The 144,179-nt window shown below is 35.9% G+C and overlaps 1 protein-coding gene across 1 annotated transcript; it reads left to right on the top strand.

Moving 5' to 3' along the window:
* The first annotated feature begins 49,965 nt into the window (after positions 1-49,965).
* On the top strand, positions 49,966-131,786 carry LOC143257734 (uncharacterized). Its single transcript, XM_076516767.1, has 5 exons — positions 49,966-50,012; positions 51,326-51,902; positions 92,974-93,728; positions 129,830-130,045; positions 131,002-131,786. Exons 1-4 carry the CDS (start codon positions 49,966-49,968, stop codon positions 129,915-129,917), a joined length of 1,467 nt encoding a protein of 488 aa, XP_076372882.1. The 3' UTR covers positions 129,918-130,045; positions 131,002-131,786.
* Positions 131,787-144,179: the final 12,393 nt, after the last annotated feature.

Raw genomic sequence — 144,179 nt, 5'->3', positions numbered from 1 at the left:
TAGTTTATTTTATACAGTTTCACTTCCTTAACGGGATCCCTCAGCTACTGTGTGTAGTTTATTTTATACAGTTTCACTTCCTTAACGGGATCCCTCAGCTACTGTGTGTAGTTTATTTTATACAGTTTCACTTCCTTAACGGGATCCCTCAGCTACTGTGTGTAGTTTATTTTATACAGTTTCACTTCCTTAACGGGATCCCTCAGCTACTGTGTGTAGTTTATTTTATACAGTTTCACTTCCTTAACGGGATCCCTCAGCTACTGTGTGTAGTTTATTTTATACAGTTTCACTTCCTTAACGGGATCCCTCAGCTACAGTTTGTTGTTTATTTTATACAGTTTCACTTCCTTAACGGGATCCCTCAGCTACTGTGTGTAGTTTATTTTATACAGTTTCACTTCCTTAACGGGATCCCTCAGCTACTGTGTGTAGTTTATTTTATACAGTTTCACTTCCTTAACGGGATCCCTCAGCTACTGTTTGTAGTTTATTTTATACAGTTTCACTTCCTTAACGGGATCCCTCAGCTACTGTGTGTAGTTTATTTTATACAGTTTCACTTCCTTAACGGGATCCCTCAGCTACTGTTTGTAGTTTATTTTATACAGTTTCACTTCCTTAACGGGATCCCTCAGCTACTGTGTGTAGTTTATTTTATACAGTTTCACTTCCTTAACGGGATCCCTCAGCTACTGTGTGTAGTTTATTTTATACAGTTTCACTTCCTTAACGGGATCCCTCAGCTACAGTTTGTTGTTTATTTTATACAGTTTCACTTCCTTAACGGGATCCCTCAGCTACTGTGTGTAGTTTATTTTATACAGTTTCACTTCCTTAACGGGATCCCTCAGCTACAGTTTGTTGTTTATTTTATACAGTTTCACTTCCTTAACGGGATCCCTCAGCTACTGTGTGTAGTTTATTTTATACAGTTTCACTTCCTTAACGGGATCCCTCAGCTAGTTTGTTGTTTATTTTATGTCCTTAACGGGTTTATTTTATACAGTTTCACTTCCTTAACGGGATCCCTCAGCTACTGTTTGTAGTTTATTTTATACAGTTTCACTTCCTTAACGGGATCCCTCAGCTACTGTGTGTAGTTTATTTTATACAGTTTCACTTCCTTAACGGGATCCCTCAGCTACAGTTTATTTTATACAGTTTCACTTCCTTAACGGGATCCCTCAGCTACTGTGTGTAGTTTATTTTATACAGTTTCACTTCCTTAACGGGATCCCTCAGCTACAGTTTGTTGTTTATTTTATACAGTTTCACTTCCTTAACGGGATCCCTCAGCTACTGTGTGTAGTTTATTTTATACAGTTTCACTTCCTTAACGGGATCCCTCAGCTACTGTTTGTAGTTTATTTTATACAGTTTCACTTCCTTAACGGGATCCCTCAGCTACTGTGTGTAGTTTATTTTATACAGTTTCACTTCCTTAACGGGATCCCTCAGCTACTGTGTGTAGTTTATTTTATACAGTTTCACTTCCTTAACGGGATCCCTCAGCTACTGTTTGTTGTTTATTTTATACAGTTTCACTTCCTTAACGGGATCCCTCAGCTACAGTGTGTAGTTTATTTTATACAGTTTCACTTCCTTAACGGGATCCCTCAGCTACTGTGTGTAGTTTATTTTATACAGTTTCACTTCCTTAACGGGATCCCTCAGCTACTGTGTGTAGTTTATTTTATACAGTTTCACTTCCTTAACGGGATCCCTCAGCTACAGTTTGTAGTTTATTTTATACAGTTTCACTTCCTTAACGGGATCCCTCAGCTACTGTGTGTAGTTTATTTTATACAGTTTCACTTCCTTAACGGGATCCCTCAGCTACTGTGTGTAGTTTATTTTATACAGTTTCACTTCCTTAACGGGATCCCTCAGCTACAGTTTGTTGTTTATTTTATACAGTTTCACTTCCTTAACGGGATCCCTCAGCTACTGTGTGTAGTTTATTTTATACAGTTTCACTTCCTTAACGGGATCCCTCAGCTACTGTGTGTAGTTTATTTTATACAGTTTCACTTCCTTAACGGGATCCCTCAGCTACTGTTTGTAGTTTATTTTATACAGTTTCACTTCCTTAACGGGATCCCTCAGCTACTGTTTGTAGTTTATTTTATACAGTTTCACTTCCTTAACGGGATCCCTCAGCTACTGTTTGTTGTTTATTTTATACAGTTTCACTTCCTTAACGGGATCCCTCAGCTACTGTGTGTAGTTTATTTTATACAGTTTCACTTCCTTAACGGGATCCCTCAGCTACTGTGTGTAGTTTATTTTATACAGTTTCACTTCCTTAACGGGATCCCTCAGCTACTGTGTGTAGTTTATTTTATACAGTTTCACTTCCTTAACGGGATCCCTCAGCTACTGTGTGTAGTTTATTTTATACAGTTTCACTTCCTTAACGGGATCCCTCAGCTACTGTGTGTAGTTTATTTTATACAGTTTCACTTCCTTAACGGGATCCCTCAGCTACTGTGTGTAGTTTATTTTATACAGTTTCACTTCCTTAACGGGATCCCTCAGCTACTGTGTGTAGTTTATTTTATACAGTTTCACTTCCTTAACGGGATCCCTCAGCTACTGTGTGTAGTTTATTTTATACAGTTTCACTTCCTTAACGGGATCCCTCAGCTACTGTGTGTAGTTTATTTTATACAGTTTCACTTCCTTAACGGGATCCCTCAGCTACTGTGTGTAGTTTATTTTATACAGTTTCACTTCCTTAACGGGATCCCTCAGCTACTGTGTGTAGTTTATTTTATACAGTTTCACTTCCTTAACGGGATCCCTCAGCTACTGTGTGTAGTTTATTTTATACAGTTTCACTTCCTTAACGGGATCCCTCAGCTACAGTTTGTTGTTTATTTTATACAGTTTCACTTCCTTAACGGGATCCCTCAGCTACAGTTTGTTGTTTATTTTATACAGTTTCACTTCCTTAACGGGATCCCTCAGCTACTGTGTGTAGTTTATTTTATACAGTTTCACTTCCTTAACGGGATCCCTCAGCTACTGTGTGTAGTTTATTTTATACAGTTTCACTTCCTTAACGGGATCCCTCAGCTACTGTTTGTTGTTTATTTTATACAGTTTCACTTCCTTAACGGGATCCCTCAGCTACTGTGTGTAGTTTATTTTATACAGTTTCACTTCCTTAACGGGATCCCTCAGCTACTGTGTGTAGTTTATTTTATACAGTTTCACTTCCTTAACGGGATCCCTCAGCTACTGTGTGTAGTTTATTTTATACAGTTTCACTTCCTTAACGGGATCCCTCAGCTACTGTGTGTAGTTTATTTTATACAGTTTCACTTCCTTAACGGGATCCCTCAGCTACTGTTTGTAGTTTATTTTATACAGTTTCACTTCCTTAACGGGATCCCTCAGCTACTGTGTGTAGTTTATTTTATACAGTTTCACTTCCTTAACGGGATCCCTCAGCTACAGTTTGTTGTTTATTTTATACAGTTTCACTTCCTTAACGGGATCCCTCAGCTACTGTATGTAGTTTATTTTATACAGTTTCACTTCCTTAACGGGATCCCTCAGCTACTGTTTGTAGTTTATTTTATACAGTTTCACTTCCTTAACGGGATCCCTCAGCTACTGTGTGTAGTTTATTTTATACAGTTTCACTTCCTTAACGGGATCCCTCAGCTACAGTGTGTTGTTTATTTTATACAGTTTCACTTCCTTAACGGGATCCCTCAGCTACTGTGTGTAGTTTATTTTATACAGTTTCACTTCCTTAACGGGATCCCTCAGCTACAGTTTGTTGTTTATTTTATACAGTTTCACTTCCTTAACGGGATCCCTCAGCTACTGTGTGTAGTTTATTTTATACAGTTTCACTTCCTTAACGGGATCCCTCAGCTACTGTGTGTAGTTTATTTTATACAGTTTCACTTCCTTAACGGGATCCCTCAGCTGTGTAGTTTATTTTATACAGTTTCACTTCCTTAACGGGATCCCTCAGCTACAGTGTGTAGTTTATTTTATACAGTTTCACTTCCTTAACGGGATCCCTCAGCTACTGTTTGTTGTTTATTTTATACAGTTTCACTTCCTTAACGGGATCCCTCAGCTACTGTGTGTAGTTTATTTTATACAGTTTCACTTCCTTAACGGGATCCCTCAGCTACAGTTTGTTGTTTATTTTATACAGTTTCACTTCCTTAACGGGATCCCTCAGCTACTGTGTGTAGTTTATTTTATACAGTTTCACTTCCTTAACGGGATCCCTCAGCTACTGTGTGTAGTTTATTTTATACAGTTTCACTTCCTTAACGGGATCCCTCAGCTACTGTGTGTAGTTTATTTTATACAGTTTCACTTCCTTAACGGGATCCCTCAGCTACTGTGTGTAGTTTATTTTATACAGTTTCACTTCCTTAACGGGATCCCTCAGCTACTGTGTGTAGTTTATTTTATACAGTTTCACTTCCTTAACGGGATCCCTCAGCTACTGTGTGTAGTTTATTTTATACAGTTTCACTTCCTTAACGGGATCCCTCAGCTACTGTGTGTAGTTTATTTTATACAGTTTCACTTCCTTAACGGGATCCCTCAGCTACTGTGTGTAGTTTATTTTATACAGTTTCACTTCCTTAACGGGATCCCTCAGCTACTGTGTGTAGTTTATTTTATACAGTTTCACTTCCTTAACGGGATCCCTCAGCTACTGTGTGTAGTTTATTTTATACAGTTTCACTTCCTTAACGGGATCCCTCAGCTACTGTGTGTAGTTTATTTTATACAGTTTCACTTCCTTAACGGGATCCCTCAGCTACTGTGTGTAGTTTATTTTATACAGTTTCACTTCCTTAACGGGATCCCTCAGCTACAGTTTGTTGTTTATTTTATACAGTTTCACTTCCTTAACGGGATCCCTCAGCTACTGTGTGTAGTTTATTTTATACAGTTTCACTTCCTTAACGGGATCCCTCAGCTACTGTTTGTTGTTTATTTTATACAGTTTCACTTCCTTAACGGGATCCCTCAGCTACTGTTTGTAGTTTATTTTATACAGTTTCACTTCCTTAACGGGATCCCTCAGCTACTGTGTGTAGTTTATTTTATACAGTTTCACTTCCTTAACGGGATCCCTCAGCTACTGTGTGTAGTTTATTTTATACAGTTTCACTTCCTTAACGGGATCCCTCAGCTACTGTGTGTAGTTTATTTTATACAGTTTCACTTCCTTAACGGGATCCCTCAGCTACTGTGTGTAGTTTATTTTATACAGTTTCACTTCCTTAACGGGATCCCTCAGCTACTGTGTGTAGTTTATTTTATACAGTTTCACTTCCTTAACGGGATCCCTCAGCTACAGTTTGTAGTTTATTTTATACAGTTTCACTTCCTTAACGGGATCCCTCAGCTACTGTGTGTAGTTTATTTTATACAGTTTCACTTCCTTAACGGGATCCCTCAGCTACTGTGTGTAGTTTATTTTATACAGTTTCACTTCCTTAACGGGATCCCTCAGCTACTGTGTGTAGTTTATTTTATACAGTTTCACTTCCTTAACGGGATCCCTCAGCTACAGTTTGTTGTTTATTTTATACAGTTTCACTTCCTTAACGGGATCCCTCAGCTACTGTGTGTAGTTTATTTTATACAGTTTCACTTCCTTAACGGGATCCCTCAGCTACTGTTTGTAGTTTATTTTATACAGTTTCACTTCCTTAACGGGATCCCTCAGCTACTGTGTGTAGTTTATTTTATACAGTTTCACTTCCTTAACGGGATCCCTCAGCTACAGTTTGTTGTTTATTTTATACAGTTTCACTTCCTTAACGGGATCCCTCAGCTACTGTGTGTAGTTTATTTTATACAGTTTCACTTCCTTAACGGGATCCCTCAGCTACAGTTTGTTGTTTATTTTATACAGTTTCACTTCCTTAACGGGATCCCTCAGCTACTGTGTGTAGTTTATTTTATACAGTTTCACTTCCTTAACGGGATCCCTCAGCTACTGTGTGTAGTTTATTTTATACAGTTTCACTTCCTTAACGGGATCCCTCAGCTACAGTTTGTTGTTTATTTTATACAGTTTCACTTCCTTAACGGGATCCCTCAGCTACTGTGTGTAGTTTATTTTATACAGTTTCACTTCCTTAACGGGATCCCTCAGCTACTGTGTGTAGTTTATTTTATACAGTTTCACTTCCTTAACGGGATCCCTCAGCTACTGTGTGTAGTTTATTTTATACAGTTTCACTTCCTTAACGGGATCCCTCAGCTACAGTTTGTTGTTTATTTTATACAGTTTCACTTCCTTAACGGGATCCCTCAGTAGTTTATTTTATACTCTTCCTTAACGGGATCCCTCAGCTACTGTGTGTAGTTTATTTTATACAGTTTCACTTCCTTAACGGGATCCCTCAGCTACTGTGTGTAGTTTATTTTATACAGTTTCACTTCCTTAACGGGATCCCTCAGCTACTGTGTGTAGTTTATTTTATACAGTTTCACTTCCTTAACGGGATCCCTCAGCTACTGTGTGTAGTTTATTTTATACAGTTTCACTTCCTTAACGGGATCCCTCAGCTACTGTGTGTAGTTTATTTTATACAGTTTCACTTTTAACGGGATCCCTCAGCTACTGTGTGTAGTTTATTTTATACAGTTTCACTTCCTTAACGGGATCCCTCAGCTACAGTTTGTTGTTTATTTTATACAGTTTCACTTCCTTAACGGGATCCCTCAGCTACTGTGTGTAGTTTATTTTATACAGTTTCACTTCCTTAACGGGATCCCTCAGCTACAGTTTGTTGTTTATTTTATACAGTTTCACTTCCTTAACGGGATCCCTCAGCTACTGTGTGTAGTTTATTTTATACAGTTTCACTTCCTTAACGGGATCCCTCAGCTACAGTTTGTTGTTTATTTTATACAGTTTCACTTCCTTAACGGGATCCCTCAGCTACTGTGTGTAGTTTATTTTATACAGTTTCACTTCCTTAACGGGATCCCTCAGCTACAGTTTGTAGTTTATTTTATACAGTTTCACTTCCTTAACGGGATCCCTCAGCTACTGTGTGTAGTTTATTTTATACAGTTTCACTTCCTTAACGGGATCCCTCAGCTACAGTTTGTTGTTTATTTTATACAGTTTCACTTCCTTAACGGGATCCCTCAGCTACTGTGTGTAGTTTATTTTATACAGTTTCACTTCCTTAACGGGATCCCTCAGCTACAGTTTGTTGTTTATTTTATACAGTTTCACTTCCTTAACGGGATCCCTCAGCTACTGTGTGTAGTTTATTTTATACAGTTTCACTTCCTTAACGGGATCCCTCAGCTACTGTGTGTAGTTTATTTTATACAGTTTCACTTCCTTAACGGGATCCCTCAGCTACTGTGTGTAGTTTATTTTATACAGTTTCACTTCCTTAACGGGATCCCTCAGCTACTGTGTGTAGTTTATTTTATACAGTTTCACTTCCTTAACGGGATCCCTCAGCTACTGTGTGTAGTTTATTTTATACAGTTTCACTTCCTTAACGGGATCCCTCAGCTACTGTGTGTAGTTTATTTTATACAGTTTCACTTCCTTAACGGGATCCCTCAGCTACTGTTTGTTGTTTATTTTATACAGTTTCACTTCCTTAACGGGATCCCTCAGCTACTGTGTGTAGTTTATTTTATACAGTTTCACTTCCTTAACGGGATCCCTCAGCTACTGTATGTAGTTTATTTTATACAGTTTCACTTCCTTAACGGGATCCCTCAGCTACTGTGTGTAGTTTATTTTATACAGTTTCACTTCCTTAACGGGATCCCTCAGCTACTGTGTGTAGTTTATTTTATACAGTTTCACTTCCTTAACGGGATCCCTCAGCTACAGTTTGTTGTTTATTTTATACAGTTTCACTTCCTTAACGGGATCCCTCAGCTACTGTGTGTAGTTTATTTTATACAGTTTCACTTCCTTAACGGGATCCCTCAGCTACAGTTTGTTGTTTATTTTATACAGTTTCACTTCCTTAACGGGATCCCTCAGCTACTGTGTGTAGTTTATTTTATACAGTTTCACTTCCTTAACGGGATCCCTCAGCTACTGTGTGTAGTTTATTTTATACAGTTTCACTTCCTTAACGGGATCCCTCAGCTACAGTTTGTTGTTTATTTTATACAGTTTCACTTCCTTAACGGGATCCCTCAGCTACTGTGTGTAGTTTATTTTATACAGTTTCACTTCCTTAACGGGATCCCTCAGCTACTGTGTGTAGTTTATTTTATACAGTTTCACTTCCTTAACGGGATCCCTCAGCTACTGTGTGTAGTTTATTTTATACAGTTTCACTTCCTTAACGGGATCCCTCAGCTACTGTGTGTAGTTTATTTTATACAGTTTCACTTCCTTAACGGGATCCCTCAGCTACTGTGTGTAGTTTATTTTATACAGTTTCACTTCCTTAACGGGATCCCTCAGCTACTGTGTGTAGTTTATTTTATACAGTTTCACTTCCTTAACGGGATCCCTCAGCTACTGTGTGTAGTTTATTTTATACAGTTTCACTTCCTTAACGGGATCCCTCAGCTACTGTGTGTAGTTTATTTTATACAGTTTCACTTCCTTAACGGGATCCCTCAGCTACTGTGTGTAGTTTATTTTATACAGTTTCACTTCCTTAACGGGATCCCTCAGCTACTGTTTGTTGTTTATTTTATACAGTTTCACTTCCTTAACGGGATCCCTCAGCTACTGTGTGTAGTTTATTTTATACAGTTTCACTTCCTTAACGGGATCCCTCAGCTACAGTTTGTTGTTTATTTTATACAGTTTCACTTCCTTAACGGGATCCCTCAGCTACTGTGTGTAGTTTATTTTATACAGTTTCACTTCCTTAACGGGATCCCTCAGCTACAGTTTGTTGTTTATTTTATACAGTTTCACTTCCTTAACGGGATCCCTCAGCTACTGTGTGTAGTTTATTTTATACAGTTTCACTTCCTTAACGGGATCCCTCAGCTACAGTTTGTTGTTTATTTTATACAGTTTCACTTCCTTAACGGGATCCCTCAGCTACTGTTTGTTGTTTATTTTATACAGTTTCACTTCCTTAACGGGATCCCTCAGCTACTGTGTGTAGTTTATTTTATACAGTTTCACTTCCTTAACGGGATCCCTCAGCTACTGTGTGTAGTTTATTTTATACAGTTTCACTTCCTTAACGGGATCCCTCAGCTACTGTGTGTAGTTTATTTTATACAGTTTCACTTCCTTAACGGGATCCCTCAGCTACTGTTTGTAGTTTATTTTATACAGTTTCACTTCCTTAACGGGATCCCTCAGCTACTGTGTGTAGTTTATTTTATACAGTTTCACTTCCTTAACGGGATCCCTCAGCTACAGTTTGTTGTTTATTTTATACAGTTTCACTTCCTTAACGGGATCCCTCAGCTACTGTGTGTAGTTTATTTTATACAGTTTCACTTCCTTAACGGGATCCCTCAGCTACTGTGTGTAGTTTATTTTATACAGTTTCACTTCCTTAACGGGATCAGCCCTCAGCTACTGTGTGTAGTTTATTTTATACAGTTTCACTTCCTTAACGGGATCCCTCAGCTACTGTGTGTTGTTTATTTTATACAGTTTCACTTCCTTAACGGGATCCCTCAGCTACTGTGTGTAGTTTATTTTATACAGTTTCACTTCCTTAACGGGATCCCTCAGCTACAGTTTGTTGTTTATTTTATACAGTTTCACTTCCTTAACGGGATCCCTCAGCTACTGTTGTAGTTTATTTTATACAGTTTCACTTCCTTAACGGGATCCCTCAGCTACTGTGTGTAGTTTATTTTATACAGTTTCACTTCCTTAACGGGATCCCTCAGCTACTGTGTGTTAGTTTATTTTATACAGTTTCACTTCCTTAACGGGATCCCTCAGCTACTGTGTGTAGTTTATTTTATACAGTTTCACTTCCTTAACGGGATCCCTCAGCTACAGTTTGTTGTTTATTTTATACAGTTTCACTTCCTTAACGGGATCCCTCAGCTACAGTGTGTTGTTTATTTTATACAGTTTCACTTCCTTAACGGGATCCCTCAGCTACTGTTTGTTGTTTATTTTATACAGTTTCACTTCCTTAACGGGATCCCTCAGCTACTGTGTGTAGTTTATTTTATACAGTTTCACTTCCTTAACGGGATCCCTCAGCTACTGTGTGTAGTTTATTTTATACAGTTTCACTTCCTTAACGGGATCCCTCAGCTACTGTGTGTAGTTTATTTTATACAGTTTCACTTCCTTAACGGGATCCCTCAGCTACTGTTTGTAGTTTATTTTATACAGTTTCACTTCCTTAACGGGATCCCTCAGCTACTGTATGTAGTTTATTTTATACAGTTTCACTTCCTTAACGGGATCCCTCAGCTACTGTGTGTAGTTTATTTTATACAGTTTCACTTCCTTAACGGGATCCCTCAGCTACTGTGTGTAGTTTATTTTATACAGTTTCACTCCTTAACGGGATCCCTCAGCTACAGTTTGTTGTTTATTTTATACAGTTTCACTTCCTTAACGGGATCCCTCAGCTACTGTGTGTAGTTTATTTTATACAGTTTCACTTCCTTAACGGGATCCCTCAGCTACTGTGTGTAGTTTATTTTATACAGTTTCACTTCCTTAACGGGATCCCTCAGCTACTGTGTGTAGTTTATTTTATACAGTTTCACTTCCTTAACGGGATCCCTCAGCTACTGTGTGTAGTTTATTTTATACAGTTTCACTTCCTTAACGGGATCCCTCAGCTACAGTTTGTTGTTTATTTTATACAGTTTCACTTCCTTAACGGGATCCCTCAGCTACTGTGTGTAGTTTATTTTATACAGTTTCACTTCCTTAACGGGATCCCTCAGCTACAGTGTGTTGTTTATTTTATACAGTTTCACTTCCTTAACGGGATCCCTCAGCTACTGTTTGTAGTTTATTTTATACAGTTTCACTTCCTTAACGGGATCCCTCAGCTACTGTGTGTAGTTTATTTTATACAGTTTCACTTCCTTAACGGGATCCCTCAGCTACTGTTTGTAGTTTATTTTATACAGTTTCACTTCCTTAACGGGATCCCTCAGCTACTGTGTGTAGTTTATTTTATACAGTTTCACTTCCTTAACGGGATCCCTCAGCTACTGTGTGTAGTTTATTTTATACAGTTTCACTTCCTTAACGGGATCCCTCAGCTACTGTGTGTAGTTTATTTTATACAGTTTCACTTCCTTAACGGGATCCCTCAGCTACTGTGTGTAGTTTATTTTATACAGTTTCACTTCCTTAACGGGATCCCTCAGCTACTGTGTGTAGTTTATTTTATACAGTTTCACTTCCTTAACGGGATCCCTCAGCTACTGTGTGTAGTTTATTTTATACAGTTTCACTTCCTTAACGGGATCCCTCAGCTACTGTGTGTAGTTTATTTTATACAGTTTCACTTCCTTAACGGGATCCCTCAGCTACTGTGTGTAGTTTATTTTATACAGTTTCACTTCCTTAACGGGATCCCTCAGCTACAGTTTGTTGTTTATTTTATACAGTTTCACTTCCTTAACGGGATCCCCCTACAGTTTATTTTATACAGTTTCACTTCCTAACGGGATCCCTCAGCTACTGTGTGTAGTTTATTTTATACAGTTTCACTTCCTTAACGGGATCCCTCAGCTACTGTTTGTAGTTTATTTTATACAGTTTCACTTCCTTAACGGGATCCCTCAGCTACAGTTTGTTGTTTATTTTATACAGTTTCACTTCCTTAACGGGATCCCTCAGCTACTGTGTGTAGTTTATTTTATACAGTTTCACTTCCTTAACGGGATCCCTCAGCTACTGTGTGTAGTTTATTTTATACAGTTTCTCTTTCTTAACGGGATCCCTCAGCTACAGTTTGTTGTTTATTTTATACAGTTTCACTTCCTTAACGGGATCCCTCAGCTACTGTGTGTAGTTTATTTTATACAGTTTCTCTTTCTTAACGGGATCCCTCAGCTACAGTTTGTTGTTTATTTTATACAGTTTCACTTCCTTAACGGGATCCCTCAGCTACAGTTTGTTGTTTATTTTATACAGTTTCACTTCCTTAACGGGATCCCTCAGCTACAGTTTGTTGTTTATTTTATACAGTTTCACTTCCTTAACGGGATCCCTCAGCTACTGTGTGTAGTTTATTTTATACAGTTTCACTTCCTTAACGGGATCCCTCAGCTACTGTGTGTAGTTTATTTTATACAGTTTCACTTCCTTAACGGGAGCCCTCAGCTACTGTGTGTAGTTTATTTTATACAGTTTCACTTCCTTAACGGGAACCCTCAGCTAGTGTGTGTAGTTTATTTTATACAGTTTCACTTCCTTAACGGGAGCCCTCAGCTACTGTATGTAGTTTATTTTATACAGTTTCACTTCCTTAACGGGATCCCTCAGCTACTGTGTGTAGTTTATTTTATACAGTTTCTCTTCTTAACGGGATCCCTCAGCTACAGTTTGTTGTTTATTTTATACAGTTTCACTTCCTTAACGGGATCCCTCAGCTACTGTGTGTAGTTTATTTTATACAGTTTCACTTCCTTAACGGGATCCCTCAGCTACTGTATGTAGTTTATTTTATACAGTTTCACTTCCTTAACGGGATCCCTCAGCTACTGTGTGTAGTTTATTTTATACAGTTTCACTTCCTTAACGGGATCCCTCAGCTACTGTGTGTAGTTTATTTTATACAGTTTCACTTCCTTAACGGGATCCCTCAGCTACAGTTTGTTGTTTATTTTATACAGTTTCACTTCCTTAACGGGATCCCTCAGCTACTGTGTGTAGTTTATTTTATACAGTTTCACTTCCTTAACGGGATCCCTCAGCTACTGTTTGTTGTTTATTTTATACAGTTTGTGTAGTTTCCTTAACAGTTTCTTCCTTAACGGGAGCCTCAGTTTGTTGTTTATTTTATACAGTTTCACTTCCTTAACGGGATCCCTCAGCTACTGTGTGTAGTTTATTTTATACAGTTTCACTTCCTTAACGGGATCCCTCAGCTACAGTTTGTTGTTTATTTTATACAGTTTCACTTCCTTAACGGGATCCCTCAGCTACTGTGTGTAGTTTATTTTATACAGTTTCACTTCCTTAACGGGATCCCTCAGCTACTGTGTGTAGTTTATTTTATACAGTTTCACTTCCTTAACGGGATCCCTCAGCTACTGTGTGTAGTTTATTTTATACAGTTTCACTTCCTTAACGGGATCCCTCAGCTACTGTGTGTAGTTTATTTTATACAGTTTCACTTCCTTAACGGGATCCCTCAGCTACTGTGTGTAGTTTATTTTATACAGTTTCACTTCCTTAACGGGATCCCTCAGCTACTGTGTGTAGTTTATTTTATACAGTTTCACTTCCTTAACGGGATCCCTCAGCTACTGTGTGTAGTTTATTTTATACAGTTTCACTTCCTTAACGGGATCCCTCAGCTACTGTGTGTAGTTTATTTTATACAGTTTCACTTCCTTAACGGGATCCCTCAGCTACTGTGTGTAGTTTATTTTATACAGTTTCACTTCCTTAACGGGATCCCTCAGCTACTGTTTGTTGTTTATTTTATACAGTTTCACTTCCTTAACGGGATCCCTCAGCTACTGTGTGTAGTTTATTTTATACAGTTTCACTTCCTTAACGGGATCCCTCAGCTACAGTTTGTAGTTTATTTTATACAGTTTCACTTCCTTAACGGGATCCCTCAGCTACTGTGTGTAGTTTATTTTATACAGTTTCACTTCCTTAACGGGATCCCTCAGCTACAGTTTGTAGTTTATTTTATACAGTTTCACTTCCTTAACGGGATCCCTCAGCTACTGTGTGTAGTTTATTTTATACAGTTTCTCTTCCTTAACGGGATCCCTCAGCTACTGTTTGTTGTTTATTTTATACAGTTTCACTTCCTTAACGGGAGCCCTCAGCTACAGTTTGTTGTTTATTTTATACAGTTTCACTTCCTTAACGGGATCCCTCAGCTACTGTGTGTAGTTTATTTTATACAGTTTCACTTCCTTAACGGGATCCCTCAGCTACTGTGTGTAGTTTATTTTATACAGTTTCACTTCCTTAACGGGATCCCTCAGCTACTGTGTGTAGTTTATTTTATACAGTTTCACTTCCTTAACGGGATCCCTCAGCTACTGTGTGTAGTTTATTTTATACAGTTTCACTTCCTTAACGGGATCCCTCAGCTACTGTGTGTAGTTTATTTTATACAGTTTCACTTCCTTAACGGGATCCCTCAGCTACAGTTTGTTGTTTATTTTATACAGTTTCACTTCCTTAACGGGATCCCTCAGCTACTGTGTGTAGTTTATTTTATACAGTTTCACTTCCTTAACGGGATCCCTCAGCTACAGTTTGTTGTTTATTTTATACAGTTTCACTTCCTTAACGGGATCCCTCAGCTACTGTGTGTAGTTTATTTTATACAGTTTCACTTCCTTAACGGGATCCCTCAGCTACAGTTTGTTGTTTATTTTATACAGTTTCACTTCCTTAACGGGATCCCTCAGCTACTGTATGTAGTTTATTTTATACAGTTTCTCTTCCTTAACGGGATCCCTCAGCTACAGTTTGTAGTTTATTTTATACAGTTTCACTTCCTTAACGGGATCCCTCAGCTACAGTTTGTAGTTTATTTTATACAGTTTCACTTCCTTAACGGGATCCCTCAGCTACTGTGTGTAGTTTATTTTATACAGTTTCACTTCCTTAACGGGATCCCTCAGCTACAGTTTGTTGTTTATTTTATACAGTTTCACTTCCTTAACGGGATCCCTCAGCTACTGTGTGTAGTTTATTTTATACAGTTTCACTTCCTTAACGGGATCCCTCAGCTACAGTTTGTTGTTTATTTTATACAGTTTCACTTCCTTAACGGGATCCCTCAGCTACAGTTTGTTGTTTATTTTATACAGTTTCACTTCCTTAACGGGATCCCTCAGCTACAGTTTGTTGTTTATTTTATACAGTTTCACTTCCTTAACGGGATCCCTCAGCTACTGTGTGTAGTTTATTTTATACAGTTTCACTTCCTTAACGGGATCCCTCAGCTACTGTGTGTAGTTTATTTTATACAGTTTCACTTCCTTAACGGGATCCCTCAGCTACTGTGTGTAGTTTATTTTATACAGTTTCACTTCCTTAACAGGATCCCTCAGCTACTGTGTGTAGTTTATTTTATACAGTTTCACTTCCTTAACGGGATCCCTCAGCTACTGTATGTAGTTTATTTTATACAGTTTCACTTCCTTAACGGGATCCCTCAGCTACTGTGTGTAGTTTATTTTATACAGTTTCACTTCCTTAACGGGATCCCTCAGCTACTGTGTGTAGTTTATTTTATACAGTTTCACTTCTTAACGGGATCCCTCAGCTACAGTTTGTTGTTTATTTTATACAGTTTCACTTCCTTAACGGGATCCCTCAGCTACTGTGTGTAGTTTATTTTATACAGTTTCACTTCCTTAACGGGATCCCTCAGCTACTGTGTGTAGTTTATTTTATACAGTTTCACTTCCTTAACGGGAGCCCTCAGCTACTGTGTGTAGTTTATTTTATACAGTTTCACTTCCTTAACGGGATCCCTCAGCTACTGTGTGTAGTTTATTTTATACAGTTTCTCTTTCTTAACGGGATCCCTCAGCTACAGTTTGTTGTTTATTTTATACAGTTTCACTTCCTTAACGGGATCCCTCAGCTACTGTGTGTAGTTTATTTTATACAGTTTCACTTCCTTAACGGGATCCCTCAGCTACTGTTTGTTGTTTATTTTATACAGTTTCACTTCCTTAACGGGATCCCTCAGCTACAGTTTGTTGTTTATTTTATACAGTTTCACTTCCTTAACGGGATCCCTCAGCTACTGTGTGTAGTTTATTTTATACAGTTTCACTTCCTTAACGGGATCCCTCAGCTACAGTTTGTTGTTTATTTTATACAGTTTCACTTCCTTAACGGGATCCCTCAGCTACTGTGTGTAGTTTATTTTATACAGTTTCACTTCCTTAACGGGATCACTGAGCTACTGTGTGTAGTTTATTTTATACAGTTTCACTTCCTTAACGGGATCCCTCAGCTACTGTATGTAGTTTATTTTATACAGTTTCACTTCCTTAACGGGATCCCTCAGCTACTGTGTGTAGTTTATTTTATACAGTTTCACTTCCTTAACGGGATCCCTCAGCTACTGTGTGTAGTTTATTTTATACAGTTTCACTTCCTTAACGGGATCCCTCAGCTACTGTGTGTAGTTTATTTTATACAGTTTCACTTCCTTAACGGGATCCCTCAGCTACTGTGTGTAGTTTATTTTATACAGTTTCACTTCCTTAACGGGATCCCTCAGCTACTGTGTGTAGTTTATTTTATACAGTTTCACTTCCTTAACGGATCCCTCAGCTACAGTTTGTTGTTTATTTTATACAGTTTCACTTCCTTAACGGGATCCCTCAGCTACTGTATGTAGTTTATTTTATACAGTTTCTCTTCCTTAACGGGATCCCTCAGCTACAGTTTGTTGTTTATTTTATACAGTTTCACTTCCTTAACGGGATCCCTCAGCTACAGTTTGTTGTTTATTTTATACAGTTTCACTTCCTTAACGGGATCCCTCAGCTACTGTGTGTAGTTTATTTTATACAGTTTCACTTCCTTAACGGGATCCCTCAGCTACTGTGTGTAGTTTATTTTATACAGTTTCTCTTCCTTAACGGGATCCCTCAGCTACAGTTTGTTGTTTATTTTATACAGTTTCACTTCCTTAACGGGATCCCTCAGCTACTGTGTGTAGTTTATTTTATACAGTTTCACTTCCTTAACGGGATCCCTCAGCTACAGTTTGTTGTTTATTTTATACAGTTTCACTTCCTTAACGGGATCCCTCAGCTACTGTTTGTAGTTTATTTTATACAGTTTCACTTCCTTAACGGGATCCCTCAGCTACAGTTTGTTGTTTATTTTATACAGTTTCACTTCCTTAACGGGATCCCTCAGCTACTGTGTGTAGTTTATTTTATACAGTTTCACTTCCTTAACGGGATCCCTCAGCTACTGTGTGTAGTTTATTTTATACAGTTTCACTTCCTTAACGGGATCCCTCAGCTACTGTGTGTAGTTTATTTTATACAGTTTCACTTCCTTAACGGGATCCCTCAGCTACTGTGTGTAGTTTATTTTATACAGTTTCACTTCCTTAACGGGATCCCTCAGCTACTGTGTGTAGTTTATTTTATACAGTTTCACTTCCTTAACGGGATCCCTCAGCTACTGTATGTAGTTTATTTTATACAGTTTCACTTCCTTAACGGGATCCCTCAGCTACTGTGTGTAGTTTATTTTATACAGTTTCACTTCCTTAACGGGATCCCTCAGCTACTGTGTGTAGTTTATTTTATACAGTTTCTCTTCCTTAACGGGATCCCTCAGCTACAGTTTGTTGTTTATTTTATACAGTTTCACTTCCTTAACAGGATCCCTCAGCTACTGTGTGTAGTTTATTTTATACAGTTTCACTTCCTTAACGGGATCCCTCAGCTACTGTATGTAGTTTATTTTATACAGTTTCACTTCCTTAACGGGATCCCTCAGCTACTGTGTGTAGTTTATTTTATACAGTTTCACTTCCTTAACGGGATCCCTCAGCTACTGTATGTAGTTTATTTTATACAGTTTCACTTCCTTAACGGGATCCCTCAGCTACTGTGTGTAGTTTATTTTATACAGTTTCACTTCCTTAACGGGATCCCTCAGCTACTGTGTGTAGTTTATTTTATACAGTTTCTCTTCCTTAACGGGATCCCTCAGCTACAGTTTGTTGTTTATTTTATACAGTTTCACTTCCTTAACGGGATCCCTCAGCTACTGTGTGTAGTTTATTTTATACAGTTTCTTTTTCCTTAACGGGATCCCTCAGCTACTGTTTGTTGTTTATTTTATACAGTTTCACTTCCTTAACGGGATCCCTCAGCTACAGTTTGTTGTTTATTTTATACAGTTTCACTTCCTTAACGGGATCCCTCAGCTACTGTGTGTAGTTTATTTTATACAGTTTCACTTCCTTAACGGGATCCCTCAGCTACAGTTTGTTGTTTATTTTATACAGTTTCACTTCCTTAACGGGATCCCTCAGCTACTGTGTGTAGTTTATTTTATACAGTTTCACTTCCTTAACGGGATCCCTCAGCTACTGTGTGTAGTTTATTTTATACAGTTTCACTTCCTTAACGGGATCCCTCAGCTACAGTTTGTTGTTTATTTTATACAGTTTCACTTCCTTAACGGGATCCCTCAGCTACTGTGTGTAGTTTATTTTATACAGTTTCTCTTCCTTAACGGGATCCCTCAGCTACAGTTTGTTGTTTATTTTATACAGTTTCACTTCCTTAACGGGATCCCTCAGCTACAGTTTGTTGTTTATTTTATACAGTTTCACTTCCTTAACGGGAGCCCTCAGCTACAGTTTGTTGTTTATTTTATACGGTTTCGCTTCCTTAACGGTAGCCTCAGCTACTGTGTGTAGTTGATTTTATACAGTTTCACTTCCTTAACGGGAGCCCTCAGCTACTGTGTGTAGTTTATTTTATACAGTTTCACTTCCTTAACGGGAGCCCTCAGCTACTGTGTGTAGTTTATTTTATACAGTTTCACTTCCTTAACAGGATCCCTCAGCTAGTGTACGTAGTTTATTTTATACAGTTTCACTTCCTTAACGGGAGCCCTCACCTACGGTATGTAGTTTATTTTATACAGTTTCACTTCCTTAACGGAGCCCTCAGCTACTGTGTGTAGTTTATTTTATACAGTTTCACTTCCTTAACGGGATCCCTCAGCTACTGTGTGTAGTTTATTTTATACAGTTTCTCTTTCTTAACGGGATCCCTCAGCTACAGTTTGTTGCTTATTTTATAAGTTTCACTTCCTTAACAGGAGCACTCAGCTAGTGTACGTAGTTTATTTTATACAGTTTCACTTCCTTAACGGATCCCTCAGCTACTGTATGTAGTTTATTTTATACAGTTTCACTTCCTTAACGGATCCCTCAGCTACTGTGTGTAGTTTATTTTATACAGTTTCACTTCCTTAACGGGATCCCTCAGCTACTGTGTGTAGTTTATTTTATACAGTTTCACTTCCTTAACGGGATCCCTCAGCTACAGTTTGTTGTTTATTTTATACAGTTTCACTTCCTTAACGGGATCCCTCAGCTACTGTGTGTAGTTTATTTTATACAGTTTCACTTCCTTAACGGGATCCCTCAGCTACTTTGTTGTTTATTTTATACAGTTTCACTTCCTTAACGGGATCCCTCAGCTACAGTTTGTTGTTTATTTTATACAGTTTCACTTCCTTAACGGGATCCCTCAGCTACTGTGTGTAGTTTATTTTATACAGTTTCTCTTTCTTAACGGGATCCCTCAGCTACAGTTTGTTGTTTATTTTATACAGTTTCACTTCCTTAACGGGAGCCCTCAGCTACTGTGTGTAGTTTATTTTATACAGTTTCACTTCCTTAACGGGATCCCTCAGCTACTGTGTGTAGTTTATTTTATACAGTTTTACTTCCTTAACGGGAGCCCTCACCTACGGTATCTAGGTTATTTTATACAGTTTCACTTTCTTAACGGGATCCCTCAGCTACTGTGTGTAGTTTATTTTATACAGTTTCACTTCCTTAACGGGATCCCTCAGCTACTGTGTGTAGTTTATTTTATACAGTTTCACTTCCTTAACGGGATCCCTCAGCTACTGTGTGTAGTTTATTTTATACAGTTTCACTTCCTTAACGGGAGCCCTCACCTACGGTATGTAGTTTATTTTATACAGTTTCACTTCCTTAACGGGATCCCTCAGCTACTGTGTGTAGTTTATTTTATACAGTTTCACTTCCTTAACGGAAGCCCTCAGCTACAGTTTGTTGTTTATTTTATACAGTTTCACTTCCTTAACGGGATCCCTCAGCTACTGTATGTAGTTTATTTTATACAGTTTCTCTTTCTTAACGGGATCCCTCAGCTACAGTTTGTTGTTTATTTTATACAGTTTCACTTCCTTAACGGGATTCCTCAGCTACAGTGTTGTTTATTTTATACAGTTTCACTTCCTTAACGGGATCCCTCAGATATTGTGTGTAGTTTATTTTATACAGTTTCACTTCCTTAACGGGATCCCTCAGCTACTGTGTGTAGTTTATTTTATACAGTTTCTCTTTCTTAACGGGATCCCTCAGCTACAGTTTGTTGTTTATTTTATACAGTTTCACTTCCTTAACGGGAGCCCTCAGCTACTGTGTGTAGTTTATTTTATACAGTTTCTCTTTCTTAACGGAATCCCTCAGCTACAGTTTGCTGTTTATTTTATACAGTTTCACTTCCTTAACGGGATCCCTCAGCTACAGTTTGTTGTTTATTTTATACAGTTTCACTTCTTTAACGGGAGCCCTCAGCTACAGTTTGTTGTTTATTTTATACGGTTTCGCTTCCTTAACGGTAGCCTCAGCTACTGTGTGTAGTTGATTTTATACAGTTTCACTTCCTTAACGGGAGCCCTCAGCTACTGTGTGTAGTTTATTTTATACAGTTTCACTTCCTTAACGGGAGCCCTCAGCTATTGTGTGTACTTTATTTTATACAGTTTCACTTCCTTAACGGGAGCCGACAGCTACTGTGTGTAGTTTATTTTATACAGTTTCACTTTTTTAACAGGAGCACTCAGCTAGTGTACGTAGTTTATTTTATACAGTTTCACTTCCTTAACGGGAGCCCTCACCTACGGTATCTAGGTTATTTTATACAGTTTCACTTCCTTAACGGAAGCCCTCAGCTATTGTGTGTAGTTTATTTTATACAGTTTCATTTCCTTAACGGGATCCCTCAGCTACTGTGTGTAGTTTATTTTATACAGTTTCTCATTCTTAACGGGATCCCTCAGCTACAGTTTGTTGTTTATTTTATACAGTTTCACTTCCTTAACAGGAGCACTCAGCTAGTGTACGTAGTTTATTTTATACAGTTTCACTTCCTTAACGGAAGCCCTCACCTACGGTATGTAGTTTATTTTATACAGTTTCACTTCCTTAACGGAAGCCCTCAGCTACTGTGTGTAGTTTATTTTATACAGTTTCACTTCCTTAACGGGATCCCTCAGCTACGGTATGTAGTTTATTTTATACAGTTTCACTTCCTTAACGGGAGCCCTCAGCTACTGTGTGTAGTTTATTTTATACAGTTTCATTTCCTTAACGGGATCCCTCAGCTACTGTGTGTAGTTTATTTTATACAGTTTCTCTTTCTTAACGGGATCCCTCAGCTACAGTTTGTTGTTTATTTTATACAGTTTCACTTCCTTAATGGGAGCCCTCAGCTACTGTGTGTAGTTCATTTTATACAGTTTCTTTTTCTTAACGGAATCCCTCAGCTACACTTTGTTGTTTATTTTATACAGTTTCACTTCCTTAACGGGATCCCTCAGCTACAGTTTGTTGTTTATTTTATACAGTTTCACTTCCATAACGGGATCCCTCAGCTACTGTGTGTAGTTTATTTTATACAGTTTCTCTTCCTTAACGGGATCCCTCAGCTACAGTTTGTTGTTTATTTTATACAGTTTCACTTCCTTAACGGGAGCCCTCAGCTACTGTGTGTAGTTTATTTTATACAGTTTCACTTCCTTAACGGGATCCCTCAGCTTCTTGTGTAGTTATTTTATACACTTTCACTTCCTTAACGGGAGCACTGAGCTAGAATACGTAGTTTATTTTATACAATTTTACTTACTTAACGGCAGCCCTCACCTACGGTATCTAGGTTATTTTATACAGTTTCACTTTCTTAACGGGATCCCTCAGCTACTGTGTATAGTTTATTTTATACAGTTTCACTTCCTTAACAGGAGCACTCAGCTAGTGTACGTAGTTTATTTTATACAGTTTCACTTCCTTAACGGGAGCCCTCACCTACGGTATGTAGTTTATTTTATACAGTTTCACTTCCTTAACGGGAGCCCTCAGCTACTGTGTGTAGTTTATTTTATACAGTTTCACTTCCTTAACGGGATCCCTCAGCTACAGTTTGTTGTTTATTTTATACAGTTTCACTTCCTTAACGGGATCCCTCAGCTACAGTTTGTTGTTTATTTTATACAGTTTCACTTTCTTAACGGGATCCCTCAGCTACTGTGTGTAGTTTATTTTATACAGTTTCTCTTTCTTAACGGGATCCCTCAGCTACAGTTTGTTGTTTATTTTATACAGTTTCACTTCCTTAACGGGAGCCCTCAGCTACTGTGTGTAGTTTATTTTATACAGTTTCACTTCCTTAATGGAAGCCCTCAGCTACTGTGTGTAGTTTATTTTATACAGTTTCACTTCCTTAACGGGATCTCTCAGCTACAGTTTGTAGTTTATTTTATACAGTTTCTCTTCCTTAACGGGATCCCTCAGCTATTGTATGTAGTTAATTTTATTGAGTTTAGATTCCTTAACGGGAGCCCTTAACTAGTATACATAGTTTATTTAAAACAGATTCACTTCCTTAACGGGTGCATTCAGCTAGTGTACGTAGTTTATTTTATACAGTTTCACTTCTTTAACGGGATCCCTAAGCTTCTTGTGTAGTTTATTTTATACAGTTTCACTTCCTTAACGGGATCCCTCAGCTACTGTGTGTAGTTTATTTTATACAGTTTCTCTTTCTTAACGGGATCCCTCAGCTACAGTTTGTAGTTTATTTTATACAGTTTCATTTCCTTAAAAGGATCCATCAGCTACTGTATGTAGTTTATTTTATACAGTTTCTCTTCCTTAACGGGATTTCTCAGCTACAGTTTGTTGTTTATTTTATACAGTTTCACTTCCTTAACGGGATCCCTCAGCTACTGTGTGTAGTTTATTTTATACAGTTTTTCTTTCTTAACGGGATCCCTCAGCTACAGTTTGTTGTTTATTTTATACAGTTTCACTTCCTTAACGGGATCCCTCAGCTACTGTGTGTAGTTTATTTTATACAGTTTCTCTTTCTTAACGGGATCCCTCAGCTACAGTTTGTTGTTTATTTTATACAGTTTCACTTCCTTAACGGGATCCCTCAGCTACAGTTTGTTGTTTATTTTATACAGTTTCACTTCCTTAACGGGATCCCTCAGCTACAGTTTGTTGTTTATTTTATACAGTTTCACTTCCTTAACGGGATCCCTCAGCTACTGTGTGTAGTTTATTTTATACAGTTTCACTTCCTTAACGGGAGCCGACAGCTACTGTGTGTAGTTTATTTGATACAGTTTCATTTCCTTAACGGGATCCCTCAGATACTGTGTGTAGTTTATATTATACAGTTTCTCTTTCTTAACGGGATCCCTCAGCTACAGTATGTAGTTTATATTATACAGTTTCTCTTTCTTAACGGGATCCCTCAGCTACAGTATGTAGATTATTTTATACAGTTTCTCTTTCTTAACGGGATCCCTCAGCTACAGTTTGTTGTTTATTTTATACAGTTTCACTTCCTTAACGGGATCCCTCAGCTACAGTTTGTTGTTTATTTGATACAGTTTCACTTCCTTAACCGGATCCCTCAGCTACTGTGTATAGTTTATTTTATACAGTTTCACTTCCTTAACGGGAGCCCTCAGCTACAGTATGTTGTTAACAACCACAAACGGCAGTACACCATTCGAGTTGTTTCTGAAGTATTATCCGAGTCATCTTTTCTTAAGGCATTTCAGTCTAATAAAGGTTAATAAAGTGTTTATACACAGCAAGGGTATAGAGAAAATTACAGACCTTTTTTATTTCGAACTTTAAGAATTTATATTTTAGTGACAAGAAGAATTTTATCTACCTAGCTAACTGTTCATTGGACATGACAGCCTTGCAAAGAGGTATATTACGATGCAGGATTATTGTTAGGATGCACAGTCATCAGATAGAAAACTGCCAAATGGACTGCAACGTCGTGGTAAGACTCCAACACCGTAAACACTGTTGTAATATGTTACTGTATGTACATGTAAAGTCATCCAGTAAACACTATTGTAATATGTCACTGTCTGTACATGTAAAGTCATCCAGTAAACACTATTGTAGTATGTCACTGTATGTACATGTAAAGTCATCCAGTAAACACTATTGTAATATGTCACTGTCTGTACATGTAAAGTCATCCAGTAAACACTATTGTAATATGTCACTGTCTGTACATGTAAAGTCATCCAGTAAACACTGTTGTAATATGTCACTGTATGTACATGTAAAGTCATCCAGTAAACACTATTGTAATATGTCACTGTATGTACATATAAAGTCATCCAATAAACACTATTGTAATATGTCACTGTCTGTACATGTAAAGTCATCCAGTAAACACTATTGTAGTATGTCACTGTATGTACATGTAAAGTCATCCAGTAAACACTATTGTAATATGTCACTGTCTGTACATGTAAAGTCATCCAGTAAACACTATTGTAATATGTCACTGTCTGTACATGTAAAGTCATCCAGTAAACACTGTTGTAATATGTCACTGTATGTACATGTAAAGTCATCCAGTAAACACTATTGTAATATGTCACTGTATGTACATGTAAAGTCATCCAATAAACACTATTGTAATATGTCACTGTCTGTACATGTAAAGTCATCCAGTAAACACTATTGTAATATGTCACTGTCTGTACATGTAAAGTCATCCAGTAAACACTATTGTAATATGTCACTGTATGTACATGTAAAGTCATCCAGTAAACACTATTGTAATATGTCACTGTATGTACATGTAAAGTCATCCAGTAAACACTGTTGTAATATGTCACTGTCTGTACATGTAAAGTCATCCAGTAAACACTGTTGTAATATGTCACTGTATGTACATGTAAAGTCATCCAGTAAACACTATTGTAATATGTCACTGTATGTACATGTAAAGTCATCCAATAAACACTATTGTAATATGTCACTGTCTGTACATGTAAAGTCATCCAGTAAACACTATTGTAATATGTCACTGTCTGTACATGTAAAGTCATCCAGTAAACACTATTGTAATATGTCACTGTCTGTACATGTAAAGTCATCCAGTAAACACTATTGTAATATGTCACTGTCTGTACATGTAAAGTCATCCAGTAAACACTATTGTAATATGTCACTGTCTGTACATGTAAAGTCATCCAGTAAACACTATTGTAATATGTCACTGTCTGTACATGTAAAGTCATCCAGTAAACACTATTGTAATATGTCACTGTCTGTACATGTAAAGTCATCCAGTAAACACTATTGTAACTGAGAATTACTCTAGTTTTCGATTTCCTGTTAATTTAGTTACTCAAAACGTCTCTCCCTCTGCATAATTGTAGTTACGATTCTCGCTGATTCGAACCATCTTTAGTTTCGCCCAACCCTATAACTGTAACAGCTGCGGTGTTACACTTACGCCACTGGTAACAATTAAAAGTGTAAAATCATGTTGCTTAATATTTTTTGTTACACTTCACTTGAATTCTAAGGGGAGTATGGCATACAGCTGATGTTTGCATGATGTTATTGTTACAAGACTTGTTTGTTATCGCTTGTGTACGAGTTGAACATGACTTGTGAAATGAAAACTGCTGGTGAGAGTATGTTTGAGAGCTTCGCTGCTTTCAAAATTAACGAACACGCAAAATCGCTCTCAAACGGCAATACCTTTTCATATTCAGATAGTTTAACGACTGCACGCAAAACGCGCATTTATGGACATTTTCTTTTCGCTCGAGACCAATCGAAACTAATGAGGAACGTTTTGTTACTCAATGGCGGTAAACAAAACCTCATGAGGGATTACACGTAAACAGCTGCGTCTGGAAGCTGTTTGTTGTTATGAGACCAAGTCTATTCGCGGGAACTGACAAGGTTTTGCTTAAGTCATTGATTCGGTCGTTAAATCTTATCACAAAATGTAGTAACTAACAGAGATTTTCACGAAAACTGTACATTTTTAAAAGCAGGTAATGTATGTATATGTTATAGAAGAATATGCAGCTCGAGTCCAAGACAACTCAGTTTATTACGTTTCACTCAAAAGGCTTTATTCACAGTAAACAATGGAGTTCATTGTGGTTAAAAGTGGCAGAATTATTCTATTGGATTCTGGCGTGTCGAGTTCAACGCTTTATCTATAGTTTTATTCACAGATAACAATATAATTTGATGTTGTCCACAGTAACAGTAATGTTCTCTTAAGTTACTTTTCAAAAGTTATACATTGTGAATTTAAAAAGTCCAGTTTGCAGAAAAAAGTCCTTCATTATCCTTACTGTCACGGAATATAGTCCACAGTCACTTTTCTAACGGGGCCCGGCATGTCCAGGTGGTTAAGGTACTCGACCCGTAACCCCAGGGTCGCGAGTTCGAATCCCCCTCACACCAAACATGCTCGTCCTTTCAGCCGTGGGAGCGTTATAATGTGACGGTCAATCTCACTATTCGTTGGTAAAAGAGTAGCCCAATAGTTAGCGGTGCGTAGTGATGAGTAGCTGCCTTCCCTCTAGTTTTGCACTGCTAAATTAGGGACGGCTAGCGCAGATAGCCCTTGTGTAGCTTACACAAAATTCAAAAACAATAAAACAAACTTTTTAACGTATTTGCAAAGCTATGGCAAAATTCGGTGAAAGCTTTATGGAGGGTTAACTCAAACTACTGTAAATTCATAACTGGTGTATATATTAACATAATTTATTCTGGTGAATATCCGTTTTCGAAACTACTATATATAGAAACGTTTATTTACTTCATATTTTACTGAAATATATCTAGATTTATGAAGATTAGAAAAAGCATATAGAAAAACGATTAAACAACCGGCCATTTCATTAAATAAATCGGCCCGGCATGGCCAAGTGTGTTAAGGCGTACGACTCGTAATCTGAGGGTCGCGGGTTCGCATCCCCGTCGCGCCAAACATGCTCGCCCTTTCAGCCGTGGGGGCGTTATAATGTGACGGTCAATCCCACTATTCGTTGGTAAAAGAGTAGCCCAAGAGTTGGCGATGGTTGGTAATTCCCTCTAGTTTTGCACTGCTAAATTAGGGACGGCTAGCGCAGATAGCCCTCAAGTAGCTTTGTGCGAAATTTAAATAATGAATTTTCTCCTTTTTTTCTTATGTTTTCTTCTTCTTTATTTAGTAGACCAGTCACCTTCCCACAACTGTTTCCAGACATTGAACGGTGTGGGACATTGTGGGCTTGAGCACACACATCTCGCTCCCATAATTTCTATTCCTTTCGATTATTTTAATATTATTATTTATACAATTGTTCATATGAGACTAGCAAACGGTGATTAAGATTGATAGACGGTGTATCCCCATCGCAGTGTGGGTCCTACTTCTTAATTCACCTACAAAACTTAGAGTACATTTTATATCACACATTATATCCTCTACCCTGGGGATCCCATTGATTTGTGCAACATTTTTTATTTTTATTTAGGCTTGTTTTTGTTTATTAGAAAACATTATTAGTCAGAGGTTTGAATTTGCTGTTTATAATACAGTCCTTCCTTTTGTTTTTGTTTTACTTGATTGTTGAGTATTAATCTTACAATACGCTTGTGTTTGTCTGTCGGGAGCATTTCTCTCGACAAAACGCTAGAAACCTCATATCGTTCGAAAGGCTTCTGTTCGTGAAATCTGGATTGCATATTGACTTTTCACTTCATAATCAGCTTACCTGCTTTTTGCTTAGTGGAAGTTTTCAATGCAACGAGTATGGTACACGATGGTACAATTTCGTTTTCATCACGTGATGATTGGCTTCGATTTCACATTTAGTTTTTATTTGCAAAGTATGGTACTCAGTATAACAGTTTCTCACATATAACACTCAACGCGTGTGTAATTTTGTAATAAACATAACAGTACATACGAGATTTTAGGGGTTTCTCGACTTATATTTAGGTCTAAAATACTCATGAGTAGTTCTCTCAAACTCATTATTATTTTCTAAACATAAATTCAGACGTTTCTGCATACTCAGCTAAGTTTACCTTCATTACCTTTATTTTGCTTTGTAATAATGTCGCTTCAGTTCGTTTCATACACTGCTATAAACACCTTCTAGCTACCTGTTTTTTACTGATGGTTTTACTCTTCGTTTTTGTGAGTTTCTTTGTTTCAAACCGTAACACTGAAAACTCATAACTGATTCATACTTTGTACACTATTATCAATTCGACTACTTTACTCTGTTGTTCATTTTACATATAATTTTATTTTTTTAAAAAGTCAGCTACGTGTAGTTTTATGAAATAAGTTATTTGTCTGACCACAATATGCCAATCTAACACATAATTCCTGCAAACAAGCGTAGCTCAAATGTCGTGCGCGAAAAGTATAGAATGAGGAAAATTCAGGCGAAGGTCATGAAAACTACTGCAAATATAAGTAACTAGCTAAAAATGTGACCTAGGTAATTCACGATACGCAATATTTATATGTCATCATATACCTTGTTTTGAACACAATTTGTCATGATGTTTGGTTCTCAGAAGATGGTGCAAAGATTTATCAAACAATACAATAAACAAACATCATCATTCAAAAACAATTTTAATGTTTTTAAAACGTTTTTTTTTCAATCAATTATTTCAGAACATTATTTTTATCTCAAAGCTATTTCAGCCTATATAAAACACTACTTGTCTAATGGCGACAACATGGCTTGCTTATAGAGTTACAAGGTGCTTTTCACCTGGAAATACTATTGATGATTCAATGAAAATTTTATAAAGAATGAACTTATTAGATGTACTAAATCTAAGTCTTTTCTAATAGTGAACCAAGTTGAACATTTTCAAAACATAACACTAATTGTCATCACTCGCACTATAAACAAGTAAGGTTTATATGTGAGTCAAATCTGAGAATTCAACATCAACTCGAGTGGTTATCCATTCTTCATTAACCCTAAGATGATTTAAACTGTCGTCTATTTATTATTGAATATATAGGCACCTTGTATAAAAGCAACAGTGGGATTGACACTCTATCCAAGAAATGATGGTATAGCTTATAAAACCTTGGTTTATACACACATTAAATCTATAATTATTCTAGTGATGTTATAGAAAACATTGGTGTACAAATTATTATTCACCAGTACTGTAGTGGACCCAACAAACTTCCTTTCTCAGACACTTCATGCAGACTTTCTTAGATATTCCATGTTAACCTCCTTACTTTTACAGACACTCCATGTTAACCTCCTTCCCTTCTTAGACACTCCATGTTAACCTCCTTCTCTTCTTAGACATTCCATGTTAACATCCTTCCTTTTACAGACACTCCATGTTAACATCCTTCCCTTCTTAGACACTCCATGTTAACATCCTTCCTTTTACAGACACTCCATGTTAACCTCCTTCCCTTCTTAGACACTCCATGTTAACATCCTTCTCTTCTTAGACACTCCATGTTAACATCCTTCCTTTTACAGACACTCCATGTTAACCTCCTTCCCTTCTTAGACACTCCATGTTAACATCCTTCCTTTACAGACCCTCCATGTTAACCTCCTTCCTTCTTAGACACTCTGTGTTAACATCCTTCCTTTTACAGACACTCCATGTTAACATCCTTCCTTTTTACAGACCCTCCATAGCACCTCCTTCCCTTCTTAGACACTCACAGCACATCCATCTCTTTACAGACACTCCATGTTAACCTCCTTCCCTTCTTAGACACTCCATGTTAACATCCTTCCTTTTACAGACCCTCCATGTTAACCTCCTTCCCTTCTTAGACACTCCATGTTAACATCCTTCCTTTTACAGACACTCCATGTTAACCTCCTTCCCTTCTTAGACACTCCATGTTAACATCCTTCTTTTACAGACACTCCATGTTAACCTCCTTCCTTCTTAGACACTCCATGTTAACCTCCTTCTCTTCTTAGACACTCCATGTTAACATCCTTCCTTTTACAGACACTCCATGTTAACCTCCTTCCTTCTTAGACACTCCATGTTAACATCCTTCCTTTTTACAGACCCTCCATGTTAACCTCCTTCCCTTCTTAGACACTCCGTGTTAACATCCTTCCTTTTACAGACACTCCATGTTAACATCCTTCCTTTTACAGACCCTCCATGTTAACCTCCTTCCCTTCTTAGACACTCAATGTTAACATCCATCCTTTTACAGACACTCCATGTTAACCTCCTTCCCTTCTTAGACACTCCATGTTAACATCCTTTTTTTACAGACCCTCCATGTTAACCTCCTTCCTTCTTAGACACTCCATGTTAACATCCTTCCTTTTACAGACACTCCATGTTAACCTCCTTCCCTTCTTAGACACTCCATGTTAACATCCTTCCTTTTACAGACCCTCCATGTTAACCTCCTTCCCTTCTTAGACACTCCATGTTAACATCCTTCCTTTTACAGACACTCTATGTTAACCTCCTTCCTTCTTAGACACTCCATGTTAACATCCTTCCTTTTACAGACACTCCATGTTAACCTCCTTCCTTCTTAGACACTCCATGTTAACCTCCTTCTCTTCTTAGACACTCCATGTTAACATCCTTCCTTTTACAGACACTCCATGTTAACCTCCTTCCTTCTTAGACACTCCATGTTAACATCCTTCCTTTTACAGACCCTCCATGTTAACCTCCTTCCCTTCTTAGACACTCCTGTGTTAACATCCTTCCTTTACAGACCCTCCATGTTAACCTCCTTCCTTTCTTAGACACTCAATGCACATCCATCCTTTTACAGACACTCCATGTTAACCTCCTTCCTTCTTAGACACTCCATGTTAACATCCTTCCTTTTACAGACCCTCCATGTTAACCTCCTTCCTTCTTAGACACTCCATGTTAACATCCTTCTTTTACAGACACTCCATGTTAACCTCCTTCCCTTCTTAGACACTCCATGTTAACATCCTTCCTTTACAGACCCTCCATGTTAACCTCCTTCCTTCTTAGACACTCCATGTTAACATCCTTCCTTTTACAGACCCTCCATGTTAACCTCCTTCCCTTCTTAGACACTCCATGTTAACCTCCTTCCTTTTACAGACACTCCATGTTAACCTCCTTCCTATCTTAGACGTTTCATGTTGAGTTCCTTCCTTTCTTAAATATTCCGTGTTACTTACAAGAAATAAGCATGAAAAAAAAATATCAGTTTCCACTATCCTAACATACCTTTGTATGAATCAAGCCAGTTTCCAATGTTCTAGCACACCTTTTTATGAGCCAGATCAGTGTCCACTATCCTAACACACCTTTTTATAAACCAGATCAGTTTCCAATGTTCTAGCACACCTTTTTATGAGCCAGATCAGTGTCCACTATCCTAACACACCTTTTTATAAACCAGATCAGTTTCCAATGTTCTAGCACACCTTTTTATGAGCCAGATCAGTTTCCAATGTTCTAGCACACCTTTTTATGAGCCAGATCAGTGTCCACTATCCTAACACACCTTTTTATAAACCAGATCGGTTTCTACTATCCTAACTCACCTTTGTATGAATCAGATTAGTTTCCACTATCGTAACACACCTTTATATAAACCAGATTAGATTCTACTATCCTAACTCACCTTTGTATGAATCAGATTAGTTTCCACTATCCTAACCCACCTTTTGTAAATAAGTAAATAAGATTCTGTCACGTTCTAAGACTTTCTTGGACAGAAAATATAAAGAAACACAAGTAACCCATTGCACAAAAAGCATAAACATCCTTCTAATCACTTGCATACAAAATATAGAAAGTCCGTCTAGTCGAGAACCACAAAACTATGATTAACAGAATATGCTAGAATAGAGTAACTTAGAGAACAATGGTTATATTTGAAAAATAACCCTTTAAAACAAGGTGTTCAATTGACTGATACGTGTTGAGTGTTTTGTTTTTACTTCGCGTTACAATTGTTCCACCAAAATAAGGACAATGTTCCAAAATCCATTACCATGTTTAAAATGATTTTGGTCTGTAGCAACTCTAAGAGTAATGGATAAATTAAATTTGTTATAACTCTGTTGAAGTTGGGTTTTCCATCAAATATTTCCAGGTTATAGCTACAAAGCTTTATGAAAAACATGTAAAATGTGAAATTATTTTACCTTCATTTCAGATATATTTCGTATAAATTGTACATTTATAAATTCGAGATATTTATGTAGCAGAAATAGTAGATGAACTAGTCCTAGGAAGTGAAGTCTATTTGCATAAGGGCCGAAGATGACCTAGAGGTCAGCCAGTGGTGGTAATACAAACAAGGGTAAAAAAATACAATGGAAAAATATGACAGAGAAATTTACACAAACAAGTAAAAAATAAAGTCGTGTAATCCAGGAATCGTTTAAATGGAGAAATTCCGAAATAAGCAATTCGCTTTTTTATTATCACATACAATTATTAGAAACCATGTTGAAATATATATAGAGATATGTACAGCAAACAAATTACTAAAAAAAAGGATAAACAGAACAGATGGGTTTTATAGCAATATTACAGAGCCATCTGTCGATGTTTAAAATAATTAAGTGAGAATAACTGATATGCTTTTCATTCAGTTTATTCTCAAATAGAACTTTCCAATTTGCACCCTACACTCATACGAACACAATAAACATTTTTTAATAGTTCACTAAACACGAGAGCTTACTGTTAACCACGTGCGAGATGTAGCTGTAAACACGTGATTCGATTCTCCGAGATTCCACGTTGTTAGAACTGTGGTTACTACAGGCTAGTGACACTATGTTTGCTACAGACGTGGGTAGCACAAAGTGACATTAAACTTGCTATAGACGTGAGAAGCGACACTATGGTTGCTATAGACGTATGTAGCATGTGTTACACATTATGGCTGCTACAGATGGGTGTTCCAAGTGGTGACATGATAGTTGTCAAAATAATTATAGAGTGCCACGACTTATACTGGAAGCTTGTCTGTTCTATTATATTTGTGTTGTCCTGACGATATTTTTAGGGGTTACAGCCAATCACAATATGGTATTTATTTCCTTCCATACCAAAATGTTTACGAAAAACATTAATTTGTGTTCGACTTGATTGTAAAACACATTTTTTTATGATCAGTACTTAACACAATATATTTTACATTTAGTACTTAACACAATACATTTTACATTTGGTACTTAACACAATATATTTTATGTCTAGTACTTAACACAATACATTTTACATTTAGCACTTAATACAATATATTTTACATTTAGAACTTAACACAATATATTTTATGTCTAGTACTTAACACAATACATTTTATGTTTTACTAAAGCGGTTTCCTTGCTTTGTGTCTCCTAACGACAAAAGGTTCTATCAAATCCGTAAATTAACCAATCAGAGAAACCAGTGAATTAACCAATCAGAGAAATCTGATCAATGAACTGATATCTATCTATACGAGAGACTCACTTTCACAATTATGCTTCTCTAACAACTATAGTTTATCGATACACAGATCGTCTTCTCTAACACCTATAGTTTATCGATACACAGATCGTCTTCTCTAACACCTATAGTTTATCGATACACAGATCGTCTTCTCTAATACCTATAGTTTATCGATACACAGATCGTCTTCTCTAACACCTATAGTTTATCGATACACAGATCGTCTTCTCTAATACCTATAGTTTATCGATACACAGATCGTCTTCTCTAATACCTATAGTTTATCGATACACAGATCGTCTTCTAATACCTATAGTTTATCGATACACAGATCGTCTTTCTAATACCTATAGTTTATCGTCACAGACCGACTTCTCTAACACCTATTGTTTACCGTCACAGACCGTCTTCTCTAACACCTACAGTTTATCGTCACAGACCGACTTCTCTAACACCTATTGTTTACCGTCACAGACCGTCTTCTCTGACACCTACAGTTTATCGTCACAGACCGACTTCTCTAACACCTATAGTTTATCGTCACAGACCGACTTCTCTAACATCTATAGTTTATCGTCACAGACCGACTTCTCTAACACCTATAGTTTATCGTCACAGACCGTCTTCTCTAACACCTATAGTTTGTCCTCACAGACCATCTTCTCTAACACCTATAGTTTATCGTCACACACCGTCTTCTCTAACACCTACAGTTTATCGTCACAGACCGACTTCTCTAACACCTATAGTTTATCGTCACAGACCAACTTCTCTAACACTTATAGTTTATCGTCACAGGCCATCTTCTCTAACACCTATAGTTTATCGTCACAGACCATCTTCTCTAACACCTATAGTTTATCGTCACAGACCGTCTTCTCTAACACCTATAGTTTATCGTCACAGGCCATCTTCTCTAACACCTATAGTTTATCGTCACAGACCGACTTCTCTAACACCTATTGTTTATCGTCACAGACCGACTTCTCTAACACCTATTGTTTACCGTCACAGACCGTCTTCTCTAACACCTACAGTTTATCGTCACAGACCGACTTCTCTAACACCTATTGTTTACCGTCACAGACCGACTTCTCTAACACCTATTGTTTACCGTCACAGACCGTCTTCTCTAACACCTATAGTTTATCGTCACAGACCGTCTTCTCTAACACCTATAGTTTATCGTCACAGACCGTCTTCTCTAACACCTATAGTTTATCGTCACAGACCATCTTCTCTAACACCTATAGTTTATCGTCACAGACCGACTTCTCTAACACCTATAGTTTATCGTCACAGACCGACTTCTCTAACACCTATAATTTATCGTCACAGACCGACTTCTCTAACACCTATAGTTTATCGTCACAGACCATCTTCTCTAACACCTACAGTTTATCGTCACAGACCAGTTTCTCTAACACCTATAGTTTATCGTCACAGACCGACTTCTCTAACACCTATAGTCTATCGTCACAGACCGACTTCTCTAACACCTATAGTTTATCGTCACAGACCATCTTCTCTAACACCTATAGTTTATCGTCACAGACCATCTTCTCTAACACCTACAGTTTATCGTCACAGACCGACTTCTCTAACACCTATAGTTTATCGTCACAGACCGACTTCTCTAACACCTATAGTTTATCGTCACAAAGTATTTTTTATATCCAACACTTACAGCTTCAGTTCACCACCATAAGCCGCCTTTATCAAAAACATGAGAAGTTTATGTTTATAACCGTCATTTTTATCTAAATAACTCTCGGATTATACTGACTGTCAAAACAAAATAGTGAAAGAGAATCGTCTATAACTTTTATCCAGATGTTCACCGTCCAGAAACATCCTTTCACTAAGTGAGATCAGTGACTAGACTCCATAACCCATGTCTGTTTCTCATTACTTATCATCGTTTCGCCTAATGTGTTTTAAATGTTCGTGTTAATTACATTTCTTTCTTCGAAACTCACCTCTGTTCTTTGTGGCTGAAACCCTCTTCTAAGTCGTAGCGTCACACAAAGCTGTAGAATGTAACTACTACATTTTCGATTACAAATTGAAACATAATATAAATATCAATAACACTTAAAACAGTTTTTTTAAATAAAAACACAAAAAGAAACGTAACCTTATATTCAAACACAAAGCTAATAGAAACATGCAAACTTTATCTCTGCACTTTGGATGTATATTTTTTCTATCTAGCGTATACTTTGCTAATTATTGCGCTAGGTATTAAAATATAATAATGTTTGTTTTTTTAATTTTGCGCAAAGCTACACGAGAGCTATCTGCTCTAGCTGTCCCTAATTTAGCATTGTAAAACACTAGAAAGAAGGCAGCTACTCATCACCACCCACCGCCAACTCTTGGGCTACTCCTTTACCAACAAATAGTGGGATTGATTGTAACATTACGACGCCCCCACGACTGAAAGAATAAGAACGTTTGGTGCGAGAGAGATTCGAACCTGTGACCCTCAGATTAGAAGTCGAACGCCCTAACCACTTTACTATGCGAGGCCACGTCAGGAACCTTTTAATATATCTTAGATATAATAAGTTTTTGTTCAGTTTCTATAACAACCAGAGTAAACCGTCCCTACTTTTGAAGTGACAGACTTCACCCACCGCCAACTCCTGAAGTTATCTTTTATAACGTACAGTGGGATTTACGGTCACATTATAACGCTCTCACGGCTGAAAGAACAAACGTGTATGAAAATGGGATTCGATCCACGACACGCAAATTGAGAGTTGAGTGCTCTAAACACCAAACCTGTTTACAAGTGTTGACTGTTTAAGTAAAAGGAAAAACTAATTTACTTATAATGCAGAATTCGATTATCTTCCGCTTCCACGTTAATGTATACTCAGGATTTACTGTTTTTCTCTTATATAAAAGTCCACAGGTGGTTATGGCGCTCGACTAGTAATCTGAGGGTCGCAAGTTCGAATCCCCGTCACACCAAACATGCTCGCTCATTCAGCCGTGGGGCGTTATAAGTGACGGTCAATCCCACTATTCGTTGGTAAAAGAGTAGCCCAAGAGTTGGCGATGGATGGCGATGACTATCTGCCTTCACTCTAGTCTTACACTGCTAAATTAGGGACGGCTAGCGCAGATAGCCCTCGAGTAGCTCTGCACAAAATTCAAAACAAATATACAAACCTCCCCCCTTCAAACAAACCTCCCCCCTTGAAATACGTAGAATACTTTATTCTAATAATTATCTTTTTTGTGATTATTTACAAAACTTAAGATTCAACTAATTTTATTTTAGTTCTGGGTTCAAACATTTTATAACAAAGAGTATTACAATAAATTTAAACACTTTAAGGAATATAAAAAAAATATCTAACGGTGTGGCAGTGGTAGAAACTTGGATTACTCAAAACTTATAACATCAGTTCAAAAAGTCTCCCACCGGCACATCTGCAGACTTAAGCTTCTAGAAACCAGGTTTCAATACCTGTGGTGGGCAGAGCACAGATAGCCCATTGTGTAACACTGTGTTAAATAACAAATAACACCAACATCAGTTCGGAAACTAAACTATCAACAGTTGTTTATAATGTTGTTTTAACAAAACTCACGAGAAACCAAAATTAAGCTGTCTAATTTACGATGTGAATCAAAACAAATAATACGATAATGTAAATATCTTTACAGCGGGGAAGGTGGGGTTAAAACATTCTACCTCTATAGAATATCCAACATAAACAGCCTTGTTAAGGAGCTGAGAACAAAGCAAGATTTCCATTTGGTTCAATATCAGCCTTTCAGGCATAGCCGTAGCCAAGGGGGACCAGGACCCCTGAAAATTTTAGGCATACTAATCACATAGCATTTTAAGCTTTAAAACATAATGAAACCATTTCGTATCATTTAATTAAAGGAATATAATAATAAAACGTCTGTAAACGCTATTACATTTGATTTTTGTTTTAATTATATTAAAACATTTTTAGCAGGTTCAGTTTTGGATTTAGTGGTCTCCCTTTCTGGATCACTGGTTTTAGTTGTGTTCAAGAAGGAAACGGGAGTTACTGGTACTTTTTAATGTTCTTTCAAGTTTATCTGATAAAACAATGAACAAAACAGCTACTTGTAACTTTCACCTTTTTATTATTTTTGGTTTATGTTCGTCATGTATCAATTTATCCTTGTGCAACGTTTTAGAGGGTTTGTTCTCCAAATAGCACTACGTACGAGACAAAAAACACCTTGGGGCTTTTCCTGAATATTTTATGATCTGCTACTTAACCCTAATTCTTCAAGTTAGAGCTATAGCCTTTCCTGCGATAGGTTTACATTTTATATGAGGTGTACAAGTAGTAGTACTCTCGAAGTCGCTGTTGAAGCGATTTAATGTTGTTCTGGCTAAGAAACAAACAGTTTAATAAGCTAGTTGCTGTTGCTTTTAATTTTCACTCGAGAGATTTCAAGTAAATATCCCTTGCTTACTTAACTTGTTCGTTTTGCAAGACGTAATAAAAACTTTACTTGTGTCCGGCTAGAGATCCTACTTCTTTATCTTGTGGGGCCTGACATGGCCTGGAGGTAATGGCTCTCGACTCGCATCCTAGGGTTGCGAGATAGAAACCCGCACCAAATATTTTCGCCCTTTCAGAACTATAGGCGTTAACATATGACTAATATTAGATTATTAAAGAGTTGTCCAAGAGATCGTGTTAAGTAGCTTACTTTCCTTTAGTCTATCGCTTCGAAATTAGGCAAAGTTAACGCAGACAGCAAAATTCAATACAGCAAACAAAACCTTTTTCGTTCGTTCAGTAGGATGTCATAAAAGATAACTTCCTCACGACCTACCAGATATTCCACTTCCTTATCTTGTTGCCTCAGTGGGATGTAACAAAATATAACTTTCTCACGACCTACCAGATATTCCACTTTCTTATCTTGTTCCCTCAATAGGATGTAATAAAAATGTAACTTCCTCACGACCTACCAAATATTCCACTTCCCTATCTTGTTTCTGCGGTAGGATGTAATAAAAATATAACTTCCTCACGACCTACCAGATATTCCACTTCCCTATCTTGTTTCTGCGGTAGGATGTAATAAAAATGTAACTTCCTCACGTCCTACCAAATATTCCACTTCCCTGTCTTGTTTCTGCGGTAGGATGTAATAAAAATGTAACTTCCTCACGTCCTACCAAATATTCCACTTCCCTATCTTGTTTCTGCGGTAGGATGTAATAAAATGTAACTTCCTCACGACCTACCAAATATTCCACTTCCTATCTTGTTTCTGCGGTGGGATGTAATAAAATGTAACTTCCTCACGACCTACCAAATATTCCACTTCCCTATCTTGTTTCTGCGGTAGGATGTAATAAAAAAGTAACTTCCTCACGACCTACCAAATATTCCACTTCCCTATCTTGTTTCTGCGGTAGGATGTAATAAAAACATAACTTCCTCACGACCTACCAAATATTCCACTTCCTATCTTGTTTCTGCGGTAGGATGTAATAAAATGTAACTTCCTCACGTCCTACCAAATATTCCACTTCCCTGTCTTGTTTCTGCGGTAGGATGTAATAAAAATGTAACTTCCTCACGTCCTACCAAATATTCCACTTCCCTATCTTGTTTCTGCGGTAGGATGTAATAAAAATGTAACTTCCTCACGACCTACCAAATATTCCACTTCCCTATCTTGTTTCTGCGGTAGGATGTAATAAAAATATAACTTCCTCACGACCTACCAGATATTCCACTTCCCTATCTTGTTTCTGCGGTAGGATGTAATAAAAATGTAACTTCCTCACGACCTACCAAATATTCCACTTCCTATCTTGTTTCTGCGGTAGGATGTAATAAAACATAACTTCCTCACGACCTACCAAATATTCCACTTCCCTATCTTGTTTCTGCGGTAGGATGTAATAAAAATGTAACTTCCTCACGACCTACCAAATATTCCACTTCCCTATCTTGTTTCTACGGTAGAATGTAATAAAAATGTAACTTCCTTACGACCTACCAAATATTCCACTTCCTTATCTTGTTTCTGCGGTAGGATGTAATAAAACTGTAACTTCCTCACGACCTACCAAATATTCCACTACCCTATCTTGTTTCTACGGTAGAATGTAATAAAAATGTAACTTCCTTACGACCTACCAAATATTCCACTTCCTTATCTTGTTTCTGCGGTAGGATGTAATAAAACTGTAACTTCCTCACAACCTACCAAATATTCCACTTCCCTATCTTGTTTCTGCGGTAGAATGTAATAAAAATGTAACTTCCTTACGACCTACCAAATATTCCACTTCCCTATCTGGTTTCTGCGGTAGGATGTAATAAAAATATAACTTCCTCACGACCTACCAAATATTCCACTTCCCTGTCTTGTTTCTGCGGTAGGATGTAATAAAAACATAACTTCCTCACGACCTACCAAATATTCCACTTCCCTATCTTGTTTCTGCGGTAGGATGTAATAAAAATGTAACTTCCTCACGACCTACCAAATATTCCACTTCCCTATCTTGTTTCTACGGTAGGATGTAATAAAAATATAACTTCCTCACGACCTACCAGATATTCCACTTCCTATCTTGTTTCTGCGGTAGGATGTAATAAAAATGTAACTTCCTCACGACCTACCAAATATTCCACTTCCCTATCTTGTTTCTGCGGTAGGATGTAATAAAAACATAACTTCCTCACGACCTACCAAATATTCCACTTCCCTATCTTGTTTCTGCGGTAGGATGTAATAAAAATGTAACTTCCTCACGACCTACCAAATATTCCACTTCCCTATCTTGTTTCTACGGTAGAATGTAATAAAATGTAACTTCCTTACGACCTACCAAATATTCCACTTCCTTATCTTGTTTCTGCGGTGGGATGTAATAAAACTGTAACTTCCTCACGACCTACCAAATATTCCACTACCCTATCTTGTTTCTACGGTAGAATGTAATAAAAATGTAACTTCCTTACGACCTACCAAATATTCCACTTCCTTATCTTGTTTCTGCGGTAGGATGTAATAAAACTGTAACTTCCTCACGACCTACCAAATATTCCACTTCCCTATCTTGTTTCTGCGGTAGAATGTAATAAAAATGTAACTTCCTTACGACCTACCAAATATTCCACTTCCCTATCTGGTTTCTGCGGTAGGATGTAATAAAAATATAACTTCCTCACGACCTACCAAATATTCCACTTCCCTGTCTTGTTTCTGCGGTAGGATGTAATAAAAACATAACTTCCTCACGACCTACCAAATATTCCACTTCCCTATCTTGTTTCTGCGGTAGGATGTAATAAAATGTAACTTCCTCGACCTACCAAATATTCCACTTCCTATCTTGTTTCTACGGTAGAATGTAATAAAATGTAACTTCCTTACGACCTACCAAATATTCCACTTCCTTATCTTGTTTCTGCGGTAGAATGTAATAAAAATGTAACTTCCTTACGACCTACCAAATATTTCACTTCCCTATTTGGTTTCTGCGGTAGGATGTAATAAAAATATAACTTCCTCACGACCTACCAAATATTCCACATCCTTATCCTGTTCATTCATCATGTAATATAGATACATGTTCCTTGGATCGAGACTATTATTACACTTTCCCTATTATTTTATTCTTCAAACTATGTTTATTGAGATTTGTGTACAAGATGACGTCTAAATAACATGCAAAATCACTTAACACAGACTTCTTTCCAATTATTATTTACTTTTATGGTTGAAAAAACGTAAGTTACCAAACATCGACTCCAGGAACACAAAACAAGTTCTTCCATTCTTTTTACTATACTTATAGTTGTCGTCTTATCGTTTATTACAAAGTTGTTTCGTCTTATGTTTCCTTGCTAATTTCAGGTCGTCTTCTATATTTCTTTTTGCCTCTTGGAAAGTGAATATATCATTAAAGACTGACATGTCTGAAATGGTCATGCGGACAGTTGGGTTCTATACACGTGACGTATTGGCACAGGTCGAGTAGCGAAAGCTGGATGTCTCAGACCCCCTCGAATGTTTGGACTTGGGCCAAGCTAGCCAGTTGCCCCCTACCCCAATCTCACACTATAAGCGGTATTAATCACTGTAAAATTAAACGAAATGCTTTTTAAAAATCATGTACTTTATATGTACGTCAATTGTGTTTGTTGTTTGCCTTTGATACAAAGACGAAGTTCATGAGCCCCAAAACCTTTATGTCAGGTTATACAAATTCATAACCCCCCTATCAGGTTTTATCGTATAAGTGGAAAGTATTCTTTACAGTAGGCGATAAATTTCAACAGTAAGAAAAAGCACACAGTCCACTTGTTTTAAAATTATATATAAAACACAAGTCAAAAGTATATATATATATAAATGTTCATTATACGATTAATTATCACAGTTGTATCCAGAACTTTAAATAATTGTCTCTTTTCGTCAAAGTCCACGCAATCCGGTTCAGTAATTTTCGAGAATAACTGACAAGACGAATTATTCCTCTCTACACTGTTACTAAAATACACTCTGTGATAATTTCACTTCAGAAATCACAACTATACACTCTTTATTGCTAAACTTAAAATCACGTAGTCTAGATCTATTTAACTATCTAACTGACTAACTGCATCTAGTAGGCGTAATTATTTCCTCACCGAGGTCTAGAATGTTCTACACTCTATGATATATTATAGTGCAATAATACTAATAGAACGAGAGAAATCCAGAAGGCTCTAGTCATATGGCGCAATAATACAACAAACGCCAACTCACAACAACTGTGCTACACAACTAATTTATGATTCCTACGAATATAAGTAAGGAAACCTGTGATAAACTAAGAGTCCTAAAAAGAAAGAAATTTGACACGAGTATAAAACTTATATTGAAACAGTCGTGTATATTTGACAGTTAAGAAACGTTGTTAAGTTACACGAAGTTCGTCCACTAAAGGCAATACTTGTTTATTTATTCAAAATTGATTTCAAAACAGCATGAAGGATACATATGTCAAACTACGTTCGTCGTAAGGGTACAATCTGGATGTTAAGTTTTCGTACGTTCTTGTTTAGAGGGAGGAAACATAACGGATCTAGCATGAAAGTAAACAGGAAAAAGTTGAAACATAACGGTTCTAGCATGAAAGTAAACAGGAAAAAGTTTTAAATATTTTATCACTTGTAGGTTGATTCGTGTTTGGTACGAGTAGGAAATTTCAAAAAAATTAGATGAACCTTTGGAAACTATTCTTTCTCTGACTAGACGAGTGCACAAATGAAAATCAGTGTTTATTTATTTACTTAGGTTCATTTTACATATGTTTTAAATATCAAATATATTATATGAATCTTGAAAATATATGCTGTTATTTTAGCGGAAAATCATTTACAGATAAATTACCTTTCAAATAAAATAGGCCGTGTCTATTATTTATAATATTCTTAAGACATCCACGTATTGTAATTATGTAAACACTTATATGTACTCAGTATCACCGTACTGTTGTTAAATATATATAAACGCGCTTCTATATATTCGAGGAAATGTAATTACATTTTCTGTACTAACCAATGGCAACTGTTTCTTCATGAGAAATATACCGTTGAAGCCATATTTACGTAATGTTGGATTACATGAAGCTCATGAACCCCATATCTGTCATATCAAATTATATAAAACTCATACATACACTTAGTAAACGTAGTGTTTATGTAATACTGTTCCTATAAACAAGTACGACATAAATGGATATAGTGTTATTTGTGCATAATCGTTCCTAATTTCAAATTAATAGGATAGAGGTGAACTAGACAACTAGTTAACAACACCAACTGCCCTTTCTGGTCTGGTATAATAGTGTAGTGAAACAGCCACCCTTTGATTTCCCCACGGCCTAAAAGTGCGGGCTTGAAAACCATGAATCCTCAGATATCATCTGTTCCCAAACCTCCAATATGACTTCACTAATTACCATTTTCTTCTAAATATGCGCCCCTTACATCGAACATACATATAAAACTATATTGGCATTACAGTTGGTAACATTACTATACTTTTTTTACATTTATAACAAACAGATAAGACTATATAAAATGCTTAAAAATATATTTCTCAACTTCGTCAAACTCTAAAAATTGGATTATTAAAAATTATTTTAAATACTCTATTGCTTATATAAATAACTTCTTTTTTCTTTAATAATAAGCATTTCGTGGACAAAAACACCTTCTCTAGGTTCACAGGGCTTATCTGAAACATTGTCTGTCGTTAGAATAGGTAAAATCTTCTCTAGGTTCACGGGGCTTATCTGAAACATTGTCTATCGTTAGAATAGGTAACACCTTCTCTAAGTTCACAGGGCTTATCTGAAACATTGTCTGTCGTTAGAATAGGTAACACCTTCTCTAAGTTCACAGGGCTTATCTGAAACATTGTCTGTCGTTAGAATAGGTAACACCTTCCCTAAGTTCACAGAGCTTATCTGAAACATTGTCTGTCGTTAGAATAGGTAAAACCTTCTCTAAGTTCACGGGGCTTATCTGAAACATTGTCTATCGTTAGAATAGGTAACACCTTCTCTAAGTTCACAGGGCTTATCTAAAACATTGTCTGTCGTTAGAATAGGTAACACCTTCTCTAAGTTCACAGGGCTTATCTGAAACATTGTCTGTCGTTAGAATAGGTAACACCTTCTCTAAGTTCACAGGGCTTATCTGAAACATTGTCTGTCGTTAGAATAGGTAACACCTTCTCTAAGTTCACAGGGCTTATCTAAAACATTGTCTGTCGTTAGAATAGGTAACTCCTTCTCTAAGTTCACAGGGCTTATCTGAAACATTGTCTGTCGTTAGAATAGGTAACACCTTCTCTAAGTTCACAGGGCTTATCTAAAACATTGTCTGTCGTTAGAATAGGTAACACCTTCTCTAAGTTCACAGGGCTTATCTGAAACATTGTCTGTCGTTAGAATAGGTAACACCTTCTCTAAGATCACAGGGCTTATCTGAAACATTGTCTGTCGTTAGAATAGGTAACACCATCTCTAAGTTCACAGGGCTTATCTAAAACATTGTCTGTCGTTAGAATAGGTAACTCCTTCTCTAAGTTCACAGGGCTTATCTGAAACATTGTCTGTCGTTAGAATAGGTAACACCTTCTCTAAGTTCACAGGGCTTATCTAAAACATTGTCTGTCGTTAGAATAGGTAACACCTTCTCTAAGTTCACAGGGCTTATCTGAAACATTGTCTGTCGTTAGAATAGGTAACACCTTCTCTAAGTTCACAGGGCTTATCTGAAACATTGTCTGTCGTTAGAATAGGTAACACCTTCTCTAAGTTCACAGGGCTTATCTAAAACATTGTCTGTCGTTAGAATAGGTAACACCTTCTCTAAGTTCACAGGGCTTATCTAAAACATTGTCTGTCGTTAGAATAGGTAACACCTTCTCTAAGTTCACAGGGCTTATCTAAAACATTGTTTATCGTTAGAATAGGTAACACCTTCTCTAAGATCACAGGGCTTATCTGAAACATTGTCTGTCGTTAGAATAGGTAACACCTTCTCTAAGTTCACAGGGCTTATCTGAAACATTGTCTGTCGTTAGAATAGATAACACCTTCTCTAAGTTCACAGGGCTTATCTCAAACATTGTCTGTCGTTAGAATAGGTAACACCTTCTCTAAGTTCACAGGGCTTATCTGAAACATTGTCTGTCGTTAGAATAGGTAACTCCTTCTCTAAGTTCACAGGGCTTATCTAAAACATTGTCTGTCGTTAGAATAGGTAACACCTTCTCTAAGTTCACAGGGCTTATCTGAAACATTGTCTGTCGTTAGAATAGGTAACACCTTCTCTAAGTTCACAGGGCTTATCTGAAACATTGTCTGTCGTTAGAATAGGTAACACCTTCTCTAAGTTCACAGGGCTTATCTAAAACATTGTTTATCGTTAGAATAGGTAACACCTTCTCTAAGATCACAGGGCTTATCTAAAACATTGTCTGTCGTTAGAATAGGTAACACCTTCTCTAAGTTCACAGGGCTTATCTAAAACATTGTCTATCGTTAGAATAGGTAACACCTTCTCTAAGATCACAGGACTTATCTAAAAGATTGTCTATCGTTAGAATAGGTAACACCTTCTCTAAGTTCACAGGACTTATATAAAACACTGTCTATCGTTGGAATAGGTAACACCTTCTCCAAGTACACAGGTCTTATCTGAAACATTGTCTGTCGTTAGAATAGGTAACACCGTCTCTAAGTTCACAGGGCTTATCTGAAACATTGTCTGTCGTTAGAATAGGTAACACCTTCTCTAAGTTCACAGAGCTTATCTGAAACATTGTCTGTCGTTAGAATAGATAACACCTTCTCTAAGTTCACAGGGCTTATCTGAAACATTGTCTGTCGTTAGAATAGGTAACACCTTCTCTAAGTTCACAGGGCTTATCTGAAACATTGTCTGTCGTTAGAATAGGTAACACCTTCTCTAAGTTCACAGGGCTTATCTAAAACATTGTCTGTCGTTAGAATAGGTAACACCTTCTCTAAGTTCACAGGGCTTATCTAAAACATTGTCTGTCGTTAGAATAGGTAACACCTTCTCTAAGTTCACAGGGCTTATCTAAAACATTGTCTGTCGTTAGAATAGGTAACACCTTCTCTAAGTTCACAGGGCTTATCTGAAACATTATCTGTAGTTAGAATAGGTAACACCTTCTCTAAGTTCACAGGGCTTATCTGAAACATTGTCTGTCGTTAGAATAGGTAACACCTTCTCTAAGTTCACAGGGCTTATCTGAAACATTGTCTGTCGTTAGAATAGGTAACACCTTCTCTAAGTTCACAGGGCTTATCTAAAACATTGTCTGTCGTTAGAATAGGTAACACCTTCTCTAAGTTCACAGGGCTTATCTGAAACATTGTCTGTCGTTAGAATAGGTAACACCTTCTCTAAGTTCACAGAGCTTATCTGAAACATTGTCTGTCGTTAGAATAGGTAACACCTTCTCTAAGTTCACGGGGCTTATCTGAAACATTGTCTGTCGTTAGAATAGGTAACACCTTCTCTAAGTTCACAGGGCTTATCTGAAACATTGTCTGTCGTTAGAATAGGTAACACCTTCTCTAAGTTCACAGGGCTTATCTGAAACATTGTCTGTCGTTAGAATAGGTAACACCTTCTCTAAGTTCACAGAGCTTATCTGAAACATTGTCTGTCGTTAGAATAGATAACACCTTCTCTAAGTTCACAGGGCTTATCTGAAACATTGTCTGTCGTTAGAATAGGTAACACCTTCTCTAAGTTCACATGGCTAATCTGAAACATTGTCTGCCGTTAGAATAAGTAATAAACAGTGATGAAAAGACAAATCAAAGTAAAACTAAAGTTTTTCATTGGCGTGGTTTTTAAGTATATGTTCTTTTGACATTTTGGTGTGTACTGATAGATCTGAATATATGCCACAACGGACCTTGTTTCTGGTTGAGAAACGTTTGAGTCGCGACTAATTATCGTCCTTTGTTTCAACAACGCTCCAGTTATTTCTGTCATGTGTTTGTGACACAAATTACAACATTTCATAACAAATATCGTAATCAATCGAGATTTGACGAGACTGTGAACAGTTGAGGAGGAAACGAAGAATTAGCCATCTGAAACGGAATATTATGGAAAGTTTTGGCATCAGACTTAATCCGTAACTTCGAATTTTAAGTCCACGTTTACGTCAAAACTGTTTTTGTTTTGTTTTTTTAAATAATAAGGTGGTCGTCATCCATTCATCTGGTCAGGAGATTTCTTGAAATCTACTTTTCTGTTCAACCTCACGTAGCACTGAACATAATGATCTAGTAATGGAATATTTTCTTCGAGCATAACTCCAGAGAAGCCATGTATTAAAGATGTCACCATCACGTGCCCGAATGATGGATGGATACTTGAATGTAACTAAACTACTTTTAGAAGAAGGAAAAACAAACTAAAGTCCTGGAAAACATTTTGTTATGAAAAATTCACTTGCATCAGGCAGATTATTTACATTTCTACTACGGGAGTAGCCTGGTGTTCAACCTTTGAACTAATTGTGACTTTTGTTCCGCCTATAATCCAATGACGTGTTTTACTCTCATACTTGCAGGTCTTAAAATCCAGAGGAAGGAATAAGTTGGAAAATGGATTTCGAGCGATTCTAATATAATAACTGAGTTACAAGGTTTATCTAATACACACTGTACCAAACACCATTCTAACTTTCTGGTTTCCCATACATTCATTAGCCGGTTTACCTTATACATTCTGTACCAAACATCCACTCAAACTTTCTGGTTTCCCATACATTACACGGTTTATCTAATACACACTGTACCAAACACCATTCTAACTTTCTGGTTTCCCATACATTACATGGTTTATCTAATACACACTGTACCAAACACCCATTCAAACTTTCTGGTTTCCCATACATTACACGGTTTATCTAATACACACTGTACCAAACACCATTCTAACTTTCTGGTTTCCCATACATTACATGGTTTATCTAATACACACTGTACCAAACACCATTCTAACTTTCTGGTTTCCCATACATTACACGGTTTATCTAATACACACTGTACCAAACACCATTCTAACTTTCTGGTTTCCCATACATTACACGGTTTATCTAATACACACTGTACCAAACACCATTCTAACTTTCTGGTTTCCCATACATTACATGGTTTATCTAATACACACTGTACCAAACACCATTCTAACTTTCTGGTTTCCCATACATTACACGGTTTATCTAATACACACTGTACCAAACACCATTCTAACTTTCTGGTTTCTCATACGTTACAAGGTTTATCTAATACATACTGTACCAAACACCCATTCTAACTTTCTGGTTTCTCATACGTTACATGGTTTATCTAATACACACTGTACCAAACACCCATTCTAACTTTCTGGTTTCTCATACGTTACAAGGTTTATCTTACAGACACTGTACGAAACATCCACTCAAACTTTCTGGTTTCCCATACATTATACGGTTTATCTAATACACACTGTACCAAACACCCATTCTAACTTTCTGGTTATCCATTTATTATTTTATGTCCACATTATTCATTGATAACATGAAAGTTAATCTCGAAACCAGCCTTATAACGACGCTGCTATGAAATCGTCAGATGCAACATTAAGATTGTTATTTTTGCTGTGTTAAATTTTTTTAAAATTCTGGCTGGCCCGGCACGGCCAGGTGTTTAAGGCACTCGACTCATAATCTGAAGGTTGCGAGTTCGAATCCCCATCACCAAACATGCTCACCCTTTCATTCGTGAGAGCTTCATAATGTGATGGTCAATCCCATTATTCGCTGGTAGCCCAAGAGTTGGCGGTGGGTGGTGATGACTATCGTCTTTCTCTCTAGTCTTCCACTGCTAAATTAGGGACAACTAGGGCAGATAGCCTTCGGGTAGTTCCGTGCGAAATTCAATAGTAACGAAATCATTCTGGCTGGAATTATATATATCACATACACTTACTAAGCGTTGAGCTAAATACAACACTGACTCAAATAGTATTCACATTCACACTGTTCGGCAGTTTCTCACTGAATCTGACCCAGTGCAACAAAAACATTTGTACTATTTACTTCACTGGGTCAACATGGCTTCTTTTATTGCTTACGATGTGGCACGTGGTCGCCGTAAGCCTTAAGTTGAATGGACGGCAAAAAGACTTCCAACTTAGTGCTACGTGCAATAGTTCTGCAGATTGTCTTTGTTTATATATCTAGTGTTTTGTTGAATCTCACTTTTATGTACACATTCACGTACTTCGTGATAACAAGAAACCCACTTGAAGTAAAAAATGTGTTTCAAGATGTCGGGTATTAAAACGTTTATTAAAATAAAGTGGAGAGCAATGTTTTGTTATGTCATCTTCAGGTTAACAAAGTCCCTTTGTGAACTTCGTCTAAAGTAAGTACACCACTTACAACATCTCTTGTTCACTTCGTTAAAGTACACCACTTACAATATCTCTTGTGAACTTCGTCAAAAGTACACCACTTACAATATCTCTTGTGAACTTCGTCTAAGGTAAGTACACCACTTACAACATCTCTTGTGAACTTCGTTAAAGTAAGTACACCACTTACAACATCTCTTGTGAACTTCGTCTAAGTAAGTACACCACTTACAACATCTCTTGTGAACTTCGTTAAAGTAATTACACCACTTACAACATCTCTTGTGAACTTCGTCTAAGTAGGTACACCACTTACAACATCTCTTGTGAACTTCGTCTACAATACATTGGAGAAACAAAACCACTGATAAAAATGAAGAAAGTAAGAAACTGGGTTATAGCTACCTATACCAGCCATTTTGAGATACATTTTTACATTCACGTCCTTACTATTTTGATAATACCTTGTTAGACTTTGAATTACACTACGAGATGGGATTCACTAATTAAAAATGGCACAGTTTAAAAATCAAAGAACGGTTGGAGTGGAGCGATGGAAGTAAGAAAACAAATCATACGAATTGTCTAACTTGTGAAATTTACAAAACAAAGGAAAAAATAAACACATTTTAATGTAGTTGATTTGTGCGACGTCATGACCACTCTTCCATGTCTACTTTCCACTTGGAAGATTTCTATTTGTTTTCATTCAACTGTCGTACTAAACACTTTCAGGGAGAGGACACGAACTCACGGAATGAATCAACACACCACTACGTCATCAAGTAACGCCCCCAAGAGGTACAGCGGTATGTCTGTGGACTTGCACAATATTACAAATCGGGTTTCAATACCCGTGTTGGACAGAGAGTGCATATAGCTCTTTGTGTAACTTTGTGCTGAACTTCTTACAGCAACAAATCAAGTAACGCAGATTTTTTAAAAAAATCGAAGTCAAAGCATAAAATGACGTCACTACTGTGTTTTCAACTTACAACACTTTTGTAGACTGAAATCTGACTGTACTAGGGTTGGCATCGCTTGGTGGTTAAGTTATTAGAGTCACCATTTGTGGGTTGTGGGTTCGAATTCTGTCACCCAATATGCTCGCTCCTTCATTCATGAAGTTGTTATAATGTTCAATTCCACTGTTCGTTGGCAAAGAGTAACTCAAGCGTTGGCGGTGGATGACGTCGTTAGCTTCTTCCCTCAAATCTATCAGTTCAAAAGTACAGATGGCCAGCGCAGGTATCTCTCGAGTAGCTTTCCAGGAATTTGGACAAACAAACATACTGTTATTGTTGTTTGTTTTCGAAGCACAAAGGAACACAAAGGGATATCTGTGCTCTGTCCACCGGTGTGGAAGCCCGCCGTTTTTCACCAATATAAGTCCGCAGACATACTGCTGTACCACTGGAGGAGAGGGGGGGGGTTGAATATACTGACCTTAGTACTGTTGGATTTCTTGCTGTACCACTGGAGGAGATTGGTGAATATACTGACCTTAGTACTGTTGGATTTCTTGCTGTACCACTGGAGGAGGGAAGATGAATATACTGACCTTAGTACTGTTGGATTTCTTGCTGTACCACTGGAGGAGGGAAGATGAATATACTGACCTCAGTACTGTTGGAATTCTTGCTGTATCACTGGAGGGGGTGAATATACTGACCTTAGTACTGTTGGATTTCTTGCTGTACCAGTGGAGGAGAGTGGTGAATATACTGACTTAGTACTGTTGGATTTCTTGCTGTACCAGTGGAGGAGAGTGGTGAATATACTGACTTAGTACTGTTGGATTTCTTGCTGTACCAGTGGAGGAGAGTGGTGAATATACTGACCTTAGTACTGTTGGATTTCTTGCTGTACCAGTAGAGGAGGGGGTGAATATACTGACCTTAGTACTGTTGGATTTCTTGCTGTACCACTGGAGGAGAGTGGTGAATATACTGACTTAGTACTGTTGGATTTCTTGCTGTACCAGTGGAGGAAGGGGGTGAATATACTAACCTTAGTACTGTTGGATTTCTTGCTGTACCACTGGAGGAGGGAAGATGAATATACTGACCTTAGTACTGTTGGAATTCTTGCTGTACCACTGGAGGGGGGTGAATATACTGACTTTAGTACTGTTGGTTTTCTTGCTGTACCACTGGAGGAGAGTGGTGAATATACTGACCTTAGTACTGTTGGATTTCTTGCTGTACCAGTGGAGGAGGGGGGTGAATATACTGACCTTAGTACTGTTGGATTTCTTGTTGTACCACTGGAGGAGGGTGGTGAATATACTGACTTAGTACTGTTGGATTTCTTGCTGTACCAGTGGAGAAGAGTGGTGAATATACTGACCTTAGTACTGTTGGATTTCTTGCTGTACCACTGGAGGAGAGTGGTGAATAAACTGACCTTAGTACTGTTGGATTTCTTGCTGTACCACTGGAGGAGATTGGTGAATATACTGACCTTAGTACTGTTGGAGTTCTTGTTATCGAAGTAACTAATAAGCACAGAAAGTTCCAGATTTTAAGTTGAAAGCATGCTTGTGATAGAATCACCATGAAATAGTGATCTGTAAAGCCAGGAAAAGAAAGGGTAAAAACTGCACGAATAGATATTGTTAGTATCAATACAAATACAACTGATGTCATAAGTCTTTGTTAGTATCAATACAAATACAACTGATGTCATAAGTCTTTGTTAGTATCAATACAAATACAACTGATGTCATAAGTCTTTGTTAGTATTAATACAAATACAACTGATGTCATAAGTCTCTTCTGTCTTCAGTTTCGTACAACACGCATTTTTACGTACTACAGTCGTAGAGGAGCTTCAATGGAGGTTCCAAACATGTTCTTATTCAGAAGATGAAAGGTAATTCACCGGTTACAAGATGATCAAGTGAGAATCTTTTCTCATTCTTCTTCTTGACCAGATGATGTATCAACGTCTCTCGATGACTAAAACATTTGAAATAAAAATATCACGGTTCACAACATGATATTCAATCCCATAAATATTATTATAATTAAACTTTTACACTTGTTCCTTCTAACGTTTCGCCAGCTTTCGACGTTAAAACCGCCAACATTATGACGAAGCGTTTGAAGCCGAGGTTGTTGCATAAGCGACAAAATATATTTAATGTTTGATTATTTTGTTACTTAAAGAAGAACAAAAAACTGTTATTAATAGAAAATAAAAATATGTAGAATATTTTTCTATCGATATAACACATACACCAGATCAGTACAGAATAGCATACATATAACATATACACCAGATCAGTGCAGAATAACATATATATAACACATACACCAGATCAGTACAGAATAGCATACATATAACATATACACCAGATCAGTGCAGAATAAAATATATATAACACATACACCAGATCAGTACAGAATAGCATACATATAACATGTACACCAGATCAGTACAGAATAACATATATATAACATATACACCAGATCAGTACAGAATAACATATATATATAACACATACACCAGATCAGTACAGAATAAGATATATATAACATATACACCAGATCAGTACAGAATAATATATATATATAACATGTACACCAGATCAGTACAGAATAACATATATATAACACATACACCAGATCAGTACACAATAACATATATATATAACACATACACCAGATCAGTACATAATAACATATATATATAACATGTACACCAGATCAGTACAGAATAACATATATATAACACATACACCTGATCAGTACAGAATAACATATATATAACACATACACCAGATCAGTACAGAATAACGTATATATAACATATACACCAGATCAGTACAGAATAACATATATATAACACATACACCAGATCAGTACAGAATAACATATATATAACATATACACCAGATCAGTACAGAATAACATATATATAACATATACACCAGATCAGTACAGAATAACACATATATAACATATACACCAGATCAGTACAGAATAACATATATATAACACATACACCAGATCAGTACAGAATAACATATATATATAACACATACACCAGATCAGTACACAATAACATATATATATAACATATACACCAGATCAGTACAGAATAACATATATATAACACATATACCAGATCAGTGCAGAATAACATATATATAACACACACCAGATCAGTACAGAATAACATATATATAACACATACACCAGATCAGTACAGAATAACATATATACAACACATACACCAGATCAGTGCAGAATAACATATATCTATAACATTTACACCAGATCAGCACAGAATAACATATATATAACACATACACCAGATCAGTACAGAATAACATATATATATAACATGTACACCAGATCAGTACAGAATAACATATATATAACACATACACCTGATCAGTACAGAATAACATATATATAACACATACACCAGATCAGTACAGAATAACATATATATAACATATACACCAGATCAGTACACAATAACACATATATAACACATACACCAGATCAGTACAGAATAACATATATATAACATATACACCAGATCAGTACAGAATAACATATATATAACACATACACCAGATCAGTACAGAATAACATATATATAACATATACACCAGATCAGTACACAATAACATATATATATAACATTTACACCAGATCAGTACAGAATAACATATATATAACATATACACCAGATCAGTACAGAATAACATATATATAACACATACACCAGATCAGTACAGAATAACATATATATAACATATACACCAGATCAGTACAGAATAACATATATATAACACATACACCAGATCAGTACAGAATAACATATATATAACATATACACCAGATCAGTACAGAATAACATATATATAAAACATACACCAGATCAGTACAGAATAACATATATATATAACACATACACCAGATCAGTACACAATAACATATATATATAACATATACACCAGATCAGTACAGAATAACATATATATAACACATATACCAGATCAGTGCAGAATAACATATATATAACACACACCAGATCAGTACAGAATAACATATATATAACACATACACCAGATCAGTACAGAATAACATATATATAACACATACACCAGATCAGTACAGAATAACATATATATATAACATTTACACCAGATCAGTACAGAATAACATATATATAACACATACACCAGATCAGTACAGAATAACATATATATAACACATACACCATATCAGTACAGAATAACATATATATAACATATACACCAGGTCAGTACAGAATAACATACATATATAACACATACACCAGATCAGTACAGAATAACATATATATATAACACATACACCAGATCAGTACAGAATAACATATATATAACATATACACCAGATCAGTACAGAATAATATATATATATAACATGTACACCAGATCAGTACAGAATAACATATATATAACACATACACCAGATCAGTACACAATAACATATATATATAACACATACACCAGATCAGTACAGAATAACATATATATAACACATACACCAGATCAGTACACAATAACATATATATAACATATACACCAGATCAGTACAGAATAACATACATATAACATGTACACCAGATCAGTACAGAATAACATATATATAGCATATACACCAGATCAGTACACAATAACATATATATAACACATACACCAGATCAGTACAGAATAACATACATATAACATATACACCAGATCAGTACAGAATAACATATATATATAACATATACACCAGATCAGTACAGAATAACATATATATATAACATATACACCAGATCAGTACAGAATAACATACATATAACATATACACCAGATCAGTACAGAATAACATACATATAACATATACACCAAATAAGTACAGAGTAACCCGAACAAGCTCGTCTATTCACCAATAAAGGCGTTATAATGTTAGGGTCTATCCCACGATACGTTGGTAAAGAGCAGTCCAAGAGTTGTCGTGTGTGGTGTTCACTAGCAGTTTTCCCTCTAACCTTTCATTTCTAAAGTTAGGGCAGCTGATACAAATAGTCACCGAGTAGACTTACGAGACATTCAGCAAACACACAAAACTGGTAGCATCAAACTCAAAGCTTGTTAACAGTACAAAGGAACTGAGATTCAAGGTATTACATAAAACGTGTCCTTTGTATTACAAAACAAACAGAATTTATAAAAAATATGTTAAAATAGTATGTAACTCATGCATAACGCTATCTTATTGGTTGATGCAGACTTAAAAGTAGCTATTTCAATGTTTCGTCATGAAGAAAGTAAAGAAAGGAGATAACTACTTTATTAAAAACCGACTCAACAAATAGTTACACATATTTACCTCGGGGGATGCTCGTCTAGGGGGGGGGGAGTTTCGTTTTAAACAAAAGCTGCCCTAAGTTCAAGTTTTATCTCGGTAACGTTTTGAGCACGAACCACGAGCAACGCACCTGCTCGGAATGTCTAATTATACGAGAGTCACGTGAGCAGAAGTGTGATTAATGGGCAGGGTAGCACGAGGTCTTTAACGTCACAATACGTGCTCGGTGCTCCAACCGAAACTTTTAACCTGATTTTGTTTATTTTATCTTAGGACGTATTTAACATCGTCAGGTGTTACAAAAATCTTTCCTGAAAGTTTGTTCATCAAGATAACAGTTTTCATGAATCGTTTTAGTCTTAGAAGTTTGTTTGTCACGACGGTTGTCTTCCTGATATCGTTTTAGGTTCTCAGTATTTAAGATTTACATCAGGAGATGAACTGGCTGTTTTTACACTTGGATTAGGTTGGTGTGTGTGTTTTCTTATAGCAGAGCCACATCGAACTATCTGCTGAGATTAGGTTTGTAATGATGTATTAAACTTTAGTTTCTGTTTTTTGAATTTCATTAGTTACAAAACTGATCGTGTGTTATTCTTATTCAAATGTACAATGAGTACAATATAGCAAGAACACGTGCTTCGATAGATTAAATACACAAAAATACAAGCGTTAAAAACTGTTAACTGGACTTACTACGTCACACACAAACTTACATATGTATACATCATCCTCATCATCTGACGTTTCACTTGCTCATACACATACTTGAAACTTCGAGGGATATGAATCACAAATAATAAATCACATTTAACAATCCTGGTGGTTTGCATTCAGCTAAGCCTATTTCATGTCTGAACTTTTATGTGTGTATGTGTGTTCCGGTAACCAACAGACACCAGGTCGAGAAAAAAAAATGTCTGCCTCATCCAGTCTATTACTCTATGATGTTTGCGAATAATTGCTGCCTTATTTGAGAACCCATTTTCCATTATCGAGTGTTTCACAGCTTCTGACACTCCCAATATCAGTTAAAAGGGTTGTTAAAATGGGAACTGGCTAAAGAACCAAAGTGTTCATGTTTCGTTTTTTTTTTCTTTTCTTACGCTAGCCAACAAACGTGTGAAATTTCTATGATGACTTCAGTACGACAGAAAAGCAGTTTGGAACAGACTATTACGCACGGTAGAATTTCTTAAAAATCATAATTATAGTGTAAACGATGTTATCGTTACCCCTTGAAGTTAGCTTTCTTACAGAAAAATGGTGTTCCTTAAAGGGTGAAACAGGAATTACCAGTCAATAATAGATGAATATTAGGTGACAGTAGCATCAAAATACTCAGTGCTTTGTGCACTATACAATCGGTGTCTTTCGGGGGCCAACCTCTACATTATGTATGGTGTAAAGAAATAAATAAACAATACACACAATATTAAATTCTATTACACACATTTATAGAATACAATAACTTTCAAAAAGGGGGAAAAAGTCGCATTTCAAGTAATAAAAAAAATATTTTGTAAATATAAAATGATGTAGAGATCGCAGTGACAAAAATAATAAATATATCAATATACGGATGACACAGCTGTACATTTTTCACATTGTTTCCTTACTGTAGGTAAGCCCTAAGAAGTCAGGATTATGAACAATGATGATTAATAATCTATTGTAATCAATTGTAAATCAATATCTGAGGTCATTCTACGCGGGTAATGAAGAAAGTGACAAAACTGACATGATGTTAGCCATATACATATTACTATTAAATTATAAATATAGAACAGATGTTCGCTTATCACATACACACACACACACACATATATATATATATATATTAACTAAGAGGGTAAGAAATACTTGGTATGTCTACATACCACAGATGAAACAGTTTCTTCTTTGGAAGTTTTTCTCGAGAAGGGGTATGTCTAAACTGTTTTCCTTAGAAGAGACACGTATAATTGTTTATTGTTGGCTTTTTTCTGTCGGGTAGGGCACTGTGTTTCTCTCGATTATTAGACATTGAAGTTTACAGAAAAATACGTATTAAAACTGCTTTTCATAGTAAAAAGTGAAACAGCTTTCTTTCTTTTGAAATGAATATTCATCTTTTTGGTATTAATACCGTATTGACGAAATTTACAAAGTCCGAAACGTTTTGATTGGCCGAATTTTAAAAGAAACATCTGAAAAATCCGAATTCCGCAACAGGGAAATTTATACCATAAATAAATAAAAATCTATCATGAATACAATAAAAATAACTGTACTAGTGACTGGCGTATTTATTTAAAGTTATTTCGCTCATATTTTATGATATATTCCTAGAGCCTAAATAACATTTTTCTTGTGCTCTATATAAATTAATTGTATTTGGACTTTCGAATGCATTACACATATATTGTATGACTGTGGTAGTTTTTAATCTTCTATTTTAAATAATGTTAACTTAGGTTGGATGACAGTGACGTATTATATTTTTCTAAGATTTTAAGTACCTAAAGCAGCAAAACCCGAAAGGTTCTTTTAGGCCTAAAAAAAGATGGGGTAGATTTGACTGTTGTGCATCCAGTATAGATTATGAGTTCCGGGAAAAACATAGAGCCTTCTGCGTATTGAGGTTTGACACATTGATAACAGATCTGAACAGTTATTTGCATCTGGTTTAAGATCAGTTACGGTTTAACTAAGAAATTGTAATTTAAAAAAAAAAAAAGAAAACTACCATAATGTTTCAACACATTTCTTTGTTTGTTTGTTTTCAACCAAGAGGCTACTTACTTGACTATTTGCGCCGTGGTCACCAAAGATATTAAATATATTAAATCCGACTTTCAATGTTGTAAGTCGGTAAACTTACTGCTAATACACCAGAGCACCCTGAAAAAAAAACGGTAAAATGTTAAGTAAGACTTATATGTATTAGAAAATAAATAGCCCACTCAAAAAACATACTTATACTGTTGAAAAAAAAATTCTTTTATCAAAAACAAAAACATATGTTGTTGAAAAACATTTTGTTTTCACAAAAACAAAAAAAACTATTGTTGAGAAAATGTTCTGTTGTAAAAACTTCATTATTCATTTTGAAATGTTTGTAAGTTTGTAAATTTGTCAAAAATATTCACAGGTCACAAACTCACAAATAGACAGAAATGCGTTTAAAGTTACCACAGTGATATTCGCTAATATTATCATCTCTATAATTAAAATACATGTAGTAACAAGTGCGATGCTTGAGAAACCTTTTAAACTCATAAAACTGTGCAAAAAAAGAAATTAGGGCTAGGAAAATAATGATGACGTCACTATATGTGTAAAGGAGAGATGGGTGTGGATACTACTATGTATTGCAGAAGGAAGAGTATTTGGGGAGCTAATCAGTCTTCCCACAGAGCCTCATTTCAGACAGCAGTGTTTATGTGTTATGAATTTCTTCATTTGTTTTAGACGCTTAGAGTATGGGTACTGACACCCTGTTGAATTTCAATACTTGCCCCTGAAAGTGTTACCAGATCTAGTTTGTTTTGTTTTAGGGCAAAGCCACATTGTGCTATCTGGTGTGTCCACCGCAGCGAATCGAACCTAGATTTTTATTAATGTTGTAAATCCTTAAACTTACTGCTGTCTCAATGTGTTACTAGATAAGTCGATTCATTTGTCATTTTTCATCATATAAATTTCGCTCAAATTGGCTTTTGTAATACAAGTGTTTGGTTTGTATCACGTGTTGTGGAATATATTTAAGTCTTAAGTGTTAACCTTGTAGTCACTGAGACGCCACGCACGGCTATCAGATTCGTTCGAAACCCTACATACCTAACTTCATACAAACACAGAAAGCCTAGTTGCTTTGCGCCATAAAACGCCAATCAACCAACCAACCAACCTAATACATGAATAGTTTGTGTAGGTTATTTAACTTTTTAGATACCTTAAAATATCCACCGCTGCCTTTACATCTTATAAATGTTGGGTATTCAACTACGTAATACCACAATCAAAACAGATTTCGTATAAGAAGCACGGGTTTTCTTCCTTGTACGGATTCACATTACAAATATAATGTTGCCATTATTTTAAAAAATGGATTTTCTTCGACAATAAACTAGGCGTATAAACTTTTCATTACAAAAAACATTCCTTTCACTGGTGGCATAATGTATATTAGAAATGACTGAGTTAATAATTTATTGATTCTATTATCAAAAACTACCAAAATATTTGCAGTCAAATTTGTATCTCTATTGCAATAATGCTTCTTTTAAGTATTTCTAAATTTCTATAATAATGTTAACCATTTATAATCCTAGACACAGAAATCTAAGGCCGCTTATCTTTGGCCTAAAAGTTAGTTAAGCCTATATTCGATAGAGAGATACATTTAACAACGTAACTTATGCACGTTTTTTTTTTTGCCGTAGTTTAGTTAGGCCTAAACTTTACCGTACTTAATACTTTTAATAAATAACTTACAGTGTTATCCAACGACCTAACATTATCCTTGTTGTTGTTTTTTCAGAATCTTTAATAGGCTTTTAATGTTTTGTACAAAATGACCACTAAAGTATATATTCATCCGCCTTTTGTTTCGATCCATTAAAATGAAATGCGCACACAATTTCAAAAGAGACAAAAAACTGAACATACCTTCAACCACTTACACTTTACTTGACAATGCCGGAAGGATTTCTAACAAAACCCGTTTAATACCGAGAAAAGTATTGTATATATGATAAATTAAAATGTTCAATATCATGTATCATTTTCTTTCTCGCTACGCAAGCACCAAACTCCCAACACTGAATTTTTACACACATCTGATTTTGAACCGCAATGGACGAATCAAAAGGAATGTTAAAAAACAACAACTGTTGGTAACTTGTTTTATAACACGTTTACGCCTATTGGTTTTCCAATATTTTGCCAGCTTTCAACATTTATACCACAATTTAAAAAAAAAATATATATACTACTAATACATAAATTTATTCACGACCGACCTTCACGGTGAATTTCCAACTATAGACAGTGCAATGCTTCTACGAAGACGCTTAGGGCTGGGCGTTTGGAGACCTTTTAAAGGAATGTATTCATAAAACACTGTTAATAAGCAACGTAAAACTTTATCTATGGAATTTTAAATCTTTTTACTTTACCACAGATATTATATACACTTCAAGTTACAAGAGGCCTAATGGTATTTATTTCTTTTGTGTGTTTTGTTCGCGCAAAGCTACACGAGGGTTATGTAGGTTAGTCGTACCTAATTTAACAGTGTAAGATTAGAGAGAAGGCAACTAGTAATCACCACCCATTGCCAGCACTAGAGCTACTCTTTTACCAACGAATAATGGGTCAGTCCCACGGTGAAAAGGCAAATATGTTTTGTGTGGCGGAGATTTGAATCTGCGACCCTCAGATTACGAGTCGAGCGCCCTAACCACCTGGCCACGCCGAGCCACCCTTTTGTTTGCTAACCCAGGCTGTGAGCAGGTGTTTAGGGCGCTCGACTCGTAATTTGAGTGTCGCAGGTTCGAATCCCTGTCCAACAAAATATGCTCGTTGTGTGGACGTTATAATTAACGGTCAATCTCACTATTCATTCGTTAAAGAGTAGTCAAAAGTTGGCGGTAGGTGATGATGACTAGCTATCTTCCCTTTAGTCTTCCACCGTTAAATTAGGGACGTTTAGCGCAGATACTTTCGTTTAGCTTTGGGTGATATTCAAAACAAACAAACATTGTTGGAATTTTGTCTTCTCTTACTAAATTCAGATATTTTACCATGTTTAAGATATTAATTCTCACAAAAATTACCACTCTTGTATGCAAGAGTAATACTGACTAAATTTTGTTTGTCTGTAGTTAAGCACAAAGCTACACAATGGGCTATCTGTGCTCTGTCCACTATTGGTATATGAACCCGGTTTCTAACGTTGTAAGTCTGCAGACATGACGCTGTGACACCTAGGGGGCTGTTTATTTTAAAAAAAAACTGTTTTAAATATATATATATATATATATATACAACGCCTATTTCAGGACTTGAAACTTTAATATCTTTAATACATTTGCCAAATTATACCAATATTTGTAAAGATACAAATTACGGTGTAGTATGACCCACACTTAGTATTTTTTGTAGAAGATGATATTATGATGTATAATTATTTAGAAATATCATTATCCCTATGGCGTTTCCCGCAAAGTGCAGGAATCTTTCAAATATAAAAGCTGCACGAGTTTTATAAGATCTGTTTTGTGAGATGGAAGGAATTTTCCTATCTTGCGATCACGTGTATTCCGTGAAATGAGCAATTCGAGAGTTCCCATTAGATTTCGTATTTCCCCAATGTCTTGTCGATTCTTTTAACCGTGGAAATAAAATAAACCCCTTGTTCGAGCCCAGTTCCACAGCATCATTTATGATAGATTAAAAGCGCGCTTTCTTTAACTAGACACAGTCACAAACAAGGATCTTCGAGACGTTTTTAGGAGGGGATACAGGGTTTTCACAGCACAAAACGACCTAGCTAGATATTGAAGAGCCCTACAGGGAGCGCTTTGATCGTTCTCAAGGGGATCGTTGGGCGTTCTTCGACATTCTCTACCTGTAATTTCAGATCAAGCTCTCGAGAAAGCTCTGTTCCTATTTGGTACATTTCGACTTAAACATTTTCTTTTAATAGGTATTCTGATGACATTGAACTGTTCTAAATCTGACGAGATTTTTCGTGCAATAAACATCAAGCGTGTGTGATCTAGCTTTCTAAAAGTTATTTTAAATTTTCAGTTGATTGGGATCGAATAAATATATATTTTTTTAAATGTAGATTTAAAATGTGATTAAATCTCTTTCATGTATCTTAACCCTCAACTACTGAAATGGGGCTTATGTCTCCCCAAAATGAAATTCGTACTTTTATAAAATACTGCGTTTTTGTTGCGTTAGTGGAAGTTATTGAATTCAGTAAAATAATTTTATTAAATGAGTTATATATTTATATGACCCCCTAGTGGGAAAATAACGTAAAACTGTGTTCAAAACGATAAAACACAATTCTACAACAAAAATGTTATTATTATTTGTAACGTTTCGGACAGAACCGTTTGTCAGGCAATTTAAACCGTGTTACACAGAGGAAAAAAAACGCTTAGCCTTTTGATGGCAAATTGTTTTACACATGCCATCAATGAACAATAATTTAAAACGATTAACTCTCAAGTACTAGATTTTCTACGTTGAGATTAGTGGATACTTTACAAGCAATATACAAACCATCTAACATATTTCCACACTAATAACTGTTTATAAATGTGTTTGCTTTAGTTTTACACATTTCCTCTTTCGCTGTTCTTGAAAATCAACTCTTTCTATGCAGACGGGTTACTGATTAGTATAGTATTAACTATATAATAAATTACAATAAATAAATGATTCTTTGTTCTTTCCTAAATAAGAAATTTGGAGAATTTAAAGATGTTTTGACAACCACGATTGAAGTTTCATTTAACATTGTCTGAAACTTTCGTCAGTAGAGAAGGGATCCGGCATGGCCAGGTAACTAGGATTCCTGACACGCAATCTGTTGGTTGAGGGTTCGAATCTCCGTCAAACCAGACATTGTCGTCCTTTCAACCGTGGGTGTGTCATAATTGCACGATCAATCCCACTATTCGTTGGTGAAAGAGTAGCCCAAGAGTTAGCTGTAGATGGTGATGACTAGCTAGCTGCCTTCCCTCTAATTTTACACTGGTAAATTAGGGACGGCTAGCGCAAATAGTCTTCGTGTAGCTTTGCGCGAAATTCAAAAACAACTAAAAAAATTATAGAGACTTAGATTTAAGAAATTTAAAACTGTAAAGCTACGATAATTATTCAGGCTCATGTACATCAGAAAGGCGTTAGTAACTTTGTTATGCAGTGATTCAACGTTGGTAACTTTGTTATGTAGTGATTCAATGTATTTCTAATTATTTATTGAATTGAATTCTGTTTGAGCTATACTCGCTAGTATTATATTCTGCTGGAGGTATGTGCAAAGTTTTATTAGACTATTAATGAATAATTTCTAGTATCTTACAGGACTCTAATGATTTTTTTGTAAATGTACTTTTCTCCTTTTTTACATTTGTCATGTAAAGCTACTTGAATGTTTATTTCCTGTCAATATAGCTAAAAACAAACAACACATTTATGATTAGGCTTACAATATGAAACCCTTAGTATTGCATGTCAATATAAGCGAAAAGCTCGCATTAGTATATATGTAAATATATACAATATATCACGAAGATTCCGTCTTCATGTTTACAGAGGTGAAATATGTTCATGCGCTTGCCACAGAACATGTCTGTGATATTTCAGTATCTTCCATTACATAAGTTGTCATGTATCTGCTATGGAACATGAATTACATGTTTATATAATATATATATATATAGTAGCAGAAACCCACAAAACATTTGCTGTAAAATTAGCATATTTATTGCAATAGTAGTTCGTTAAACACAGGAATTTAGCATAATACAAACAACTCTTTTAACTTTTTAATTCACTTGTTTTAGGCCTAAACGTCGTTAAGCCTGTTTTCGATACATCAACACTGTAACTTGTGTACTTTTTTATTTGCTTTAGTTTAGTTAAGAGTTCAACTTTACTGTACTTAACACTACGAATAAATAAACTTATAATAACTATTCTACGACCTGACGTTAGACCTTCATACAAATTTTAATAAGCTTTTAATAAGTTATTGCATATTTATAGGGTAAGGTGGGCACTCATTTTCAGATAAACAAAATTTGAGTATTTCTGTAAATAGATGACGAACGAACTAGGTGCGTAGACACTGGGCATGTTACACTGCTGTTGCGTTAATGTATTTGTCATTACTTTTCATTTTTACTTGTTTATACGTCCATTTTAAATTCTATAAAACTCAAATATGATAGCAAAAAGATACATTTCATTTTCTTTTTACCTGAGGGCTTATTAGTTTGATCGAACACTCACTTAGTTTTATATTCCTTTCGTGGGCGGTATGTTACGTACAATACATGCACTGCTTACGTTTAACTGTTTACTACTTGACAGTATGTATATGTTTGCGTAACCGTCATGCCATGTCTTTCACGTGACTAACTATTCGAACACACAAGCGACACATACACACAAATGTTTGTTTCTGTTTTTTTGTTTTTTGAATTTCGCACAAAGCTACTCGAGGGCTATCTGTGCTAGCCGTCCCTAATTTAGCAGTGTAAGACTAGAGGGAAGGCAACTAGTCATCACCACCTACCGCCAACTCTTGAGCTACTCTTTTACCAACGAATAGTGGGATTGATCGTATCATTATAACGCCCCCACGGCTGGGAGGGCGAGCATGTTTAGCGCGACGCCGACGCGAACCAGCGGCCCTCAGATTACGAGTCGCATGCCTTAACGCGCTCGGCCATGCCGGGCCTCACACGAACGGCAAAGAAAGAGCAATATTAATTAGACAGTGAATCACATAAAATACAAAAGTAGAGCTAAAAGTTATCATAACTTGAGCCCCTTGGTTTACAAAGAGCATGATACCTTGTTTCCATGCTGCCAAACAGTTTAGCAGGGCAAAATTGTGGAAATATATCTTCAAATGTCCCGTAATATATCACAACTGAGCTAAAATCTTTGATGTCCTTTTGTCCCTTAACTTTCTCAATTTTTACATAAACCCATAGTCTCAAAAAAGTTCACACACGAACTTTATTCAAACAAAGACCTCAGTGATGTCGAGAAAACCCACTTGTAGAGTAAAATACATATAACTTAAGCCCAAAATAAACCAATACAAAGGAACACCTTTATACCTATATTAAAAATAATATAATAAATAATAATAATAACATAAATGATATAAAATTATATATTCAAACATCTAAGCACGCCCTCCACATTCCGACACTCAGTTACACAACCCCTTTCAAACATGTGGTCAGCTTTCGGTCAGTTACCTCTTTCTTTCTTTGTGAACCTGACGATGACCGAAGAAGGTCGAAACGTTGTTCGCTCCTCTACGTAAAATATTTTCTCAACCCAAACGATCCGTGTTTACATATAAACAATGACCTGATTATAAGTGTTCTATTGCCCATTTTAACGTTTCTCCACATTTGCTGTGTTCGTAGAATCACTGCCTTACTAGAAGATGAATGTCCTTAAGGAGCCGTGTTCCCAAGGGAATGGTATGATGAACTAGAATCTGCATGTATATATATAGCAGAAAGTGTTATAAAGTTTTCTTATATGCAGTCCCTAACTTTACCAACCCCCAACACGTTTTACTGTAGATGTGTATAGACTACGAAACCACTGGTTGTTGCAGACCACTTCCAAGTGCTTTGTAAAGCACGCATGTATTCAGCTTTGCTTCTTTCTTTGCCTGACGTCCATTTGAACCTTTTGGTTTGGTCATCACCACTCAGCAACAACTTTCGAGCAGCTATCTGTCCATAAGACTATTTGTTAATATTGGTATATATATTTACAGTAAGATTGTCGACAAGTTCTGTATTCTGCTGTCTTCTAACTTGTAAAAACTACACCCTCAGCCACTTCACATCATTCTTGGAAGCCCTTTGTACTCTATTTCACTACTTCTATTATATCCAGTGCCAATTTTTGCGTACCCACTTCACTATCTTGCTTCCAGCTTACAGTGAAAAACAAACAAATTTAGTCTTAGCACAATATTGCGCAAGAAATATGCAGGCTAGCCAAACATTGAATTTCTATTTTCTATACACTTATCGTCTAGTATTTTAGTCTCGGAACTCACAAATCGCAGAACTACTACTGGGCATAGTATGAATGTACGTGTCATTTTCTGGCTAGTTGGACGACAACCAATCATATTGTAATTATTAAAACGTGACAAAGCTCTTTTGTAGCTCATTTCCTCACAACAAAGGCATAATAATTTAGTATTACTTACTTTTTATATACTCTTCTTTAATTCGTTGTCATGGTTCTTTCTAACACTGTATAGATAGATAGCAGCAGCTTATGATGGGTGACAAAAAAATTGAATTACATTCTGTATATATATATATATATAGCTGATGAATTACATTCTGTGTATATAGCTAATGAATTGCATTCTGTATATATATATATATATGTAGCTAATGAGTTACATTCTGTATATATATATAAAGTTAATGAATTACATTCTGTATATATATAGCTAATGAATTGCGTTCTGTATATACATAGCTAATGAATTACATTCTGTGTATATATATATATATGTAGCTAATGAATTACATCCTGTATATATATATAAAGTTAATGAATTACATTCTGTATATATATAGCTAATGAAATACATTCTGTATATATGTATATATATATATCTAATGAAATACATTCTGTATATATATATATAGCTAATGAATTACATTCTGTATATATATAGCTAATGAAATACATTCTGTATATATATAGCTAATGAATTACATCCTGTATATATATATAAAGTTAATGAATTACATCCTGTATATATATATAAAGTTAATGAATTACATTCTGTATATATATATAAAGTTAATGAATTACATTCTGTATATATATATAAAGTTAATGAATTACATTCTGTATATATATAGCTAATGAAATACATTCTGTATATATGTATATATATATCTAATGAAATACATTCTGTATATATATATATAGCTAATGAATTACATTCTGTATATATATAGCTAATGAAATACATTCTGTATATATATAGCTAATGAATTACATCCTGTATATATATATAAAGTTAATGAATTACATCCTGTATATATATATAAAGTTAATGAATTACATTCTGTATATATATATAAAGTTAATGAATTACATTCTGTATATATATATAAAGTTAATGAATTACATTCTGTATATATATATATAGCTAATGAATTACATTCTGTGTGTATATATATATATATATATATAGCTAATGAATTACATTCTGTGTGTATATATATATATAGCTAATGAATTACATTCTGTGTGTGTATATATATATAGCTAATGAATTACATTCTGTGTGCATATATATATAGCTAATGAATTACATTCTGTGTGTATATATATATATATAGCTAATGAATTACATTCTGTGTGTATATATATATAGCTAATGAATTACATTCTGTGTGTATATATATATATATAGCTAATGAATTACATTCTGTATATATATATATATAGCTAATGAATTACATCCTGTGTATACATCTTCTTCTTCATGTGTCAAATCTGCGGCAGACATCGACAACCATGGCATGCCAGACTTCTATGTTGTCAATCCTCCTTATCAACTCGATGTTGCTCATTGAGTTCTTGGTGACATGGTTATTGAGGCTGTCGATATATTTAGTTCTTTGACACCCTCTGCTTTTCCTCCCTTCTATTTTTCCACATAGCATCAGTTTATCTATCCCATTCTTCCTACAGATGTGTCCTAGAAATTTATACACATTCGTTAGCTGTGTATATACATAGCTAACGAATTACATTCTGTACATATATATATAGCTAATGAATTACATTCTGTTTGCAGAAATTCTGATATAACCTTTGTTCAATATGTCTGCCTCACAAAGAAACAGATAACATCATACATCATGCCATAGATCAATCTGTGGTTCTCAAATCTTCCTCCAGAGTGATCTGCCTCTTTATTTTCATAACTGGGTTCACAATGGGGTTTATACTCTGTGCTTATGTTCCTTTTCCGTAGTTATCTAACCTTTCCTCACTCTACTAAAGGTTTTGTTTTGTTTGTTTCTTTTAATTTCGCGCAATGCTACACCAGGGCTCTCTGCGCTAGCCGTCCCCAATTTGGCACTGTAAGACTAGAGGAAAAGCAGCTAGTCATCACCACCCATCGCCAACTCTTGGGCTACTCTTTTACCAATAAATAGTGGAATGGACAGTCACATTATAACGACTCCACGACTGAAGGAGCAAGCATGTTTGGTGTGACAGGGATTTGAAACCGCGACCCTTGGATTACGATTCAAGTGCTTTAGCCACCTGGCCATGCTGGGTCTCTACTAAATGAACCACAGATTGAAAATTGCTTGTCATAAAGCGTAACATGTGGTTAAATTAGCATCACATAGACCAGACTGATCGGTGACTTAACTATAAATCTGGTAAAAAATTTTAAAATCTATATTCAAACGTGTAATATAAGAGAGTAACACGTTTTCACATTATTTCTGCAACATCACGTATATGTTTATGTTACATTAACCATGCTGGTTTGAAGGTGTCACGTAATGCTGATCCATATGTCTGTGTATCCAACATGTGACCCTAGCTACACGTTTATGTATTAGTAGCTGTTAAATAACACAACCTATATCTTAAAACAATTGTTTCCCAACCTGTGGTACCTTCGAAAACATTTACAAATATCCTCAAATCTAGTGAGTAGGTTCCTAGACTTACTAAAATATTCCGTTAGCCAAAAGTCAACGTTTGCATATCATTGACTTCCCCTTGAGTTATTTATTTTGATTTATTAATTGATTGTTATTAATATAAATCACGATCAAGTTTTATTTTAACACTTGTATACGCCAAAAGTACACTACTGATTCAGAGGTTTGACTGGGGGTACGTCACATACAATGTTTGGGAACAACTGCTACAGTGTATCACTTCTTTGTTTATTTTTATAGTCATAGCAAGTAAGTATGTTTTTCAATTAAAAAAAAAACTTATGTTTTTGTGTGTTTTTTTCGCGTGTTGTGAACAGCAATCAGGGTATTTTTAAATTTCTTAAAATGAGCTAGATAAAAAGTTGAACCTCCCTATATTTAATATTCCCTAGGAAATTTGTTCTAGCATTTACTCTGTTTTTCGTGAATGTGTTTGTGCGTGTGTATTAAATGCAGACGAAATTGAAAAGTTTAATACGTTGGAAAAGGAACAAATTTAGAAAGCGGAAGATGGAGAGAGGTCACCAGCGTAGTAAAGTGAAATTAAAAAAAAAAAAAGAGTCTTTTTCATAAGAGCACGCGAGGCCTAGCTAAGTAATGAAGAATGAATTTATTTGGGTATATAAAATCAATTATTAAACGTAATCTCCCTTTCTGTGTTTTTAATCTTTATAGGGCGTTCAGAAAATTACCTGATAATTGAATCACTACGAAAGATGAAGAAAGAGCTCCAAGAACATGAACCATTGCTACTAAGCCTACTTAGGTTGTCAGATATATAACTATAAGCAAAGTAAAGGACTGTAAGTACATTTGTTTGGTTGGAAGTACAATATTTTTTAATCAAATGTTTGACAGGTCAATTACGTATACAGCTAAATTCAGTAACTAGTTATGGAATTCTGTCCTGATTGTCAAACTTTTTCTATACACATCAGTATACTTACGTAACTTCGTAAGGCCTTTTTAAATAACTATTTCATGGAATAACAGTTGTAATGCACATTTTGATATAAAACAATATAGGATAGAAATGTTATAAAGACTTTGTTTTTCATATCCATTTTAGCATGAAGTAGATTTTTGTCCAGGGTTTTGTTTAATAATTTATTAATTCCACATTTATCTGTAAAAACAACAAATAGCATGTATATGTCTGATAGTCAAGATAAGTTACTATTAGGGAAGGGTCAGATTCTGAAATGGCGCCGTTTTTTCATTCTAACTTTTTAAGTCTTTCAGTGGCTCAAGAGTAAATCGGCCCAGCATGGCCAGGTGGGTTAAGGCGTTCGACTCGTAATCTGAGGGTCGCGGGTTCGAATCCCCTTTGCACCAAACATGCTCGTCCTTTCAGCCGTGGGGGGGCGTTATAATTTTACTGTCAATCCCACTATTCGTTGGTAAAAGAGTAGCCCAAGAGTTGGCGGTGGGTGGTGATTCCCTCTAGTCTTACACTGCTAAATTAGGGACGGCTAGCGCAGATAGCTCTCGTGTAGCTTTGCGCGAAATTCAAAATAAACAAAATCCCACGTTCAATTCCCTGCGATCTGCGGTGAACAGAGCGTTCATGACCACTGTGTAACTTTATGCTAAAAATTGCACGCTTTCGTATATTAATTTTCTAGTGGCTTTACAATCAAAATTATAACTTGAATTGTTTGTTTCTTGTTGTTAATTACGGTGCTATATATTTAAATATCTGTGCTGTGTCCACCACGGGTATGGTATCGAATCCTGATTTTTAACATCATAAGTCTGATGAAATAATATCCTCGTATCATTATTTCATTTATACACTACTTAAACTATTGTTGTTGTTTTTATATGCAAATGAATTACATAAATATATTTTAAAGAAATAGTTCAAATATATATTGAATTAATACCTTAATTCGATTATAATTACCCGTTCATCGTAATCAAATATAAAAAAATGGTTGTTTGAATAATGACACAATAAAAAACTCAACGCATATAAACATGTATGCATAATATGCTATTCTTGTTGAACATTTTATCTTCTTTCTGCAATAAAAACGTTTTAGTTTTCGAAACACATAATGTGGTGCTTTTGTCCAATATTCAGTCGCATTTGTAAGTCACTTTTCAGTACGAAAGGCCGATTGTATATACGAAATTATAGCTCCATTCCCAACATCATATTCCCTATACTCTGCTACTTTCCTTTCTTTCTATTCAAGTATAACGGCTGAAAGGAGGCACATATCTGATGATGCGATCCAAAGTATCAACAGATTGCAGGCTCTAACCACAAGGTGTCATGCCAGGCCGTCATATTGATAAATTTTCGCTGCGAAATTTGAAATTTTGTGAACGTGTGCGTGTTTTCCTCACACCCTAAACTTTTCAAATAGAAATAGGCTTGTTTCTATGTTCGTTTAATACCTAAAAATTCTGAAAGCACGAGGTACCCTCTGAGAATTCAATTTTCACAAGGAAATTAAGTTCATCTGTGGTTGGTAAAATATGTAGATTAGTTTCACATTTAGTCTTCCAGCTGACAAAATAACGCTGGGGCCTCTCACTCTCTCACGTACTACCTGGTGATCCCAGATGGGCATGACGTCATGCTTTTAGAGAATTAGGTTGGCACCGCAAGGATTTCACGACAACTTCAGTCTCCCACAGTTAGTGACGTAGATTGCTCGACTAAACTAACATAAAAGGCATTTCCTAGAAAGCTTTAGGTTTAGCTACTGCACTGTCATTTACACGTGGATAGAAAGAGGGAAACCCCATCGACATCTAGGTCTTTCTGAAGTCTTTCCCTTGAACCACCAATCCAGACTGTTTCGTTACAACCCTTTGGAACGCTCGTGAAATTACGTTGTTAAGGTTAATACTTGTGAATTAAGAAACAATTAAAAATTCTGTTAATTGAAATAAATCAAAACTGGTAAGGTTGTAAGTATTAGCTTAGCTGTTAAAAACCAAAGAAACCATTCTAGGTTGTTGAGCACAAAGTTACAGAAGGACTGTCTTGCTCTGCTCATAGCAGTGATAGAACTATGAACTTCAACAGTTCAGGAAATAGAAGAAACATTTCCCATGTTTTTGAAGCTAACATACTTTAGAAATCTTATAATCTTAAATTATTTAAATGTTTGTCATCTGAGTCTACCGGTGTTCATCTGTACTGTAATGTTTGTCATTTCAGATCTCAGTATTACCGGTGTTCAGCTGGACTGTAATGTTTCTTGTTTGAGTTGTAATGGGTTTTATCTGTTATATGATGGTCGTCATCTGAGTTTTAATGGCTTTCTTCTGTTGTGTAATGGTTGTCATCTGAGTTTTAATGGCTTTCTTCTGTTGTGTAATGGTTGTCATCTGAGTTTTAATGGTTTTCTTCTGTTATATGATGATCGTCATCTGAGTTATAATGGTTTCTGTTGTATGGTGGTCGTCATCTGAGTTTTAATGGTTTTCTTCTGTTGTATGATGGTCGTCATCTGAGTTTTAATGGTTTTCTTCTGTTGTATGATGGTCGTCATTTGAGTTTTAATGGTTTTTATCTGTTGTGGGATGGTCGTCATCTGAGTTTTAATGGTTTTCTTTTGTTATATGATGGTCGTCATCTGAGTTTTAATGGTTTTTATCTGTTGTGTGATGGTCGTTATGTGAGTAATAACTGAATTACAGTAGTTCTAGTTTCAACATTAATTATCCTCTGTGTGAGGTAAAGTTTGCCACCTGTAGACATTTATGTTTTTACAAGCGAATAACTTACTAATTAAAATAAACAGTTATGTTATTACTAACAAATAACCAATATAAACTATTTCCAAAGAAAGGTCAATAAATTGTATAAGATAAGATTAATTTTTCGTTTTCGTATAACGTCTATTTTTATGACACCTATCACTATTGTTGTTTTATCTCAAAGCAACACCATGTTCTATCTGGATTTACGACGCTGAAATGTTTGGGAATCAAACCCCAAAAGGTTAGTATCGTAACTCCAAAACCTACCGCTAACCCACCGAGGAATGACACTCGTACAGAATACGTTTAGACAGTTTATTGTAATTACTGTATAAATTGTAAACTACCGTAATTCAGAAGAAATCACAAGCATTCTAATCCAAGTAAGATACACTATTCTTTCTCAACTACACTATACCACTGCCAGAAAAGCATATAAAAATCTTATGTTAGCTCATTTTTAACTCGAACAAGCAACTATTCTATTTCATTTGACAAATTATACTAAATGTGTACTTTAAACAACCACCACCAGTGCTCTGGTTTATTGTTCAAATTATAAGCAAGACAACGGTCCGTCTTTTTCCTTCATCTTTCTCTCTCTCTTTCTTGTTCCATAAATATAGTTGTTTGTGACTGAATACGAACAGTTTTGTCCAAACTTAATTAGGTTGATTAAAATTTTTAGGTTGGTTTGTTTTGAATTTTGTGCAAAGCTACACAAGGGCTATCTGCACTAGCCGTCCCTAATTTAGCAGTGTAAGACTAGAGGGAAGACAGCTAATCATCACCACCCACCACCAACTCTTGGGCTACTCTTTTATCAACGAATAGTGAGCTTGACCGTCACATTATAATACCCCCACGGCTGAAAGGGCGAGCATGTTTGATGCGACCGGGATTCGAACCCGCGACCCTCAGATTACGACTCGAGTGCCTTAACCGCCTGGCCGTTGCATGGGCCACAATTTGTAGAAAATTTTAAACATTTTCTTTGGTTCCAGTACAATAAATGAAACTTAAAATTAACAAAACATTATTTTTAAAATGTGATTTTAAAATAATATTTGTAAAGAACTTTGACGCGCAGTTCTTGGCTGTTATGTAATTTGTTGCTTGTTTTTAAACAATAATCAATATAACTTTGTTTCTATAAATGACCTTCTTCATTATATTAGTCCAACGTAATGTTTATTATTTCGATAAAGTAATGTTGTAACTAAACATTGTTTTATTTATGGTTAGTCTATTTAGGTAAAGGATATCATGGTAGTATTTAACTTTTAGTTTAATGTGCATGTGATGGTGATTGTAATAGAAACAGGTGTAAAAATGAATTACTTCATAAAACTTTGTTTTTATTTTTCAAGTCGGAGAATATGAAACAAGTAAATGTTTATCATCAACTTATATAAGAATGGTTTGACTTAAATTTGCACGAACTTTAACAAAATAATTGAATTTGAAAGGAATGTGTGTTTTCTTATAGCTAAGCCACATATGGCTAACTGCTGAGCCCACCAAGGGGAATCGAACCCTTGATTTTTAAAGGAGAAATGAAATGGGTTGTACATTAATTACCACGAACTATGTTGTAACCAGGTGGTTAAGGCACTCGACTCATAATTTAAGGTTCGCGGGTTCGAATCCCCGTCACAAAATGTGCTCGCCTTTTCAGCCGTGGAGGCATTATAATGTGACGGTCAATCCCATTATTCGTTGATAAAAGAGTAGCCCAAGAGCTGGCGATAGGTGGTGATGACTAGCTGACTTCCCTCTAGTCTTATACTGCTAAATTAAAGAAGGCTAGGGCAGATGTAGCTTTTCGAGAAATTCAAAACAAACCACACTATCTACTTGAGCTCTGCTACTATTAACCAACATTCTGTTTTCCCGCCAATCTAGAAAAGATTGGGTTCCCTACTTCCTAGCGAATGCTAATAAACAATAGATCTCGTCAAGGCATCATGAGTTTCCCTCTGTTCAATATGAACAAACATCCAAACTACCAAACTCTCGACCTCAAACAGTTGGTTTGTCATCTAGAGGTGAGCACCTTAACGAATGGAAGTCACTGCTATGTCCCTTTAAATCGTTTTATTTTCTACAACACTAATGTCAGGCGGACAAACAAACCCTCATGGGGACGGAAAATAACGTCTGGATAGTTTGTATCCCCTCTAGTTACGAGCGAATGTTACCCAGGAAGTTGATCGACCGATTTATATGCGCTTCAGGTCTCCAAGGTAATGACATAGTTTAATCTTCAAGTATTGCGTCATGCGATAATAAGAGAAAACATACATATTACCGTGGTTGATTTACACCTAGTTTTAGGCATCGAGTACTTGCAAGGTTTTCAATAGTTAGTTTCCATTGTTTTACATTTCTTTCTTGATACATAAATTAAATTTTACTTACAAAAATTTTAAACGTGTTGGCAAATATGTGTAATTGTTACTGGGATAAATTTGACTTTTTTAATACACAATTGTAATAACTGTCATCTAATTATCTCCATTTATAATCATTCATCAGGCATCGTTAAATGAATGTTGATGAATTACTACCACACAGCTTTATGAATTGGTACCAGCAGAGCACTTTCATTCATTGTTCATTTGGGCTTCAAGGAAAAGTTTATTATGTCGATTGTGCCGGCATCTATTGTTGATTAAAATACTTATATTTGATGTATTACGTTTTGTTTTGTTTTTAACTCGGATGAAAACCGTTTAAAATTAAATGAGATTCGACTTTTCTCTGCGCATAGCTATCACTGATAGGAGCTAATATATGCATACAGTCGTCTCTAATCGATGTATCTGGACAAAACCATCGGTAATTTTGAACAGATAGAAGAAATGGAAAACACCCAACACCAACTTTTCTGAACATCAGAAGAAAGAATATATAGCCTGACGTTTACACAGTACACCCAAACCTTAGACAAAATATAATGAGATGATTAATTATTCTGAATTTCGCGCAAAGCTACTCGAGGGCTATCTGCGCTCGCCATCCCTAATTTAGCAGTGTAAGACAAGAGAGAAGGCAGCTAGTCATCACCACCCACCGCCAACTCTTGGGCTACTCTTTAACCAACGAATAGTGGGATTGACCGCACATTATAACGCCCCCACGGCTGACAGGACGATAATGTTTGGTGCGACCGGGGTGCGACCCTCTGATTACAAGTCGAACGCCTAAACGCGCTTGGCCGTGCAGGGCCTTGTAAAGAAGGGAAAAACGCATAAATAAGTAAAAAATATACTTGAAAAATAAAAAGTCAGAACACAAATATGTATACACACAGGCGTTTTTTTGTGTTAGTTTCAGCATTTCTTTCCCCTTTCTTTGTATCATTGAAATGTTCTGTAATTCATTAAACTTTATATTTCATATTTAGGATTTATATTGTTCTGACAGGGTTGGTAGGTAATTTACGTATTATCTTGTCAAGTAGTTAGATATTTTAACGATCCAGACTGTGGATCGAAGGGTCCAAAATTCGAATCGCAATGTGCCGCAAAATATGCTTCGCACTTTCAGATGGCATAACTCCCGTACAGCTTTTCTCGAAAGTTCTAAAAAATAAAAAGCGAAAAGTTGCCCTATGGACAAAGTGGGTTAATTTTCGAGAAATGTCTTTCTAATTATTAGTTTGATTGATAAAGGTAGTGCATATTTTAAACCACAATTAACATATTTTTTGTAATAATGAATAATTCTATTTTAAATGTTGGGTTACTCTTATTAGTGAAATACCACAAGACACATGAGTAAATCAATTAAATATGTTAATTTATATTTTATAAAAGAAGCGACAGTCTCTATCTATTAGGTATATTTAGTGATGATTTGGACTAATGACCAAAATCACCTTTCATTTTTATCTACTTTGTGTATAACATCAGTAACAATGTAATAATGTTCATACCTTTCGAAAATATACATAATTATATATATAAATATTATGTACTCAGAATATACATATATATTTTTCTCTTAAACTAACTTACTGTCAGTCTAGATATCTAATTAATTCAGCAATATTATTTTTGCTTGATGTGCAAACACCCAAAAAGAAGCAAACACAATTTTAGCAATTAGATTAAAAAAGAATCACGTGGAACAATAGTCGAGTGGTTTTAATAAGGTCTAGACATCGAAAATCAGAAAATCAATAGGCGTGAAAACTGTTATAAAAACAAGTAAATTTTACATGTTGTTTGGTCTTTTTTTCACATTCTTCTATGGACAAAATAAGAGAAATAACACAAAGTTCATCCGTGGAAGAGTTATGGACTTACAATGTTAAAATCCCGGGGTCGATTCCTTACAAAGACTACAGCAGACAGTACAATGGGCCTTTGTTCTATTATAAATAAATATTCATGACAAGAAATGGAGATAAACTGTTTTTATAACGAACTTGTTGCTCACTAAAAATCCTCTGTTTGGTATTGTAGAAAACCTTTATAAAACTACGTAATAATGCATATTTTCTCTCCAATGGAACATCAGGGTTTCTGCGGACTTACAACATTATAAACTGAGTTTCGATACCCGTGTTTAGCAGTGTACAAATGGCTCAATAGGTAGCTTTGTTCTTAACTTCAGAGAACTTATCCGCATATTCCTGTAATTTCAAGGCAGGTAGTGTCATCTAGTGATAAGTGTAGACGTTTTATGGTTCAAACAGTATTAAAGAGTGATTATATTAAAAACAAGTTAACGCATTAGTCTCACAGAACTGTTTCCGTACAGGTCTCTTACAACTGCTATGACACTTGTATAAATAAACTTCGTCACCACCAGATCGATATGTCATCAATTTCTATTGTATTCCTCGCGTCTATCCCTATTAACGCCCGGAATAGCCAGGTGGGTTAAGGCGTTCGACTCGTAATCTGAGAGTCGCAGGTTCGAATCCCCGTTACACCAAACATCCTCGCCCTTTCAGCCGTGTGGTCGTGATGATGTGACGGTCAATCCCACTATTCGTTTGTAAAAGAGTAGCCCAAGAGTTGGTGGTGATAACTAGCTTCCTTCCCTCTAGTCTTACACTGCTAAATTAGGGGCGGCTAGTGCAGATAACCCTCATGTAGCTTTGTGCGAAATTCATAAAAACAAACAAACTATCCCTATTGGAGGCTATTAGTTTGTTTGTGTTTCCCCACAACTTTAGGAAAAGTAATTCGTTCTCTGTTTATAAGCAAACTCCGTGAAAGAGTAGCATTACTTGTTGTTACGGGCTTACCGTTATACATTTATTTTAATACCTACAGTTGTTTCAGTATAGTTCTCATTTTTGTTTGTTACGTATATTTTTGTATTGTACAAGTTCCGTTTGTTTTCGAAATGTGTAGAAAATTCTTCAGAGTAAGAATCAACAATATTTGTTTTACGAGAACGCAATTATTATTTGACAGCTACAGCTACAATTGTGATTAACGCTTATTAATGGGAAAACTGGAAAATTGGACCAGGAACGTTTATAGGTTTCAAACATTACAAACCGTTTAACTTCAGTGAATTAACTTCAGACGTCAGTATTTGCACGAGGACATTGGATATTGTCGTCGGTAAAACACTTACGAATGCTTCACGTTTATCCAGCAATAAATAGAAGTGTACAATAAAGAATGAATTTGCTCTCCTTGAGCGTCAATAAAAGATTTAGTTCTAGACAGGATATAAAACTCAGTATTGTTAGTTAGTTTGTAAGACTTGTATATAAACCACCATTTGTAATAACTGTTATTATAAATAGTATTGTGTTTTCTTTGTATGTTATAATATATTTGTGTTAAGAAAGAACATTATGCGTATCAATCTCGTTGGCAAATATTATAAATTCGATACATATTAACATTTAATTAACTTTTAAATTTAAATCAAAAGTTCTGGTTGTTTGAAATAGTAATACTGTGGCGTACGTAACATAATAAACTGGATACTCGTCCGACATAAATTACGATACGAAACGTTATTTACTTATGATTTATTTGTTTGGTTTGTTTCTTTGAATTTCGCAAAAGCTACTCGAGGGCTATCTGTGCTAGCCATCCCTAATTTAGCAGTGTAAGGGTAGAGGGAAGGCAGCTAGTCATCACCACCCACCGCCAACTCTTAGGCTACTCTTTTACCAACGAATAGTGGGATTGACCGTAACATTATAACGCCCTCACGGCTGAAAGGGTGAGCATGTTTAGCGCGACGGGGATGCGAACCCGCGACCCTCAGATTACGAGTCGCACACCTTAACACGCTTGGCCATGCCGGGCTCATTTGTTTGGAATTAGGTATAAAAGATACAGAAGAGGCTATCCGTTCTCTGCCCACCACGCATATTGAAACGGGGTTTCCAGAAGGGAGAATCTTCAGACATACCATTTAGAGAATATTTATGTATGGACAAGTAAATACATGTAAAAATCTTATTATAAAGTGTCCAGTTTGAAGTTTTTCCAAACAGTTTCCACTTATAGAACCAGAGAGGTCATCAAAGTTATTCACCAAACCCGAGTTTTGAAACACAACTTAAGATCTGAGGAAGTTAAAAGCCTTAGAGTTTTTAAGAAAGGACTTAAAAAGGGCATTTTAATGGGATAAAAGCAGTAATGTTTTATTCATGGATCGTTTAAACGTTTTCAATCATGCGGGCATTACTTTAAATCACTCGAATCACTTTGTTTGTTTTTAGGTCAGATGTTAATTATCTTTAATTCAAGAAACGTGCACGGGGTGGACAAGAAAATGTTGCCTTTTTAAAAATGCTTTAAATTTGTTATATTTTGTATTAGATAACAAAAAATACGTGAAACTATATGTTTTTAGAATTAATTTGACGAGATATGTTCAAATAAGATCTCAGGTCCTAAGTTAACACTGGCTTTAGTAAATACCCAAACATTTCATGATTTAATTACATATTATCGTACAAAGTGCTGTGTTCCTGCTGTAGTTTCTTAGACCTCCTTATTCCACTTAGCCTACAAGATGGTCAAACAAGTTATCTAATAAAAGACACAACAATTTAACAACATTTTCAAGAAGAGGGCATATTTTTACCATTCTCTTTATATTAAGAACTGTCTTATTACAGTTGTCACAAAGGTAAGTCTATTGACTTACAACGCTAACATCACGTGTTCGAATCCCTTCGCTGGACATAGCAGAAATCCTAGTGTGGTCTTTGATAAAAATCAATAAGAGAGTGCTACGTTACGTCCTATTGTTCCTGCTTATAAATCTTTGTTTCATAGTCTTGGGTATTTGCCCACTTATGTCACAAAGGTTTCTTCATTTTCAAAACATTTAGGAGTTTTTGGTCAGAATGTTAAAGTACTTCCGTCCTTGTATTTTTCTAGTTAGTTCTGCATTAAAAAATAAGTTTCACATATAAGCTGGCTGTTGAAGCGACTAACTGTGTACAGATATTTTATCAACGTGATTTCAGCCCTATATCTTGTTTACATGATATCAGAGATGTCGCTAAATGCTTCAAATATTCAGGGTTCGGGCGTTTCATTGTGTTATGTATGATGGTTTTATATTCTAATTATTTCAAGACACCAACTGGGGATTCGAGACCCTGGCAAATAGAATATTTGGCATTAAATATTTCTTACATTTTCCAGCTACTCAATTTCAAGGTATTAAGTACGATTTTTATGATCAAACCGAAGACCTTAATATGGGAAATCCAGTGTCACCTGTTTTCGCTAATATTTTTACAATCAAGACAGAAGGAATCATTATTTCCACACACTTTCATCCCTACCTCGTCCAGTTTACTGGATTTGGTAAGTGTAATATTTTTACGTATTTGGAACATTCGCATCGTATTAACAGTTTTATTTCAAACATAATATTTGAAATATCCGTACCATACTGATGATTTTCTTTCATATTTAAGTGTAATCTCTAAAATATTCACACTGATTAAAGTTTTCCTTCACTTTTAAATGTAATGTTTCAAATATTCCCTCTACATTGATGATTTCCTTTCAAATTTAAGTGTAATTTTTCTAATACTCGTATTGAATGTTTTGGGTTCGAATCCCCGTCACACCAAACATGCTCGCCCTTTCAGCCGTGGGGGTGATATAATGTGCGGTCAATCCCACTATTCGTTGGTAAGAGAGTATCTCAAGAGTTGGCGGTGGATAGTGATGACTAGCTGCCTTTCCTCTGGTCTTGCACTGCTAAATTAGGGACGACTAGAGCAAAGAGCCCTCGTGTAGTTTCGAGCGAAATTCAAAAACAAATAAACAGAAACAGTCTTTGAACTTAAAACACATGATCCATCCCAACATTAACTCTACGATAAAAAATTTCTACCTCCGTTTGTTTTGTAAAGATATACACTCAGGAGTTCATCTTCTTTGGGATTATTTCCTTAAATAAAGATAATAAAAACTGTTTTTCATACTCTGCTTTGTTTTTGAATTTCGCGCAAAGCTACACGAGGGATATCTGCACTAGCCGTCCCTAATTTAGTAGTATAAGACTAGAGGGAAAGCAGCTAGTCACCACCACCCACCGTCAACTCTTGGGCTGCTCTTTTACCAACGAATAGTGGGATTGACCGTCACATTATAACGCCCCCACGGCTGAAAGGGCGAGCATGTTTGGTGCAAACGGTATTCGAACCCGCGCCCTCAGATTACAAGTCGAACGCCTTAACCCACCTGGCCGTTTTTCATATAAGTATAAATATTGTTCCTCCTTTTAACAAAGATTAAATTGTAACGTCTAAACTTTTCTCACAAAATAAGTATCGTTTCAAAGTGGTAAATAAAACTTGCATTTTCCTAGCAAATTCATTTTGAGTCGAACAGAGAAAGAAAAGGAATTTAAAAAACACCTCTCTCTAATGGGCGTTCTTCATTCCCAAAGTTTCACATTATATCCGTAAAATATAGCTAAAAAAGTTTCAAACAGCGTGATATAGATTTCCATGAAAATATGTGTTTTCTATCACGGTAAATTTGTGCTAGCTTCTATTTCACAATTATTAAATCATTAATAGTGTATCAAATTAAATGTAATACACGCAACATCGAAGAACTTAATCGTCAGCTTTCCACAAGAATAATTGGAAGCGACCTCTTTATTTCTTTTAATATGAGGTAAAAAAAGATACTTTTTTTCGAGATGTCGTAGCCATTCACAAAGAAAACAACATAAATAGTAAACTAATTAAAGACACTCTGTTTACAGAAAAACAGAAACCTAACATTAATAATGTACAAGTATACCCATTCCAACGTATAGTAATTTTAAGGATTATTTTATATAATGGTAAACTGATCGTTCACATGTTACATTCAGTTAAAACATTTTAACAAAACAAGTTGAACAATACACTCAGTAAAGAACGTGTTAATAATAAAGAAACTGAATAAAGCATTTAGTGTAACATGTTAACGGTAACAATGTGAACAATACATTCGGTAAAAACATTAAAAATAAAGTTGAACAATAACTAAGTAAATAGCGTGTTACCAATAAAAACTGAACAATACATTCAGCTAAAACATGTTAACTAACAAAGTTGAACAATACATTTAGTAAAGAGCGTGCTAAAAATAACTAAGTAAATAACGTGTTTATAATAAAGAAACTGAATAATAAATTTAGTGAAACCTGTTAACAGTAAAAAATTTAAACAATACATTCGGTAAAAACATTAAAAATAAAGGTGAACAATAACTAAGTGAAAAGTGTGTTAATAATAAACACTGAACAATGCATTCAGTTAAAACATGTTAACTAACAACGTTGAACAGTATGCTCAATAAAGACCGTGTTAACAACGAAAAGGCTGAATAATAATTCAGTAAAAACATGTTAACAATAACAAAAATGAATAATACAAATGTGCTAATAATAACAACGCTTAAACAATACGCTTTGTGAAAAATATGTTACAGTAATAACGATGAACAATATCACAACCACTCAATGCCCAGGGTTTTTTTTTTGGTTTTCTTAAAGCTACAAACTTTGTAATTACAAAATTCCTTAACAACTTATTTCATATCTTCGTATCCGAAACATTTTGAAACTAGTCCAGCATCATAGTCCATTAGCCTAATAAATGACTTAACTTGTTTCCAAAAGTCTTAAAATTAATGAATGTCAAAGTAATATTAGTTATAACAGTGCTTCGCCAGCTTCAATAAAAGCCTAACAATTATTTGATTCGGGCTGTTAAGTACCATAATTATTTTCTGGTGTTGCTTCTCTTCAAGATTTTCTGAATCCAAATATGTGGATTATATAATAATTCAGTTAATATTTCAGTCGTAATGGAAAAATATTAAGAATAATATAATAAAAACATGCAGTTAACTTTTGTAACAAAATCTAAATATATTATTTTATTTCATATTTCGATGTTGTTGTTTTTTTTATATTTAGAGTATAACACTTATACTACTGATCACCACTGATTACGATCGTGCTCATCTACAGTGTCATTAGTTTTATCTAATGTTTTTGTTTTTCGTACGTTTACGTCAATAAATGCTTCATGTTGGTTTAGGACCAATAATGAACCTAAGACATTTTTGTTTTTTACGTATCGTGAAGGCATCAAATTACAATTTTATTTGCTATAAAAATGTAATCGTTTAGATATTAAACTGTAAATTTCAAAGGCTATATATTTAGCCATTATTATTATTCAGGTTTTTGTACTAAGTTGTAGTTATACTATCCCAAAATTCTCATAAGATATAATAAATACTAAACAGAACTAGAAATTATTATACTCCCTTCTTGAAGTGTGCATTTTCAAGCGATAGTATATATACGTGTCTTTTAAATATACAATATTTAAATTAGCTTTCTAACACCACAGTATACAAGTGTTTTAAATAAATGGCGTTTTCAGTAGGTATCGGTAAAATACAAACTACGCAGGTGAGTTACGTTATTGCACTAGTATTAGTAGTAGTAATAATAATACCACTTACCTAGTAGTAGAAATAACATTACAGTTATCTTTATTATGTTTGTGGAGTCGTCGCTGTTAGTGCTAATAAAGTTTATTGAATTTTAGGAGAATATTTTGTGCAATTTTACTGAAAAAGTAAAATATTAAATTACAATTCTTGTATTTTATATGATTCAAAGGATACCTTGGAAATTATAGAGAACAAAATACAGTACACCCACAAATACAGGGCTACATGAATGAAACATGATTTTAATAACATCTGTAGGAAAAAACATTAAACAGAAAAAAAGAAAGGATTTATATACAAAATGAATTGAGAAGTTAGATAAAAATAAAAGTTACAGTGTTTACACTTCTTAATATACAGATACATTTATTACTTTGTAATAATTGTACTGAAAATTGAATGAATTTAAAAAATGACATTGTACCATAATCAGCATATGTAACAAAATAAGTAGGGCCAAAATTAAGCAGGCAAAAATTTAAGTAATAAAACTAGATATTGTCAAACAGAGGAACCATTTAAAACTTCTGCATGAATTACTTCACTTATTTGTTTTCTTCTCTTAACTCTACGTAAATGGACAGAGATCTTTAGAAATTACAGTTCATGAAAGGGATCTTTTTTAACCCTTGATCAAGAACTGAACACAAGAGTGGAAGACCTACAAGAGTAAGGAAGAAAATGGGACTAGACAAAAACTGTGGATGAAGATGAAGACATGTAACATGATGGTGAAAGGAAGATATCTTAGGATGATGTAAAAAGAAAACTTCAAGATTGAAGAGACAGAATATTCAGGACTACTATGAGATAAAGAAGTGGAAACAGTAATTGAGCTTACCAAAGACAGAGTGAAGAGAACCTGACAATGGTTCTCTAAATTAGACATCACCCTGGGAAGAAGTGAAAGAGACAGATAGGCATACAGAAAGGAGGTGAATCAGTTACACTTGGAGATAATTCTGCCAGGGCTATGGAGTCTAGAACTGAAAACCAACAAGTTGGAAGCTTTGTACTGTGTGTGTCACAAATGAGAAGACTCCAAAAGTTGGATAAAATCCACAGAAACACCAAGAGGTATGATTAGGACCACTCTGGGTGATACAGCTGATCTACCAATAAATTTAAAGACCTTAGAGCCTGAAGACCAATAACTACATGTTGTTGTTAGAAGCCCTGTAGAGGTGCTCAGGAACAAGGAAGCAGATGTCCTGAGAGTGAGTACCTCTCTGTTGGTTGACATAAAGTAACGACAATATTGTCCAGACAACAATAGATTGTGGGCAGGTTCGTTGAATTACCCACATTTGAAGGACATAGTTATGAAAGGAGTGCTCTGCAGAAGACCACATGCACCGTAACTGGTGTAAGTATCCAGAACTGCACCCCACTCAGCTGGAGGAGCATTTGTGAACAGATGCAAGCTTGTGTGGGGTAAAGTAAGATATTTACTCAGCATTGAATGGATATGTTCAAGCCACCATGACAGAGAGAGGTAAAGAGATAGTAACAGGAAGACAAGAAGATGAAGATCACCAAGCATGTTTCACTGATCTGTCAAAATTCTTTGCAAGTAACACAAAAGGATGTGTTCAGAGGAAGAAGAAACACAGAAAAGGAGTTCTTGTAGTCATCTGATCTGCAATCAGGACATTTATTGGTATGTGTGAGTATTCTATAAATTACTGTAGTACATGAGCTATGTTTGTAAGGGATTCTCTAAGTAACATCTTAAGCTAATTAGTAAGTCACTGAGATTTTATTAGACAGGAAAAAACTAAATAAATAGGTAGGCTCAACAAATCCTCATCTAGGCAAGCCAAGATTTAGGCCTGTATCTGCAGGTGCAACTGATCATAAGCATACTTGAAATTGTGATTACATTCTATGATGACAAGAAAACCCACTTGTAGAGAAAATTATATATGTAATACAAGCTGTTTTTACATATATAATGTGATTACCTTAACATTACCAAGTTTTAATTTTCAATATGGCTGTGAGTCAATACAAAAAAATTATAAAATATTGTACATAACACTTATAAAGTTTGGAGCTTGTATAGTCAATTTGTTATTGTCTTTAGTTTAGTTTAGAAGATGGAACAGTGAGAGGTGGACCAACAGGACCTTTGTTGACCCTAAAACATCATGTTTTTAGGAGATGACCAGGAATCTAAATATAGAACGTAGAAATTCTTTCATTAAGCTTGGAAAACTTAAACACTGTAAAACTTTCAATTTGATATTAGCTTTGTATATCAGGAGCATTTTCAGAAAGGTTTAGTGAAGTCACTGCCTGAAAGTTGTCAGGAAATCGAACACATTATTCAAGGACTAAGTAGAAATGTACACTGTTTTTGTTTGGAAAAGCTTTTCATTTATTTTATAGAAATGATTCAATTGTTACTTACATACTGATTACATTTTAATTTTATATTACATCAAGTTGTTTTTGAATGTGTAGCTTTGGTTACTGTGTAGTTCAATAATATCCAGAGATAATTTCATTATATACTTTGTAGGGAATATAATTAGTTTTATTTGCATGATAAACTAAGTAGATTTTAAAAGTTTTATTAAGCAAATATATATCTTACACATGCTTTTAAACATTTTTATAAAATTTAAAAACAACCTTGACATTCCAGATAAATATAAAATATTGTTATTCAAACCATTGTTTCACATTTGCAGCTTCTTCAGGGTTAACACACATGACTTTCTTTCCCATCCACAAATTACTAAAGCTAGACAAATTTGATGTTAAAAAAGTGACAGTATCTTATTCCAAAATTGGACAGGACATAGCTCATTACATAGCTGTGCATTTAATAAGAAACACAATAGCAGTTGATTACTTGAATAGTTCTGATAATCAAAAATAATAATCTAATTTTGATTAATTTATTATTTATTTGGTAACCAGTTTAATTACAATTTACATAAATCAACTGTTGTCATAATCAAAAACAGTAATTATTGGAAACCCCAATTTTGATTAATAAATTTTAGCTGAATTTCAAATTAATTAATTTGTTTATATTTCACTGATCTATGCATGTAATCACTGCTCATACATAATAGATTAAATCACAGAGTTCTGTTAGATGGATATATGAATGTTTGAAACAACCAAACCTAGATTCTTACGTAGATATATTCCTTACTGCATGCACAGGATACTTTATGCGGGAAGTACAGTGAAATTACCTTGTAGCAGTAAAATTATCTTTTGAATGTTTGCTAAAGCTAAATACCTTATTTGAACATGTTATTCTGGAAGTTCACTGTGTTTCTACCACACAACAACTGTGAGTGAATCAAAATTTGATGTCTTATTTTTTCCATTTTATACACATCTTGCTTATTGTTATATCATAATACATTTGTTGCTTATTTTTAATGTCATAATACACAACTTGCTTACTTTCAGGAATAACATTATCTCTTCCCAAGCTTAGTAGAAAACATCTTTGGAATACAAAATGGATGGGAACTGTGGAGAATCTTTCATAATGTTCATCGTCATGACTTTGTTATTCTCCAGTTGTTTCCTTTCCCCAGAGGGTCATGAAGGCACATTGTTTTATCTCGTATATATACTTCTAGGAGATGGCTTTTGCAACCATCTGTTTCCAGTATCTTGTCTTTCTGTAAGTAAATTTTTAGAAGTTTTGATACTTCTTATAAAGCTAATTATTATAGTATCTATACATATATATGTAAAATAGATGAAATAATTTTTAACCTTCACATGAACATTGGTGACCACTCCAACTTGCCAGAGTTTGAATCACGCTAATGTCATTTCACAGACGTATCTTGAGAACAAATAGTTTTGTAACACAGTGGATGTTTTCTGTATAACAAACTTGTATATTTGATGAAAACATTAGTGTCATAGAGATGATTGTCAAAATATTCCTCCCCCAACATGGAGTTGGTTAAATGAGACGACCCTTGTGCAAAGTTGTCTTTATACACCAGTTTGTTGAAGCAAGTTTGTGTTATTTTTTTTTTGCTAGCTGTACATTAAGCATATATCAAGTCAGACTGAATTTAGATTAATAATTGCTATATGGAAACAAATTCTGTTCCATCATATCCATTTACTGTTATAAAAAATAATGGTAACAGTGTGAGTTGTGATTCAGTGGACCACATATTAACAGTTTTTAGTGTGGTTTCTTGTAGTTCATGTTAACTTGAACACTTCAAATATGTTGATCAAATTTGGTGTGGAGCATTGTGGTTTGTGTCCACTCGCACATTTGAAATACGTCAATCACATTTTGTGTGGTGTATTGTGGTTTATGTCTTCTTGCACATTTAAAATACGTCAATCAAATTTTGTGTGGTGTATTGTGTTGTATGTCTTCTTGCACATTTAAAATATGTCAATCACATTTTATGTGGTGTATTGTGGTTTATGTCTTCTTGCACATTTAAAATATGTCAATCACATTTTGTGTGGTGTATTGTGGTTTATGTCTTCTTGCACATTTAAAATACGTCAATCAAATTTTGTGTGGTGTATTGTGTTGTATGTCTTCTTGCACATTTAAAATATGTCAATCACGTTTTGTGTGGTGTATTGTGGTGTATGTCTTCTTGCACATTTAAAATATGTCAATCACATTTTGTGTGGTGTATTGTGGTGTATGTCGTCTTGCACATTTAAAATACGTCAATCACATTTTGTGTGTGTATTGTGGTGTATGTCTTCTTGCACATTTAAAATGTCAATCACATTTTGTGTGGTGTATTGTGGTGTATGTCTTCTTGCACATTTAAAATATGTCAATCACATTTTGTGTGGTGTATTGTGGTTTATGTCTTCTTGCACATTTAAAATACTCAATCACATTTTGTGTGGTGTATTGTGGTGTATGTCTTCTTGCACATTTAAAATATGTCAATCACATTTTGTGTGGTGTATTGTGTTGTATGTCTTCTTGCACATTTAAAATATGTCAGTCACATTTTGTGTGGTGTATTGTGGTTTATGTCTTCTTGCACATTTAAAATATGTCAATCACATTTTGTGTGGTGTATTGTGTTGTATGTCTTCTTGCACATTTAAAATATGTCAATCGCATTTTGTGTGGTGTATTGTGGTGTATGTCTTCTTGCACATTTAAAATACATCAATCACATTTTGTGTGGTGTATTGTGGTGTATGTCTTCTTGCACATTTAAAATATGTCAGTCACATTTTGTGTGGTGTATTGTGGTTTATGTCTTCTTGCACATTTAAAATATGTCAATCACATTTTGTGTGGTGTATTGTGGTGTATGTCTTCTTGCACATTTAAAATATGTCAATCGCATTTTGTGTGATGTATTGTGGTGTATGTCTTCTTGCACATTTAAAATATGTCAATCACATTTTGTGTGGTGTATTGTGGTGTATGTCTTCTTGCACATTTAAAATATGTCAATCACATTTTGTGTGGTGTATTGTGGTTTATGTCTTCTTGCACATTTAAAATACGTCAATCACATTTTGTGTGGTGTATTGTGGTGTATGTCTTCTTGCACATTTAAAATATGTCATTCACATTTTGTGTGGTGTATTGTGGTTTATGTTTTCTTGCACATTTAAAATACGTCAATCACATTTTGTGTGATGTATTGTGTTGTATGTCTTCTTGCACATTTAAAATATGTCAATCACATTTTGTGTGGTGTATTGTGGTGTATGTCTTCTTGCACATTTAAAATATGTCAATCACATTTTGTGTGGTGTATTGTGTTGTATGTCTTCTTGCACATTTAAAATATGTCAGTCACATTTTGTGTGGTGTATTGTGGTTTATGTCTTCTTGCACATTTAAAATATGTCAATCACATTTTGTGTGGTGTATTGTGTTGTATGTCTTCTTGCACATTTAAAATATGTCAATCGCATTTTGTGTGGTGTATTGTGGTGTATGTCTTCTTGCACATTTAAAATACATCAATCACATTTTGTGTGGTGTATTGTGGTGTATGTCTTCTTGCACATTTAAAATATGTCAGTCACATTTTGTGTGGTGTATTGTGGTTTATGTCTTCTTGCACATTTAAAATATGTCAATCACATTTTGTGTGGTGTATTGTGGTGTATGTCTTCTTGCACATTTAAAATATGTCAATCGCATTTTGTGTGATGTATTGTGGTTTATGTCTTCTTGCACATTTAAAATACGTCAATCACATTTTGTGTGGTGTATTGTGGTGTATGTCTTCTTGCACATTTAAAATATGTCATTCACATTTTGTGTGGTGTATTGTGGTTTATGTTTTCTTGCACATTTAAAATACGTCAATCACATTTTGTGTGATGTATTGTGTTGTATGTCTTCTTGCACATTTAAAATATGTCAATCACATTTTGTGTGGTGTATTGTGGTGTATGTCTTCTTGCACATTTAAAATATGTCAATCACATTTTGTGTGGTGTATTGTGTTGTATGTCTTCTTGCACATTTAAAATATGTCAGTCACATTTTGTGTGGTGTATTGTGGTTTATGTCTTCTTGCACATTTAAAATATGTCAATCACATTTTGTGTGGTGTATTGTGTTGTATGTCTTCTTGCACATTTAAAATATGTCAATCGCATTTTGTGTGGTGTATTGTGGTGTATGTCTTCTTGCACATTTAAAATACATCAATCACATTTTGTGTGGTGTATTGTGGTGTATGTCTTCTTGCACATTTAAAATATGTCAGTCACATTTTGTGTGGTGTATTGTGGTTTATGTCTTCTTGCACATTTAAAATATGTCAATCACATTTTGTGTGGTGTATTGTGGTGTATGTCTTCTTGCACATTTAAAATATGTCAATCGCATTTTGTGTGATGTATTGTGGTGTATGTCTTCTTGCACATTTAAAATATGTCAATCACATTTTGTGTGGTGTATTGTGGTGTATGTCTTCTTGCACATTTAAAATATGTCAATCACATTTTGTGTGGTTTATTGTGGTTTATGTCTTCTTGCACATTTAAAATATGTCAATCACATTTTATGTGGTGTATTGTGGTGTATGTCTTCTTGCACATTTAAAATATGTCAATCACATTTTGTGTGGTGTATTGTGTTGTATGTCTTCTTGCACATTTAAAATATGTCAATCACATTTTGTGTGGTGTATTGTGGTTTATGTCTTCTTGCACATTTAAAATATGTCCATCACATTTTGTGTGGTGTATTGTGGTGTATGTCTTCTTGCACATTTAAAATATGTCAATCACATTTTGTGTGGTGTATTGTGGTGTATGTCTTCTTGCACATTTAAAATATGTCAATCACATTTTGTGTGGTGTATTGTGGTTTATGTCTTCTTGCACATTTAAAATATGTCAATCACATTTTGTGTGGTGTATTGTGGTCTATGTCTTGTACATTTAAAATACGTCAATCAAATTTTGTGTGGTGTATTTTGGTGTATGTCGTCTTGCACATTTAAAATACGTCAATCAAATTTTGTGTGGTGTATTGCGGTGTATGTCTTCTTGCACATTTAAAATACGTCAATCAAATTTTGTGTGGTGTATTGTGGTGTATGTCTTGCACATTTAAAATACGTCAATCAAATTTTGTGTGGTGTATTGTGGTGTATGTCTTGCACATTTAAAATATGTCAATCACATCTTGTGTTGCATCTCATTTTGTAAAGTTTGGTGCAATGTTTTGAAGATAATATTTTGCACTTTAAAAGAATGTCAAATTCGACATCGAGCAAAAACGGTAATAACTGGAAACCCTAACTTTGATTAGGTTTTTTATTTTTATTAGCTGATTAAACAGAACAAACTTGAATTAATTATAAATAATGAACAGTCATGATGTCAGTATTTCACTTAGTTAATTATCTTTGTGACATGAATCAACTTGATCGTAGTTTTGTTTACTGAATGGTGGAAATCATCTAAAGTGGTAGTAATCAGGAACGTGAATTTCATTAAGTTGATTATTCTTGTCATATTAAATGGTTTAATAATAGTTTCACTTAATCAGTTGTGTACATGACATTAATATAAGTAATCTGTCTTATTGCCAAGCTGTATACATTAGTATACATGCATTTAATAGTTTTTTGATGTTTAGGTTTAATGTTCATACATATGTGCTCACTTACAGAATAAAGTAGTTTTATTAACATTAATAGACTTAAGAATTTAAAATTAACATATTTAATCAGAATTTTTTGTTAAGAGTTTTTGTCAAATATAATTTAAATGCATTATCTAAAATAGTGGAACTGCTTATAAAAGGGATTGTGTGTTTTTTGAGATGCTGGAATTTGAGTTTGTTCCTTATGGAGGAATAAATGCAGATGACACACTGTACAACTTTACATTAAAACAAGTAGACAATTCCAAAGATTAAAATCTTTTATACCACTTATAGCTTACTAAATGTTAGAAGAAAATACTGGAAACTTGAGTCAGTAATTATATATGTACTTAAGTATTGTTTTTAATAGCATTCTTATTGTAGCTGAGTATGGATCTGGTTTATTTTTTATTGGTTAGGGTTTTTATAATATGATGAAAATAACTGTTCACAACTAATATTAATAGAATATCTTATCTTCTAACCGAGCTAACACTTAACATTTCTGAATAGATTAAGTAGTGTATATATGGAAAAGTTGAACATTCTTGCAGTACCACTTATACTGAACTGCCTTGATGTCTGTTTCCTAAATATTTCTTCATGCCATTAAACCACTGAATGTTTCCCAATCTGTAAGACAGCTTTCTGTTGTGTACAGCTGTTATGTCTGTATACTCGGTGTGTACTGTATTATCTTTAACCAACTAAAAAGTATTGAAAATATAACAAGCTATTGATGTGAATGCTAACTAGCATGGTTTTCATTGTCAAACCATGACATGAAATCAACATTCTTGAAAGTTGACTCGTGAGTTGATAATTAAACCAAACGTTATGTGTTTCAGGCTAGAAGTTATCACATGCTGGAAGGGGGAACCGTGCCTCTAATTTGTACCAACAAAGTTCAGTATTGGCATCTAGGAACTCTGCCTCTAATTTGTACCAACAAAGTTCAGTATTGGCATCTAGAAACTCTGCCTCTACTTTTTACCAACAAAGTTCAGAATTGGCATCTGGGAACTCTGCCTCTAATTTGTACCAACGAAGTTCAGTATTGACATCTAGGAACTCTGCCTCTAATTTGTACCAACAAAGTTCAGTATTGAGATCAAGGAACTCTGCCTCTAATTTGTACCAACAAAGTTCAGTATTGGCATCTAGGAACTCTGCCTCTAATTTGTACCAACAAAGTTCAGTATTGACATCTAGGAACTCTGCCTCTAATTTGTACAAACAAAGTTCAGTATTGGCATCTAGGAACTCTGCCTCTAATTTGTACCAACAAAGTTCAGTATTGACATCTCAGAACTCTGCCTCTAATTTGTACCAACAAAGTTCAGTATTGACATCTCAGAACTCTGCCTCTAATTTGTACCAACAAAGTTCAGTATTGACATCTCGGAACTCTGCCTCTAATTTGTACCAACAAAGTTCAGTATTGACATCTAGGAACTCTGCCTCTAATTTGTACCAACAAAGTTCAGTATTGACATCTAGGAACTCTGCCTCTAATTTGTACCAACAAAGTTCAGTATTGACATCTAGGAACTCTGCCTCTAATTTGTATCAACAAAGTTCAGTATTGGAATCAAGGAACTCTGCCAGGTAACTTGCTGTTGAGTATCCTTTGTTAATATAACCTTTTTCATTGTCGTCAACAAGTCTGTTTGTTCTTTCTTAAAGTAATTTAATGTAATATTTGTACTAAAGAAGGTTAATTATGTGTAACCTTTTATAATTTAATGTAATATCTGTACTAAAGGTTAATTGTGTGTAACGTGTTATAATTTAATGTAATAGTTGTACTAAAGAAGGTTAATTGTGTGTAACCATTTGTAATTTAATGTAATAGTTGTACTAAAGAAGGTTAATTGTGTGTAACCTTTTATTCACTGTTAAGTCCTTACTAAACTATGGAAGCACTTATAGCATGCATAAGTATTGTTATTAAAATGAAAGTAACTTCTAATAGGATCCTACTGTCTCCAAGATCTAATTACTTTTTATCTGTCATAAAGAATTGATGAAGAAAGTGTCAGCAGTGATTTCATGTTTCTTTTTGTTAAATATTGGCTCCAAAACAGAACATGTACAACAGAAATTTATTTGGTTATTTACCAAGATTAAAGACCTTCAAAAGTATTGTTAAGAATTAAGTACATTAAGTAGGAAATTGGACTAGCATTTCCAGTCCTAAGGTCATCTGGGTTCTCTTCATTCTGTCATCTGAAGGTTATAATTTATGTACATGTGTAATCTACCAGTTTCTGAGGTCACACAGCTAGGGAGAACTCTGGAGTAAGATCATGAATTATGTTAAACCTCAATGACTTTTGCAGTTATGAAAAATAAACAGTTTTGTTATTTATTTAACTTATTGCAAGATGCATTTGAATTTTACTTTTTTACATTTTGTCTGCTTCATAGTAAATCCATTTCATCAAAAGGTGGGTTGTAGTCAACAAAGTTACATTTTATCTTGTTTCTTTGTGGTGTTATAAACTGTGTCTTCCTCCTAGTTAGGAGTGAACATTGTTTTTCATGTCATCCTCTCCTCTACTCAGGTACAGTCCATCAAAACTTTGAATCTAACAGTGTGCATGGCTGAAAATTATTTCTTTACTTGTAAATTGATAAATAATTCAGTGGTTAAGCTAATAATAATTGGATAGAGTTGGATAATTTGTGAAATTTGCTAATAAGTAAATTGTTGGGATTGTTAACCACTTAAATGCAATTAAAAGGTTATTTTTCTGGAAGACTTGAATAGTTCAAATAACTTAAGATAATAATAATAATAATTGGAAACATTAATTCTCGGTTTGATACTTTTTATCTTCTTACAATATCAGTTTTTCTATATGCAAACTTTTTGATTGCGTGCCACAAGCCTTCAACCATTCCTCTGTTGTAATCCAAAGTTCCAACACATATTTCTTGTAAATCACTATCTGTCACCTCTCCACCAATAGGGGAGCAGTACTATATCACATGACTCCCTATAAGTGCTTTTATTTCACATTTAACAGTGCTTGAGTGCAGACATTTCTCTATTGAACACTTGTTACCCTAAAAGTGGTTTAACATTCTTTAACTTTGTTCATATAAACTTAGTACAATTCCATATAAATTTATTTCAGTTTTCATTGAGAACGTTTGATTAACCCATTTTTGATGTACATTTTTACTGGTTTCATATAATGCACAAATTCCAAAGTTGCTGTGGCCACTTCAAGTGCATGTCACTCCTCTGTTCCCACAATATGGGCAATCCATTGGGGGAGTTGTTAATAGGGAAACGAAGCACTATATAGAATGCTCATTGTCTCATCTTTGTGCTCTTATTCTTTCTGTACTTTTCAAACCTTTACAGGAGGAACAAGCTGAGGATAATTTTGATCTTGTCCCCTTCCCTTCAATTTTAGACATGCTTTCCCACACCTTTCTAAGGATACTGTTCAGCCCTCATCAGTTTTCTCAAAGCTTGTATCACAGATACATGTTGTTTTATTTCTTGCTGTTGATTTTGTTTGACCATTCCCTTTTGTTCAGGTTTACACTGTGCTTTTATCATTCTGTTTAATGACCACATTGATATTCATGGCTCCCATGGGCTTTGGGCCAATCCGTATTTGCAGCTTTTCATGCAGGCTCCTAAGTTTTGGATTCCAATTTGAAGGGATGGATCTCAAATTTCCTGTTCATCCTATGACTGCCCAGTTTTCCCACCTTGGCCCTCCTCTTTTTAACTGAGGGTGTTTGCAGGAACTTAGTGGGGTTTTGGGGGTCATTTCCCCTTTCTTCTCTTTCACTGTCAACTATTGCCCTACCCGTGTGGTTCACTTTCCTTTAGGTCATTTTGGGGCCGTGATGCCATATTCTCGAAGACACATCACCCAGTTTATATATACAAGTCATTCTTATGGTCCTGTTTTTATGACATTTCAAGTGTGACACAATTTCTGTGCCCTTATTTTTGTGGCTGGCTTCTGTCCAACAGCTGTGTCTTTCCTTGTAAGAGATCCATTGTTTTCTGTCAGAGCTAGGTGTGTTTCTGTGTTCTGTTTCCTGACCTTACCCTGTCTGTTGCTGTTTCCCATGGTATCACTGTTTGCCTTTTGCATTTGTGGTGACACATGGTATTTTATTATTCCTTCTCAGAATCCCTGATCACACCTGTGTCTGTCCAAGGTAGTCTTTGAACTCCTATCCCAGTAGGTTGTTGTATCTGCTCCACATGGGTTTTACTACCACTAGTTTGCCCATTGTGGAATGATATGCCATTTAGGGCCCTGTTCTTCAGTTTTGCTTCTGTACCATGTTTTTGTTGAGTGATTTGCCCATTTGCTTGGCATATTCATATTCTCAATACTTTGCTTTACCATATGTAAATTGACAGTTGGCTTTTGCCACTTTGAAGTGGTAATTGGTCATTACTACGCATTAGCTCCTTCTTGAAGCTGTGCAGGTGGGATGGTTAATTACAGTGGAGGGGTCCTTCATCCTCCCTGATATTTTTGTACATCAGAATGTTTTCTTTAACACCCATCTCAGTCAGGCCCTACCCTCTCTCAGATTCCATTCTATGGAGTTAGCCATACAGAATGTCCTGTCTGTTTCTTTTCTTCCTAATAGTCATCTTTGACAACCTGTCATGCACTTTGACAGGGCTTATATGCTTTGCTTCAGTGGCACTCTGTGATTTGTGTAAACTCACATGTGATCTCTTAAATATTCCTATTCATCTCCTCCCCTTGACTGTTGATCTTCATTGGTGTTTGACGAGGTCCACATATCAGTGAGAGACCCGCTTCCATTCAGAGCTGAGATGCATGGGTTAGTTGCTGAGGGGTTTTAGGTCATTGTTCAATGGAGGAGATTTCTCTTCACATCACTGTTCTCAAACTCCTGACTATTTATCAGGCTTTGGATCATTTGTTTTTTCTTGCCAGCTGCTGGCAGGTTATGATCCATTCTGACATTTCTACTGGGTGACATCACCCAGAGGACACCAGGTACCAATCCCTGTGCTTTTGCACTATTTATTTACTTTATCAGATTTACACACACCAGATTCTTCTGATGGTGTATCATGTCATCATGATGCATTCACTCTCGTGGTTGATTTTCTCTTTCCATCTGGATCTTGTTTCTCCCATAGTGTAGTCCTTGCATCCTGCTGTTTTTCAGTGGCCCTGTCTGCATCTGGATACACTCTTACTGTTGCTTTTGCCACTGCCCTCAATACAAATTCCCTCAGTTTTGGTCTCCTGGTTCCCCGTTGTCAAGCCTTGACTGTCAATGCCATCTGCTGTGATTGGTCTCATTTGTTCCTTTATGCATACCCTACTATCCATTTACATCTTCAGTTGGTATCCTTCTTCATGCTTCTCCATACACAGTTCTTTTTGTTACTCCTTCCTGGCCTGCTTAACCTTGCTTCCCTTATTCCTCTAACTGCAGGTGCTCCCTCCTCATTTTACATTTTTACCTATTTCACCAACCCATTTACTGGCACTCCATCCCGGACCGTCTGTTTACACGCTTAATTTTTGTCAGTTCTTTGGTGTGTTTTTTCCTGTCTCTCTTGTACAGTAGCTTCACATTTAGCTTATTCCATTTACTTTTCTGTCCATGCAAATGGGGTATTTGTCACTCTTGAGCATTGATTCAGGGTTTCCAGACATCTCACCCAATGGTTGCAAGTATCTCTGAGTGGCTCTTTGGGAGGAGTTCTGTTTGTATTTTTGATTTCAGGAGTCAGGTGGCATTATCCTATACGTTCTGTTTTTTTCCATGGTTCTTGCTTTCTTTTTTCTTTCCATGTTGATCCATTCCTTCTGGTCAATCAGACACCAAATAATTTGTAGCTCTTAGTCTGAGACATTGTCATGTTTCTTAATGCCCTTACCTTGCTTCTGTTCAAATGTCTGTCTATGTGTTCCCTGTTTCACTTCTCTTTCTCGGTGTATTTATTTCTACTGCTAGCCTCTGGTCATCACAGTTGCATAATTTTGCCTTTGACAATACCAGGTCCTTGTACTACTCTTTCTCCCTTATCCTTTATCTGGATGCTATTATTCCAACAGTTTCTGTGGCTCATGAAGTTCAGGTCACCTTTTCACCTATCTACATATTTTCATCTCTCATTTCTTTCTTCCTTCTGATCTGCACAGACTCCTTTGTTCCTTGGGGTCCTCATTCCCTCCTGTTTCTCTCTTTGCAATCTTCCTCTTCCTGTAATCTTTCTTGAGGCTACCTTAAACAATTAGGTTCAATGTTTGATCCAGGAATCTTATACCTCCTTGTCTTCCCTTCATATGGATTCCTGTATGTGGTGAGGGGATCTCTCAGAGAAGGTTCTGTATTTTCAGTTTACCTCCTCTAGGATCTAAACATCCACCTGCACATTTGCCATGTGTGGTGACCCCTGAAGGGGAGAAGGGGATCCTGGTGGTTGAGGGGTCCAACTCCAACACACCACTTTGGCCTTGAATTCCTGTAGATGAGCAGTCTTGGGGTGCCCCACCCAAGATCAATCAGCTAGTTTATTTGGGCCAGGGCCAACTGAGTGCCAGCGTAGAACATCCTCAACAGGTGTAGTGGACATTGTCTGATACTGGTGTTCAGGTATAGTGCTCACGAAACCTTGGCATTGCTGCACTGACCTTATATAGCACTGTAGTGCATCCCCTTGTAGGGCTCTATGGTGGGATCAGTGGACACTGAATTATTCTTTCTTTATTATGGATACTCCTCAAATAAAAAAATAAACAACACAGAGAAAAATCTGACTACTGGCTCATTGATGACTCTGTGGTCAAATTCACAACTTGAATATGTCCTGTGATTTTTAATTATACATTCTTCAACTGAAAAACCCTTAGGGCAGATATCTCCATTTTTTATTCAGTAGGGTTTAGAAGGGCTTGCTGGCTCACCGACATCAGTAAAAAAATTACGATCTGGGGACATTTTAGTGGAAACAACTTCATTACAACATTCCAAACTCCTCTTGAAGTCAAAAGCCATTGGGGATATACCCATTAAGGTTACTCCTCATTCTATATTGAATTCTTCCAGTGGTGTTATAGTTGAGAAGGATTTAAAGACCATTTCAGAGTTGGAAATCATCACAGGTTTCACCAGCCAAGGTGTTACAGCCATGTGCCGAATATTTACTCATAGAGACAGGATTATCGAGCTAACAAATGTTCTAATATTAACATTTACAACATCATGCCCTCCTACCATGATCAAGGCAGGATATCTGAATTGTAAGGTACAGCCATATATTCCTAACCCTGTTGGATGTTTTCATTGTCAACAATTTGGTCAGTTGAAAATAACATTCAGTAATTCCTAAACATGTGCCCGTTGTGCTGGTAAAGACCAGGATGCTTTTGAATGTCAAATACAATTGCATTGTATTAACTTAAATGGTCCACATCCTTCCTATTTTACTCCTTGTGCTAAATGAGTGGAAGAGAAAGAAGTAGAACGTTTCAAGACAATTCATAATATTACGTATCCAGAAACTCGGAAATTACTATTCTCAATTCCATCTTGAACTTAAGCTGCTGTAATCCATTCCACTACTACAGTAGGAGTCCAGACAGACCTTTCCATGCCTCCTACAGGATCCTTAACAACATATCTTAATCTAGTACCCTCCAAAATCAACAAAGTTACTGAATAATCTTTCTCAATCTTTCTATCTCTGTTCCTACCACATCTTCCAGTCATTGCCCAACTTCACCTGGTTCAAGCCCCGAGTGTTTCCATGGGGTCTTCCTTTCGTGACACCCCAAAAATTAAACAACTCATTCATTCATGTCCTCAATCTGTGGAATGTATGTCTACAAACTCCTATCTGCCTACTCAATCCAGAGCAGGATCACTACAAAGTGACCAACCCACATCCAATAAAGAAAAAAGTGCAGTTGCAAGCAGAAGGTCTCTGTGCTATATTCTCCTCCAAAATAAATAAAAATGGCCATGCTAATTCAATGGAAGTGTCAAGATTTTCAGTCAAATGTGAATGACATCAAGGATTTGATTGACTTTTATCATCCCAAGTGCCTTTCTTTACAGGAAACATTTTTAAACCTACTAATATAGTTACAATTCAACAATACTCTTTATACCAAAATGGCAGGTCATCTGTAGAACAAGGACATGCAGAAGTAGCACTGATGGTTGATCAACATGTGCCCAGCTGGTCCTTGTCATTGAATACACCTTTGGAGGCTGCAGCCAACCATATCTCCTTGGGTTGTACCATCACTGTTTGCTCTCTGTACTTTACCCCTGGAAAAAATTATCATCCTTCAGGTGTTGATGCCTTCATTGAGCAATCCCCTTTTTAATTTTGGGGGATCTTAATGGGCATAATTCCCTCTAGGGTGGTTCTAGTATTGATGTGAGGGGTTGAGCTATAGAGCATATGCTCCTGAATCACAACCTGTCTCTCTTCAATACTGGCTCTTACACTTATTTTTATGCACCCAGTTAGTCATATACTGCTATAGATATTTCTTTCTGCCTCCCTTCACTTTTCACTTGCTTTTCTTGGGAGGTTGACATCAATGCATGGGGTAGTGATCACTTTCCTTTCATGTCAAGAGAGATTGGCTATGGTCAGTGCCACCTGACCCATGTGCCTCAGTGGAAGTTGGACCAGGCCAATTGGCACTCTTTCACTGCTCTATTGGAACTTGATCATGCCATCTTATGTAAAACATTGATAGATGATTGTGTAGCAGCAGTAACTAACTGTATTGTCCAAGCAGCTTCTCAGTGTATCCTCAAAACCTCAACATATTTTCCACAGTATCCCTGCCCTTGGGGGTATTCTGCTTGTTCTATAACACAAAAAGCTCAGAAATGTGCTTCGGATAAATTTTGTAGATATCTCACGCTTACAAACTGCATTGCATTTCAGCAAGCCCGTGCACAGGCTCAGTGAGTTAGACATCAAAGCCAGAAGGAATCTTGGATTAAATATACCTCAAGCATTTCTTCAACTACCAGTTCAAAAGTCATGGGACAAGATTTGGAAGGTGAGTTGATGGTACTCTTCTGCCCTCACTCTATCTTAATATTCAGTGGCCATGAAGTTGCTGATGATACTCAGAGCATTGCCAATACTTTTGGTGAATGTTTCTCTCATGCATCTAGCTCTTCAAGCTCATTCACTTCCATCTTAGCTATTAAAACACGAGTTGAACATTTGCCTCTTTCCTTTTCGACTGATCATCCCTATGACTGCAATCTCCCTCTTACACTGGTGAAACTCAAACTTGTGCTTCATCGGTCTAGCATCAGTTGGACCTGATGATATACATTATGAGATGCTATGCCACCTTTCTCCTGGCTGTTTTTTAACTGGATATGGTAGGAGAATGTCTTTCCTGGTGCTTGGTGCTAAGCTATTGTACTCCCTATTCTTAAACCTGGGAAGGATCCAAAGATTACTTTGAATTACCATCCCTTAGCTTTGATGAATTGTCTCAGTAAGATCTTAGAGAGGATGATTAATGCTCATTTTGTTTGGTTCCTTTAATCAAACAACCTTCTCTCACCCACTCAGTTTGGGTTTCGAAGACAACGCTCCAGAATAGACCATTGAATTCTCCTTGAAACATCAGTTAGAAAAGCCTTTTTGAAGTGGCAACATCTTGTTTCTTTTTTTTTTATTTAGAGAAAGCTTATGATACAACATGGAGATATGGCATCTTGCAAAACCTTCACTCATATGGAATGCATAGCAATTTGCAACTTTTTATTAAGCACTTTTTAATGAACTGCCAATTCCAGGTCTGCATGGGCTCAACAATTTCCCGTTCTTTCCCACAGGAACTTGGAGCCCCTCAGGGCTGTGTTCTGAGTATCACACTTTTCATTATAAAGATTAATGCCATTAATGAACAGCTACCCCCTATAGTTGCAAATGGTCTTTTTGTTGATGACTTTCACATCTCATGTCAGTCATCAAACATGAGGTTTATTGAGCAGCAGCTACAAACTGCAATCAATCATATACTTAAGTGGACCACAGCAAATGGTTTTCAACTTTTTCTCTCTAAAACAGTTTGTGTATATTTCTGCCACCACCGGGGGTATTCATCAAGATCCAGAGCTTCATACTGATGATGCTGTACTACCTGTCATCCCTGAGGCAAAGTTCTTAGGTCTTATATTTGACTGTAAGTTAAACTTTATTTCCCATATCAAGCAACTTTGTGTTAAATGTACAAGAGCACTGAACATCCTCTGTGTCCTCTCTTCCATCTCTTGGGGAGCGGATCGATACTCCATGCTCAAAATTTATCATGCCCTTATCTGATCCAAACTTGACTATGGGTCTATGGTTTATGGTTCTGCCAGAATCAGCTAGCTGACAGAGCTGCAAAGTCCATCTGCTCTGGCTCTATCACCACTGTCCCTGTTCCATACATGAACTGTGGTCCGATTATCAAAACCCGACTATACACCAGTTGGCAGTCGACCTAGAGTGAACTATGAAATAATAAGCTTTTTCAAATCAAGCCTTCTTTAGCTCTTTGGCCATCGTGTTTCTGTAAAGATCGAAGGGAGGTCACAGTTTTTTTAACTTGCCACTTCCTTTTATCTGGTACTGATGCACTAATGTGTGGTCTGTGTGGCACTCAGGTCACAATCGTACATATTTTATTATTGTGCCATTGTTACAACCAAGAACGACAATACCATTTTAAACATATTTTTGAGGTAGATTTGCCCTTGACATTAGCCGATGTCATAGGTGGTACTGGCTGCCTCACTCACCCTTGTTTACCTTTTTAAGAGCCATTGGTCTTTTTAACTTAAGGTTTTTATTGGACTATACAGTGTTTTAGTATGATTTCTTTCACACGTTTTCATTTTGTTTTGACCTGAACCCAGGACTGGAAAGGCAAGTTCAGGTGACTGACAGCAAGATTGAACTTAATGCTTTAGTCTTTTTGACAGGTCTTAATTTTACATAATTTTCATATTTTTACCTTCATTTCCATATACCATTATAGTGTACTACATCTTGTTTGTCACAGATAGCCTAGTAGCTTTGTGCCAATAATCATGAAATACCTACCTCCTTGTCATCCTCTTGGCATAATCTTTCACGTTTCATTGCATCAACTACATCATCTTCCCTTCTTTCTAGCCTCTCATCTTTATCAGAAGGTGATGGAGATTCTACTACAGGGTATGTAGAGGACTTTGCACACATTCATTTCTCATTACCTATACAAAAATCAATGTTTCTCTTTCCTCAGGGTATTTTTAACTGCCTGTGGCTATTCTTCTGACTTTGACAAGGTTGTGACATAAGATAAGTCTTAACTAATGTTTTGTTTTCTTTCAGAGGTCCCTGCTTCAGCTTCACTTTGAATCTCACAAGTGGTGCCTGACCAGGTATTCTGTCTGTTATCTAAATTAGCTCCACTTAGATGGCTGGAATCATTTGTAGACATCCTTCTGTCAAATCTACACTTTAGGCCTTGTTGATTCCTGTATGTCCATATCTTTACACATTTACCTTTGAAATGGGATGTTTTACAAGATCACTTGAGTGTAACTTTTTTGTAGTACTTTTGTCATAATATGCCCAGGCTGCACCAAACATGGACAGTATGGGTAAAGCAGAAAGAGATTTCTGCCCATCCCTCCCATGCCTCAATTGAATAAATTTGTGTGGTCTACTTTTAAAACTATGATCACTCATTGCAGTGTTGCAGTTGTTGGGGTCTCTCCAAACTTTCCAATGCATTTCACCTCCTTTCTTCCAAGAGTCCTCACCATTTACCAGTTCCAAGCCACTGGGGCTGTTGACCATAGAGGCAACCTGCTGAATGGGTTCCACACAGATGGCTATAATCATTCAGTTAGAGTAGGGTGGTGGTGTTCTGCTGGTATATAGGAGGTTTCAAGATTTTCCACATGGGTGATTTTCCTGGAGTGGAGACACCCAAATGCAACTCTCCCATTTAATTGGATGCCCTCCTCTTACCCTTGCATAGATTCCAGTACCTTACAGTTGAGGTCTTGAAGATTGAATGAATCAATCACATACGTCCTCACAAAGTTTTTGAGTTTTCCATCTTCCTCTCTTGACTGCTCTTCCATGTAGTGGATAGAAGAAAGTCTTCATAACATGATTCTGATTTTGTCCTGGATTTTCCCTTGTTATGATATTGTTAATGGCCTGGATTGTTTGAGCTTTTTCATGGTTGTGGAGTTCAAGTGCATGTGATGGACTTCCTTTGGATTTGGATGACTTATTCCTGGGTCTCTGGCATTTGGTTACCCTGTGAGTTCCTGGAATCTTCTGAAAGATTTCTTCTGGATTGTAGGACTTAAGGTGAAGACAGTATAGGTCTTTATTCTACCCTCACATGGATTTTGGTACTCAATGGATGACTTGCTGAGTGCAGTCCACTGTGCCATAGCTGCTCTGCACCTGAGAGCACATCATCTTTTTCCAACATTTTAGTGTGTGATTGAGTAATTCTACTTACTTTATGTTTTTTGTTGCATCATTCTCTCCCACATGAACGTGCTCTCTTTTTGTTTTGTCATGTCTGGCCCTCCTGACATTTTCACTTTCATGGCAAAGAGATATCTAGATGTGGTGGGATGCTTCTCCTCAGATCTTCTGATCTGTTTCTCTCAGTTAAGGGGGGTATCCTTTGGATGCTTTCAGTGGGAATATGCTTATGTTCCTCCCACACAGAATTGAGGGAAGAACCAGTACTTTCTGCTTCTCACAATTTCTCCCTACCATCTTTCTGTGTTCATGTTCTTGCCAATCTTGAAAGTGAAAGTTCAGTGGTGGTGCATAGATGAAGTTACATGATAGTAGTGTCTCCTATTGGTGGAGAGGTGATTTACATGAGAGACGTATTGGAACTTTGGATGCTAACAGAAAGAGGGTTGAAGGCTTGTGTCATGATTAAAAAAATTCACAAATGTTGGGAAGCACAAAATGAGAAAACCTAATCTTGTAAATGAAGGGAGAAAAACTTTGTGTGAGAAATTTATTCTTGTTTAGGAAAATTATGACTTTGATTAGTTTATTATTGAGATGTACCACTGATTGACTAAACTGAACAAATTTTAATTAATCCAGTACTATGGGAAATCACAACAGTAATGTTTTGATATTTGAAATATTTGACTATTTTCAGACAATTAATGTATTTAATTTTGGACTTGTTACATCACATTGTTTGATGCTTAGAGTAATGAAATTGATTGCCTAGTTCTTAAGAAATAGATTTTTCTAATGTTTCTGAGTAGTTTTATGGCTTATAGAGTGATTTGTTTTGTCTAGAACTTCGGTGCAACTGAAAATCCATCTGTAATCCTATACCTTTGTCTTCTGAAGGACGGCTTGCACCACTTTTTACCAATAGATAGAAGTAATGTTTCACCAATTTCAGTATTACCACCACTTGGTTCCCTTTCTCCTAGGACATTGTGCAGTTTTTTTATCTTTCTACAAAATGGTTATATTAGTTAAATGTAGAATCTAATTGTTATTTTGAGGAGAGGGTATAGAAGAATCTTGTTGCCTTTTAATTTATCAAAAACTTTTAAGAATCTTCCCTACACATTTCTTTTTGGGTTAAAACAAGTTATTTTTGTGAGGTGCTGATGTAAGTATGTGATACTGTAACTAAAGTAGTTGATTTAAACCCAGTTTTTATTTTGTTATAAAAGTAGGTAAATATGTTTCAAAACAATAATGCATAAAATTCATTGGGACAGCACACTTTGGCACATTCTTTGAGTCCCATGTAAATAAGCAGTGGTCCAACTTGTGGTGTTAATCAGAGTCTCAGCTCTGTTATTAACACTTATCATTAAAGCTGTATGTGGTGAAATAGAGTACCTTTTCTGTTGCTAAGTAGCTCCATATTTTGAGTGAACCTTCTGAAATCCAATTTAATGTTTCTCATGGGACAGTTGCCAAACTGTTTTGTATAGGGTTAGATCAAGAGTGACCAAGGCAAATTCAAAATGTTTCTTCTCTAAAATTATTTCAGGACATGACATATGGTTTGGGATGATTCATTATTTTCATAGAATTCCATTGTAGATTTGTTGAGAAAAGGTTTTCTTAGCTCCTTTTATCCTAATCAGCTAAATTAATCAAGCATCATGATGGTTTTTCCACTGTTAAGTAATGGAATGCAGTGTCCTGCCATTGTTTTATTTTAGTTGTCAGGGTACCATAAAAGTGACACTTTTGTTATAGCAATATATAAGCTTGTGAAATTCATCTTCTTATGTACAGAAAATGTGTTTACCAACATTTCAAAATTATCCTTTATGTCCTTATATGAGCAATTTCATGGCAAATGTGCACTTTTCTGTCAAACCATCTTTCAAAGAAAGAGCCTAAGAAGTTGTGAGTTTTGAACAACTGAACCAGTAGCCTCCACCAGTGGTTCAGCTGTCAGTAGCAATACACTGGCATCTACTTGTCTGATGCAGCTGTCAGTGGCTATATGCTGGCATCTATAAATATACTTGTCTTGTTCAGATGTCAGTGACAGTATGCTGGCATCTATAAATCTTCTTGTTTGGTTCAGATTTCAGTGACAGTATACTGACATTATAAATATATTTGTCTGTGGCAGTATGCTGACATTATAAATATACTTGTCTGGTTCAGATGTCTGTGGCAGTATGCTGGCATTATAAATATACTTGTCTGGTTCAGATGTCAGTGACAGTACACTGGCATCTATAAATCTTCTTGTCTGGTTCACATTTCAGTGACAGTATATTGACATTATAAATATACTTGTCTGGTTCAGATGTCTGTGGCATTATGCTGGCATCTATAAATCTCTACTTGCTTGGCTCAGTTGGTGACAGTTGATCATGGAATACAGAGTAGGCCTGGACCAAGATAAGCAGAAAGAAAACACAATTTAAATCTTTCCATGGCTTACCTTTCATATTATTTTTCCAACAAAGCCCTACACAGAATTTCCAACTTGTCTAAGATGAAACCTAAACAACAGAAATGTCACTTCAGCAACAGTAGATTTACTTAGCTTTGCTTCTGGAAATTATCCCCAAAACATGATAACTGTACACATGAGGGTTGAACTGATGATGACATGAGATGGTACTGTCTCAGTACTTTTCATAGCATGTTCTAAAGATGACATAAGATGGTACTGTCTCAGTACTTTTTCATAGCATGTTCTAAAGATGACATGAGCTGGTACTGTCTCAGTAGTTTTTCATAGCTTGTTTTAAAGATGAAATGAGATGGTACTGTCTCAGTACTTTTCATAGCATGTTCTAAAGATCACATGAGATGGTACTGTCTCAGTACTTTTCATACCATGTTCTAAAGATTACATGAGATGGTACTGTCTCGGAACTTTTTCATAGCATGTTCTAAAGATCACATGAGATGGTACTGTCTCAGTACTTTTTCATAGCATGTTCTAAAGATCACATGAGATGGTACTGTCTCAGTACTTTTTCATAGCATGTTCTAAAGTATTATTCCTGTAAATTTAAAAATCTACAACTGTTAACAGAACTATATTAAATTATAGAATAAGGTGATATGCTGCTTTTTAAATTTTCTTAAATAGGTTTGCTGTTTACTTTTACCATGTGTATTATTAAACAATAAAAATGTTCTGAAATTAATCACTGTTATATATATAATTTTTCTCATGATCATTCTTTGCACTGCTTCTAACCCAGTGAACACGGTCATCGTCATATCAAGTTTCATAGCAGCTTATGATGAAATATGAAAAACGTGTCAGTTTCACCACAAGTCAAGAACTTAGACCTAAGTACTGGAAACCAGGATTGTGTTCATTCAAGTGTGTAGTATTCTGAAACTTTGTCAACCATTATCTCAGGGTTTTGGCTGAATTATGAGAATTCAAATTCTTACAGGATAGAAAAAAACTTGTGCAGTTGTAGTAAGTAACTTTCACTGGTTATGTTTCATAAAGCTTTATCATTTCACTACTGACTTTAGTTTTACTGTTTTTTGTGAATTCTGAGCTTAAAACAAGATATTTATCTTTGTTTCTTGTTTAACAACTTGGTTTATTTATCCAGTATGAGAATAAATATTTTTATCTTTTTCTAGAACATTGTCTGATGTATTTAATTTAAACTTGGAAATCGAATTTTTCCAACTATTAGCTTTACATATTATTTTTAAGTATTCTTCAGACCAGGGCCTGGCATGGCCAAGCTCGTTAAGGCATGCGACTCGTAATCTGAGGGTCGCGGGTTCGCATCCCCGTCCCACTAAACATGCTCGCCCTTTCAGCCTTGGGGTTGTTATAATGTGACGGTCAATCCCACTATTCGTTGGTAAAAGAGTAGCCCAAAAGTTGGTGGTGGGTGGTGATGACTAGCTGCCTTCCCTCTAGTCTTACACTGCTAAATTAGGGACGGCTAGCACAGATAGCCCTCGAGTAGCTTTGTGTGAAATTCAACAAACAAACAAACAAACAAATCTTCAGACCAGTGCCCTGGAAAACTGTTTCATTGAACATTTTTATTAACTTGGATGTTCTGATGTGATATATTGTTCAGTTTCAAAACTTTTTAGGTAATGTGGGTGTTAACTTGAATGTTCTGTTCAAAATATTCAGTTTCAATCATTTCTGGTCAATATGGCAATTGGATGCTCTATAATTAGGTCATTAATAATACTCTTTGGTTTCATAACTATTAGGCAAGAAGTCATAACAAACCACTGATGCTCACTTGACAATTAGGCCTTTAATAGTTTTCCTTTTAAATCCCCTCGGTATGGATTCCTGAAGGTGGTGAGGAGACTTCCCAGGTAAGGTTATGTTTTTTCTGGTTACCTCCTCTGGTATCTAAACATCCACCCACGTGTTTGCCGTGCGTGGTGACTCGTGAAGGGGAGGAGAGGATCCTGGTGGTTGAGGGGTCCAACCCTAACACACCACTTTGGCCTTGAATTCCTCAGACAGACAGCCTTTGGATGGCACCCCTTGGGTCAATCGACTGGCCCACTTGGGCTAGAGTCAACCAAGTACCATTGTTGGAAGTTCTCAACGGGTGTTGTGGACATTGTGTCTGATGCTGGTGTTTGAGTATAAAGCTCACAAAACTCTGGCGTTGCTGCAATGTCTTTGCATGACATTGTAGTGTGTTCCCTCGTAGGACTCCATGGTGAGAGGGGCAGTGGGCACTGAAATTTTCCTTTTTTCCTATGGATTCTCCTATGAAAAATTTAAATAAAATAGTGAAAAAACATTCAATAGGTAAATGACCACGTCTTGAAGACTCTGAGCAGTAATCTTCAACGTCTGTAACACACGTATCTCATTTTCTTATATTACATTCTCTTTCAGAAAAACCTTTAGGGCAAATGTCCACCTTTTTTATTCAGAAGGGACTAGAGGGACTTGCTGGCTCTCCAAAGTCAGTAAAGAAGCTTCGTTCTGGAGACATATTGGTTGAAACATCCACATCCCAACATGGTGAACTCCTCTTAAATTCAAAGGCAATTGGGGATGTACCTATTGAGGTTACCCCTCATGCTACCTTGAATTCATCATGAGGAGTTATTGTTGAGAAGGATTTGAAGAATGTCCCCGAGTCAGAGATTCTCGCTGGTCTCTCCACTCAAGGTGTTTCTGCAGTGAGGTGCATCTCCACTTGCAAAGATGGAGTTACACTGCCAACAAATACCCTCGTTTTGACATATACATCATCATGTGCACCTGCCACCTTCAAGGCAGGTTATCTAAATTGCAGGGTATGGCCATACATTCCAAACCCTCTCTGATGTCACTCAAAGACATCATGTTGTGGTTCCCTGACATGTGCTTGTTTTGATGGCAAGGACCACAATGCCTATGAGTGTGACACGGACCCACATTGTGTCAACTGCAATGATTCTCACCCTACCTACTTTCGTTCTTGCCCTAAATGGTTGGAGGAAAAAGATGTGCAGAGTTTGTAAACATTAGTTATCCTGAGGCTAGGAAATTGCTGTCCGCCACTTCATCTCGGACATATGCTGCTGCACTTTGTTCCACAACTACAGTGGGAGTGCAGACAGATCTCTCTGTGCCTCCAAGAGAATCATTTTCAAAACAAATGAAAAGCCTTTTGCCCTCCATGGTTAAAAAGATTGATGAATCAACTTCTACACCCATCTCTATTTCTCCCATACATTCCAACAAACCCCAAGATCCACATCCTTTGCTTTCAAATACAGGAATTTCTTCAGATACATCTTTTTCTCCCACCCTAAGATGCAAAACAATCATTTGTTTGCGATCTCAGTGACTGGAATCCCCTTCCAACAACAAAGACCTGCCCAATCGACCCAGGGCAAGTTTCATGGAGGTTGATAGACCTCCTTTGAATAAGGACAGTAAGGAAACATGATGTGGTCATAAACAGAAGGGCTCTCCAGCCACTTCGCCTACCTGTCACTAAAAATGGCCACCTTGATACAATGGAACTGTTGAGGTTTACGTTCTAATCTGGATGACATCAAAACACTGATTGCTTCCTACCATCCTGTATGTCTTTCCTTACAAGAAACATTTCTGAAACCTGCCGATACAGTCACCTTTTGGCAGTTTTCTCTGTACAGAAATGACAGGCTGTGTGATGGATAAGTACATGGAGGGTAGGCACTGTTAGTTTATCAGCATGTGCCCACCCTGTCTTTGTCACTCAACACACCCTTGGAGGCCGTAACCATTCGTGTTTCCTTGGGTCATACCATCACTGTTTGTTCTCTCTACCTGTCAACCGGAGAGACATGTGATCAATCAGACCTTGATGCTCTCGTTGAACAGTTGCTGTCTCCCTTTCTAATCCTGGGGGACTTTAAGGACATCATCCCCTCTAGGGAAGTGCTGTTATTGTTATTCATAGGAGGGGTCGCTCTGTAGAGCGTATGCCCTCTGATCACAATCTTTCTCTTCTCAGTAATGGTTCTTTTCACACACCTAGTCAGTCCTTTACTGCTATTTATCTCTCAATTTGCTCCCCTTCATTATTCTCCCATTTTTCATGGAGGGTTGACAATAATCCACAAGATAGTGATTATTTTCCTATAATTTTGAGAGAGACTGGCTGTGGTCAATGCCACCCTACCTGCGTGCACCGGTGGAAACTGGATCAGGCAGACTGGTCCACTTACACTGCTCTCGCAGAACTTGATCATGCCATCGTCAGTCAGCCATCAATGGACGACTGTGTGGCAGCAGTAACTGACTGTATTATACAAGCAGCTGCTCAGTGTATTCCTAAAACCTCGACACGTTTTCCACGATATCCTCGTCCATAGTGGAATCCTGCCTGCCACATGGCATGGAAGACTCAAAAACAGGCCTGGGATACTTTCCATAGATATCCCACACTTTCAAACCACATTGCTTTCCAACAGGCCCATGCACATGCTAGGTGGGTAAGACGTCAAATCCAGAAGGAATCTTGGATTAAGTTCCCAACTAGCATATCTTCAACCACCAGTTCCAAGGTCATATGGGACAGGGTTGAAAGGTCAGTGGGCACTGCAATTTTGTCTCCCTCTTGATCTTACTCTCTGATGGCCAAGAGGTAGTTGATGTTCGGAGCATTGCCGATACTCTAGGTGAAAACTTTTGCTGGGTATCTAGCACTTCTGCTTATTCCTCCACCTTCTTGGCCATCATGACTTGGGCAGAGCGTTCGCCTCTTTAATTTCAAACTGACTGTCTCTTTCACTATAATTGTCCCTTTACACTGGTGGAATTGAAAATGTCCCTTCATCGGTCTGGCAGTACATCTGTTGGACCTGATGATGCACACTATGTCATGCTGTGCTATCTTTCTACTGCTTCTCTTGCTACTCTTCTGATTGTTTTTAACCGGATCTGGCAGGAGGATGTTTTTCGTAATGCTTGGCACCAGGTTATTATCTTACCTTTCTCTAAGCCTGGGAAAGATCCCAAGATTCTTTCAAACTACCGTCCAATTGCTTTGATGAGCTGTCTCTGTAAGACCTTAGAGAGGATGGTTAATGTTCATCTTGTTTGGTTCCTCGAATCAAACAACCTCCTCTTGCCCACCAAGTGTGGGTTTTGATGACAGCATTCCACTACAGACCACCTGATTCGACTTGAAACGTCAATTAGAGAAGCCTTTCTCAAATGACAACATCTTGTCTCAATAGTCTTTGACATTGAGAAGGCTTTTGACACAACATGGAGGTATGGAATTTTGCAAGACCTCCATATATATGGGTTACATGGCCATTTACCCAAGTTTATTAAAAAATTTTTAATGAACAGGAGAATCCAAGTTTGTATGAGTTCAACACTTTCCTGTTCTTTTCTACAGGAACTTGGGGTCCTTCAGGGCTGTGTTTTGATTGTCACACTTTTCAGTATAAAGATTAATGCCATCACTGAACAACTCCCTCGACTATGGATCACTGGTCTATGGCTCTACCAGACCATCGGCCTTAAAGATGCTGGACCCCATTCATCATCAAGGACTTTGACTCTGCACTGGGACTTTCCACACCTCTCCAGTTCAAAGCTTGTATGTAGAATCTCATGAACCTTCTCTGCATCTTCACCATTTCCAATTGTCTTTGCTATATTCTTCAAAACTTGGAAAATGGCCATGACATTAAATAACTTGATACCAGGACTGGAAAGGCCAACTTCAGGTGAGTAATGCTGCTTTTTGAACTATTCGTTTGAACTACCTGTTAGTCATCCTGGCAAGTTATTATTACAATTTTGCTGCATGTCTTTTAACACTTTTATTACTTTACCTTTTGATAATGGCTGTAATGACACATAACCCAGAATCAGGACTAGAAAGGCCAACTTCAGGTGACTGAAGTTGGTTCCTGTACTTACCTGTTAGTCTTCCTGGTGGGTTATAATCATAACCATTATGCTACAGAAAGTCCTTTACAACTTCTCTTACTCTACTTTCTCTCTTAACATTGTAAACTAGGTGTCAACATTGGTTTTATACTTTTTCTGTTTTTTAATGATGTTTTGTTTTACCTTCATTTCCATTTATGTATTTTACTACATTTACTTTATTTTTACCTTTTTACCAGACATTTGGCACAGATAGCCTAGCTGCTTTGTGCCATAAAACACTAAACCAACCAACCAACCAATTTTTTTAAATGTTTTTCTCTGCACGTTTGTGGCACAATTTGTAGAAACAGGGTATGTACAACTATGTCGTGTTTGATTTGTATATCTTGTTTGAGTATGTCTGTACATCATCAACTTATAACTATTTCTGATTGTTTTTATTGATGTATATTTAACTGTTACATTGTTAATGGTCTTAACATTTTTACTCGCTAACCTTTATGAGAAGATTATTGGTGGTACTAGGTTTATGAATGAATCAAATGTTATGGTTTCGATTGGCCTGCATGGAGAAATGTTATTAACACAGGTTGTCAAGTATTTTATTATAATAGTGAACAGATTAACACATTTATGACTATAGATGTTTCTGTAAATAATGATCACTTGTCATTAATTTGATACTGAAGTAATATAAATATATCTGTAGTCTGTAGTCACAGTTGCTATTCTTCCATTTTTTTGGAGGAGGGAGTTATTTTTGTTTATTATTATCTTTGGTTTCTGGCTATAGCTGAAGGATTAGCATGTCCAGAATGTGACCTGTTGCCTCCAAAGTACACTCTCTAGTCTATCAGTTCAAAATCAGGGAAGACCTTATGTAGCTTTGAGAAAAATAATGAAATAAACAAATCATTTTGTGATTTTTCCACTTTATATATCAACGTATACATAAAGGTGGAGGTACATTAATCTTATCTTTGAACTAGTTCCTTTTAAGAATTTTTTATGTTGTTTCATTTCATTTCTGGCTTGTCTGTGTGTAGACAGTCCATATTTTTGTCAGATGTCTTCAGTGTTTTGTTAGTGTCTCATTTTGGAACAGTTACTCAGCAAAATGTGCAAGTTGGTCAATGGTATATAATGGTAGCTGACTGCTTATTACTACAGTGTATTAGTAAAGGATCTGATATGCTGAAAGAGTGTATACTGGTAAATGAAAACTAGTGAGAACAAAGAAATTTCAAGAAGTATCTGGAAAACTTAAGGGGTAGAAGGTAAACTTGAAGATGTGGATGTTCATGAGAAGTGTAGGAGGTGGGTCTGACATCATGGATAAATAAATCTGATGCCTCATGTTACTAGAGCTGAAAGGAAATGTTTCCTGAAACATTCTGTTTACATAACCCAAACTTCATTGTGCATTTCTTGTTTTGTCATGTTGTTTTTCACATGCAAAGACAAAAGAACTAAAGAAATTATCATCTTGTAAACCTGAGGAATCTTTAAATATATAAAAAGGTTCTGTCCCTTAGTCACAACATTTAAATATATAAAAAGGTTCTGTCCCTTAATCACAACATTTAAATATATAAAAAGGTTCTGTCCCTTAATCACAACATTTAAATATATAAAAAGGTTCTGTCCCTTAGTCACAACATTTAAATATATAAAAAGGTTCTGTCCCTTAGTCACAACATTTAAATATACAAAAAGGTTCTGCCCCTTAATCACAACATTTAAATATACAAAAAGGTTCTGTCCCTTAGTCACAACATTTAAATATATAAAAAGGTTCTGTCCCTATGTCACAACATTTAAATATATAAAAAGGTTCTGTCCCTTAGTTACAACATTTAAATATATAAAAAGGTTCTGTCCCTTAATCACAACGTTTAAATATATAAAAAGGTTCTGTCCCTTAGTCACAACATTTAAATGTATAAAAAGGTTCTGTCCCTTAATCACAACATTTAAATATATAAAAAGGTTCTGTCCCTTAATCACAACATTTAAATATATAAAAAGGTTCTGTCCCTTAGTCACAACATTTAAGTATATAAAAAGGTTCTGTCCCTTAGTCACAACATTTAAATATATAAAAAGATTCTGTCCCTTAGTCACAACATTTAAATATATAAAAAGATTCTGTCCCTCAGTCACATCATTTAAAACTGTTTTAACATTTTTTCCAATCAAACATATAAGATGTAATAATCATGTAACAGTTATGTAGTCAGGATGATAAACTTTATTCAAGAGTCTTTATCAAACAGATACAGCTACTTAAGTACATAACAAACTTGCAACCAAAACCGTGATAACTGCATTATTTTATTTCTTATCAGTTTTCACATTAATCTTTCTTTATTGTTAGATATGTTGGTTTTTTTGTCACTATTTTAATAGGAACAGTTTGTACCTACTCACAGCTACGTATGGACTGTTCATATTTTTGGCAAACACCTTCGCTATTTTGTAATTAGTCATGTACGTCAAGATGGTGATACTCCAAATTCCAAAGAAGAATTGAAGTTTTATGTTTAATGTACATATGCAAAGGACAAAATCATAATGTATGCTTTCAAAAATCAAATTAAAATTCTTATTTTGTGATTGTTGTTGTTTTAACAAAAGTGTGTTTCCCATTTTATTTACTTTTTAAACATCATTTGTTGAATGATTGTGAATTTATATTTCTGTCTTTTGTAATAGTATCAAAATATACATCATCTGTATTTTACAAGATCATTTGGTAATATTTATCACTTGTGAAAGTAATTGCATATCTTTCACTCGCCTGTCAAATAATTTATAGCACTTTATACATCAATTGGAAACATGAGAGAAACAAGCTCATAGTTTTACTGTTTTATTTTTAAATCAGAAATGTTTGCATACTCTGTCTATTTTGCTTCAGCAGTTTGCAAATAACACTGTTTATTGAAGTACGGACATGCTTTGGCTTGATTATTTATCAAGTTGTGTATTTCATTTGTAGATGGTGAGGGGTAGGGGTTTAAAAGATCTCTAAAATCTATATAGTTTTATTTACAAAGGGAACATATAACCTACAGGTATGGGTATTCTTGGTCTCATATAACCTACAGGTATGGGTATTCTTGGTCTCTTTTAACATGGAGCACGTTTGATGTCGCAAATATAAATTTATTCTTGGATGCGTCTGTATCTTTCTGATACACTGAAGTCTGATCTCAGTTTCCTAAGAAGGACAGAGTACAGACAGCTCATTCTGTAGCCTTATGCTTAAAATCGACATCACTGTAAATCATTTATGTATTGAACTATTTAATTTCTGTAAGAACAGTCTCCATATGTATTCTTGTTCACTAAACAGAACATTTCATTGCATTTGTATTGAAGTACATGGCTGAGATAGAAGTATGATTTTGCCTTCTTTGGACATTTTATTTATCGTACTACGTGACAGATATTTTTCTTTTCAGTTAATCTAGGATTCTTTCAACTTGATTACTAAAAGTTGAATGGTACTTCTGGCTAATATAGTCAGGCACTGTAAAACTCCATAAACATCAAAACTATTCATGCTCTATAGAGTCACTTTTTATATAACTCGGTTAATGGAACTACTGTTTCTGTCTCTCTCCCTCTCTACCTAATATTATAATTTTTCTTTTCTTTACAAAATTGTAAAAAGTAAGTATGATTTATAACTATGTTACATTTTATCAGTAATTTACCTTTTTTATCAGAAGGGTAAAGTAATCTCTTCCAATACAAGTTTTTGTATTGATCCATTTGAGAGTTGGTCCATTTCTACTGGGATTTTATTCCTGCTTATTTTTTGTGCCCAAGGTGACAAGAGAATGACATATGATCATCAGTCTTCCTTGGCTCAACCAACTGTTTGATCTTCCCAGGTTCACAGTAGAATCATGTTCTCAGCCTACATTGGCATTTTTAATCAGGTCTATCTATGACCAAGTTTAAAATTCTGATGCACTTCTCCACATTCATGTAGCAAATTAATTCTGCCACTATTTATGTTTCATGGACAGGGGTCATATTCTGCAGTTCATTGATCTACGCTTTTCTTCGCATTTGCTAAATATGTCTTTTGTAGAGCTGTACAAGTGTTTCAACATGTTTAAAGTCACGCTCAGCCAACTCCCATCCAGTTTTGTGTTGTAGAATGGACAGTTTGGTTCTTACATGGTTCTATCTCTTTTTTTTGGGATGTGAACATCCCTTGAATCTCAGACTACTTTGGGAGGAAGACACATGCTGTCCCAGCAGTGGTTACTGTGTGATTAATGGGTGTGAAATTGCAGTCCATTGGATCACCTAGTCTCCTTCATCAGGAACAAAATCTTAATTCTCAAGTGGTGGTTGGATTGTATCAACATTACCATCAGTATACCTATACAGTTCTCTTTTCATAGATGCCTCACTTCGTGAATGGGGTGTACATAGTCAGAAATTTGAGTGTATATAGATGAAAGACAAATCTTCAAACTACATTGATAACTTAGAACCTCTTCTGTCCAACAGGCTATTGTTCAAGGTCTAGATATGTTGTAAGGGAATGTTGTCATGATTTATTCCATCAGTTTCAAAGTGGTGTTTTAAATTTCCTGTCATGGAGGTACTTGTTCTTAGGACCTTTGTTTTAGAAATTTGGTTATTTTTCTATGGGGCTCTTGCCAATTATTTCATTTTCTTGGCTTGCCATTTTCCTGGGATGATGAATTTCATAGATTACTTGTCTAAGCCTTGGAACATTCTCCCAGCTAAATAGATTCTCCATTGTGAGGTTTTCTGATGAATTTGCTCCCAATTCAGGTCTCTGATGATTGGTGCATTTGCTACTCTTTCAATCACAACTACCAGCAATTTTGGTTCCCAGTACCTCATCCTTGGTCTTTGACAATAACTGCATTAATTCAAGATTAGATAGGATTACACCTCATTGCCTTTCCACAAATAATCTGTTCTTCAGAGTTCTGGCTATGATTCAGTTCTCTGCTTCATAGCTGTTACTATCTCTAGATTGGCCAGTCTAACTGTGATTTCTTCTTCAACATCTTCCAGTGAGTCTACCTGTTTCTCCTTGTGGAAGAAACTTTGATCCAACATTTTACAAACATACTTTATCGAACTCATCAGGGTTTACCTTCTGAAGTTGCCTAGCGTGTGCCTTATGAGGAGTTTGAACCCATTTCACCTAAAAATGTCTGCCATATCTTTTTTTTTTAACCAAATTTTTGACTTGGATACAGATTTGTCTCCTGTCATTTTAATAAAGCAGCTTTATTAACTACTTCTCATTATTTTAAAAATCTGAAACATTTTTATTCCTCTGTACTATCCACCCTTTTACAATTGTTTAAAATCCTTTCCAAATACTCTCTTCAGTTCTTTAACTCGGACACTACTATAGTATTGCATGCTTTATCTTTTGAGCCTTTAACCTCACGTACCATGTGTCACTTTTCCCATAATGAGAATTCTTGTTGCTACTAGTATGATGATGTTGTAGTTTGGAGTTGTTTGTATTTTATCTGTAATGAACTTTTTATCCACTTTGGTCCTGCTATACCATGATAAGTCTTTTCTTTCTCAGTTTCTAGTAGCCTAGGAATTGAATAAATCCTTTCAACAATTCTTTTGCAAGTTATTCCTTACATCTGCAACCAATCAAACATTGATACACTATGTAACAAAATGTTTACTTTTTCTTGTTCCTGGACATAAAGTATTATTTCCCAATTGTTTATGTCTAAAGTAAATGAAAGAGACCTATTTTTCTCTTCAAACTTTGCTTTTGTGACCTGGGAGTGTATAACGAAAACATGATGGGAGACTATATTTGGGGGCTGATACGTGAAAATGATTTACATTACAGTTGTAAATCTTCAAAAACTACTCACTTGTAAACATTTTTGTTCATTTCTGTATAACTTTAGTATAAATACATGTAAATCTTGATTCATATGTTGTTTTATTCAGACCTTATGTAAATGAAAATGTGCAAATTTGTCCATTTTTACATAGAAAATAGGTTAATTTCTAAATTCCATTATCCAGGTCACAAAAGCAAAGTTTGAATGGAATAATCGCCATTTGCTGTACTTTTACATCATAACCAATTAAGAAATAACACATACTATCCAGGAACAAAATTTGTGTTACATAGTGTTATTTGTTGTTGTCCTGTTATAGTCCTGAAGCATTAAGTGGTTCACATTATCTCCTTTTAAAGTAATTGTACTCGACTCTATATTATTTGGAATCCTTCATTTTTCAGATATTTTTCTCAATTACTTAAAGTGAATTCACAAATATCAGTGTTGGTCATTCTGGGCTTTCTTCATAGGTGAGGAATCTTCTGAGAGCCACATATCTTCTTACTCATCTATGTCTTCACTACCTGTTTCAATTACCTGCTGGAAGACATCTTACAAGCTGGTATATGGACTTCTCCCAATACTTTTCTTTCACATTCTTTGCATGATATGGCAATTTCTTCTTGGTGTTTGACTACACCTGTCACCATTTTCACATCTGCTAGATCATAAGAAGAAATGTCTCTTTACTTTACAGGTTCCCTTACCTTTCTCCCACTGCATCCTACTCTGTGGTGACTTTTGCCCAGACAGATGTGCTTTGTTTTTCAATCCAATTCTGCACTAACAACCAAATTTCTCTGTACTTCCTACTAGTTTTCTACAGGCTCTGTAGAAATGAAATGCTACATAAGACACTGTAGGCACTTACCAGATGGTATTACCATAATTTACTGGACCTGCACTTGTATACTATAATGAGTAAAGCTAGAGGGTATCTTGCCCATCCCTGCTGATCATTTTATTGAATAAATTGGGATTGGTTTGCTTTTAAAAATTTAGGGAACTTGGTTGACCTGTTGCACTGTTCCTCAGGGCTCCCCATTCTGCATTATCCCCCAGATTCTATTAGAAGAGATAGGAAGTGCTTACCACACCTAGTTTCCAGTCACTAGAGTGGTGAACAGAGGCTTTTCCTTCACTGTTGGAGAAGATGATAAACTTAGGGGCCCTCTTACCTGGGTCCCTGGATGTTTTCCCCACATGTTGGTAGGAGAGGCACTAGTCTTCATGAGGGCTTACTTGTAGTTCTGGTTCAGATTTTATGCTAAGCTATCCAGTTTAGGTGTACATGACCCTTCTTTTTGATCAATGTAAATTTAGTGTATTGTTCATGGAAGGAGATGTATTATCTCTTCATAATTCCAAGTGGTCCCATCCTAGGTCCTTGATTGATCACAACGTTTCATGACCTCTGCCTAATCTAGAGAGCAGATAGAATGCTCCTTTCACACTTGGTTTGGGAGTGAGGATGAATGTTCATAATTCCAGTTAAGATGAGTTCTGTTCCTTTGGTTGAGTAAGGCATATACAATCCTGTCATTCCAAGTCTGAGATGTTGCCTTTCAGACTTCTTCAGGTGGAAGAGAAACTTTGTCTGCTTTGGTGTTGTTTTTGTTCTTATCGTGATCCTTGTGGTTTGAAGTGCATCACTTTATGGCTGCAGGTTGAGATCAATCAAAAGTATATGTGTATATATAATGTTGTGGTCCAATTACTCTAGCCACCATTGTGTGATATAGGGGCTAAGACCCCTTAATTCCAATCCTGAGTTCTGTAGCATCGGCTCTCTAGTTGGGGCTGTCCTGTAATGATTACTCGTGTACTATTCCACCCTTGATACAGGACTTAGGTTCTGTGTGAAGAGCATACTTGGATTTTGTGTGGTCCCCCCATTTGTGTACTATCCTTATCTTGGTAAGTTCTTGATTTATGAAAGTGGTTTCTGTTTGAGATCATGCCCTAATCAGATCCTTTTAAGTGTTGAATTCTAGCTATAGTGTCAATGGGTGATAAATATGTTTTGGAAATTAGTGTTTTCCTAAACTGAAAATATAACACTTCTACTAATTCTCTCCCACCCTTCCTCCCCACTGAGAGCTGGTGCTAGTGACTGGGATGATGTAAGTCTCAAAATCGTTATTACATTATCTGAGTGAGGTACTTATACACAGTACAAGGACAGAGGGTGTGTTGAGTGTTGCAATACCAAGACCATTTAAATGGGGTATGAAGACTGGAACCCACAAGACCAATGTTAGATAGGTAAAGTCAAGGTTGAGGAACAGCTGAGGTAAGTGTCAATGGAAATACATTTTCAATTTAGGAAAATATTAACTTCTTTTGTACATAATTTTATACTTTTTCTTAGTGGAGTCTTAACTTCTGTAAAGCTCTGGTGTGCCTTCTTTCATTATCTTTCTCATCACTTAATACTCTGTCACCCCTAATGCATAATACATCCATATATGGTAACCTGAGACAACAACTTATGCACTTGGAAGGTCCTGGATTTGATTACAAACTATTTTTCTGTGAACATCACATATCACGTATTGAGTTTTCCATATAATCTACTTTAAATGCATAGTTGGGACATCCAGATTTTTATGTCTCAATGTTTTTAAATTAACTGTAACAATATTCTTGATTAGTACTAGAGATCTTAGGTTCCAGCTTCAATTGAGTTTTGTAAATGTAGATAGCCACATTATAATTATATTCCTTTTAATAAGGAGAAATCCCTATTATGAATGACATATACTTTACATGTGTGAATACACTCTGCACCTCAAATCTGAATGTTAATGTTAGAAACGTAACGTTATTTTCATAACACTTTACTGAAATAACATTTATAACTGATATTTTAGCTTTAAGTAACATTTAAATTATGTACTTCCCAAAGGAAGTGGAAACAAAAATGTATCAACTTTCAGTACTGAAAAACCCCATGGACCCCATAAAAGAGATGTATAGATTTGCCATAATTTTTTTCCCATCCTTTGGAAATCTAGTGATCCATGCTTTGTTTCTCAAGTTGTTTTCCTTCTCTATGAGTGGTTCTATTACTACAAGCCTGCATCACCATCCTTATATGATGTCACAGCATGTGGCTGCCTTTGAAAATAAGTAAAAGGAATGGATTGAAGAGATTCTAACATTTCATTACAGAGTAAATTAGTGGCTTTGGCAGTAACACATTCTTTGTGAACAGAAGGTTTCAATCCAAAGATTACAAAACTTAGAAATAAACCATAGATCTGAGAACTGTTTGTAGTTGTGTTTTTATTTTTCTGTTCCTAATGGTATATCTGTCTTAAGTTATTATGTAGGTATGGTTAGCTTTAGAGAGTGTTATTGTAAGCAAGGTAAACTATCCAGGTGAAACAAGCTAGTTTTGTTTTTTATTACATTGTTAAGTCTATCATATTCAATATAATAGTAGTGCTGCTTTGAAAGGTGAGGTCCTAGGTTACCAGTAGACCAGAAGTCAGTGGTTCCAGTAAAGTATCAAAATAATTATTTATAAATATCCAGCAACTTCAAAACATTGTATTTGCAACACAAAACTTTTTCATAAAGCAGGTTTTAAGAGGAAATATTTTTAATGTTCTTTTTTTTGAAACTGTCACAAAGTTTGTAAGTTTCAGAAATTAAAAAATTATCAAGTCTTAAATTATATTGATTTTTCTAATATAAGAAACTAGATAGTATTTAGAAAGTTTGTAGTAAGTTCCTTGCAATTTGATTAAGCATCCCACTGTGAACCCCTCAGTGTGGATTCCTGTTTGTGGTGAGTGGACCTCCCAGGGAGGTTCTGTTCTTTCAGTTTACCTCCTCTGGGATCTAAACATCCATCCATGTGTTTGCTGTGCTTGGCAACCCGTGAAGAGGAGAAAAGGATCCTGCTGGTTGAGGGGTCCAACCCTAACACACCACTTTGGCCTTGAATTCCTGTAGACGGGTGGACTTTGGGTGGCCCCCCTTGGGTTACTCGGCTGGTCCACTCGGGCTAGGGTCAACCAAGTTGGATGTTCTCACCAGGTGTTGTGGACATTATATCTGATGCTGGTGTTTGGGTATAGTGCTCACGAAACCCTGACGTTGCTTTAGTGTCCTTGTTTGACATTGTAGTGTGTCCCCTCATAGGGCTCCATGGTAGGTGGGGTCAGTGGACACCGAAATTTCACTTTATTATGGATACTCCAATTTAAAATCTTAATAAGATAGTGAAAAACAGTCTATAGGTAAATGACCACATTTTGAAGATTCTGAGCAGCAATCCTCACCATCCATACCACCTGTAGTACCTCATTTATATTCCACTCAAATGTCTCCATTTTTCATTCAGAAGGGACTAGAGGGACTTGCTGGCTCTCCAAAGTCAGTACAAAAGCTTCAATGTTGGTGGAAACATCCACATCTCAACACAGTGAACTCCTCTTGCATTCAAAGGCTGTTGGGGATATACCTATTGAGGTTACACCTCATGCTACTTTGAATTCATCACAAGGAGTTATTGTTGAGAGGGATTTAAAGGCCATCCCAGAGTCAGAGATTCTCACTGGTTTTTCACCCAAGGAGTTTCTATAGTGATGCTTATCTCCACTCGCAAAGATTGGAAGTATGGTGTCAACCAAATGTCCTCATTCTGACATTTACGTCACCATGTCTGCTTGCCACCATCAAGGCAGGATATCTTAATTGTAGAATATGGTTATACATTCCAAACCTTCTCCGATGTTTCTAGTATCAACGGTTTGGTCACTCAAAGACGTCATGTCATGGTTCCTTGAAATGTACTCATTGCAGTGGCAAGGACCACAATGTCTATGAGTCTGAAATGGACTCTCATTGCATCAGTTGCAATGGCTCTCACCCTTCCCACTTTTGTTCTTGCCCTAACTGGTTGAAAGAGAAAGAGATTCATAACATTACCTATCCTGAGGCTCGAAAATTGCTGTCTACCACCCCATCTTGGGCGTATGCAGTTGTACTTCGTTCCACAACTACTGTGGGAGTGCAGACAGATCTCGCTGTGCCTCCTAAAGAATCGTTCTCCAAACAAATGAAAAGTCTTTTGACCTCCATGGTTATAAAAGTTGATGAACCAACTTCAACACCTATCTCTGTACTTATATACATCCTTTGCTTCCAGGTACAGGCATTTCCTTGGATCCATCTTCCTCTCTTACCCCAAGATGCAAAACAATCATTTGTTCATGTCCTCAGTCTCTGGAATTCCCTTCCAACAACAAAGACCTGCCCAATAGACCCAGGGCAGGATCCATGAAGGTCGATAGACCTCCCTCAAATAAGGACAAAAGGTGTGGTTGTAAACAGAAGGGTTCCCCACCCAATTTATTACATGTAAATAAAAATGGCCACCCTGATACAATGGAACTGTCGAGATTTATGTTCTAATCCAGATGACATCAAAACACTGATTGCTTTCTACCATCCTGTTTGTCTTTCCTTACAGGAAACATTTCTGAAGCCTGCTGATACAGTCACCTTTCAGCAGTTTTCTTTATACAGAAATTATAGGCTGTGTGATGGACGAGTGCATGGAGGGGTGGCACTGTTGTTTGAGCAGCATGTGTCTAACCTGTCTTTGCCACTCAATGCACCTCTTGTAGGCTGTAGCTATTCATGTTTCCTTGGGTCATACCATCACTGTTTGTTCTCTCTCCTTGTCATCTGGAGAGACATATGATCAATTAGACCTTGATGCTCTCGTTGAGCAGTTGCCATCTCCCTTTTTAATCCTGGGGGACTTTAATGGACATCATCCCCTCTGGGGAAGTGCTGATATTGATAGGAGAAGTTGCTCTGTAGAGCATATGCCCTCTGATCACAACTTTTCTCTTTTCAATACTGGTTTTTCAACATATTTCCATGTGCCTAGTCAGTCCTTTACTGCTCTTGATCTCTCAATTTGTTCCCCTTCATTATTTTCCCATTTTTCATGCAGGGTTGACAATAATCCACGAGGCAGTGATTATTTTCCTATAATCTTCAGAGAGGCTGGACGTGGTCGATGCCATCCAACCCATGTGCCCCGGTGGAAGCTGGATTAGGTAAACTGGTCCGCTTTCACTACTCTCGCTGAACTTGATTTAGTCATTGTCTGTAAGCCATCAGTAGATCACTGTGTGGCAGCAGTAACTGACCGTATTATACAAGCAGCTGCTCAATGTATTCCTAAAACCTCAACACGTTTTCCAGTATATTCTCATCCATGGTGGAATCCTGCCAGCTACATGGCATGGAAGGCTCAAAAACAAGCCTGGGATACTTTCCATAGATGTTCCACACTCTTGAATCACATCACTTTCCAGTGGGCCTGTGCACATGCTTGATGGGTAATACATCAAAGCCAGAAGGAATCTTGGATTAATTTCACAACCAGCATATCTTCTACCACCAGTTCCAGGGTAATTTGGTACAAGATTCAAAAGGTCAGTGGGCAATATCACTCTGTCCCCCTCTCGATCTTGCTCTCTGATGGCCAGGAAGCAACTGATACCCAAAGCATTAACGATACTCTAGGTGAAAGCTCTTGTCTCGTATCTAGCACTTCTGCTTCTTCTTCCACCTTCTTAGCCATCAAGACTTGGGCAGAGCAATCACCTCTTTCCTTTCGAGCTGATTGTCTCTATGACTATAATTGTCCCTTTACAATGGTGGAGCTCAAACTAGCCCTTCATCATTTCTGGCAGTACATTGTTTGGACCTGATGATATACACTATGAGATGCTGTGCCATCTATCTCCAGCTTTTCTTGCTATCCTCTTGGTTGTTTTTATCAGGATCTGGCAGGAGAATGTTTTTTCTGATGCCTGGTGCCAGGTTGTTGTCCTGCCTTTCTCCAAGGCTTGGAAGGATCCCAAGATTCCTTCAAACTATCATCCAATTGCTTTGACGAGCTGTCTCTGTGAGACCTTAGAGAGGATGGTTAATGCTCATCTTGTTTGGTTCCTCAAATGAAACAACCTCCTCTTGCCCATCCAGTGTGGGTTCCGATGACAGCGCTCCACCATGGACCACCTGATTCGACTTGAAACATCAATCAGAGAAGCCTTTCTCAAATGACAACATCTTGTCTCAATATTCTTTGACATTGAGAAGGATTATGACATAATATGGAGGTATGGCATCTTGCAAGACCTTCATATATATGGGTTAATGGTCATTTGCCCATTTTTATTAAACATTTTTTAATGGAAGGAAGATTCCGAATTTGTGTGGGTTCGACACTTTTCTCTTTTTTTCTACAGGAATTTGGAGTCTTTCAAGGCTGTATTCTGAGTGTCACACTTTTCAGTATAAAAATTAATGCCATCACTGAACAATTTCGTCTTACTGTTGCAAAAGAGCTCTATGTCGATGACTTTCCTGTCAGTCGTCGAACATGAGGTATGTTGAGCGGCAGCTACAGAATGCCATCAATTGTTTACTGAAGTGAACCACAGCACATAGCTTTACCTTCTCTCTCTCTATAATCGTTTGCATGCACTTTTGCCATCAACAGAGTTTTTACCCTGATCCTGAACTCCATATCGGTGAAGTTGTGCTGCCTGTGGTCTCTGAGACTAAGTTCTTGGGGCTTACCTTTGAATGTAAGCTAACCTTTATATACCACACATCAAGCAGCTATGGGTCAAATGTAGAAGAGCACTGAACATCCTCTGTGTCCTCTCTTCCACCACTTGGAGAGCAGATTGGGTTTTATGCTTTCTGCACTTCCCCAGTTCAGAGCTTATACATAGAGTCTCATGAACCATCTTTGCACCTCTGCCATTTGCAACTGTCATTGCAAATGACTATATGCTTTGAAACTTCGTTCCTTACCAAAGCATCCCTCCTGGGGTTGTATTTTCCTTCCTTGGTGGGCCATTCTTTTTCAGACAAGATGATCTGCCATTGCTCCTTTTGACCTTTGTATCCAGGCGCAGTTGGATGAATTGTGTCTGTTATTGGATGGCTACCATTGCTGTATCCACTGGTCAGCCCATCCCACCATGGCTTCTAATAGTCCCCAATTGTGACCTATCTTTAACTCATCTGAGAAAGGTATACACTCCTGATTGGAAATATTGTCTGCTATTTGCTGAACATCTTTTAAACCATTCTTACATTCCTATTTATACAGATGGTTTGAAATCAGGTGACTGTGTGGGTTCTGCCATGCTTTGTTGTGGTTCGGTGGTTGCACACAGAATCCCCTCTACAGTTTCTGTGTTCACTGCTGAACTGTATGCCATTGCTCTTGCCCTGGATCACATGGAAGCTAAGCAGTACTCAAACTGCACGATTTATACTGACTTGCTTAGTTTTCTACTGGCCCTGGAATTGCTTTATGTTGGTTCACACCCTATTCTCACTGATATTCAAAACTGACTGGCCCATTTCTCTTTAACATCTACTTCTATCCAGATCTTCTGGATATTGGGCTACATTAGTATTCGCAGGAATGAGCTCTCTCACACTGCAGCTAAGTCTATCTGCTCTGACACAATCACTTCTGTGCCTGTCCCATACATGAACTATGGTCCTATATTCAAGGTTCAGCTCCATGCCAGCTGGCAATCGACTTGAAGTGAGCAACGCAAAAACAAGCTTTTCCAAATAAAACCCTATATTGGACTTTGTCCATCTTGTTACTGTAATGATCAGAAAGAGGAAGTTGTTCTGACTAGACTGCGCATTGGTCACAGTTTTTCAACTCATAGTTTTCTTTTATCTGGAACTGTTGCACTGGTGTTTAGTTTGTGTAACACTCAGATCACAATAAGCCACATTTTACTTTCTTGTCATTGTTATGATTCACGACAGCACCATTTTAAGCATGTTCTGTCCCAAGGTTTGTCCATAGCGTCAGACAGTGTTATTGATGATAGTGACACTGTCCACCTTGGTGATGTTTATAGTTTTTTAAAAGCCATTAATCTTTTTAATGCCACTTAGCTTTTTGAATTTATACTTTACACCTTTTTAATGTGGCTTCCTTTTAAAAATCACAGTTCATCTAGTTCAATTTGAAATTAGAAACTGACCATAACATTAAATAACTCAAAACCAGGACTGGAAAGGCCAACTTCAGGTGACTGACTGTGGTTTTTATACTTACCTGTTAGTCTTCCTGGCGAGTTATGATTATTACAGTCATGCTACAGAAAGTCCTTTGCAACTTGAATTACTGTAGTTTTTCTCTTGACGTTGTAAACTAGATGTAAATATTGGTTTTATGCTTCTTTTTTTAACACTTTTGTTTCACCTTAATTTCCTTTCATGAATTTTACTGAATTTACTTTTACCTTTTTTACCAGATATTTGGTGCAGATAGCCAAGCTGCCTTGTGCCATAAAACACTAAATTAATCAACAAACCATCCAACTGTGAAAAAGTAAAAATTAGGTAATATGAGTGATATTTCTCTTGTCCAGAAATAGACACTATTACTTGCAGTGGACAGCTTAACCATTTATAGTGATTTTGATAGTTTTCCTACCAGTGTTAGTTACAGTTATGGAAAGATGTATTTTCAATTCACACTTAGTTATTGTTTATTGTACTTTATAATAACAATAATTCTGTTGCAATTACTTCATTTTTAATGGCACTATTTTCTGATGGCATTGTTGTGTGACACTACAGTCTCAGTCATAACAAGCTTCAGTGAAGGACTGCAAAATCATATTATGATAAACTTTGTTGTCTAAAGAACATTAGCTTCCAAGATTAATTTAAAGCAGACCAGAAGCAGAAAGGTCTGTTGTATCTGCATCTAGAAGGCTCAAGAAGTATGTGGTTGAATAAGATTGCTGTGAGTTCAGTTTCTTTGGAAACTTTTCTTATGAAAAGAGCCACTGATATGAAGATAGGGCTGGAAGACTGTAGGCTTAAGCTTGTAATTTTTTGCTAACTTTAAAACCTTATTTACTATATTAGAAGTACCAGGGAATATGAATGGTTAGCTTCAATGCAGTTGTTTATAGGGTCAGAAGATTCTCTTTCCTTGTATTAGCATTCGCTTTCTGGATATGTGTGTTACTATGGGTGGCTAGGGATATGATTGAAAACTCCCATTTTCAGTGTTAGTTCTTTTTGTTTACTCTGCATTGATTAACAATCCTGCTGTACTTATATTCTTCCTGAGAAAGGACTGTAATGGTTATGTATTTTACAGTTGTAAAACTTACCTTCACACAACGATCTCATATTTACAAAGCAGTTTAATTTTATTGTATTCAAAGTGAAATTTGTTTATTGGCTATAAATGTATATATGGAAGTATCATGCTACTCTTATGCAAAGAGACATTGAAAAATAGTTTTGGGTAATTAACCATCATGGTTACCATTTCAGGTTTGCATCATTTCTGTACTTGGGCCTCTTGTGTCTTGTACACAAATTTGTTACTCTTTTGTCTTTTAAGATGGCATATTTGACTGGAACTTAAGATCCTCTGTGCCTTAAGAAACGTTCACAACACTTGGAATATAACTGTAAATAATTAGATGATGCTTTTCCATTGTTGTTTCTTTCAAATCCCAAAATGTGGTTGATCTTTCTATATTTTCCATTTTAGTCCAGTTTTCTTTATTGGCTGTAAATGTGAATGTTTACAAGATGTTCTGTTTCTTGTTGGTTTTGAAAGTTGTGGGGTTTTCAATACATTTGATTACTCTCTTTAAGTAAAGAGATAAAAACCTTTATTTTTATTCTTTAGTAAAAGTTAAAGAATTGAATGATTATTATGAATCACAAACTTTCTCCAAAGTTTTTTAATTCTTAAAATTTTCCAATGTAATTACTAAAGAAATTGTTGCAACTAAAAGTGAGTTATTGCTAGTTGTCAAAAGACTTGATTGGGTGTTAATTACAATTATGTTTTTTATTTTCCCTTTAGGTTCATCATATTCATCAACTTTATTACTGAAGCACGTATTACTACAGCAGGGCTGATTAAGCCCCATGAAGCTTCTAGAAAGGATTGATTTTCACAACTGATTTCTGTTTTCAACCAAAACCTCATTTATCAGTGAAGAATACAATTCTGAGGAAACAAAAAAATATTGAGTCGTACCTTGAGTATGGTACCATACAACTGTGTGAGTTATTTCAGGTCTGGTAATCGTCATATCTTGGTTATTTAGTACTGTGTTATCTGTAACTGTTTATATTTATTGCATGAAATTGGAAGGTAGAAACTGGATGTATAATTGATTGAATGTGTCAGAGATGTAAATTTTTTTAGATAATGACTTAAAAAATATTCACAGGTTTACAACTAGAATTTTCATTTCAGTGAATTATTCTGATTAATCAAGAATTATGTAGAATAAATAATCATGTTTATGGAGAATGAACACATGATAATTAACAGCATTCTCAGGATCTGTAAAGGGGGGGGGCAAGTAACACAAGATCTGACACCCAACATATCCAGGTGACCTTCTGGGCACATTTTAGCCAACCCTGGTACCCCTAAAAAAATAAAGGTAGTAGGTATATGCTGTATAGATCCCTGGTCACTTTGACTGTAACTGCAAGTTTGGTTTTGCTAGCCTCAAAACTGTGAGAAGCATTCACAAACAACATGAATTTTGTACAGGATTACCAGTTTCTGAGTTGTTTAACTCTTTTCCTATTGATTATTTTATATATATGCTGCATTTTTATAAAAAGATTTTAGGGTACAACAATGTGGGATTATAAAATGTGTCCTAGGTTTTGGAGGTGACTTAAGAAGTAGAACCCACATTGTGGTGGGGATACACCGTCTATTAGTCTTAACCTCCAATTCACTAGTCTCACACACGAAGTAGTATTTTGTTTCATTTTTTAATTTTAATGTGTTTTGTTTTGGCTTTCAAAAAATGGCTGTTTTATTGTAGGTTTTTAGAGATGTGTTATTTTTGTTTATGACTAATTGTTAAATATAAATCATACTGAAACGCTTATTATGTGTTTTATAAATAGACATGACTAACATGTGTTTATTTTATAATAGTTTGTTGGTTCTTTCATTTCATTGTTTACACCATTTTGAGATGAGTCTGAATTACCCTGTAATTCCAGGTGGAGGTATCCGGTACATGTTCTGAACAAACACCTGATATATTTCCTGGACCAAATGGGCCCTGTCTGTTACCACTAGGGTCCTCACAACTTGTAAATAGAATTCACAAGTTTCCAGTCTGTTACCAAGAATATCCAAATCTTCAGTCACTCAGAAACTATGAAGTCACATTTTTAGAGTGACTGCTTCACAAAATCTTGACAGCAATAAATAAGAATGTAACTAACTAATTGAACTCTTACAAGTAACGTTTTATAAAACTTGTGTTCACTGCATTATTGTTAGCCTTATATAAGGTTTCTCTTGTTTATTTTGTTCAATATAGCAGTTTGTGAGTTAACTGTAGTAGAGTACATCTAGGAATACAGTTTTTAACTCTTTAATGATTGTATTGAATAAATGGAGATATGTATCTATAAGTCTATCCATCATGAACAGTGGCTCTCATTGTCAGAGTAAATAATTATTTGTAATACTGCATACTCCAGTTGTTATTAAATGAACACAAGGAATTCATCCAGCTGTTTACTTTCAGATTAACCACCAACATCCAAAAATGACCCAATATAAATAATTTACTTATACTACTGATTTCCAAACTTTAAAGACTCTCTAGAATTTCTTGTGTTTAATTCTGTTACCATTGTTTTCTCTTATTTCCCCAGTTATATTTTGATAGACTAATAACATTGTTGGTAAAGGATGCTTTCCATAGCAACACCTCCATTTGCTTCATTATTATTATAATTATGTATTAAAGCCCAAAAAGGGCATTCAAATAAAGAGTGCTATAAATCAAGTTTCTCATTACTGGCAAGTGGTTTAACTTATTTCATGGTTTAGGTTTAGAATCATTTTAATTCCATTAAAAAGGTCCTGGTGGATAGAGCACTTGATCTGTTTATCAGATCACCAGATTGACTCCTGTTGCTGAGCATCCTTTCCCTCTTCAGGACAGTAGACAGTGTGACCATCCATCACACTATTCGTTGGTAATGAGGAACCCAACATATGGCAACGGATGTTGTTTACTAAATGCCTTTCCTCCACCAGTTCAAACTTTGGGATATCTACCTGAAATTCCCATCAATTAAATTTGCAGGAAGATTGACGAACAAATTACTGAATATAAAACATTCAACAGATTAGTTAAATATACTAAAACCGCATAATTATGTTATTCAAGCAAAGACAGAAAACACTTCTGAGGAGTTGCAATAGCTTATAAAGTAAAACACAAACTGCTGGTTTGTTAAGAATAAACACTGAAAAGAGAAAATGAAATAGTACCAATATTACAAACATCTGCTCTACACTGTCTGATAAATTATAAGGACTAGTAATACATCAGTCTACAAACACCTGCTCTACACTGTCTGATAAATTGTAAGGACTAGTAATACATCAATCTACAAACATCTGCTCTACACTGTCTGATAAATTGTAAGGACTAATAATACATCAATCTACAAACATCTGCTCTACACTGTCTGATAAATTGTAAGGACTAATGATACACCAATCTACAAACATCTGCTCTACACTGTCTGATAAATTGTAAGGACTAATAATACATCAATCTACAAACATCTGCTCTACACTGTCTGATAAATTGTAAGGACTAATAATACACCAATCTACAAACATCTGCTCTACACTGTCTGATAAATTGTAAGGACTAATGATACACAAATCTACAAACATCTGCTCTACACTGTCTGATAAATTGTAAGGACTAATGATACATCAATCTACAAACATCTGCTCTACACTGTCTGATAAATTGTAAGGACTAATAATACACCAATCTACAAACATCTGCTCTACACTGTCTGATAAATTGTAAGGACTAATGATACACCAATCTAATAAACATCTGATCTACACTGTCTGATAAATTGTAAGGACTAATGATACACCAATCTACAAACGTCTGCTCTACACTGTCTGATAAATTGTAAAGACTAATAATACACCAATCTACAAACATTTGCTCTACACTGTCTGATAAATTGTAAGGACTAATGATACACAAATCTACAAACATCTGCTCTACACTGTCTGATAAATTGTAAGAACTAATAATACATCAGTCTACAAACATCTGCTCTACACTGTCTGATAAATTGTAAGGACTAATGATACACCAATATTACAAACATCTGCTCTACACTGTCTCAAAATTGTAAGGACTAATAATACATCAGTCTACAAATATCTGCTCTACACTGTCTGATAAATTGTAAGGACTAATGATACACCAATATTACAAACATCTGCTCTACACTGTCTGATAATTTGTAAGGACTAATAATACATCAGTCTACAAACATCTGCTCTACACTGTCTGATAAATTGTAAGGACTAATGATACACCAATATTACAAACATCTCCTCTACACTACTGATAAATTGTAAGGACTAATGATACACCAATATTACAAACATCTGCTCTACACTGTCTGATAAATTGTAAGGACTAATGATACACCAATCTACAAACATCTGCTCTACACTGTCTGATAAATTGTAAGGACTAATGATACACCAATCTACAAACATCTGCTCTACACTGTCTGATAAATTGTAAGGACTAATGATACACCAATCTACAAACATCTGCTCTACACTGTCTGATAAATTGTAAGGACTAATGATACATCAATATTACAAACATCTGCTCTACACTGTCTGATAAATTGTAAGGACTAATAATACATCAGTCTACAAACATCTGCTCTACACTGTCTGATAAATTGTAAGGACTAATGATAAACCAATATTACAAACATCTGCTCTACACTGTCTGATAAATTGTAAGAACTAATAATACATCAGTCTACAAACATCTGCTCTACACTGTCTGATAAATTGTAAGGACTAATGATACACCAATATTACAAACATCTGCTCTACACTGTCTGAAAATTGTAAGGACTAATAATACACCAATCTACAAACATCTGCTCTACACTGTCTGATAAATTGTAAGGACTAATAATACACCAATATTACAAACATCTGCTCTACACTGTCTGATATATTGTAAGGACTAATAATACACCAATCTACAAACGTCTGCTCTACACTGTCTGATAAATTGTAAGGACTAATACACCAATCAACAAACATCTCCTCTACACTGTCTGATAAATTGTAAGGACTAATGATACACCAATTACAAACATCTGCTCTACACTGTCTGATAAATTGTAAGGACTAATGATACATCAATCTACAAACATCTGCTCTACACTGTCTGATAAATTGTAAGGACTAATGATACACCAATCTACAAACATCTGCTCTACACTGTCTGATAAATTGTAAGGACTAATGATACACCAATCTACAAACATCTGCTCTACACTGTCTGATAAATTGTAAGGACTAATGATACACCAATCTACAAACATCTGCTCTACACTGTCTGATAAATTGTAAGGACTAATGATACACCAATCTACAAACATCTGCTCTACACTGTCTGATAAATTGTAAGGACTAATGATACATCAATATTACAAACATCTGCTCTACACTGTCTGATAAATTGTAAGGACTAATAATACATCAGTCTACAAACATCTGCTCTACACTGTCTGATAAATTGTAAGGACTAATGATACACAAATCTACAAACATCTGCTCTACACTGTCTCATAAATTGTAAGGACTAATGATACATCACTCTACAAACAAATGCTTTACACTCTCTGATAAATTGTAAGGACTAGTAATACATCAGTCTACAAACATCTGCTCTACACTGTCTGATAAATTGTAAGGACTAATGATACACCAATATTACAAACATCTGCTCTAGACTGTCTGATAAATTGTAAGGACTAATAATACATCAGTCTACAAACATCTGCTCTACACTGTCTGATAAATTGTAAGGACTAATGATACACCAATCTACAAACATCTGATCTACACTGTCTGATAAATTGTAAGGACTAATGATACACCAATCTACAAACGTCTGCTCTACACTGTCTGATAAATTGTAAAGACTAATAATACACCAATCTACAAACATCTGCTCTACACTGTCTGATAAATTGTAAGGACTAATGATACACAAATCTACAAACATCTGCTCTACACTGTCTGATAAATTGTAAGGACTAATAATACATCACTCTACAAACATCTGCTCTACACTCTGATAAATTGTAAGGACTAATGATACACCAATCTAATAAACATCTGATCTACACTGTCTGATAAATTGTAAGGACTAATGATACACCAATCTACAAACATCTGCTCTACACTGTCTGATAAATTGTAAAGACTAATAATACACCAATCTACAAACATCTGCTCTACACTGTCTGATAAATTGTAAAGACTAATGATACAACAATCTACAAACATCTGCTCTACACTGTCTAATAAATTAAAAGGACTAATGATACACCAATATTACAAACATCTGCTCTACACTGTCTGATAAATTGTAAGGACTAATGATACACCAATCTACAAACATCTGCTCTACACTGTCTGATAAATTGTAAGGACTAATGATACACCAATCTACAAACATCTGCTCTACACTGTCTGATAAATTGTAAGGACTAATAATACGTCAATCTACAAACATCTGCTCTACACTGTCTGATAAATTGTAAGGACTAATGATACACCAATATTACAAACATCTGCTCTACACTGTCTGATAAATTGTAAGGACTAATGATACATCAATCTACAAACATCTGCTCTACACTGTCTGATAAATTGTAAGGACTAATGATACACCAATCTACAAACATCTGCTCTACACTGTCTGATAAATTGTAAGGACTAATGATACACCAATCTACAAACATCTGCTCTACACTGTCTGATAAATTGTAAGGACTAATAATACACCAATCTACAAACATCTGCTCTACACTGTCTGATAAATTGTAAGGACTAATGATACACAAATCTACAAACATCTGCTCTACACTGTCTGATAAATTGTAAGGACTAATGATACATCAATCTACAAACATCTGCTCTACACTGTCTGATAAATTGTAAGGACTAATGATACACCAATCTACAAACATCTGCTCTACACTGTCTGATAAATTGTAAGGACTAATGATACACCAATCTACAAACATCTGCTCTACACTGTCTGATAAATTGTAAGGACTAATGATACACCAATCTACAAACATCTGCTCTACACTGTCTGATAAATTGTAAGGACTAATGATACACCAATATTACAAACATCTGCTCTACACTGTCTGATAAATTGTAAGGACTAATGATACACCAATATTACAAACATCTGCTCTACACTGTCTGATAAATTGTAAGGACTAATGATACACACCAATGCTCTACAAACATCTGCTCTACACTGTCTGATAAATTGTAAGGACTAATGATACACCAATCTACAAACATCTGCTCTACACTGTCTGATAAATTGTAAGGACTAATGATACACCAATCTACAAACATCTGCTCTACACTGTCTGATAAATTGTAAGGACTAATGATACACCAATCTACAAACATCTGCTCTACACTGTCTGATAAATTGTAAGGACTAATGATACACCAATCTACAAACATCTGCTCTACACTGTCTGATAAATTGTAAGGACTAATGATACACAAATCTACAAACATCTGCTCTACACTGTCTGATAAATTGTAAGGACTAATGATACACCAATACAAACATCTGCTCTACACTGTCTGATAAATTGTAAGGACTAATGATACACCAATCTACAAACATCTGCTCTACACTGTCTGATAAATTGTAAGGACTAATGATACATCAATCTACAAACATCTGCTCTACACTGTCTGATAAATTGTAAGGACTAATGATACACCAATCATCTACAAACATCTGCTCTACACTGTCTGATAAATTGTAAGGACTAATGATACATCAATCTACAAACATCTGCTCTACACTGTCTGATAAATTGTAAGGACTAATGATACACCAATATTACAAACATCTGCTCTACACTGTCTGATAAATTGTAAGGACTAATGATACACCAATCTACAAACATCTGCTCTACACTGTCTGATAAATTGTAAGGACTAATGATACATCAATCTACAAACATCTGCTCTACACTGTCTGATAAATTGTAAGGACTAATGATACACCAATATTACAAACATCTGCTCTACACTGTCTGATAAATTGTAAGGACTAATGATACACCAATCTACAAACATCTGCTCTACACTGTCTGATAAATTGTAAGGACTAATGATACACCAATCTACAAACATCTGCTCTACACTGTCTGATAAATTGTAAGGACTAATGATACACCAATATTACAAACATCTGCTCTACACTGTCTGATAAATTGTAAGGACTAATGATACACCAATATTACAAACATCTGCTCTACACTGTCTGATAAATTGTAAGGACTAATAATACACCAATCTACAAACATCTGCTCTACACTGTCTGATAAATTGTAAGGACTAATGATACACCAATATTACAAACATCTGCTCTACACTGTCTGATAAATTGTAAGGACTAATGATACACCAATATTACAAACATCTGCTCTACACTGTCTGATAAATTGTAAGGACTAATAATACACCAATCTACAAACATCTGCTCTACACTGTCTGATAAATTGTAAGGACTAATGATACACCAATCTACAAACATCTGCTCTACACTGTCTGATAAATTGTAAGGACTAATGATACACCAATCTACAAACATCTGCTCTACACTGTCTGATAAATTGTAAGGACTAATGATACACCAATCTACAAACATCTGCTCTACACTGTCTGATAAATTGTAAGGACTAATGATACACCAATCTACAAACATCTGCTCTACACTGTCTGATAAATTGTAAGGACTAATGATACACCAATCTACAAACATCTGCTCTACACTGTCTGATAAATTGTAAGGACTAATGATACAACAATCTACAAACATCTGCTCTACACTGTCTGATAAATTGTAAGGACTAATGATACACCAATCTACAAACATCTGCTCTACACTGTCTGATAAATTGTAAGGACTAATGATACACCAATCTACAAACATCTGCTCTACACTGTCTGATAAATTGTAAGGACTAATGATACACCAATCTACAAACATCTGCTCTACACTGTCTGATAAATTGTAAGGACTAATGATACACCAATCTACAAACATCTGCTCTACACTGTCTGATAAATTGTAAGGACTAATGATACACCAATCTACAAACATCTGCTCTACACTGTCTGATAAATTGTAAGGACTAATGATACACCAATCTACAAACATCTGCTCTACACTGTCTGATAAATTGTAAGGACTAATGATACACCAATCTACAAACATCTGCTCTACACTGTCTGATAAATTGTAAGGACTAATGATACACCAATATTACAAACATCTGCTCTACACTGTCTGATAAATTGTAAGGACTAATGATACACCAATCTACAAACATCTGCTCTACACTGTCTGATAAATTGTAAGGACTAATGATACACCAATCTACAAACATCTGCTCTACACTGTCTGATAAATTGTAAGGACTAATGATACACCAATCTACAAACATCTGCTCTACACTGTCTGATAAATTGTAAGGACTAATGATACACCAATCTACAAACATCTGCTCTACACTGTCTGATAAATTGTAAGGACTAATGATACACCAATCTACAAACATCTGCTCTACACTGTCTGATAAATTGTAAGGACTAATGATACACCAATATTACAAACATCTGCTCTACACTGTCTGATAAATTGTAAGGACTAATGATACACCAATCTACAAACATCTGCTCTACACTGTCTGATAAATTGTAAGGACTAATGATACACCAATCTACAAACATCTGCTCTACACTGTCTGATAAATTGTAAGGACTAATGATACACCAATATTACAAACATCTGCTCTACACTGTCTGATAAATTGTAAGGACTAATGATACACCAATCTACAAACATCTGCTCTACACTGTCTGATAAATTGTAAGGACTAATGATACACCAATCTACAAACATCTGCTCTACACTGTCTGATAAATTGTAAGGACTAATGATACACCAATCTACAAACATCTGCTCTACACTGTCTGATAAATTGTAAGGACTAATGATACACCAATCTACAAACATCTGCTCTACACTGTCTGATAAATTGTAAGGACTAATGATACACCAATCTACAAACATCTGCTCTACACTGTCTGATAAATTGTAAGGACTAATGATACACCAATCTACAAACATCTGCTCTACACTGTCTGATAAATTGTAAGGACTAATGATACACCAATATTACAAACATCTGCTCTACACTGTCTGATAAATTGTAAGGACTAATGATACACCAATCTACAAACATCTGCTCTACACTGTCTGATAAATTGTAAGGACTAATGATACACCAATCTACAAACATCTGCTCTACACTGTCTGATAAATTGTAAGGACTAATGATACACCAATCTACAAACATCTGCTCTACACTGTCTGATAAATTGTAAGGACTAATGATACACCAATATTACAAACATCTGCTCTACACTGTCTGATAAATTGTAAGGACTAATGATACACCAATATCTACAAACATCTGCTCTACACTGTCTGATAAATTGTAAGGACTAATGATACACCAATCTACAAACATCTGCTCTACACTGTCTGATAAATTGTAAGGACTAATGATACACCAATCTACAAACATCTGCTCTACACTGTCTGATAAATTGTAAGGACTAATGATACACCAATCTACAAACATCTGCTCTACACTGTCTGATAAATTGTAAGGACTAATGATACACCAATCTACAAACATCTGCTCTACACTGTCTGATAAATTGTAAGGACTAATGATACACCAATCTACAAACATCTGCTCTACACTGTCTGATAAATTGTAAGGACTAATGAAATTGTAAGGACTAATGATACACAATCTACAAACATCTGCTCTACACTGTCTGATAAATTGTAAGGACTAATGATACACCAATCTACAAACATCTGCTCTACACTGTCTGATAAATTGTAAGGACTAATGATACACAAATTACAAACATCTGCTCTACACTGTCTGATAAATTGTAAGGACTAATGATACACCAATATTACAAACATCTGCTCTACACTGTCTGATAAATTGTAAGGACTAATGATACACCAATCTACAAACATCTGCTCTACACTGTCTGATAAATTGTAAGGACTAATGATACACCAATCTACAAACATCTGCTCTACACTGTCTGATAAATTGTAAGGACTAATGATACACCAATTACAAACATCTGCTCTACACTGTCTGATAAATTGTAAGGACTAATGATACACCAATCTACAAACATCTGCTCTACACTGTCTGATAAATTGTAAGGACTAATGATACACCAATCTACAAACATCTGCTCTACACTGTCTGATAAATTGTAAGGACTAATGATACACAATCTACAAACATCTGCTCTACACTGTCTGATAAATTGTAAGGACTAATGATACACCAATCTACAAACATCTGCTCTACACTGTCTGATAAATTGTAAGGACTAATGATACACCAATCTACAAACATCTGCTCTCTACACTGTCTGATAAATTGTAAGGACTAATGATACACCAATATTACAAACATCTGCTCTACACTGTCTGATAAATTGTAAGGACTAATCTACAAACATCTGCTCTACACTGTCTGATAAATTGTAAGGACTAATGATACACCAATCTACAAACATCTGCTCTACACTGTCTGATAAATTGTAAGGACTAATGATACACCAATCTACAAACATCTGCTCTACACTGTCTGATAAATTGTAAGGACTAATGATACACCAATCTACAAACATCTGCTCTACACTGTCTGATAAATTGTAAGGACTAATGATACACAATCTACAAACATCTGCTCTACACTGTCTGATAAATTGTAAGGACTAATGATACTAATGATACCAATCTACAAACATCTGCTCTACACTGTCTGATAAATTGTAAGGACTAATGATACACCAATCTACAAACATCTGCTCTACACTGTCTGATAAATTGTAAGGACTAATGATACACCAATCTACAAACATCTGCTCTACACTGTCTGATAAATTGTAAGGACTAATGATACACCAATCTACAAACATCTGCTCTACACTGTCTGATAAATTGTAAGGACTAATGATACACCAATCTATCTGCTCTACATGATAAACAGGACCATGATACAACAATCTACAAACATCTGCTCTACACTGTCTGATAAATTGTAAGGACTAATGATACACCAATCTACAAACATCTGCTCTACACTGTCTGATAAATTGTAAGGACTAATGATACACTGTCTGATAAATTGTAAGGACTAAATCTACAAACATCTGCTCTACACTGTCTGATAAATTGTAAGGACTAATGATACACCAATCTACAAACATCTGCTCTACACTGTCTGATAAATTGTAAGGACTAATGATACACCAATCTACAAACATCTGCTCTACACTGTCTGATAAATTGTAAGGACTAATGATACACCAATCTACAAACATCTGCTCTACACTGTCTGATAAATTGTAAGGACTAATGATACACCAATCTACAAACATCTGCTCTACACTGTCTGATAAATTGTAAGGACTAATGATACACCAATCTACAAACATCTGCTCTACACTGTCTGATAAATTGTAAGGACTAATGATACACCAATCTACAAACATCTGCTCTACACTGTCTGATAAATTGTAAGGACTAATGATACACCAATCTACAAACATCTGCTCTACACTGTCTGATAAATTGTAAGGACTAATGATACACCAATCTACAAACATCTGCTCTACACTGTCTGATAAATTGTAAGGACTAATGATACACCAATCTACAAACATCTGCTCTACACTGTCTGATAAATTGTAAGGACTAATGATACACCAATCTACAAACATCTGCTCTACACTGTCTGATAAATTGTAAGGACTAATGATACACCAATCTACAAACATCTGCTCTACACTGTCTGATAAATTGTAAGGACTAATGATACACCAATCTACAAACATCTGCTCTACACTGTCTGATAAATTGTAAGGACTAATGATACACCAATCTACAAACATCTGCTCTACACTGTCTGATAAATTGTAAGGACTAATGATACACCAATCTACAAACATCTGCTCTACACTGTCTGATAAATTGTAAGGACTAATGATACACCAATCTACAAACATCTGCTCTACACTGTCTGATAAATTGTAAGGACTAATGATACACCAATCTACAAACATCTGCTCTACACTGTCTGATAAATTGTAAGGACTAATGATACACAAACATCTGCTCTACATCTGATAAATTGTACAAACATCTGCTCTACACTGTCTGATAAATTGTAAGGACTAATGATACACCAATCTACAAACATCTGCTCTACACTGTCTGATAAATTGTAAGGACTAATGATACACCAATCTACAAACATCTGCTCTACACTGTCTGATAAATTGTAAGGACTAATGATACACCAATCTACAAACATCTGCTCTACACTGTCTGATAAATTGTAAGGACTAATGATACACCAATCTACAAACATCTGCTCTACACTGTCTGATACAAAATCTGCTCTACACTGTCTGTAAAGGACTAATGATACACCAATCTACAAACATCTGCTCTACACTGTCTGATAAATTGTAAGGACTAATGATACACCAATCTACAAACATCTGCTCTACACTGTCTGATAAATTGTAAGGACTAATGATACACCAATCTACAAACATCTGCTCTACACTGTCTGATAAATTGTAAGGACTAATGATACACCAATCTACAAACATCTGCTCTACACTGTCTGATAAATTGTAAGGACTAATGATACACCAATCTACAAACATCTGCTCTACACTGTCTGATAAATTGTAAGGACTAATGATACACCAATCTACAAACATCTGCTCTACACTGTCTGATAAATTGTAAGGACTAATGATACACTACAAACATACACTGTCTGATAAATTGTAAAGGACTAATGATACACCAATCTACAAACATCTGCTCTACACTGTCTGATAAATTGTAAGGACTAATGATACACCAATCTACAAACATCTGCTCTACACTGTCTGATAAATTGTAAGGACTAATGATACATCTGCTCTACACTGTCTGATAAATTGTAAGGACAAACATACACCTAAATACACCAATCTACAAACATCTGCTCTACACTGTCTGATAAATTGTAAGGACTAATGATACACCAATCTACAAACATCTGCTCTACACTGTCTGATAAATTGTAAGGACTAATGATACACCAATCTACAAACATCTGCTCTACACTGTCTGATAAATCTGATAAAGGACTAATGATACACCAATCTACAAACATCTGCTCTACACTGTCTGATAAATTGTAAGGACTAATGATACACCAATCTACAAACATCTGCTCTACACTGTCTGATAAATTGTAAGGACTAATGATACACCAATCTACAAACATCTGCTCTACACTGTCTGATAAATTGTAAGGACTAATGATACACCAATCTACAAACATCTGCTCTACACTGTCTGATAAATTGTAAGGACTAATGATACACCAATCTACAAACATCTGCTCTACACTGTCTGATAAATTGTAAGGACTAATGATACACCAATCTACAAACATCTGCTCTACACTGTCTGATAAATTGTAAGGACTAATGATACACCAATCTACAAACATCTGCTCTACACTGTCTGATAAATTGTAAGGACTAATGATACACCAATCTACAAACATCTGCTCTACACTGTCTGATAAATTGTAAGGACTAGTGATACACCAATCTACAAACATCTGCTCTACACTGTCTGATAAATTGTAACGACTAATGATACACCAATCTACAAACATCTGCTCTACACTGTCTGATAAATTGTAAAGGACTAATGATACACCAATCTACAAACATCTGCTCTACACTGTCTGATAAATTGTAAGGACTAATGATACACCAATCTACAAACATCTGCTCTACACTGTCTGATAAATTGTAAGGACTAATGATACACCAATCTACAAACATCTGCTCTACACTGTCTGATAAATTGTAAGGACTAATGATACATCTACAAACAATC

This window comes from Tachypleus tridentatus, chromosome 7 (assembly GCF_004210375.1).
Source record: "Tachypleus tridentatus isolate NWPU-2018 chromosome 7, ASM421037v1, whole genome shotgun sequence".
NCBI lineage: Eukaryota > Metazoa > Arthropoda > Merostomata > Xiphosura > Limulidae > Tachypleus > Tachypleus tridentatus.
Note: the sequence above shows the minus strand (reverse complement) of the source record. Positions and strands in the feature narration are given on the sequence as shown.

Coding starts and splice junctions, on each gene's coding strand:
- LOC143257734 (XM_076516767.1), top strand. CDS start 49,966: ATGGCACAGTTTAAAAATCAAAGAACGGTTGGAGTGGAGCGATGGAA. Junction 50,013..51,325: donor GTTGGAGTGGAGCGATGGAA/GTAAGAAAACAA, acceptor TTGCTGTACCAG/TAGAGGAGGGGGTGAATATA. Junction 51,903..92,973: donor TGTACCACTGGAGGAGATTG/GTGAATATACTG, acceptor GTTTCAGGCTAG/AAGTTATCACATGCTGGAAG.